The 144,179-nt window shown below is 38.0% G+C and overlaps 3 protein-coding genes and 1 long non-coding RNA gene across 8 annotated transcripts in view; 2 read left to right on the top strand and 2 right to left on the bottom strand.

Moving 5' to 3' along the window:
- The window catches only part of LOC138107261 (uncharacterized), a 5,641-nt gene extending 3,496 nt beyond the window's left edge, over positions 1 to 2,145 (top strand). For all 4 annotated transcript variants that reach the window (XR_011149356.1, XR_011149358.1, XR_011149355.1 and 1 more), the window contains exons 3-4: positions 129 to 350; positions 527 to 2,145. This is a non-coding gene — a long non-coding RNA (uncharacterized lncRNA). The remainder of the gene's footprint in view (positions 1 to 128; positions 351 to 526) is intronic.
- A 25,508-nt stretch (positions 2,146 to 27,653) lies between these two features.
- VTA1 (vesicle trafficking 1) lies at positions 27,654 to 65,694 on the bottom strand. Of its 2 annotated transcripts, none has more exons than XM_069010529.1 (8): positions 65,523 to 65,694; positions 52,500 to 52,594; positions 49,426 to 49,553; positions 48,686 to 48,761; positions 45,204 to 45,315; positions 37,824 to 38,000; positions 35,929 to 36,009; positions 27,654 to 28,799 (listed from the first exon to the last, which is right to left on the bottom strand). In XM_069010529.1, the coding sequence occupies exons 1-8, from the start codon at positions 65,629 to 65,631 to the stop codon at positions 28,654 to 28,656; spliced, it is 924 nt and encodes a 307-aa protein (XP_068866630.1). In that variant the 5' UTR covers positions 65,632 to 65,694; the 3' UTR covers positions 27,654 to 28,653. The 2 variants fall into 2 exon arrangements, with proteins under 2 accessions (XP_068866630.1, XP_068866631.1); XM_069010530.1 differs by having other exon boundaries at positions 37,824 to 37,997.
- Positions 65,695 to 68,637: 2,943 nt separating this feature from the next.
- On the bottom strand, positions 68,638 to 72,198 carry GJE1 (gap junction protein epsilon 1). Its single transcript, XM_069008542.1, has 3 exons — positions 72,101 to 72,198; positions 71,299 to 71,481; positions 68,638 to 70,901 (listed from the first exon to the last, which is right to left on the bottom strand). Exons 1-3 carry the CDS (start codon positions 72,137 to 72,139, stop codon positions 70,506 to 70,508), a joined length of 618 nt encoding a protein of 205 aa, XP_068864643.1. The 5' UTR covers positions 72,140 to 72,198; the 3' UTR covers positions 68,638 to 70,505.
- A 6,449-nt stretch (positions 72,199 to 78,647) lies between these two features.
- NMBR (neuromedin B receptor) lies at positions 78,648 to 96,196 on the top strand. Its single transcript, XM_069008541.1, has 3 exons — positions 78,648 to 79,063; positions 93,037 to 93,385; positions 95,661 to 96,196. Exons 1-3 carry the CDS (start codon positions 78,648 to 78,650, stop codon positions 96,060 to 96,062), a joined length of 1,167 nt encoding a protein of 388 aa, XP_068864642.1. The 3' UTR covers positions 96,063 to 96,196.
- Positions 96,197 to 144,179: the final 47,983 nt, after the last annotated feature.

Genomic DNA, 144,179 nt, shown 5'->3' with positions numbered 1-144,179 from the left:
CTTAAAATAATTTTTGTCTGCCTTCAGCTCCTTTCCCATGTATTGGTTCTCTTTTCTCCCTGGTTGCAGGTGTTGCACACAAGATGAAGAGTCATCTCAAATTCTAAAAATAATTGTGATTCTTGCAGGTGTATGTATAGACTCCTATCAGCAAACAGAGCTGGAACCTTGAGGAGGGTGTGGTGAGAACTGAAAAGTTGTATCACTGAGCTCCACTTGAAACTGGATCACCCACCTCCAGAACCTCCAGTTAAGCCACCGTATTTTACTCCAAGTTGACCTGACACAAATACAACATCCTGCAACTAAAGAAGAAAAAGCTGTGAGGGAAAGCAGCTAATCTGAAACAGGTTATAATTAATTTACTCAAAGGAATATCACTGAGATGAGCCAAAATGAGCTCAGAATCACTAGATTAATGTGTATTTACCCAAACCTGATCTTTTCCGTATGATGATGTAGTAATCCACACCTCTGCAGACCTCCTGGCTATTTCTTCTTTGTGTTTTCTTTTTTCCTTTCACAGGCAGAATATAATTGAAAACAAAGGTAAAAATCAGTGAAAAAAGCCCTGGAAAGCAAAGGCACAACCTCATTATGAGAGTGCTACTGGAACAGGAGTATGTTTTTGTGACTGTGGGGGATGAGAGCTATCAGTGATTCCACAGACCAGCTGCAAAACAGGGAAAGGAAGTCAGCAGTGGAAAAACACTCACCAAAGCTTTATGGACAGCTTTAATTCAGAAGTGTCATAGAAGACCTAGTCCAGCATCTGAACATGTTCAATTAATTGTGAAAACTGAGCTAGATGCATGATTTTGATTTATTTCTTTTGAAACACTGCTGTAAGTGTCATCATGGAAGCAAGACTGCATCTATTTGTACTGCAACGTCAATGTGCAGTCCCCTGAATTTTCCATTTAGTGAGGGGTAATTAAGACTATGTTTGTAGGCCTTGCTTTAAACTTGTCATAGCCCAAGTCACACTTAATTTTCTTTTTTAAATATTTTAAATCCTGTGTAAAATTTTATTCATTTTCTTCAGTAGTATGACATAGTAAAACATCATACAATATAGTCTCAGGAATTGAATTAGTGTAATATTATAGTGTTACTGCTATGGGGCATGTATTGGATGGCTATATCAATACTTTTTTCCTTAATTTAAGAGAGAGTGCATGAGAAAAACAGTTGAGGTTGTGTTTCTTCATGAGGAATAAATAAGTCCTGGAAAATTTTGTGGAGAAGGGGAAAGAAATAAAGAATGTCTACTTCCCTAACTCAAAATTAGGGCTTGACAAGTCATGGGAAAATATGCAAAGAGAAAAAAACATATTTTCCATTTAACCCTGTGTGAAATTTTGGTGTTTTCTTCTTACAGTTATAAAATTTTTTTGAAACCTCTTTCCCCCTTCTTTCTTTTTCCACCCTGCTTCCCCCTACTTCTCCGCCCCTTCTTTCTGCACCTTCCCCCTACAATTAGAGATTCCAAAATAAAGGTTATTCAACTTCACTCTATATTAACTTACTTAAATGAAAAAGTATGACATAGCTTTTAAAGTATCAAAAATCTGTATTCTGCATGTACTTTGAAAAATAGTGAGATTAATATAAATTTGAGGGAAAAAAAACCCTGAAACCAAGAACTCCAAGCTTGTATTACCTAGGTATATTCAGTCATTTCCCTGAATTGTACTGAAACTTTCCAAACATCATAAAAAGAACAAACTGTATTCTAGAACAGTCAGTCAAAGCCTCTATGTGAAAAAACAAAACAAAACAAGACAAAAAAGAAGACAAAACCCCCCCTTACCTCTAATTTTTTCTTGTATTTTAAGTGCTGTTTTTCGTTTTTTTGGGAAATACAGACCAGTCCTACCCTCAGTAGAGGTGTTTCCTGTAGTCTTTCCTAGGACCTGGGGACTGTTTATTTTACTTCCCTAAGCATTAGGGATATATGGCAGTATTAGGGATTATATGGATATACAAAATAATCCTGCCAACTGTACCCCTGACTGCCAGGAAGGGTTTAAGTGCAGCTGGCAGTGTAATCCTCCCCACACCACAACCCTCTCCCCAGGACTGAGGTTTAAAAGGCACGGGACAGCCTTCACCAGTGAAGCAACTGCAGCAAGAGATGGTGGCTTTCCCAGAGCAAATTCCAGCCTGTGGCAAGAAATCACCAATTACTTACTGAAGCAAGGGGCAAGCTTTGCCCACAGGCAGGACACAGGAGGAGAGGACAGATCCCACAGCACAGGAGCTGGGGATGATTCACTGTTCCTGTGGCTTGCTTCGTATTTCAGATGTAAGGTCTGGCTAAACATGAGAGCTGCTATTTCTTACATGCTCTAAATCATACTCTATAGCACTTACTAGGGTTACTGTACTTCTGAGATTAAAAGAAATAAGCAAAACTCTCTTAATAATGTTAAGTACGGATTACTTATATGTGGGATATGCCCAGCCCTTGCCCATACACTCAATCTCTGAAATCTATTACAAGAAACAGTGACAGATAGAAACCACTACAAATAATGTAAATACAGGTACAATTATAAGTATTCAAAATTCACAAAGTTTAAATATGTTTGAACATCATTCCCATTTAACTTTCTTATTTTGCCACTTTAAATTATTTTCACTGGCAGTAGGCAATCATGAGAATGCAGAGGGTTAAAGAACATTCAAAAGAAATGCCTTGTATGAAAATATCTGAACTTAGTTTAATAATCTTTTTTTGATAAGCCACAAAGATTGATTAAAAAACATACAGTAATTCTTTTGAAGTACACCATTTTCATTATGATGTTGAAATGTCTTCCTGCAGCTAACCTTTGTCTAATCTATCCTGAACATACTTATTTATTTTTTCACATTGAAAAGGAAATTTGGGCAGTTGAATGTTAGTGCTGCTTATTAATTTCACAACATTAGTATAGACAGTAATTTATTAAACTAGAGGTATTTGGCAAACCAGTTTGAGTTAATGACTCAGCAGCTCAAATATGTCCCTAAAGCAATGATCTCATATACAGGTTCTTTTATGTCCTAAGTTGTTGGAGTCCAGCTCTCAATGACTTGGTTTTACCATCATCACGTCATAGCTCCAAACATCTGCCTTGGGATCTCTACTTAAAGTCTCAGAGGAGAGGTGAACGGGACTGCAGTAAGAGCCAACCTCTTTCCTATGGGAAGCATATACCTTTCACCTTAGGGACAAAACACATTAGCTCTATGACCTGGGAAAGCACCAGTGTCTGCCCCAAAATCCTTCTATGAAAAGGTCTGCAGCTGGAATCCCTCTTTCAAATAACTGCCTTAGGACTTAGGATTTAAAATACTGTGCTAGAAATACTAATGCATTAGTAGAGTTATTCTGTGTATCATTACATGATGTTACCATAAAAGACTGCATTTAGATATTGAGAGTGGGTATTCCTCTGGGTGCTGTCCTTTCTCTCTTCTTGTGAAACATGCTTCCTTCCTCTCTCCTCTCCGCCCTCACTTCCTCATGCCTTTTTGGAGGGTGAAAAAGGAAATAGCACTATGTCCACAGACCCCACAAGGGCTTCCTAATCATCCTTCTGCCCCTAAGCACACAGCACTCCACCTCCACCTTCTCCTTGCTCAATAATAGGCAACTGGTTCCACCCTGCACTGGAATTTCACACAGCATCTTAGCAATTAAGGCACGTGTAAACAAAGGAGTGCAAACCCCTAACCACCAGTGAGGAAAAAGGGTGAATGTATGAGGTGGCACAAGAAAAACATCTAAGGGTGACTAAGAAGATACAGAACATCTCAGGAATTTCAGAGGGAAGATGCAGGGGAAATGGTAGAAGCACTGAAAATAAACTGGTGGAAGAAGACTGGATGGATGAACCAAATAGGTACAGAAGAAGCACAGGCAGGGCCACATAGTGGGAAAATAAAAAAGTGGAAATACAGCTACAGGGTAAAAAAAGGCAAGGGACAGTGCAGTGAGAAAAGAATGGAAGATGATGGAAGGAGGTGCAGAAGGAAAACAATAAATTAAACTGGAAAACCAGAAAAACGTGAAAAATAATTAATAAGCATTAAGTTTAGTAAAATTATTAGATCAAAATAAAATGGGTGTGAAAAAGATATGCAAAAAACTTGGTCTTGGAGTTCATGCACTGCAAGCAAGTATTTTTGGAAATATTTTAACACTGTAAATGTAAATGCACTTTTCAGACCACTGTTCCTCAGTATCACACACATTATGTGAGAATGTGTGTGTAGAGGTAATGCCCACTATACTAAGTATCATAAGGATTAACAATCTAAATCATTAAAAGCCATGAACTTACAATCATTACATTCTTCCTCCATTTCTCATTCTGTTTTTTTTTTTTTTTTGTGAACTTGAATGCAGACATCCATTAAGCTAATGAGGAAAATGGAGCTGAATTTGCACTAGTCTGCCTGGAATGGCTCCCAACACCACTTGGTTCAATAGCCAGCAAGACCTTAAATGGGACTTTTTGTAGAGTTTCCATGAATAGCCAGCTCAGATTCAGAAAGGTCTGAACACCCCAAATTCATACAAAGTCAGTAAGAGGAGTGTCTATTAAGCTGCTCTCCAAATTTTCTCCCTTTATCTTATATCAGAAGAACTTCCTCTATCATCAAAAACAATCTCCAGACAAAAACTAAGGTTGGGTTTTTTTTCCTGAATTACAATAACTAAATAACGTTTTTTCATTGACATAGACATTTCAAAAGACAAGAAGAATCATTATGATGTCTCCAGTGATGGTTATTGATGACAGTCTCTTGAAGCTGTAACGTTAATTTCTTTACTCTCAGTAAATTAATTTATCTGTTGGGGTTTTTTTTCTGGCAGCTGTTACTACTTAAGCTTCTGAAAGCACAACTGAGCATAATTGTTTCTTTAGATGTCATCATCTTAGCTGTAACACTGGATCTCAGGACAGATTACTGATTTCAACCAGTACTTATATTGCAATCAGCAGTGGAAATAATTTGAAACTGCTCTGCCTGCACAAGCAGAGCAGATTCCCCCTGAGGTTAAGGGAAAGGTTCCCACTGACTTCAACAGGCTTTGGATTAAGCTGTGAATAAGGATCTGTGCAGGGTAAATACTGGTGACAGAATCTGGGGCTTTGCCAGATAAACACAGAAAGAGATGGGGAATTTCAGAATGCTTTGTTCCTGGAAGAGAGGAAACTTTCTATCCTTTGTTTTTTAGCTCTAATTATCCCCCATCCAAAAAAAGGTCAGGAGGAAAGAAACAGGAGAAAAGACTGAATTTTTCTTTTGCTCTCAAATATTCAACAGAATGTGAGTACACTTCTGAGAAACATTTTGTTTTAAACACTCTTTACTAACAGTGACAACAATCAAAATATAAGAAGTTATGATTTGGTCAGTGGTGTTAGAACCCATGGACAATCCTTATCAACAAGGTTTTGGGTTAAATGTCAGAGTGCACACTGGACAATCCCATTCCCCATCAGCATCTATTCTCTACTTGTTTGGAAATGTTCTGACGATTAGTACTGGGACATCCTCTTCGATACAATGTGCAATATTACCCCTCCCTTTTATCCAGCTAGGGAATATTAAGAACCAAGGAATATCCTTTTATTGAATGCTCTTTTTAATGAGATTATAGTGAGACATCCCTCTAAAAGCTGGTTTTGTGTGGGGACACAGAAAGAAATTCCAATTTATGTTGACCAATGTTGCTCTTAATTTTCCATTAGTTTTCATATTTTTAAATACTCTAAGTGTTAATATTTTCTTAATTATACTAAATTTAAAAACTGTTGCAAAGAGGGGGCCAACACCTTGAAAACACTTTATATACTAGACCAGAATTAAACACACTGACTTATTTTCAAAAACATGGAGATATGGCACTTAGGGACATGGTTTAATGATGGGCATGGAAGTGCTGGTTAAACAGCTGGACTTAGAAGTCTTTTCCAAGCAAAAATGATTTTATGATTCTATAGGCTGGATATGTATTGAAATCATCATATGAGGCACTGCAAGCTCTTAAATATTGTATTCTTTAGACCATCAGTGGATTTTTGTCCTCAAGCATTTTCTGTTCAAGTCAATTTGCAGAAAAAAACCCAGCAAGTGTGAGCATTGTATTAAATTTAAATTTATTCTATTAAATGGGACATACCAGTGTTTTTAAGAAATAAAAAATAGATCATTTTTGCCAGAAAACCAGGTTTGAACAAAAACTGGTACAGGGGAGCAAGTTCATACAGACTGTGAATTTTCAGTCCAGAGAAAAGCATTTGTCCTTTTCTGAGCCAGAAAGCACATTCATCTTTCCCAATGTCAGCAAATACGTGCAATTTACACATTACTGTCTAAGCTTCTGAAAAAAAATGTGGCCCTTGAGGCTTTCTTCTTCAGAAAATACAAAGTTAAGCTTCCCACTAACATTTTTTTTTTTGGTGGGAATCACTTAAAAGCAGTTAGGAAGCACAATTTTAAAAAATCCCTTGACTGTGACCCATTCACCACGCCCCAAGCCCAGACTTAGGAGGAAAATAATTTGGTGATACCGTAGGGTTGCCTTATCATGGCATGCCTAAAAAAAGTCTTTACAATTAGATTATTAAAGCATGGGACCAAACTCAGTTCAATTTTAGTTAATACTGCAAAAGTTGTTGCAGGTAAGTTGGATGCAAGTTTTTATATTCTACTTTTGTTAGTAGATGAAATGAGCCTTGATGACACTGTGGGTCCTCTGATTTGGGTTTCTTTTAACATGGAACAGGTTTTTACTTTAAACGCATAGTAGATTTGAATGCCTGAGCTTTTGGGTTTATTTTTCCTTGAGGCAATAGATCCTTGGCAACTCACCAAGCCTTTCCTACTTGCTTTGCATAAGAAACAGCAAGACCGTGTGAGTATTATGTGTGCATGTGTGTGTGTGCATAGGATATATGTGAATATATTTTGGTCACAACACAATTTCTCTGAAGAGGAACTCTTTTGTACTAACTACTCACACATATATATGTCTATGTGTGTATTGAGTAATAACTAATAATAACTAATTAATCCTTTGTCTGCACAGGGACTGAAACTGAGAACTCATAAATGCACACTATAAAAGAAGTGCTGTATTCTGAAAATAATGTGGGAAAACAATAATCTTGCTAATACGTGTGTTGCTCATGTAAAATATTACCTTAATAAAGGAGCTAAGAATCCACTAGTTTCTATATAGATGTAAATATATAGTTTATTATTTTAGCTCTAGCTTATGATAGAATTACTCATTTAAATTACAGATGTAATAAAAACTAGTCTTGCACAGCCCAGTGAGTAAAATCACCAAGACAACAGTTAAGATCTGGAATCCAAGTGAGAGTAACACTGTCTAATCAATACTCTATGTTCCCCTCAGTTAATGCTTTACCTATTTGTCTCTGCTTGTATTTCGAGCTGCCTAAACCATGGCAAATGTAGCCTTTTAATAATTCTTCTCACAGCCATGATGCACTAAAATTTCAAAATTTTCTTCTGTTTGACAGATAAAGGACTTTCTCCCCACGGTGTTGATACCCAACAATGAAAGAAATTGTCTGGAAAAGTTTTGGTACCTACAGTATGGTCTTATCTCCAATCCTCCACAAAACGTCTTCCTCCCGTGATCCTCACTGCACTGTGGAGACCCCAGTCCTGCAGCCTCCTTCACATTCCAATTAACAGCACTCTTCCCTGTGGTGCCTAGGGCAATGCAAGTGGATACCAACCTTAAATCTTCTTTTTTCCCAGTCTGCTTTCCTCCTTTTGGGGCAAATGATTTTCCATATTGTCATTTTTTCAGACCACAGCATCTCTTTTCCTTCAGACACTTTCTGTCCCAACCTGCCTCACTGCATCCTCAGACTCTGCAGGTAGATCTGGTAAATGCGGGAGCCAAGCTGGCACAAGCCAGCTGAAAGAAAGGTAGAATTTAACCAATCTGTGGGCTGTTCTTAGAGAAGGATGTATTAATCTGGCTTATCAAACCCACATTGACAATCCTTCATTCTGGCTCTGAAACCTGTGGGGTAACCTATTTCACACCAATGCAAACTGAGGCTTACTTTAATGAAAAGCCAGTTACACTTATATGTACATACATATAAGCATCTGCACCCAAATTCCTATTATGCAACCGGTAGGATCATGTTTATCGGCCATTTTTCAAAATAATGAGAAGCCTTTTTATCAGGTATGGCACTTTAAATATAAGATGGTGTAATGTGAAGTGAATAATTAAATTCAGTACTAAAGAACTTGATATATAACTCTTGACATACCCTGTTATAAGCTTTAAGATAGGAAAATGCAGTTTCCTGGTGCAAACACTTATTTTAGGCTTAATCTAATCAGAATGATCATAAACCAATGATTCACAAGTTCTGTGTGTACACCCTTACGATGATATTGTTCTTAGTCACGCAGTTTATTGTTTTTAGAGTCACATAGTTCCTTTTACTCCAGGAGAAGCTATTCTAAAGTGGTGGGTAGTCTGTGGCTTGCCAGTATTTCTTCAGAAGGTCCTTTCAGTAGCCAAGGGCAGTTTATGTTGTCTGCACAGAAATAAAGTGACTAGACATCCCTCAAATGGCCACCAAATGACTGAAGGAAAACCTTCTTGTAATGGTTGTCATGACCATTTATAATATTTGTTAGTTTGTCATCCACTTCTACTCTTTCCTTCACAGAATTACCAAAAAAAAAGAATAGACCACAAATTAATTCAATCACAGCAAGCAAAGGATGGAAACAGACCCCACACAATCACTGTATTTCCTTTCTCTCTTAAGAATGATACTGGCATCTAAACAAAGAAAATTTGGGAAGAAGGAATCTGGCTTTCATTTTTGGAAAGTATAACAGTAAGCCAACAATATGTCTATGGAGACAATAACATATCCATCTCTACAATGGCTTTGGCAGTCATCCTTTGGTCTCAATTTCCTATTAAACAGTTTCAAAATTCAAGGTAGAAATTCTCTCTCCACCTTGTTCAATCTCACTTCTCTCCCCTCCTAAATAGCGAATGAAGTCTCAGCCTTCAGGAATACTATTCCCTAAAAGAAGTTATGTGTCGTGGCTGGGCTCTTCTGGGTTCTTTCCCCTCACTGCTCCTAGGAATCAGAATGGTTTTCTGAGCTGTCCTGTCATAATCAAACCCGCTTGTTTTCCCATTAGCACAGCACTAACTCACTCAGATGCCAAGTGGGTTTTCATCCTACCCTTCACAGAATTATATCCACCTTCCTGACTAGAGTCTGCTGCTGCAATCACAGGAGGCAGAGGTTGTAACAGGGCTTAAATCTTCACCTTTACCTCTTTCTGATACTGAATCTCACTTCCTCCTTCAGTTGCAATGGATATCACTTAATCTTTCTTTCTACCAAGTGCCTTTGAAACGTTCATTATAGGTTTTTGACTGCTGTGGCAATCCTGCCACATTTACTGAAAGCTGCGTAGGGCATAGCTGCTGGATTCCATGATGGGATCTCAAGACAGCCCAAACTTTCATGGTGGATCTGGGAGTGACTGTACTGAACATCCCAGTAAGACCTTCTACCCATACTGGCATTCACAAACACCATCTAGAACCTGATGATGCCAAAGTCAGGTCGTTGGACCTTGTGGATAAATTAGAAAAAGAATAAAGCATTTGAAAATTCTTCACCCTTCCTAAGGTTGCTTGCTTTGAGCAATGGTGCAATCTTCAATGTCTTCCTCCAGATTTTCAGGCCTGAGACAGCCTGGACAAGACAAGAAGTTAAGATGCTCCCTTTTCTGCCTTCCAGAAGCAGCCCTCTCAAGAAACCCCATGGCACAAAGCACTCTTGGGAAATCAGAGCATCTTTCTTTTACATATGCATCTGTATGATCCAAAATTCAGATTTTTTATTTTCAAGATCTGAAAAACTTAATGGGACACTGTCTTCACTCTCTGCAGGTGGTAATGGGATGGCATGTAGGGAAAGAAAACAAAGGGATCTTGTAATTGAGAGAACAAAGAACATTTAGTTAGGAAGAAAAGACTATTCATTCGAGGCGGGAGAGATGTAAAGAAGTTTTTAATTATTGGTTAGCAAACATTAATAATTATACTACTGCCTATCCAGGCTCATGCTATTCTAACCCAATGGCGAAAATATTATAAAAGCTATGTACACTTTAAATAAACATCTCTGGTCATACCATGACTGGGGACCATGTTTCTTTCATGTGCCTGCAATGGCAGGCATGTGCATATAATCTTCCACTGTGTGGTTTAATAAATTAGAGCTATCCTTTTTGAATGAAAGTCTGTATTACCCTTCCTTCTAGGCTAAACTATTGGTGTTGTCTTTCTCATGAAATTCATTTTCTTGACTGTTGTTCTAGTCTAGGTGTCTTTCAGGAGAGCTTCTAAAACTTTTGGGCTTCCTTCCAAAGTCTTTCTTATTTTGTCAGATGACAGATTAGCACATGGGAACAGAAAATTTACTTAAGTTTATCCTGTCACTGTAAGAAATTATGTTTCTGTTTTCTCTATTTTGTGCCAAGATTCCGCCTTCTATCTGGATGTATTTGTCAGCAGGACCCAAAGTTTACAACACAACCCTCCCCTTAGTATGAGCTACAGAACGCATCTGAGTATGGTATCGATGAACATTTCTATCATGTCTTTTACCAGCCACGTCAGCAAGAACCCTCCCTCCAACTTTAATTGGAAATAAATTAATGATATAGTGGAGAAATATCTCTGGTTTCCATTATGTGAAGTAGTAGCCCATTAATAGTTAGGTTTCCAGCTGAAGGATGGTGGAAACAACATGCAAACTCTTAGAGACCATGTTTTCCCACTGAGCAGACATGCATCTAATAAAATGTGTGAAACATAGCAAGGATGAGATATGAAGATTTGTCTCTGACCCCTTTTTGAGGGCTATAACCTCGTCACACAAATAGTTTTCTCTGCAATAAATGTAAATACCACTGAAATTGAAAGATACTGTGAGAATATGCCAGAATAAACCTAATTGTTTTTTGACAGATACTTCCAGACTGTTTCCTCTCTGCTGCATTGTATTTCCAGCAGACTTTTCAGAAGTTGAAGTCCCCAACTACCCCTCTGTTCATAAAATAAATAAAAAAATTCTTTGCCAATACGTCACTGTTCAGAATTAAAATTTAAGTTTCTCATTCTCCTCTAAAATGGCCCTATGCGATGGGCCATTTTTTATTTACCGACATTACAGAGCCATGAAAAACAATTTATAAAGTGCATTTCATTACTCAAGCACCAAGCTCTTAAAGGTGACAGTATTTCACTTTGCAATAGATGCTACATCAAATACAACTTTTGCAAGTAAGTAGCTATCATTCTCTGTCCATGTTTGAAGACTTCCTTGACTTTTTTTCTAATTGCTCCAAGTCAATCCTTCAGACATTTGTGCACAAGAGAATTTCAAAGTTGAGGCTTTCCAATCCAAAACACTGTTATACAGAGTTTAGTTGTTTGTGGAGCACATTTTAAGATACTGGAAATTAACAATTAACACATGTAGACATAACTGTGTTTTTTACAGTAGGTGGAAAGGGGCAGTGCTCCTTTCCATTAATTCATCTTGACTCAGTCTGTCCCTCCTTTTGCTGGAACTCTTTTTAATAATTGGAATTTCTGTTGGAAGAGGTTACAGGTGGCTGTAGTGCTTGCCAACTTGCAAGTGATTTGCAATTTTCTCCACTGTTGGGAATGCCTGGTGCAGGCTATTTCATATATGCATATACTGCCTGGCTTCTACTAGAAATATAATTTACAGAGGACAGAGCAATATTTTAATTATGTAACTGATTTCATTGCACTCCACTGGACACATAGGATCCATGTGCATATTCTGGGTTTTATTTAGTTCTTTGCTTTATTGTAAAAGACATTTATTTTGTCTAGATACAACTATCAATCTATACCAGTTCATTAATTTGGCAGTTGCAAATTAAAAATGCTACACAGTATTATTCATTAAGATTTGATAGCAAAAAAAAAAAAAAAAAAAAAGAGGGAAATTAAATATAAAGATAATTCCAGAGGTAAAGAATACTAAAAAAGAAAAAAAGAAAAGAAAAAAAAAAGAGGTTATTACATGTCATCAACTGAGACAACTGGTGAATCATACCATAATCCTCATCTGCTAATGCTGAAATAATGTACATCCATCTGGAGGGAGGGCTCCCTTCAGATGCTAGTGAAAAAGCCTATTGATGCTCCTGAAAGGTAATATATTGATGTGACTGCTTACATACTTTTGCCAAAACCAGAAATCATACAGATCTGACACTAAGGTGTCACTGAAATCTATTACCAAATACTATCTGAACTACCCAAATCAGCTACTGAATTACTGGATTTGACGTAGCAGTTAGTCAATAAAATCCAGAGCCAGGACAACAGATACACTGTTCCTCCCAATATTAAAGTCTCTGAAACTGTATGTAACTTGAGAATACTTGAAAGAGAAGACCCTGCTATTGTCTGTCATTAACAAGGCTATAATTGTTAGAGCCCTCAGCACCAAGATTTAATTAAATGAATACAAACAGGCAGTCCCACAAGAGGAAGAGACTTAAGGAGCAGCATAGAGGCAGTTTTAAGGAAGGACTTATTTTTCTTGCCTAATTTGCTATTTCCAGTTATTGTTTACAAATCTTTCATGTCAGAGCACTGCTGTTAATGAAAGTATTTGTGTTTACTGCTTTTTACAGTTTCCTCGAAAGCTGACATTACTTATCTTCTCTAGAACTAATAACTAAATAATAATAAAGAGATGGCTGCAGTCTAGACAAAGACAGTTTAAACTCAACTTTAGTTCAAACAACAGCAAATAAAGACTAACAGTGTAACTAAGAGAATCAGGCTCCACTGAAAAGTAAAGCATGTCTTTAAACAGCCTAAACAAGTACAGCTGAGAACTGTATCACCTAGCACAAATATGGGCAGATTGATTTGGTTGGTTGGTTTGGTTTGTTGGGGTTTTTATTTTGGTAAAATCTTCTATCTCCCCCATTTCTTCAGGTAACAGTCAAGTTATAATTAAAATCCATCTTTTCTCACTTAAAAAAAAAGAAAATAAAAATCTTTTGGACTAGAATTAATTACGTTCCATGCCTAACAGGTATTCAGGCACCTCTTGCAGACTGGATACAGCTTCAGCAAAGTTTTCAGATTCAAACTTAATTGCTGATGGCACACACATCACCTGGAGCAGAAGATTAGAAATGTACTTTCAGAAATTTCACCTTTTTGGGATAAAGCTAGCTTTGACAGATAAATGTTTCTACCTCTATATAGAGATGCAAGCTAGAAAACAGTGAAGAAAATATAGTGCAGCTTGTCATAGGAATACACTCTGTGAAATTTGCTACATTGGCTAACTTGACTTCAGTGAATCGTGTGGAATTTTGGCTGCATTGTGTTTGAAAATTGTGTTTGCATTTAGCCATAGTGTATCTATATGATAAGGAAATTACATTTATTATAATTACTGGTTTAGCACAAGTTCCACATCAGTATCAAAATACAAAAGCTCATAAATTCTCTTCTTCCTTCAAAACACAGTTATTTTAAAAGAACCTTATCTGAAGTGCAGGAAATTCACAGGAAAATTTTACTTTAAAAGTACCTTAATATAAAAAGAAAACACTTGTTACATTTCTGTTAGAGAGATCTACTAGAGAAGCATAGCTGACACCAAATACTTCTCTACATATGATTTGTTAGAAATGTTTTTGCACACACCCTTTAAAAACAGGAAACATTTGGGCAGCTAAACTGGATTTGGTATGGCTCCAAAGGTGCTTCAGTGCACATTAGTTTCAAAGTTAAACAATTATTGTATAGCAGTAAAAACGCCATTTTGATCTGGGGAAAAAACAGAGAACTAAAGTTTCTTTGCTAGTAGAAAACGCAGACTTAGTGCAATAGAAATACTATTCCTCAAGTAAGCTCTTATCCAGTAAAGGGTATCACCAAAATGCTCAATTTGATGGATAAACAAGTAATTGAGGACAGTGTTACTTCACTGTTCAGAGAAACCTTCTAATTTAATGATTTAAGCATAATCTGACTATTTAAACAGTAACACGCAGATACCAACATTTTGATAAACCCTGGTCCAGAAAGTACCATGAATGACTTGCTGCAACCACTTGCAGTATTGCTGGCAGTGAGGCACCGCAACACAGGCTGCTGTTGCTATGCTAGCACTCCTATATCCCTAGGCCAGGAGGGGTAACCAGCCATGCTGAAACCCAAGCTGCCACAATTTTGTGTTAGAAGTATCAAGGTAACTCAGACCATGATTACTTTTTGCTGCAATAACACCCCTCACTTGAAGCTAAACAGCCTTCAAAAATGCGCCCTTGCTTTGCACATGGAAACAAAGAGCTCTCTTTTGGCTTTATCAGTTGGTCTAAATATTTGGGACTTCAACAGCATGGGGAGTGGGAAAATGATATTTACACTACCCACCTTTAAGCACTTAACGTACTTCCTTCCCCCTCCTTGTCTCCAGTGTCTGCCAGGTTTACATTTGCCGCAGCTATAGCACCTCTGTCTCCTCTGGGAACAGAACACCAGAAATGGCGTATCGCCTCAAGCTTTGTGATAAGTGGCAAGGAAACAGGATGTAAATTCACATGACAAGTACTCAGTTAATAATTTTTCATAAATGATAGTGCTATTATATTTGATACTAAGCAGGGAAAATATGTGTACAAACAAAGCCATTAATCTACCTCAAGTCATCTGAAGAGAAATACCTTAAGGATCAGATTCTCACTTACTTAATTGATTTTTAGTCTCCACATGCTTGTGCAATATCATGGTGTAAGATGACAACATCAACAAAACAACTTGGTGAAACAACTGAAAGGAGATATCAGAGAATACCACTATGCAAAGAATTTATCTACAGAAAGCTATCAGTGCCACCAAAACTATCACTGAGATAAGGAATGTTAATATCAAACCAGGAGGCCACCTTTGGAATGGACAGTGTTTGATTAGTAACTATGAAGACACCCAAGTTTACAAATACATTTCTTTCCCTAAATTCTACACACTTACAACTCCAGTTCCCATAGACCACACATAGCCGAGGCTTCCTCACTTTGTCCTAAGAACTGTAGGGGTACATGGGAGTTGGTCCTCAGAACAACCTGGACAGACAGGTAATTTAAACTGAACTGGGATCTGCCTGATATTCTGCAAAGAGACGTTTTAATACTACATACCAGTGAAATGCAAAGGTTTTGCTTCTCTGGGGCATTTTAGAATGGATTATGATGATTCTAAAGTTTTATTATATACTGCATCATACTGTCATATATGAAATAATTAATTTCAATTAATTTCTTACTACTTTGATGTAAGAAAAGATGGAAATATGAACAATGACAAAAGCGAATCTTTTAATTCTGGATTGGTGAAAACATGCCATAAATTTCATGCAGCCCCATATTGTGTTCCATCAGCAGAATTCACAATATGGCCTTACAATTTTTCCTCTTCTTACACATGTAGTAAGTTTAATAGAGTCTGACCTTATGACATGCCACTAAAGCTGATTCTCCCCAGTGAGAATGGTCATGAAATTCTCTGGTCATGAAAGGGAGAAACTGCAGGACAATTAAAACTCCCACTTATTTGGTTACACTGCCTGTTGTCATTCTCAGATTATGTTTCTGTGTATCTGTGCAGAATTGGTGTGTTAAAAAGATGCAATTTTAATATTGTCATTCTAGAGAGTTAAGGAGGTACCATCTGAAATTCCTTATTTCACTTGGACAATACAATTGTTCTACTACACTCATTTACTCATTTACATACTATTTATTCTTCATTGTGGTAATTACCACCACGTATAGTAGTACAGAGCCTTAATTTGTAACACCTTGTGTCATGTTCAGCCAGGCCTAAAGCACAGATAAAACTCAAAACACCTGCATAGCTGCAGTACAAAATTTGAAGAACAAACAATAATGAAAAGTTGGTTTAGAATTTCAGGAATCACCATATTACTTTAATTCCAGGCATGGATTATTTAGTCTCTAATGCTGTTGCACCAGCTTTATTAACAAATAAGAGAGATTTATAAAGCAACCTTTTACTTGGACACAAATCTCATGCTACGGTTGTTGCTTGAATGGTTAGGGACATGGTTTAGTGATGGACTTGGCAGTGCTGGGTTAATGATTCTATGATCTATGATTCTCTTCCTAGCATTTGGATAACTCAAATGCCATGTGGAACAAGCTGTGTGTCTCCTGTATAGTCCCTTAGAAATGCTGAGTGCTTAGATGTGTTTCTGTAAAGTTTAGAATCCATGACAGGCTATGAAAAGTAGAATTTACCCAGATATCCTGCCCTCAGATTACTGGGAGGGAAAACATTGTTTCCCAGTTTATTTCCCTTCTTCACTACTGACAAAATTTGTGTCAAAATTATTGCATTAGTATACTTCAGGATCAAAGGTCCTGCATTTATATAAAACACATATTGTCATATAAATATTTCTTCATGCTTGGTGATCCCTCTTTTCTGGAGACAAATTAATGTAATCTTTTGTACACCAACGACATATTCCTTTGGGAATACAGTAAAATATACTAGAACTTCACCATTAATAAATTTTATGATTAATAAATTGTACCCGGTGAAGCAAGAAGCACTTGATTGTTGAACCTTTTATGAATTTGGTTCCTCTTAACAGAAACTTTTCTTGAAATTTACCAGTTTCATTAAGCTTGTGCTACAGAAAATAGAAAACATACTTAATAAATGAAAGGTCAGTACTTCAATGAGAATTTACCAGTAAAATAAAATTCAAAGTTTAAATATTATAATATAGATATAATATAGATCATAGAAACATGAGGGGTAGATTTTTTTTCTTTGGTGCTAGTTCCATGCTAGTGATCATTCATAAAGTAATCACATAAAACCATAAAAATACACAGCTCTTCCTTTAGAAGTTCAGATACTGTATGAAGGCAGGAAAGTCAAAGGTTTGTCTGATCTTCTTCTCTGCATGCCTCCTAGTTTTGCCAAGGAAGCAGTACAGAATAACTGTTGACTCCAAATCTGCAAGAGTAGGAAGTCTAATTAGTCTGCAAAGGGATGGCCATTCCTTTGTAGTTTAATTGACACTGGATATACTTCAACACATTTGTATACTCCCATTTTTCAAAAAGGGGGCTTTGTAAAACTCTGGCATGCTTACATCCTGTTTCTTTCGCAATGCATCATACTGTGGCCAGAAGTGCTGCTATTGTATATCCATCAGAGCAACTTCCAAGACTAAATTAATACATGACTAAATCTTGTTTTCAAAATAGCACTCCAGTTTGAAAGAAATTAGTCCAAACTAAAGACAAAAACAAACAAATCAAAAATCCTGAAACAAAAAACAGCACACCTGTTGAATAGATAAATCCTCTACTTAGAAAGCAGGCAGCAGTTACGTAGGGTAATAACAGACAGAGTTATGCACAGCTCAGGGTTGCTGCTTGACACAATGACCTGCTTTCAACTCCCTCCTTGGTTAACGGGGCTTGTAACCTCAGGTTTTGCTAGCCAAGAAGCTTCTAAAAGAAAGTAAAACCCAATCAAAATGGAATCTGCACTGCAAAATACCAGTATGTGCCCCTTCCCCCCTAAATTAGTCTTGGTTCACTGGATTGTCATTTCGGCAAATCTAGTCGAGTGTCACATCCCAAACTGTAATTAGAGAAAATAAACAATGATGTATCCTGTTGAGAAATAATATTCTCAAAATTATAGTAGAAGGAACAACTGAAAAAACAGTATTGGCCAATGTGGAATAAATTCATATACAGCAATGCAATTTTCTCCTTGCAGTTTACGAATTACCTGCTTTGTATAAGATGCTCAAGAAAAATACAGTAAGGAGAAAAAAAAACTAACCTTTGGTTAGTCTGCTGACTTTTAATCACTCCAGCAAGAGCTAGGCTGCTTTGGATAAGAATGCCAATGTGAAACAAAAAGTGAGAAGTTGTGGAAACCTGTATCTGATGGGGAAAAAAAAAAAATTCTGGAGCATGCTAATGTTACAGCACAAGCAGAACACTGCCCTCTCCACAAGTGCCCAAATAGGGGTATGTCAGCCCCTATCAATTACAACTTCCATTACCAAGCAAATCTCAGAAATGGCAAATACAGGTACAGGTGAAAATGTGACAGAGAAAAACCTTAATAATATATACATAGTTCTTTTTATATGGTGTGCTCCACAGATACCAGACCCTGGAATTGTAAAGGAAATGGACAAAATCATGACAATTACTTATGACATTTGGTCATTGTAGACTTTAAACCTGTCTTAAAAGATTTTGGGAGCACAGTTTTGTAGCTAAAATCTTCACAACAAATTAAGACTTGAAACTCTGAACTGATTTTTAAGAGTATGTTTTTGTTTTAATCATCTTTTCTTCCACGTAGCCAATCTGGATGTAAGTTTTCCAGCATCCTCAAATTATTCCCCCCTATCCTTTTCCTCTCGTCTTTTCCATGCTCTGCAATCACATGTCACCAGAGAGTATCTGTCCCTTCTCCATGAACCCACCATTCCTGTAGCAGTTACATGGGTTCAGGAAATCACGCTTGCAGCAATTCATAAACCAGCACACATTTTTATGAGTGTGCTCCATCTCAAGAGAATAAAGCCAGTCATTCACCAGCCAACTCACACAATTGTTACAACACAATGTTAGTAAAAAACCCCTACTGACAAGTCGAAAGTACCTGCCATTCCTGTTGCCACATTGTAGGGGTGGGATTAGGTTGCTTTCGAATTGTTTATGTGACTTGTTCATGATGCATGGCAACCAACACGCTGGCTGCATGCATGGAACAGCAAGTGAAAGCAGTCACAGTAGTAAACAGAACAGAAAGAATAACTTTTATTCCACATAAATACTCATATTGCATAATCTTCTCTGCAGAGAATTCCACACACTTACTGAAAGTCCTGATTTTGTCCCCATGGAAGTGCTAATTTTATCATTTAAGTCAAAGATACCTATAGCTCTAGATTTCTCCTCCCATATGCAGAAAATTTGATATCTAGATGCTAAATTAGATATGATAGAATCAGACATTATTAAGACAGAGACCAATGTTCATACACTGAACTTTATTAGTTTTCTTTTCACGTAGAATTGAATCAAATAATTTTCTTCTCTCCCTGTTTTGATGACACTAATCAAAACTTGTGGTGCGAGGGAAGGGTATCACTGAAGAAATATTTATTTGCATTTAATAGCTGAATGCTTGCAACAAATTCTAGTGTGATCATGAAGAATGCTGGCTTTTTTGTGAATGCCGTAACACAGGTTACGAACCTGCATTTGGTGGCAAGTGTAGCATTTAAAGAAATGCCAGATAGAAATGGATGTGCTGTTTGAATGTTTATGAGGCAAATAAATTTTCATCAACACTTCCTAAATTTTTTACTTTGCCTCTATCTTAAAATACAATTTAAAATACAATAGTACTTAGTTGAGCACATTAACTTAGTAAAAACTGAATAAAAAAGGTCTGTGCAAATCTCTCATTCTGGACAATCAAATGACTCAATTGTGTAATCCACCAAGAAAAATATTTGAAAAATGAGTGAATTGTGTTGGGATAGTTTCCCTTCCCACTCCCTGCCCCTCTTATATTCTACTACTGTGAGACTTCAAATACATAAAATCCCTGTTTCAGTTATATCTTGCCAGAGAGAAATATTAATTACATTAAAAACTCTAATTTCTTTTAAACTCACAAGTATGAAGCACATATTCCCACAGAATAAAACCAGAAGCTTACAAGTATTAAAATAAGCATACATGTCTCCCCAAACACTCACAGCAATAAAGATGCAAACTTCCAACATTTGTTTAATTTTAGAATCTGGGTTAATTTTTCCTTTCTTCTGTCCACTTCTGTGTGGAAATTTTTTTCCGCATCAAGTCGTTTTACTGGGCACTGCCCTGAGCATAGCTGGAAAAAAGGATGACTATGAATAGTCCCCCTAAATTTTCTATCATTTTCTATTTTGCATGTACATTAACTTTGTAATTTAAATTGCATCTTCAGGAATAGTACCTGCTATGGTCATTTTAAAATGACATATGATGAGCCTCTGATTCTGTTAGCAAGTCTAACAAGGGAATGGGAGTCTCATCGGAGGAGTTCTAGCAGCCAAAGAAAAAAATGTTTCATAATTTCAAACATGTCTGAGGTTACCAGGTGTCAAACACTGGGGATAAATGGCATCTAAAATGACATTAGGTCAAAGTCACAAAACACAGAAAATAAACAATTTGAATTGCACTCCACAAAAAAGATCAGATTTAATATTTTTTTAGAGTGGAGAGAGGTCCCCTAGTGACAAAAAATATCAAGTAGCTATCCTTATCAAAATGACCACTTCACTATACAGATGCTAAACATTTCTCACTGCATGATAAATTTTCTTCAGGAATCAAGATGCACACAGAGCAGACATTAATGCACATGCTCTGGTATTCTCCTGGGAAGCCCAAGGAGTCACATGAAAATTGCTCTGTGCCAGAGGAAATTATTTAGCAAGTCTTCAAATGTTACCAAGTGCTTGACAGGCCCTACTATAAACAAAGTCACTCAGTTCAGCAGTAGATATGGTGGCTACTGTGGTCACATGAACAAAACAAGCCTCTTCTGCACTCTTTTGTTCTTTTTGTCAAAGTTCCTAGTTTTCTGAGTATTTTGAACCTAGCCACCCAGTGAGTCCCAGTCAGCAAAATCTTTGTTTTGGAGTGATGATGAAGTAACCTACTGAGATACAAATTGATAAAACATACTATCCTTGCAAAATACTTCTGCCACTTGCTTGCAAAAATCTCGAGAAACTACTTTAAGTCTTAACAGATAGAGTTTAAGAAAAATGGCTGAAAAAAAAGGCAGTATAAAGATTATGAGATTAGAACCTCCACTCTGTAGAACTATCAGCATACCACACCTGGATTCATTAATGCCATTGCCATTGTTCTTGCTGTATTTTACTCAACAGCAAGCAAAGCTTTCTGAACACAGCAAACACTTTCGTACATGAGCACTCTTACTGCCTCAATAAGACCATTCTCATGGATGGCGTTACCCAGGCAAGTTAAGTGTAGGATAAAGGCCAGATGTGTGTGGTTTCTATTCTCAAAAGCTGTTGAGCTGAAGTGCAGCAATTTTGAGTACCTGCATGCCTGTTTTACAAACACAGATTTAGTATTGACACTGAATGAAGTATTTTTCCCAAGACTGTGCTGATACACTTAACTTCAGCACAAAAGAAATATTGCTGTTTTTAACAACACATTTACAGAGATTTCAGTATGGGCTCGTTCCCACAAAGCTGAATTCACACCAAGAGGTACAGACTCTATCTTGAGCAGTGCCATATCTTGACAATATGCTATACATCTCAATCTTTGAAAAGCTTTTCATATTGCAAACTGAAAAGGTGTTTGCATCGAGAAGCATGAAGACTGTGGATAATCTTTCACAGTCACAAGCAAACATACATTAGGTATTGATAATTAAATACAACCTAAAAATATCTCTTCATTCTACCCCACATTCACTATTATTCACAAAAATGCTTACAATGTACTGTAACAACTTTAGGCCTAATAAAGACAAAATTATGCAGAAAACATTTTCCCACTGGAAAGCACTGTAAGACATCAGGTCATCACAATGTCTCAAGTCCTGCAATACCTTTTTTAATAGTAACATTTCCAGGTATTTTGGGAGATGGACCATTAGAGTTGAGCAGAAATCAGAAAAATTTTCCCAAAAGCCCAATGACTTGAAAAATTGAAATTTTAACTCTAGAATCATTTCAGTCTTGCAATCCAATCCACAAATTTATCAAGATGTCTTAAAATAAATGATTCATCATTAATACCTTAATAAAGCCATTCTGTAACTATGGTTAATCTTTTTTCAATAAATAAGATTTTCATCATCTCAGTAGCCTTTCTTTGCATCTCATACTGATAAATAACTTTCATCAACAATGATCAGAATCAAATCCAGTACTGTAAGCGATAGTGTACTTTTTGTACTGATACAATCTCATCCAAAGCATCTTAAATTCACATTATGAACAGTATTGCTTCAACTTCCAGTATTCTAATTTTTAATAAGAAAACACAGTCTTGTTAGAACCCAAGTGAATTACATTGTATTTTGTGTTCTCAGTTTCACTCCATTCTAATGTTTCAGTTAAAATCACAGAATTCCCCCCAGTGCTCTGCAGGTCTTGCAACACTTCCCAGCTTCATCTCATCCACAAGTTACATCTGACTTAGGTGGTGACCTCAACCTAAGTTACTGATACATGAAACAGGATGTGTCCTTAGGCTGATCTCTCTATATTTCCATTCTGAAAATAATTTAGAATTTACTGCAATCTCTTTTTCCACTAACTTTAATATGTTTTTCAATTCTCATGTTAATCTATTTCCATCTAAGTGTTTTTAGAGCCTTATGTCAAGCATTACTTAATTTTAAGTAAATTAAATTAAATTAATTGCATTCATTTCTAAAAACTCAGTGTCCAAAACCCCTTGGGGTGAGGGGAAGAATGAAAGGGCAAGGAGGAAACATACTATATGCTATCATACCCATGTTTGAACTTCCAAGGCTTTTGTTCACAATCTGAAGTAATCTCTTGCTTAGTCTTGTGGTTAAAATAGCAGGCCTAAAGTTGCAGAGGTTTGGGTTTTTTTAATACAATTGCTTCCTTGCATTAAAGGTTCTTATTACTGCATTTATACTTATTTCAGTATTGTAGAATGGAGGTTATTTTGGACCTCTGATAAATTCAACATTTTAAGATTTGCATTAGATGCTACTGTTCTATATAAATTCCTGCCTGTCATTTACAACTACAATGTTTTGATATATCAAATCTTCTAATTTCTGCCCATTTTTCCCTAAATTAGCCTACCAAGTTTTTTTCCATCTCTTCTTGTAGTGGGTTTACCTTGGTGGGACAACAGGTGCCCACCAAGCCACTCTATCACTTCCCTTCCCAGCAGGACAGGGGAGAGAAAACAAGATGAAAAACAAGATGGTAAACTTTGAGATAAGGCAAAACAAACAAACAAACAAAAAAAAAACCTTCTCTGCCTCTCCTAAAAATTCTGTTTATTTTGGGAACTTGTTATAATGATCAGCCCTTCTCCTGTCATTACTTGTCAGAATTACAAAAATCCTGACTATATTAGTAAGTGTTAAATCTAAATAAGCCCATTTTACAGATTGGCTAATTGAGGCAAAGAAAAAGTTTACAATTGCATCAACTGCTTAGCTGGAGGTCTCCAAACTTCTAGAGATTAGTTTGTTGGACTCTGACTTGGAAAATAGCTCTGAGTAATTTCCATATATCCTTTAGATGTTGCAGTCATACTGCTGCCAAGGAGCCTCTGAAGCTCAGAAGGGAAGTACAATCACTACCTCTTTCTTTATAGCACATAGCAGCTAAAACCCAGACCAGATAATCTTCACAAATTACCCAAGAATGCCTAAACATGTGGGCTATCACTCATACTTAGCATTGTATTAAACTACAGCAAGCTTCCCCCAAGCTATGGGAACACCACAGATTGAATACAGACACTGAAAATGGGGAGGCACATCAAAACAGGAAGGAAAGCACAATATCAGCAGATAGCATTTTAAGGCAAATAGATCTCCGTAGTTCTCTGCAGATACCATGTAGTAACTTAAGCAATCTCTCATGTTCTCCAAAAGGGCACATCAAGTCAATTTTAATTACTTAATAAATATGACATATTTAATGAGCATGGATTCATAGGATGGCAGGATCTACTCCTCTCCATTTCCAGAATGCTGTCAAGCTGTATTTTTTTTTGCTTCCCTTTTATGGCTAGACTTAAGATTCTGCTATCATTTTGTCAACTAGGTTAACTTTCTCCTGTGCCGTAACTCACATTTGTTCCAGTCTGCATTAAAAAAAAAAGTATGCTTTTTTCCCTGTCATTCTAGTGCTCCTTTCCACCTCTCCTATCCCCCTATAATCTTCTGCCTTGAGGTCCAGCATTTTTTCTCATCACTTTCAAGGTTCTAAAGAAATCTGACAACTCTTAACCTCATTCCAGTCACTGTCCTGATCCCATTCCATGTAGGATTTTAAGTACTTCTTCTGTTTTCTTCTGCAATCACTTCTCTGCCCCCTCATTCTGTGGAGAATGCAATTTCTTTTTCTCCCTTGGCTTGTCTTCTCTCTTTCAAGTTTGTTTTCAATACTCATTTCTAAGTTTCCTATTCTGAGATCATTTAGGGCATTACAACAGTGTCTATAATCAGACTGTTCCAATACTCTTGTAAGCCAAAGAGAGCTCTGCTGGCAGCACTAATATTCTTTTCTTGCTGAGTATCTAATGGAAATTCATGTTTTCTCCAGTTCTCTCATTACCACAGCTGTGCATTGAAAGGTGATGATGCAGTAAGAAAAAAGTATTGCTCCTTTTCCCAGCAAACTTGGTTAAAATTCCAACGTTTAAGCACTCTGAAGTGATCGTGAAGAGCAGTTGCTGTCAGTATCAGGATGCATTGGTGGTTTAGAAACTTGGCATCAAAGTCTAGGTTTTCCTAGTCCAGATATCCTGGCTCAGGATCTAATTCCATAAACCATACGACAATGGATATTGTAAAAGTATGCAAGAATTACACTTCATAAGCATGGGCAATTTCCAATCTCAATCAAAACATTACTCCAAAGACTTTGCAATAACAGAAACTACATTTGATCTTTTGTAAATTTAACTTCCTCTGAATTTGTGTTCTCATTCTTTTTGTACTGGGCTCCTATTTTACTGTCAACATGAAAAAGAAGAAAACCAAAGATTCATTCATTTGGAATACCACATAATTAAGTGCTAACTTTAGGCCCTAAGCTATTACACTTAAAACCTCACATTAAGTACAAAATTTGTCAGCAGTATCTATGTATCTATATCTGACATCTTCCTAATACCTGTAAACAAGGTAATAATTGTTTTTTTAAAGGCAGTCCTATACCCTTGAATTTATATGCATCATGTTATACATGCACAGATGTGCCTGCACACAAACCACCTCCACCCCCCAATTCTGCTTCAGGCAGGAAGTTTCTCTGTTGTTAGTTTCTCATAGGGCAGTATTATATAGTCTCAAATACTACTGTTACAATCACATTCTGGCATGTGATCATACTTAGGTCTGTGCTTCTGAAACTTCACTTACAAAGGACATCATTAGCAATTCTACCTGAAATTAGTTCAAGAATGTGAGAACACTGCCTCCAGTATTAGTAAATCCAATTAATTTGAAAAAAATCTCCACTGTTTCATAAAGGATGACCTCTTCTGCAACACATTTTTTAAAGACTTCTGCAGGACTCCTGAAGTATAATATGGAACTTTCCCTGGAGAGAGATGAAAATACAAAGAACTGCAAAAACATAAGTGTTTTAAGTAACAAACAATGAACAGATTTACTAAAATTCTAGCTTACATAAGTAGCAAAACTGAACATGGAATACCTGATAAAAATCTGACAGATGCCTCCTTCTCCTTTCTTAAGCAGGACTTAGAAGACTGAGAACTCACAACCCAAAGGAGAATGGCCAAAAAGTACGTAGGTGGCAGTCAGACTGAGAGTTGTTAACTGCAGCATGGAACAAAATCAGCACTCTCCTTTATTTAATACTGCACTTGTTTGTGTGGGGAAGCAGTTGAGAGAAGCTATGTGTTGATACTTTGTCACTCAGAGTGACTGTAAAATGAATCAGTCAACACTTAAAAGCTCACACAATATTTAACAATGGGGCCATAAATTTCAGTGCTTGCCATGAATTCCAATTTGGAATAATTATAGTCTATGTACCTACATTCTCCAGACATTTCAAATATGTACACTTTTTGAACTGTTCTGCAACACTGGTTTTGGGCTATCTGATGTATTTAAAGCTGTCCCAGAGGCTATACTTAATGGAATGGAAATGCTTTGCTATAATTTACTTTAGGCATCAGTTTGGATGATAAATATTCAGTCTGTTACATCAAAAATCAGCAGCTTAAAGATGGGGTTTAAAACATGATTTTATGAGCTGTTAGAAAACTTCTCAATTAAAAAATAAATGATCAGAGCAAAATAATTTTATGCAAAATAGAACTCAATAGGCTATGTCAGGTATTGTGGTCTGAAGGTTGGTATTAGGATATGTTCCATTTTACATGAAATTTTATACAGTAAATCTCCTAAACACTAATTTATTTTCAGAAAGAATGTCCTGCTAGCTTCTCTAAAAAATTCTTAAACTTTTGTATTAGCATTTTCATCTCCATTCTCCTCAGGAACACTTCAGTTTCTTTCTAGGCAGAAGAAGGTTAACAGATGTGTAAATGATCAGTCAAAAACATTGCTTATGACTTTTGAATTACTTATTGCTTTTTTACTGATGATTCCCTGGTTTCCTAGAGGAACCAAGAAGTTCAATATAATCATGGCCAACAGAAAATACTTTATACACTTTAAGAAATACTTAAATTTTCATTTTCAAGCGTAGTTACGTACTTCCACTTCAAATAATTCAATCACAAAAAGCCCCAACAATTTTAAATTAAAAGCCTCAAATCAATACTGCATTCTATCATAGCTTACTTATTTTTGCACGTAATACAAAAGCCCCAAAGTTCTTTTGATTATTTTATAAATAGAAATAGGAAAATTGAATTTCTTCCTACAAGTTCTGGGGACTGAAGCTGGTTTTAGAAAATAGTCTTATGATTCTGAAATGAAAGCAACTTCTGACTATTTTATAGCAATGCTGCATGTATTTTATAGCAATGCTACAGTGTAAACCAACAATTATATATGTAGAATAATTTGCAGTAATTCACTTTGATATTGAAGTGAGAAATCTATCTCGCATGAACCACTGTACAAAATACAGACTTACTGCTCAGGTCTGTACAGCATTACTGTCAAAAAAGTTTCAGATGGTTTTATTCTAAATTTCCCCAAACAACTAAAATCTAACCCAAGTCACTGTCCAGATTAGCATGCTATACCATATCAGAAAGTAACACAAAAAATATCACATTTTATCTATTAAATCTCAATCAACTAAAGTGCTTAAGCATATTTACAAGTTTCATATTACCCATTTCAAATCTGCTGTCAAAGACACTACACTCTTAAAAGGATACAACCATCTAAACTTTAATGCATGCTTATGTTATATTTTCTTTTCCTCATCTTTTTGCTTTGAATGTAAGACTTATTTTAGTCACTCCAAAGCAGCGCAGCTATAAAAAACATGGATTTGATCCAGCAACTTAGAAAGACAAAGAGATCAGATAAAATGTCATTAAAATTATTACATAAATCAGACATGCTTTATGGTGAATCCAATTATTATGTCACGCCAGTTAAAAGACTGCGTATTCTTTCTTCTAAACAGCATGGGGGGATTTTTAACAATCAAGAGCTCTATTATTGCAATAGTAGACCTCATAAAGACTCAAAATTCAGTTTCCAAGATATTTTAATTAAATCCCAAGTCCAAAAAGTCTTCACAACAAAGCAGACAGAAAAAATATTAGTTGGAAATACAAAGCTCTATGACACTAATACCAGAGACAAACCTATAGTGCTTTAATAGCTGAAGAACAAGCTTTTTCCAGCCTCTTAAAAAGATGGAACAGTTTTGACATTAGTCTTCCTGAAAGTTCATGTTATTTAGAATCTCTGCCTCCAATTTCAGGATCCTTGTTGATAAATATTAGTATTTTCTCGTAATTACCCATACATATACAAAATTGTAAGTGTTCACACAGAAGGAGCAAGAACCAATAATCAAGAATACATGTAGTAGTCCATACAGCTGTGGGGGATTAGATTGGAACACCATCAAAACAACTCCCTCTGAAGTATCAAGCGATGTTTTTTCCAGCACATTTTCAAATGAAATAAGAAGATCCTCAAGACTTTCTCAACTTAGACTCATGTCTCAGATAATACAAATACTGAAATAATTTAGGTCTAGAAAGTCCTTCCCAGTGTGGACCTGTCAGCCTTCTCACATGCTCTCATTTCAGGAGGAAAGCACTAATCTTAGTTACCCTTTTAAAGCTATTATACCTATTAAATAATTGTTTGCAATAATAAAACAAGAGTAAGAATTTTAACAGAACATCCTAATTCTCAAGTTTTTTTACAGTCAACATTTTCCAATTCTGATAATCCAAATATTGCAAGATGAATTCTAACTCTTGACTGGTGCTCACAGTACTTTCTTCAATATTTTGCATACAGCAAACCACTGCATTCATGTTTCAAGCTCTGTCTGTAAAATGGAAACAGAGATTCCTACTGCATCATTAATTGCTAATCTGACACTGAAACAGTGGTTTCATTGTCATGAATGATGGGATTGTGAATTTCTGTGTAACTCCATTTCCCTAACAGGTACAGTAATAAACTGTTAGCTCTTTAGGTGAAAGACATGAATCTGTTGGATTAAAGCTTCATTCTCTGCCTGTAATCAGTAACTTGAGGGCCTTCTGTAGATTCTGCACAGCAGTGCTCACATCTTCATACTGCAAAGCACTACCAGCATATTTGCAATATTTTTGAGCTCTGGCAAAGTCCTCTGGAGTCAAGCGGACTTCTCCTGCAAAAATATAAGTATTACAAAGTTACTACAAAGGAAATCTGATTTAAGCTTCCTTTCTTATGACTTTTATGTTTTACTTCTATTTGTGGTAGTATTATGAAAACCAGGCTAATATTTGTGGTAGTATTACAAAGACCAAGATACAGTATTTCTTCTGTTCTGTTCTCTTTTCTTTCCATTCATATAAAGCTTAACTTCTTTGCTATTGAAAAATGTGAGGACCTTTCTAAACACTGCTATTTTTTTGCATGACCCAGTGCCTTTCAAAAGTAAGCCAATACCTTTGAGAAAGATCTGCTCTTCATCTAAGACAGCAAAGTAGAGCTTTTACATGACATTAAGTTAGCTGTAATCATATTACAACCTGCAAGAAACAAGGACAGTGCTTTTTGTGTCCACAGCATAATTACTCTGCTCTCTTCAGGAATAATACATAGTTAGAAACTGTTCCTTCTCAACTGGAATGACTTTTCAGAATGTAGAAACATTTCTCACTGGCATGTTTTCATTTTCATCAACAAATTTTATGTTTCCGTTTTTCCAAATAATTTTTATGTTTCCAATTTATGTCAGATGACTGAAAGATTGATGTCATTAAATATGCCCATTTTTTTAACACTGGAGAACACTTGCAAAAGATATTCCCATAATATAGAATAAACCAACTTTTATTTATTAATCAGAGTATTTTCTTGATGTAAGTTAAAACTTTAGGAACTCTGTAGTGCTCAAACACACACATTCAGTCTTGGAGAAGGCATAGTAGGGACTTATGCCCTAAATGGCAGAAGATTTTATATGTGAATAGTATCGCTGATGTGGGTGCAAAATAAAGCACAGCTGTGTTACTGTACATCCTTCCACCCACAAATTCACTGGGAGTTTTAAGGCTAATCCCATCTCACTCCAATAATCTGTGGACAAATTATAAAATCTTTCCTCAGGTTCTTTTAAAAAGATTTAACTTGTAAATGATAGATTTTTATGGGCACGGATAAATAATTATATAAAACACTAATGATTATGTATATATTTAATAATTTCCCACACAGCATCTTATAAGCATTGAACAGATTTCACAGATTAAGAGAAAATGCATTTTTAAATACAGCATATATTTTACATAAAATTTAGTTAAACAAAGATTAAAGCTCTCTAAGTACATTTTACTTTTAAGCAACTACATTAATATACTTAACACCATATTTTATGGCACAACTGCAGTTAGCTGGATCCTTTCCTTCAAAATAGAACTGTTGTTAGCAATACTGTGAGAATGTTTACTAAAGAATCACAGTTCTTATCAAAAAATGTCTATTATATTTGCTTTTCCTTCCCCTAATCTTATTATTCAAGAACAGCTTTTGAACAAATTAAAAACAAAACAAAACAAAACCAAAACCTGGGAATATTAAAAACTAGACCAGTCTGCTGATTTTCAAAATAACCCTATCCATATAAAAAGCAGAAAGGTAAGCACTCTGAAGATTAATCTTATCAATTTTTTGATAAAATATACTCTAGAACTCTACTTATTTTCCCTTCAACAAATAAATATAACCGTTGAGGGACATATTGGTGGGCTCATTATCATTGCAATGTATATTAACTTAATGCTTACTAAGTGAAGCCACATTAAATTTCTTAAAATACATATACATGTGAGTAAATACATGTGAGGGAGTGCATAAACACAGGCACACATCTCAGTTATTTTGTAACCTAAATAAAGTCACAGACTAAAAGCAGCTGAGGTCAATCTGCGACAACATTACCGAACATCTTTAAGAAATTAAAAAGACCAAGTTCCCCTCAAAGAAAGTAGCTTTATGCTATGATGCCAAAAGAAACTACAAAATCATTCTTTAAAAACTGGCCAAGGAATCAGTCCAGTATTCAACTAATTTACTGGAAGCAAGCCTAAATTCACCCGTCTAATCTTATTTTTACAGTATGAGCTCTATTAATGTTTTGCTGGCATAAAGCCTTATTTATTATGAAATCTACCTCAGATGCTATTATGACATAACTTGAAGGAAAAAAAGTAATAATTTTAAATTTATAAACCAAAGTTTATACAGTTAGAGGGTTGATCTTTTGATGTGCTCAGGAGCCTGAGCCCCTATTGAAGTCAGCACCTCACAATGGAAAAGCAAAATAGAAACAAACCAGCTCTGTGTTCTTAAGTTTTCAAAATAACGTAAAAGTTAACTGTAATGACTGTACTTACATCAAAAGTATAACCACAAAAGTTAGTAACTGACTTCAATTTACATATTCTAAGGGTTAAGCAGTTTTGGAGGGAAGGACCTGAGGGTCCTGGGGAACACTGATTTGCCCATGAGCCAACAATCTCCCCTTGTGGTGAAGAGACAATGGCATCCTGTGCTGCAGTAGGAAGAGCACTGCCAGCAGCTCAACGGAAGTGATCCTGTCCCTTTCAGCCCTAGTGAGGCCATATCTGGAGTGCCGTGTCCAGTTCTGGGCTCCTCAGCAAAAATGAGATGGACTGACATCCTGGAGACAGTCCAGCAAAGGGCCACAAAGATGACTAAGGGAATGAAGCACCTCTCATACAAGAAGTGGCCAAGAAAGCTGGGACTGCTCAGCCTAGAGAAGAGAGGGCTCAGGGGGATCTTATTAATGTATATAAACACCTGAAGGGAGAGTATTTGAAGGACAGAGATGGGTTGTTTTTCAGTGATGTCCAGTGACAAGACCAGAGGCAGAAGCACAGGAGGGTCCTGTCTGAACATCAGGAAACAGTTTTTACTCAGAGGGTGACCAAGCTCTGGGACAGGTTGCCCAGAGAGGTTGTGGTGTCTGTCCATGGAGAGATTCAAAAACTATCTTTTGAATTAGCAGTGACATTTTTTCTCAAACTTCAGTGCAGCAAATTAAACCACCGGGAGAGTGCACAGGCAGGGGGAGACACAAAGGACATGGTCCTGAGTGACTGGTTTTGCATGACCCTTCCTTGAGTAGAGGGGTTGGACCAGACCACCTCCTGAGGTCCCTTCCAGCCTAAAGTATCCAGTGATTTTTGGCTTTAAAAAAGCCCAACAACACTGACATAGGAAAGGTATACTGTATTTATTCTGAAACAAACTGCTTCTGTGTTATTCTGGAATTACTAGGACCGTAGTTATATTACTGAAACATGACAGGAATATAGAATCCAGCATGATTCTTTTAGTTTAAGAGGAACACAAAGTGTAAACAATTTGACTAGAGACGGTGAAATAATTTTGGGGGAAAAAAGCAGTTTCAGAATGAAAGTAATATGCATTTTACATAATATATCTGCTTCTCTCTGGAATCCTTTTCTACCCATCAGATGTTTTTCCTTTTTATGATGCCCAAATATAGGGCAATTGATCTAAGAACATTTCAATCACACAAATTGGTGCATAAAAACAATGATGGCAAAGGTAACAAATGGTTTTTGAAACAAGATACTCTTTTTTCCCATTAAATCACTTCAAATATAATCAAGGATTTCTTTTTAAGATCATGAAAACACATTCAATGTCAAATTATTATTTCTACTTTGTGTGTAGAATATCAAACATTATATTATACATACAACTACAATGGACAAATGCTTTCTTTATACTATGCCACCTGTGGAAGGGACCATATGGCAATGTAAGAAGATCTTATAAAAACCATGTAGCGCAACTATGAATGCCTTTAGTGTTAGCAAAATCCGGGGGTAATAAATTTTTTTAAGAAAACTACACCAGAGAAGTGCACACACACGTACATGAAGTTGCTGTGTAACTCTACATTCTGCTGTCAGACACATTAACCCATGCTTAAATGCAAAAGCTTTGACACTTTCAAAAGTCAACATTAAACTCTGAAACTTGTTCCCATAGGACAGGACAACTATTGAAAAATTCATGCTGACTAAAAATCAAAGAACACTATTCCTTTAACTTAATCTTCCTTTGATAAAATATTTGACTCCTCTCCACCAAAAGTTTTTCTCCCATAACAGTATTAATCAAATGGCTTCTCCCATGTTATGGGAAGCAAAGAAAATATACAATTTATTTTTAAAATACACATTTGATCTTACTACAAGAACGAGTCTTGCACGAATATGTGGAATATCCTGTTTGGCTATGCCTATACTACCACATTCAACACTGCCAAGGAAGGCGTCTCAGCAGTCAAACTTGACAGTCTGCAGTGTCAAACTGCTGGAACAGACTCCAGTATGGTTTTGGCCCATGAAAACTAGCACTTTCCCAAACAATTCCTGGGCACGACTTGTGGTCAGAGCAAGCTACAGACCATTCAATAAGAGCAGTCTTCATGAGCTACCTTGTTTAGGTTTAAAAGTTTAATAGTATGGATGTGAGAGGTTCTGTGCCAGCTATTCTCCATGCCAAATATTTTGCAGGCATGTATAATTTGTTAGTATAGACACAGACATAATTTCTAAATCATGGAAAAAATGTACCTTGCACTGTGCTAGCTCTGCACATCTACTGGATGGAGGGCAACACTGATCCATCCCTCCTTCCTGTCCAAAGGCAACTTCAGTTCCACAGGAATGGTATGTACCTCAATACGAAGCAAGGATCTAGCCCAAATATGTATATTGCAGCTCAGGAACTGGGGAGGGCTTTTGGGTCCCACAGTTTTGTACATCCATTAAGAGATACAGGCATTTCTCAATCAGCGTATTGGTTAGAGAACAAGGCCACTGTTGGCATAGAAAGGACTCCTCAGCAGCATGAGGAGAAGAACACGCAACAAGACAGTGACAAGCAAGGACAAACACTTTCCATTGCTCTCAAGCTTCTTAATTCCACACATGCAAACAAAACTGTCACTGTACCTCTGCTGACACATCCCCTGCGCCCTCTCAGACTCCTGCATAACTGACACTGTCTCCTAAGCTTTCAAACCAAGAACCTACTGTGCGACCTCTATCACCTCTCTGGGTGCACTTTTGCAGCACTCCCTCATAAGAATGTAACACTTTGAGCTGTTACAAGACTCAAACTTGTAGCGACACAACAGATGTGCAGAGGAGGAATGCAGATATGCAAACACTCAGGTTAGATCACGTTAGAGATTCATCATGGTGCTTAGCAAGGGTCTTAATCTCTTAATTACACAATATTACTTACTACACGCTCTCATAAACACGATTCCTTTTTATTTATGTACTTATTAAACCAGGTTATCTCAGGAAGGTGGTAAGAGGGAGCAATGCACTGATACTATTCAGATACTGAATAATGGAATGACTTAAGAAAAAATTAAAGTTTCAATCAAAATTATGAGATTTTTGACAACCAGAAACAAACATTCAAACCAAGAAACAATGATGACTAAAATTTTCAGAGTAGTTACCAAAAAACCTGTTACAATGACTGTCTAGAAGATCATGTTAAACTAGTTAAACATGAAAGCATTGCTTCCAAACACCATAAAATCTGCCTTCCAACTAGCAGTTACTATGGCAAAACTTAAGTAAAGCTTTGAGCCATTTCAGTTAAGGAGCCACTGAAATCCCCACAGCAGTCCCCAAAACTCAAAAACTATCACCAAGTTTAAACGTGTCAGCTACAGGTCTGAGGTGTTGTTTTCAATGAAATGAGTTATTGCCACATGAAACATTATTTCCAGCTCAGTTGGCCCGAGCATGGTGCTAATAATGCCAAGGCTGTGGGTTCCATCCTGCTATGGGCCATTCACATAAGAGTTGGACTCAATCCTTCTGGGTCCCTTCCAGCTCAAGCTATCCTGTGATTCTGTGATTACAATAACATGCCAGAAAAACTACAGCACCTATAGTACCTTTTGCTCTTCAGAAGAATACTACAAGTTAATATGGCTCTATTAATGGCATAATTTGCTATTTTTAAGACATCTTCTATAAAAATGGCTTTCTAATACATTAAAATGGAAACATCCTTAAGCATTCTTATGCCAGCAGACTATAAACAAGTTAAACATTGAATTCCTACTATAGCATTCAATTGAAGCAAAAATGCTTTTTCAGTAAAGCTACTTTAACAGACACGCTTTTCAACAACATAATAAAGTAAATAAATATTTGCAAGTTATAAAATACAAGAACATACCTATCTAAACTTTGTAGTCATAACAGGCAATGTTTCACTGTGGCTAGTACTAGAACTTAGCATAGCAATTATGTATACGATCAGCTTTCCCTGATGAGGATAAACTGTAGGGGAGAATGTGAACAGATTTTGTACCAGGATTTCAAGACCTCCTCCTCACTCAACATCCTTGTTATATTGCCAACAAAAATTGGATTATTAGAAACAGATGTAATTTATGGGGTTTTTAAACACTATTTTCTCTATTCCAAAAAAAAGCTTAGAAAACAGTTAACTCTTTGTCCAAATTAGAATTTAGGATGATGCCAGCTTTATTGTCAGTTACTACTCTTCCACAGGCTGTAGTTTCCCTAAGGTTAGCCCTTATGTGTACATTTCAAAGCACGGAATATACAAACAGACATAAAATACATATGATATAGGTTATCAGTGATTTCAACACCAAAGACAGATGACATCTTAGAAGATAAAAGCCTTGATTAATGGTATATCAAAATAACATCATTAGCAGTACCTTATAAATTGTTTCATTTAACACAGGTACTACTTATAATCAGGAAGCACACACAATTATTCTGCACAAAACCACAACTTGAATGTTTTATGAATTATTTTATAAAGTTAATAAGTAACTTACATGCTGACCCTGTAGAATAAATTTTAAGTAAAGGGAATGTGTATTAATTACAAAAAATGTAATTTAGCAAGGCTATCAGGAATACAGGCTTTGCAAAGTATATCAGAACCTCACCTGAGAAGCAACAATATAAATAATAAAACACCTTACACAATGATAGCTCATTGGTTCAAAGTAGTCAGACAACACTATATTGTAACAGCTTTCAGAAACTATTAAACTCTTAGCAACACAATGCTTAAATGCTGTCCATTCTTTTTAAAATTCTGGAATAGCATTCAGGTAACAATGACAATATTTCTCAAACTTCTTCCTTCAGTGCAGGGGAGACACAGAGGACACAGTACGTCAATGTACAACAATACAAATGCCACAAGCCTACCTGCAGACTGAGCGCTGTAAAGGGAAGGATCAACTAGAGGAATATTCTGAGGAGCAGGCTGAATGGTGTTACTTGTCACTCCTGCAAATCAACGCAAAAAAATGGAATTGGATTATTCTTACTTATTGGCTTTAAAAGTAAGCAAACAAAACAGAACAGGTACACTTACTGATTTTCAAATTTAGCAGCTGAAAGCTTACTAATTCTGAAAATTTCTAACAAATAATTTTAATGCTTTCACTTCAAATATGAATGTTTTACAAAATAAAACAGAAGAACGTAGAGACTGTCATCCATTTTACAGGATTTCACAGAAATTAAATTTCAAGCATTAAAAAATAAGAAAATACTAGTCCAAGGGACAGTGGTTACCCCAGAGTATTGAGGAAAACCTGCTAAAGAAAAGTGTGAGTAAACTTTTATATTTGAAACCTGAATTCTACATTCTAATACCAGAGACAGTCTACACTATTATATTTTTAAAGCCCCATGCCTGTCACCTCACACTTTCAAACTGTCTCCTTTCTAATGCCTTTGAAAAAAATTAGTGAGAATAAAAAAGGGAGCTAAGTTTAAAAGGGAAATAGTGGTGCTAGAAGAAGAAACAGCACTTCATGCTGTGAAGCATTCTTGTATCTGTATTCCCATTTTAGGTACACTCAATTGCTTTGCTCCAAAACTGTATTTTTGCAGTATGTCCAAAACATACCAGATTGGCATAGTTATTTCTACAACATCTGCTGTGTAGGAAGAGGGTATAGTAACTTTTCTAAATTACGTCACTCCATTGAATGACTGGTGGACTTAAAACTATGTAATGCACAGAATTCACGTATTCCAACAAGGCACATACTCTGTAATTTTCAGATCTGGTAAAAAAACCCCCATACTCTCCCTCCCAGACCCAAAAATCCCCTACCTATCTGAAGGATTTCCCTTTGATAAAGCTGAAGAAAAGAGCATCCTGAACTCTTCATAGGGTGAAGCATTTTTAAAATGAGAAAGTAAAATAAAAGGAGGGATTGTGTGACAAAAATCTCGTATGTTCCATAATATAAAAATGTATCTGAACAATAACTGATCATCAGGATTGAAATCAAGAACTTTCAACATTTTACTCTTATTAATCATTAATTAATAATTCTATTCTGTGATTATTATAAAAAGGTCCCCTAAGGTAAAAAGTTGTATTTACCAATCACTTAATACCTCTTTTTTTTTTTTTTTTTTTTTAATACAGCATCTGGGAAGGAACTTGTAATTTTTAAGAACTTGGTTCTGGTCCAAAAATTACACATAATAATAAGAAGGATGTAGGAGCCAGTATGTTTAGCAGTAGGGACAAAATTCCCATTAATAATATTGTCTGAAGTCAATCACACTAAAGCACTTGCATGGGAAAAGGAGCACAAGCCAACCCAAATCAGTACGAATGGTACATCAGGCATGATTGCTATAGAGCTGTAACAACTTCAACACTATGTTGGACAAGCTTCCACATGAAGAACAGCAGCCTATCTGCACAGAGAAAGCTACATATGAAATGAAGTAATACGATTTCATCTATCAAGTGAAAGATTCAAATTGTGTTTTACAGTACAGATGTTGCAATGCAACACCATTTTACTGATTCAAGAGAAGACAAAAAAATTGTCTGCAAGAACCTTCACTTTCTTAGTCCATATGTGTCTTCTGTAAAAGTCCTCCAAAATATGATTTATATATTTAAAAAAAATTTAAAAATATTTCAAATGTCATTTTTACATTTTAGCTTATGAAGATGTTTTTGCCACACAATACTGTGTTATTCTACTCTATATGTGATGGACTAGAATTTGGGGAAGAATTCATCTCCCAGTAAAGGCATGGATTTTTTAGGTGTGATTTGGACATACCTGTGTTATGAGGTACTTCAGCTGGAGTGTTGGCTGGTGCATGGGCACCTGGTGGTATATGTATGCCAGTGTAATTACTAGTTGGTATGTTGTTAGCTTCATATGTAGATGATGATGATGGTTGAGTTGTTCCACCATGGACAGAAGACGACCCTGCTTCTTCCCTTTCAGCATCTGCTAAAATGACAGAAAAAAAGAATTACTGCAACTGTTATGTACAAACACTTGAAAGCTTTGGCTTTCCTTAAAACCTCCTTTCAAATTTTTATTGCTAAAAAATTGCCCCCACACAGTGTGACATAAAACATTGTCCTGGGTTGAGGTGTATTCTATTACCATCCTCATGAGCTGTTGAAATCAGGTGGGGCAGTGTTTCCTTGCCTCCTCCCCCCAGACTATCTTTCTGTTAATGGCCCATCATTGTCCTGCTGCATGACTCAGAGATAACTCCCTCCGGACTATCTTCTGTTAATGAGCCTAATCAACACTTGGCCTCATGACTCATTACCCCATTGTGAGATGCTCCAACCAGAGGGAGGAACCAAGCATCCCATCGTGGATATAACTGGGACTCTGAGCACCAAAGAGATGGGGTGCTCCACTGGATTTCCAGAGGACAGGAGCTACACAGCCACCGCTGGACTTTCTGAGGAAGAGCAGACCCCTTCTACTACAGGATCACCACTTCAGAGGATTGCAGCCACCATTCCACCAGACTGCTACCACTACCCTGCCTAATAGGGACTCAGGTTGTATCTTGACTCTGTCAGTGTTTTCTTTTACTTTCTTTTCCTTTTCTTTAATTTCCATTAAATTGTTATTCTGACTTGGTGCTTCTCACTGGTTTGTTTTCAAACTAGCACAAACATCAACCCAAATCACATAGAGTTAATTTGAAAAGGTAAAAAGCAGCATACCATACAATAAAGATCTAGAAATTCACATAGTTTCAAAGATCTCTTCTGTTCAAATTGAAGAATCATTTCCTTACTGATCTGAATAAGCTGTCTCATTAGAACAATTTGTTATACCTTCATGTACTGCACCCATAGAAGTTGAACAAGTTACTAGAAACAGGCAGTAACTTACACTTTATGAACCAGAATATGGAAAACTGTATTTGCCTTACAAACTCTTCATGAAAGGCTAGACAGTGCCAATTCTTTTACCCCACATCAAATCCTAAATAAATAGTAACCAAGAGGAACTTTGGAAAAGTAATACCAAACAAGAAACTAGCAGCTAAGTCGTAATTGCATCTAGAACAGTTAGAGCACATAATGAGCTATAAGAATAACAAGGTTCAATATATCCCATAGCATGTACAAAGAATATACATATTTTTCAATCTAGTCATGTTCTTAAGGTTCTGGTCTAGTTTATTTAATATTACTTTAAAGGCTAATGATCCAGTTAATTTAGAATATATGGTTGATTCCTGCTCTTTCATTTGAATTCAGTTCAGTTTAAAACAAGTAATTTCCATTTACTGTGTATGCGTTCACCTATATCAATGATGTCAGATGGAACAAGCACAGTTTTGGGAATTGCTTCTTTTAACAGTCAGTGCTTGAGAGGGAACAAAAGAAAAATGGGAGCACAAAACTTGTATGTGTGTAGAGCTAGCAGAAGAGATGTTTTTTTAAGAAATCCACACTGATCTTCAACTACACAAGACTATGTGTTATGCAAACACTTCTACTGCTTAATAATTAAATGGTCTACTATTAAAAATATTACTATTACAAATATCAGAATTGTTTCCCATGTGAGTCCTTCTTCCTCCCAGAAAAACTTTGCATGCTACCTTTATGAAAAATGCCTGAACACCTTGTAATTCACAATATGATTTACTAAAATAAAAGGCTATAAAGCAGAGTAAAATCAAGTATTGTCGTGAGAAAATTTTTAGTGGACTTTAATAAATACACTGCAGTTTTATGGAACAATTTCTGACACATGCAAATGAACACCTGACAGGTTTCTGGAAGACAAAGAATATCTTAAGGTGCCAGATTTTTCTTTTGCTGTATTTTTTGTTAGTAGCTCATACTGCAATATCATGTGGCTAACCTGCACAGAAATAAAATTAAATGTCTGAAAACTGGCAAAAAGGTGAGATTCAAGAGTAAACATTGCTGTCTTTTAAATAATAATGTAATGATAGGAAACCATTGTTTGAATGCTGTATTTTTCACTGGTTTTGGTGTTAACTGAAAAAAAAAAATTAAACAGTTTCAGAAAAAAATTATCAAAACCACAGAGGTTTGCTATACATAAAACGAACAAAATAGTTATGCACAAGACTCATCATGCTGTCTGAAGGTGAGGCTGCTGAATATTACTTGTAACACTGTTACCAATTATTTATAGCTTGGTCAATTTCTAGCCATAAAGTTGAATTTTCCAAGCTGGGTGTCTGCTTGAAGCTAGGATTTTGGGAAAGCTGTTGTAAAAATTACTAAGCCATTTTTGAGAATGAGGCAGTGAGAGAAAACATGCTTCCACTGTGCTTAGTATCTCAGCTATGAGAATTACCTGCAAATTCATGCCCACATTTAACCTGTTAATGCATGTATTCCTTTATTCTTCCCCTTTCAGCTTCCTGTTGCCCTTACCTGGTTCTCAAGGCAATTCTGATTTCCTTCTCTGCACTGACATATCCCATATCTGCAACCCCTTGCCCCATATTTATGTCTCTCTTGCACTGCTCCCATCTTCTCTCCAAGCCATTCCCAGTTTCAGTTTCCAACTTCCGCACTGCATAGTTCGGGGTCTCTACTCACTGCTGTAACAGTGCAATGCTGTGGGCAACGCTGGCCACGGAAGACATGAACTCAAAGGGTTAAAGTCTTGCAGTGTTAAAAACAATCAAAAAAAGCGTTAGAAGTGGTGACCACCTGTAATGACAGTGCTCGAAAGAGGGAAATTCACAGAAGGGCAATCTACTTTTTAATCAGCTATTTGTACAAAAAGATTAAGCTCAACTGTTTGATTTGCTCATTATGCAATCGGCCAATGTTAAAACTGTATTAAACATAAAAGTAGTTTTGTTTAAATTAAGTCTTCTTAGGTCTTTAAAGTGCCCAAATATCATAAAAGCATTGTAATTATTCTTTCTGGAAAGCAAATACTTAAAATACTCTTTATCAAAGACTAAAGTATCAGAAACATTTGAAGATACCCACTTTCAGTATTTGTGGGTAGTTTTTAACAGTAGTGCCAGATATATGTTCACTTTTAGCAGCCTGAAATCCTTTTAAGTCAACAGCGGTTTTAAATTCTGTAATTAGAACATCCATAATATAACTGAAAAAAAAAAATCATTCCCAGGGAATGAATGCTAAAAAATCAGAAAATTATTTTCTCATGCAGCAGTAATAACCTAGAATTCAAAGTTCCCTACGATTTGCTCCGAGATGCTGAAATACTAGGCCGTGGAACAGTGACACAATTGTTTAACATTTCATTTCAGCTCCAGCTGAGTTTCTTGTCTTGGAACCTCATCAGCCTTTGTGTTTGAATCCCAGCATAACAAATCCATGAGCTCTTTAAATTTTCTGCAGAGCTACAGTATACCCAGACCACTTGTTTGTGTTTTTGAAAATTATTTATTTACTGAAGGCAAGGCTTTGTGAAATAATCATCCCAGGCCCATAACCAACCATCCAAAGATACTTATATATAAACAGAGGATTCTCAAGGCTTAATGGCATTCCCTTTTCTAGTGTAAGTAAGCACTAATCATGACAACTACAGCAGATCAGTGCACTAAATATAAAATTAGCAACATTTTTATTTTTAAGGACTCCAGACTCCTCCAGTTCTGTGGACTCCTATTTTTATTGAGTTCAGAGAATTATAATCTATCAATTTATTTTTTTTCTTTTTTTCATTCTGCTGCATTGTTTCTCTTTTGCTTGAGATGTTGCTAAAAGATTCAAAATGTAAGGTTCTATTTGAACACTGCTTTTAAAAAACAAACCAAACAAGTATTTTTTTCCACAACATTGAGAAATGAACTCAAAAACCCATCAGCTTCCCACACTATTCTTTTTACTAGATGGAACTATTAAGGTTTTCTGAATTCTGTAATAGAAATGTAGCCTACATATTATAAATGTAATCACTTTCATTGCAATATAATGTATTTACTGTGGCTATATCATGACCATTTAGGAACTTTTTCATTATTTCCATCTTTTTTCCATCAGTGTAAGATCTTGTTGGATGACCTAGGGCTAATGCTAAGTAACCTTCATGTGTACTCTAGGACTTGTATTCCAACTGCATTGATAAATTAAGCATGTCATTTTAAGGTTTCCATGGTGGCATCCTGACAGAAGCATCCATAAATCCAACAGCAGAACTGCATAAAGCATGCCTATGTTACTGTAAAAACATCTCCAAGAGTCACAGTATGGTTTTCAAGAATCACAAAAAAAATAACACTTCGGAAAAAAATGGTAATTTGTCAAGCTACAGAGACCTAGTTTCACTCTGTTTAAACAGACTTTTTCCACATGCTAGGGGAGGAAGAAAATGAGCAAGCAGAAAGGAATGGGGAAGGTCCAGTCATACATTTAAACAATACTGCTTTTCTTCTTATGATGCACAAAGCAAGAATTGAAACACTTTTTTACTGATTCTTCTCATGAATATTAATTTGCATCAAATTTTTGTCTTGTTCTGTGAAACACTATGGACACCTACACTATGGAGCTAACTGTCAAAAATAAACATCAACACGTATTTTTCATTTCACTTCCCAGAAAATAGGAGTGTGAGAAATAATTTCTCTACATGAAATACAAGTCAACAACAAAACAAACAAACAACATATTGGCAAATTACAGATCTTGCAGGCACTCTATCAAAAAGGATGTTAAAATTCTGATTCCCTCAGCATTTGTATCCCTTTTATGTTGCATGTAGACATAACCTGGTAATGAAAGCAAGAGTCTTCACCAATTCCCATTACCACCTGTAATGAACTGCAAGGAATACCAAGGATTTGAGGAAAGCCTGAATTCTGTTTTCCTTCCTGCAACAGTTTCTTTTGTAGCCTAGAGCAAGTTAGTTACCTCTCCACATTAATAAAATCAAAAAAGAGCCTATTTGTTGCTTTTGAGAAATAACTAGCTTCTACAGGTTGCACATATGGATTTTTAGCAAAAGCTTTGTAATGTTTACTTAGAAATTCTATTTTTGTAGTTGTTTAAAATTCATAATTCACTTCATGTAATCAGGTCAGCTTTACCACACTATGAGCCAGACTACTAAAGAGTACTCATCTAAGGCCGAAAATATTTAACTGAGCTATTCATTACACTCAATGTAACAAGAGATTTTTCTCTCACATGTTGCAGTCTCCATTAAATCATAAACTGGTGTAATTTGACAAAGATGCGGTGATGTTTGCAGTTGGAGTTGCATTCCAAGTATCTCTTGCTACAGCTGCATGGACAATTAAGAAAACTGCCTTGGCAAAGGTTGTATGTTGAAGAAGAAATTAGTTTGCCAATACTTCACTTCAAATACAGCTGTGCATAGACTGAAGCATATTTCAGGGGGTAAGATACCCATTCCAGCGTTGAAGTGTTTAAGTAGGGTGTCTTTAGGTTAGGAAAACATAGTAACAAGAATAAACAAGTAGCTTGGAAATAAAACTATCATACTCGGTATTTGTTCACAAGTATTTGAATTTCTTTATGTTACAGTGTTTCTGGAGTATTAATACATTAACAGTATTTTATCCAGGACACTGCAAATAAATTATATTTGGCACCCAGGCTTTTAGACACTACAAAGATAATAATAAGCTGCAATAGATGTTCAGTACACATTCTCCTTAAAAAAAAAAATATATACTTTTTTTTTAATGCAACACTGTCTAGGACATATAAATTACAATGTGGAGAAGAATCAAAATATGAGGTTGCATGATGAAAAGATTGAGAACCAGAAGAGAAACTAGTTTCCTAATGTTTTGATATGTTTAAAACAAAACTAATGTGTAGAAAATTACAAGCCTACTCGTAACTTACGACAAGCAAATTACAAGTTCAGACTTCAAAATGCACTGAAGACTCAAGTATAGACCCCAAACACAAATGAATGTAAACAAACAAATAATTACTTTTATGTGTATATACATGTATAATTCATATGTGTGTGCATGTATAAATATATTAATTATCTATATTAATACATATGTTCACAAACCTTTATGTAGCCACCTCAATAAGGTGGCTCTACAGGTTAGATACAAGCCACGCTCTACAAGCTAGATTTTTCCCTCTTGCACTGTAGATTTGTTTATTGACCCTTTTTATTTGGAGAAATTTGTATTACTAAATTCAAGCTTAAGAGATAAATTAGCATCAACTTAACTGACAGCCCACAAAGTCTCACATGCCAGCTCAGAAGAAAAATAACAAATTATTTGATGTTCTTAGTTGTTCCATTAAGGTATGTGAAGAATGATACACAGAGGTTGTCATTGTGCAGAATTAGTCTGTTTTAATTTGCATAGTGAAAATATCCATTTCAATGACATCCTATTTCATAAGAGATCAACCTTTAAAATTTGTATACAATCTGCATTGAGGAGAAAAGCAAAGAAACTGGTCACTACCAAAACCAATGAAACTGATCACTATCAAAAGCAAAACAACTTGTTCTGATATACATTCAGTTAGGTTAAGTGGATGTCCTTAGAAATCACCTCCTTAACTGTTAGATAAAGTGGGAACCTCAAGGAATCCTGTACAGGGAGCTCAGGTAGCCAGAAGGAACAACTGAAAACACAAGGAAAAGGAGGATGAGTGAGAAAGAGGCAGAAAATCCAACTCAGTATGTACTGAGTAGGCCATAAACCTGTTTTAAAACCCACATTATTATACAGGGAGAAAGGGGTTGTCGCACAAGCAGATCTTTGCTTTGAAGTTGAAATTCACTTATGATCAGTCCATTTTCAACTCCTACTTAACTTCTGAGACAGGATAAACTGGCAAAAGGATCATAACTTTACAGAACAGATTTAACAGAAGGACTGTGGTTAAAGAAATGCATGGTGCTGGCCCAAAGCTGACAATGACCTCTTAGAGAGTAGCTGTATTGAAAATAATAATCTCCACTACAAAGAAAAAGAAGTTTTATTAAATAAGTCAATCACACAGTAAGGTCCAATAAAAATAACAGCAGGAGAAGCTGAAAAGAAGTAGTAGAAGGCAGCCCATTGTGAATGGATTTAAGGCATCAGAACATCAACTGGGGAAGCTGTGCTTCCTAAGGAGTGCTCCCTGAAGAACTATGCATACCACCACTTCACCTTAGCACAGCCCTCTGCTCTCTTAAAAAGAAAAGGGAAATACGTACCAAAGCTCTCTCCTTCCAGTCCAATGGGGCCAGGTTGAGGAGTTTCTCCATTCTTTAAGCAGTTATGAATGTATGCTGCCTTCCACCTGGCGTACTTCCTGTGCTGGGCATTCTGGGGGAGGGAAAAGGCCAGCCATTTTAACCACTCACTTCTGTGAATTAATGCATTCAAAAGAGAAATATAAGCATATTTTCCATTTTCTCTGCTGTCATTTGACACCCTTTTAAAGATACACAACGTGTAAAATTAATAGGTGAATTTAAAAAAATAATTAAAATAACATCTCTAACAAGATCTCAGCATGAAAGGAAAATGTGGAGATCTTCAATTAGTGCAGGAAATGCCAGGAAAAGGAAATAAATTTTACCAAGACCATCTACTATGAAAGGCATAGCACTGTGTAGTAATTACTAACGTGAAATAATGAAGAAAGCTTCCTATCTCCACAAACTTAAATGATTATTTATTTTAAATACTTGAAACTTAAAATGCTACTGCTGCTGATCAGAAATATGAAATCTTTTCTAATTATATTGTTTTAAAATTGAAAAATATATTTAAAAGCATGAATACAGAAAGGCTGATGTAATTGCAGATTAATGTGATTTGTTTTTCATGTTCTGTGACATTGAGATTTTCCATTTTGTTTTTTAGAATATACTTTACTGTTCCTAGGTACAACTTTTAACATGTCAAAACATGAAATGAAAATTGACCAGTTTATATCTCCTTGGACTGTTACAACAGTATTTGTTTAATCCAGGAAGAGTTCTCAATTGTTGCATGAAATCTTAAACTGATTATGCAAATCAACTACTTTGTCAAAAGTTGTATGGGAAACAACCAGTTCTGACAGTTATGAGGTAATATAAATCAAGGAACAAGGCTGAATATAAACAGATGAGAAATGTGGACGGATGAGCAGAATAATTTGCCCAAATGAACAATGCATGTTATGATAGCATGCTTCACATCAACACCAAAATTTTAAAAATTAAATTTTGAATTAAAAAATTAAAAATTAATTTGGAAATTAAATCCAAAGTTTCTGAGAATTAATGAAGTGAAACTCAATACTGTACTTCATGAAGCCTATTGCACTGTCATCTAGAACAGGGTTGAGAGACAAAATGCAAAGGGTATCTCCAGCAAGCTCCCTTGCTCATATTTAATACATTGTATCACCCAGGATGGTCAGACACCCAAGGAGAAAGATATGGTCTTCATTTTTGAAAATAAGATGTTCTCCAGAAAAAAAGCCTATTCTGATGACAGAATTATTAAAATGCATTCACTCCAGCTCAGAAAGGAAAAGGGCAATTGGAAAACATGGCTTTCTGTTAAACTTTGTTTCAATATCATTTCTGGTCAGCGTTACAGATTAAATTCCTTAATTTTTAACAATCACAGCAGAAGCCACAAAATGCAGAAAACACACATCCAGAGTACGGTACTTTTAGAGAAGATTATTATGCAATATTTAAGAGCCTGTTCATCTCCTCTCTGCTCTAATATGGCGATTATTTACTGATAAAGTGTGAGGACACTGTTGTATCAGGTGTCCATCCCAGGTGCTGGCAACTCAGCATGGCAGGAATGGCGTCTGTCAGGAGAGGCCAGGGCTGCCCCATGCTGGATAAAAACAGCTCCAGTGGATCCACCTCAGGACATAGCTGAGACCCTCCACCATCTGGTGATGCCCCGGGGAGAGCATATTTAAGGATGGGCCAAGCACCCCCAACCCTCACACCCAAGATGCTGGATGGAAAGAGGAGAAGTGAACAAACTGTTTGATGTCTGTCCTGCATCCCAACTGCAAAGCTTATCATTCCAGAACTGAAGTGAAATGCTGTTGGTTTTGGTTTATTTTTAACATCACTGCTGTCCCTTTTAGAAGGCCGACCTATTGAATGAATGCTACTACTGAGGTAAATGAAAAGAACGCTGCTACCGCAGAGCTTCCTACTGAGCTGATCTAAGCTGTGTCTTGTAAAACACATCTTCCAGAAAATCCTTTTGCCTAGCTCTAATATGGAGATATAGAACATCCACTCCTCATCTGTGACACAATCCATTCCTACTACCAAAAATCAATCACTTGCCATTTAAAAACATATATACTAAGCTCAATATCAATTTTCTGATTCTAAGTTTCAAATATCTGCTTTCTATGCCTTCTCCTGTTGATTTAAAAGCCTTTTAATAGTTGATAGTCCATACATATGAAGGCAATTTCAATTATCTATTGAAAAAATAGGCAGGTAGTCTGAATACAGATGTCATACTATATAACCAGGTATTAGGCTGAGTGTATTTCAGGCAAACAAAAACTTCTGCAAAAGTCTAAGACAGTCAAGTCATAGTTGTCCCATCATCCCTTGAGAATGGATAAGGAAACTGTTGAAATGTAATGATGCTATACAGAAGAGCAAATCTTTTCTGTATCTCTTGTATGCTCTCTTTTACCATCTTCAGCAATTAAACACAGTGAGAATTCTGCTTCTTTCCAATTACAAAGCACTTCTGTCCTTTCAGCATCAACAGTAAAAAATGCCAACACACAGTAGAAAACACATCACTGCTAGCATTGTGCACTGACATTTGTAACAATTTCTTCCACCTTCAAAGCAGGATTGCTTCAGGTACTCTGAGGAGTCAATGGATCAGTGCACTGTCCTGTGCACTGGATTCCTACACACTAAGATTAGTTTTTTTTCAGTCCAATTCAATGTGCAAATGTGCATTCACTTTCTGGCTCTAGGAAGTGTTATAACTGGATCCAGTAAAGGATGTCAGGGTGCAGAGCAGTCAGTTTTAAGAGAACACATCAAAAGCAAACTTACTTGTGCCTCTTGATAAGGTGAAAATTTTAGATTGGTATAGTCTCAGACTACAGAAAATGGAAGAATCTTGCAAGAACTCTTCACCAAGCATTTCGCTTGGATAAGACCTATCTTTAGTATCTACACTTACATCCTATAGTACTCAAGAAGTACACCACTATCAAGACCATTCTTTTACCTTCTTTCCAATATTTACAAATAAAAGTAGCCACAACACCTGAGCAAGTATGACTGGATGTTAGGCATACTTATCAGACTGGGGATTTACATACAGGATGTCAAGTCTGTGAATGTCAAGCAGGACGTGGAAAAACGTGAAGATGGGAGAAGTCAGGAACCTTGCATCATTTTTCCCCTATAAGCATTCCCACTTACTCAACACAACGCTATGCGTCCCACAGTAATAATCGAACTTTGAATTTCTAACTGATACTTGTCATGAAACATCTTGTAAGAGATGTCTAGTATTTCACATATGACTTGAAATACTTAGCATGATTCTTTATGGCTTACTAACACGTATTTGGCTACACTATTAGAACCTATGCTCTTTGATATTCACATTCACGGATTATAAAAGCAACGCCAGTGCTTGGAAAAGCAGTCAGATAATACACTCATATATACCTGACACTTACCTCTTCAGAGAGCTCCCCAAATACCGTTAGAACATCTATCAGGAGACTTGCAGTATAAAAGGATTTTATCATGTTTCTGCAAAAAAGAAAACATTTTGCTAAGTTGGTAATGTCAGTCTTTCAGAACCACATTTTAGGAGTTGTCATCTCAGATCATACCGGCTTACTTCAAGCCAAATGTTGCTATTTTTTTCCTTTTAATCTGATGTTACAGAAGCTGTTTCATAACGTTTAAATCTAGCAATATATTGATTGTCTCCTAACTACTGTGCAGAAAATGTTTAGTATCTTTTAGAACTGGTTATGTGTTCTGCACTTAGTTTCTAGTTCAGAATATTCTGTGTAGAACATCCGAAATCCTGTATCAGGTTAGAAAAATACAGGAACATGCTGTAGTAATTGCTGTAAACCAAACTACATAATGGATCATCACAGCTATTTTACTATCACTAATCAACAGAAACTGTAACACACTTGATGTAAATAAAGCACAATATTAGCCTGCGATTTTAGAAGGTTTGCCAGTAGGTGACCAAACCCGTAAGGAATATAAGGGGAAGGATACCAGTTAATGTGTGAAGTTAGAGACCTAAAAGTTGTAACAAATGGAGTTTTCCAGAAGAGAAAACAATGTATTAAAGCCCAATTCTTGTTTCCAGTCAAATTAAAGAGCATTTGGATATTCACATTCCCTGACCAGTATCTTAATTCAGATAAGAAACCCAAAGATTTTCACCTACTTATGAAATTGCCCAGCTCTGTCTTCATTGTCTGCATACAAAAACATTTTCAAGGCATAATTCTCCACATGAGCAGAACCAACAATTTCCTGAGTAATTGCTTCATTATCACCAAATTGCTTTTTCATCTGAAAAATGTTGGAAAAATACATTAATCACTTTATTAGAGCATAGCAATTCTCCAAACACAAAAGAACCTGTGGATTTAAACAAAGTCAAGTACAATTCAAAAAGAAACAACTTATGCTCTGTTTTACAGCTTCCAACATAACAAAGGCTAAAAGCAGCATGTGAAAGAGAAAGCACATTATTTTAAAGAGAGAAATATTACGAATAAGTAGCTCTGAAGCTTCAGTCACAAAATGCTTATAAAAACCACTCCCCTCCCCCCAAAGTTAAAAATAAACACAACTATAATACTGTGAAGGAATAGCAACAGATATTTTTCCCCTTAGTATCTGAAAGACCAGGCATTCTGAAGCCTGTGTCAAGATTCAACACAGTTCAACTGGTAAAGTAATGCATGCTTTACAAAGGTGCTGTAGATCAGAGTGATCATGTATCTTCCCTCTTGTAAGGTTATTTCACTGCAGTCCATTACATGTTTCAAAGTATCTGAGCCCTACCTTGACCGATCTAGTGACCTATGGATTTACTGGAATTTCCAGTGTAAGCAGTGTATTTCAATTCAAAGACCTCTTTTCAAAGATGTTAGAGTACAAGAATCCTCAGGTTTCCTAATAAATATCAGTAAAGCAAACAGCCCTCTAACAGTTACAACAGGTGGATTTACAGCTTCTGAATAGGCTTACTGTTTGCACATAAGGAAATCTCAGGTTATCCTTAGAGAACAAAACCAGGAACACTGCATGATACTAACCTGCAGCCTTTATTTTGCCAAAAGATTTAAAAACAATCTCTGAATGGTAGTTATTTTTCACTGTGCGTGCGAAGAAAATTTAATCATGCAGGCAGCATTTCCATGTTTTTTAGACTGCTGCCAACTTTCTAAGACATAGAACATTACCAGAAAAGTTACTTGATTTCAGTAGTTAAATATAAGTTTTCCAAATAGAATTTTAAATTTAAAGGCTTTCATTTAACTACTCTATGTAGTTTTCAAGAAGTATGTGTTTTACGAAGTGTAATTTTCTTGTAGAAGTACCAAAATTCGTAAGTTCAAATGAAACACTCAAACAATGAAGTTAACTCAGGAAGAAAGCTGTTGGTGTACACACATATTTCCCCAACCTGTGTACCTCACACTCAGAAAATAACCGATTCCTATACTTGAACTGATGTTCAATAATTTCAAACACACGACTAACACTGTTGCATTTCTAAAAGTGTTAAAGCTAACCAAGACGTTTACGTTTGAAATTATTCACAATCTGTGATTCAATACAGCAGTACTGGTGTTTTAAACACTGATACAAAATTTCAACCTAAAAATCAAGGCATTTAGGTTTAATTTTACAAAGAATTGAACCGCACCCCTCTGCGCCCCCTGGTGGTTATGGGCAGACTGGAAACGGCAGCTACTAAATAAGAGCAGGAGCCCAACTTTTCCATAAATCCAAACTTCCTAGCCCCAAAACTGCTCTATTAGACTTGATTAGGAGTGCTCTCTCCGTCCTTCCACCACTCAGATAGAAGAATCTTCAATACTTGTGTGTCAGTTGTCATACAGACAATCTTACCAGTAACCAAAAGGTGAAACTATCGATTTTTGCTGCTTTTTTAGTCTTTTCAATTTTGAAACAGAAAGGGTAACTGAATGCTGCACATTAAGTGCGTCAGTACCACAAGTAATCCAGAAAATTCCAACAATTATTAGGAAATGAAGAGCAAAATCTTACTGAGTTTTAATCTCACCTCTCCTGCCATCTCTCTCCCTTTGAACATAAACCCGACCCATCAATGATGTCAAAATCCAATGAAATAACACACCAAGAAGTCACTGTACACTGAATTTTCCATTGCAAAAAATAAAAGATAAAAAAAGGAAGAAGTAAATGTTACGGAAAAAAAAAGACAAATGGTTCATGTTTCATCTTTTCCTGAAGAATCACAGAATGGTTTGGATTGGAAAGGACCTTAAGGGTCATCCAGTTCCAACTCTCCTGCTGCGGGCAGGGATGCCATTCACCATATGAGGTTGCTCAGGACCTATCCAACTTGGCCTTGAATACTTCCATGGATATGTCATCCATCTTTCAAAACTGAAGGCTGTTGTACTACTTGCACACAAACTCTTGAGGCATTGCTAGATTTTGGATGGAATCACCACTACTGAATAAAAAAAAGAACTGCTGCTTCATTTTTCAACATTACTTTCTGCTTCCAAATGAGCACTTAGAACTTAAAATCAACAAACTTCTTCCCTTGAGAATACTGAAAACTACAGGGGTAGGAACATAAACAGTTCCTGGAACATAAGCTGACCATCTGTACAACAACCTCACCTTTCTTTGTTTAACTCTTGTTTTATTTAAGGTTTTTAACAGTATCAGGTCCATTCAGAAGAGCATGGCATAGACCCTTACCCACACAGATTAGACTGTGCTTACAAAAATTAAAAAAATAAAATCTCCAATACAGGATACAACCAGAAGTATCTCCATCTTTTAATGAATATTTTAAAAAGCTCCCTAGATACAACAGTTTAGGTTAAAGATTTCAAAAGCATCCAAGGACTAGGCTATTAAGCCCTACAGCACTGAAAGTAACTCTTAAGACTTCAAGGAATCAAAGGCAAATCAATTAAAAAAGTCTTCTAGAACACCTGCATTAACTTCATAATGAATTATGATTTGTCATGAGAATATGTACAAATAAAGCATTGTAATTTGTACTGTCTACATGAAATCTTATGGAAAAATTTCACTCATGCGCATGCACATACAGCTTTATCTCCTTCCAATCCTTCTGCAATTTCTTACATACAAGCGAGGTTCATACAGTATGCCTGCATGCAGAATAGCTGCAGAGAAGAGACAGTATTTACAGAAGTTTAAATAAAAATTAAATTAATATCATGATCATTTTTGAGGAAAGCAATAAATTCTACTTACAGCTTCCAGCTGATCCATAAGTTTGGATAAAAATTTACGGCATTCTGGGGTTTTACTATCAATCTTCATCCCTGTTTGCATTGCATACAAACGACCTTGAAATGATACAAAACACACAAAAACCACCAAAAGTCATTATCTAAGGCAAAACCCATAAGCAAACAAAGCAATGCCCCCCAACACACCTGAAAGACAAACTAATGATTTAACCATATACTGACTCCAGTACAAGTGAGCAGTGACAGTGAAATGTAAGGTTTGGCCTTGCAGAGATACTAGGATATATTTTTGGGAGGTTTATGCTTTATTTTTCCCCAATGTCTATTCCCGCTCATTTCAAACTGATGTTTGTATCACTATTATGCAATATTAAGTGCTTTTATAAATTACCACCACCCTCACTTGCAAATCTCTCAAATAGGAACTTCAAACTGATTTGAGAGAGTGCATGGATATAAATGAAATTTCAAGTAGCAGAAGCCAGTTAGCCTTAAAACACTTGAACAAATGGTATTAAGCATCTACTATCTCCATGTACATGCATACCTAGCACCAAAACACTCAAGACACAAACCTGATCTTCAAATCAAACAAAACGGACTTTATCAAACTTTCCCTGCAAGAAGAGTTACCCATTTTTATTAAGATCTTGAAAATGAATTATTAACATCTTCTGATTAAAAGTTATCTTTTTACTATCAAAAATCCATGAGTTTTAGAGTTGCACATGGCAGAACTTAACAGGCTTCATGAAACTGTGGGCAAACCCAAGCAAGTATTATTTACTAGGATTAACATACACTAGAAAAGGGAAAATGGCCAGAAACATTGAGTAATCAAATGCAGATTTCCCACATTTCTCACAAGAAACCCATTCCTCTAACTCCCCCTTCTGACTTTCAAGGGTGTCCTACAAAACACCTTCAAATGCAAAGTTTAAGAGTCAAAAGCTGTAACTCCACCAAATATTATCATGAGGTAGTTATTATGGAATACCCCATGTCCTTCTTCTTGCAGGACACAGAGTTCTGCAAGTAATCCTTACTTGCTTCACAGCTTTAGTATCTCGTTCCTCCCAAGCATCTCTTCATACACTAGAGAGAACCTCTTCCCTTCGAATTACCTCAGTAAACACGAATATAACACAATTGTCATCACATTGCACCTATCCTGATGCTTGCTGCAGAAGAAAACATATGCTCAAAAGCTTGTCTGCCTTTTCCATCTATTAGCAGTTTGTCTAATAAATTAGATATCTTTCTAAAACTTACTTAGATTCTGCTGGTGAGCACCATAATTTAACTAATTTTTTCTGGATTTTTAAAGTAGTATTTCCCATTTCATATACAACTGAATGTTGAAACCAAAGTGTACGTTCCTTATTCAGGACTGCAAAGCTCACTAATTTTTCAATGTTAAAGCCATTGGGTTGCCCAACCATTTAAAGACACTTCCGAAAAACAAAGTACTTCTGCTCTCCAATGCCTCTCTAGTTTTACTATTACAATGTATAAAAGGATCTAGCATCTTCGTATTCAAGTTTTCAGTAAAGATTAACCATGTTAAAGTCCTGAACAAAACTAAAGGAATTAATAGAGACTAAGAACAACTACAACACTTGACCATGACAAATGGAAGAACTGCTATGTAGGTTTCATCAAGTGACAACATTATTATTGAGCTAATTACTGATAGGTACTCTTAAGCCCACCTTATTTATCTTCAGGATGCTGACATGTTAATGTTAAACATTAAAAACACCACATGTAAAGTTGAAATTAGATTTCAAAGAAATTCAAACAGAAAGATACAGAGAATTGCATCTAAGGCACTAAAATTAATATTAAGTCCTCTATCAATTAAAATACCATCATCACATGACAAGGAGCTAATGCGCAATCTTTGATTAAATTGATTTTAAGTACATACTTGATTGTAAGTTCCCCGAACACATTTCATGATACAATTTAACAATATAAAACTTAAGAATTAACACAAGGTTGCTAAACCTATGAGCCATCTAGATCAGTTACCTCTTTTTGATGAATGAAAAGATCAGATATTTTCAGAGGCAAATAAATTCATTTTAGACTGATACGCATTAGGGTGACAAATTCAAAATGTATTTGGTCATTATGGGATACAGATTTACCTTACTTGCTGAAGTATGCATCTTCAGATCTTGTCCATAATTCATTTACATAAAAAGAACTCTGTTTCCATATAAATGGATCTTGCAAATATCTTTAGTCTTTATCAGTTTAAAAATTAAAAGTACTTCTAATTTGTAACTGTTACTCTTGTGTTACCTATATGGGGATTTTTTTACTCTCATTGCAAATATATCCATTTAAGTACTGAATACCAGGTAATTTTTTCTTAACTAATATCTAAAGGGGATTGTTTACAGGACTGTGACATCTGGACGCTTTGTATGAAGCCCTGAAAAGCCAGCCCTTTCCCCTCTTAGGATTTCAGAGGCTGAGAAAGACTTTAGGACTCCTTCAGGCACCCCAATGAACAAATGCAGAACAAGTCCTGAACACACAGAGATTATGTGTCAGGGAACAATAGTTATAGATAAGAAACATGTTTTTCTTGTCCATATATAACTTTACACTGTGGGTGACATCAAGCAATCTTCCATACCAACACCATTTCCTCCTAACCTTCCTTCCTAGGACCAAGGTATCCAAGGTTCTTAGGTTGTTAAAGATCAAAGGACTATTATCCACAGCACAGACTGCCAAGAAGGCATGAAGGTGCTCTAGCAGCAGCAGCTCTAAGATACTAAGAACAGAGACATCCTAGAGACAGACTATTAATGTCACCTGAGATAAGATTAAATGTGTTCCCCCTGGCACAGCAATTACATCTCTGTACCACAAAACTGACCATAGGAGACAGTTACCACATGCAGCCACCAAGTCCCACCCAGTTTGTATCACTGCCTACAGAAATTAAGATTTCCTGAAAGATCTTATTAACTGGCAAAAGGTCAAAGCACACTTTACCCTAACAAGAAAGTCTACTGTGATCTTTAAAAGCTTTTGAAGTCCAGAATTTTTGCATGCTCACTTCTCACGTATTTTTATACGTCTGAAAGAAGGACAAACCTGCCCAGAGATAGGCCCCTGCTGAGGCAGTCACTGAGATAAAGGCAAAAGCTATTCCTTTTTTCTCAAGAGGTGATCAAGAAAGAGCATGATGTCTGTGAAAAAGACTATTGACAGAGCATCACGATATAGTAGCATTCAGTGCCAAAAGGTAGTCTTGGCTCAGATACCATTGATAAAACAATCTGATTGCAATGAAAAATGAGGCAACCCTTAGGTCAGAAAATACAAACCAGACACTACCAGTCAGAATCTCCACAAACATCAGCTTCACTCGATGAACAGAAGATACAGAAGAAAACTCTCCAAAGTTTGAATCTCATCAGTGACACACAGAATGTTACGTATGTTGAGGTACACTTACTGCTTTACTCAGTGCTGCTCTAGTCAAAAGTAGGGCTTTAAGACTGAAAACCTCTATCATTAAACTTACCAAGCAAACAGAAGGTGAAATAGTTGAAAAACTGAAAGAACTAGAGATTTCTAGGGACAAAATAGGAAGAGGAAGAAATAATGTGGTATTTATCTTTAAACAAAATAGGAAAACAAAATTGGAAGAGGAGGAAATAATGCGGTATTTATCTTTATAGACACTACTGAAATAAATATAATAATCTTTTAATGCTTTGAAATTTTGCTTCTGAAATTATCTGTATGAAGAGCAACATGGGAATGAATCTGAAAGCAGTAAGCAATCCTTTGCCTTATTGCTGACAACAAGAAAAAGCGTCTACCAGTTCTACTCTTTCCATTTTTGAGTATTACTATAACATATTCCTAAGGAAAAAATTTTAATTTATTTCCAAATGCAAGTTCTTCCACATCTGTGTCTTCTGTCATCCTCTCTGCTCTAATTTTGAAATGTCCCAAGTATTCTACATGAAGGCTGTCTGTAAGACTGTGTTGGTTTTGATACTACTGCCTTTGCCAATTAAGGGGTTCTCTTGCATGTCTTTCATTTTGTGAGTGCTCAATCACACAGGTATTACTTACTGTAAAGATATATAGTAATAACTGAAAAACATGTCTTCACCCAGTGAAGGAAATCTATAACGTCCTTTTCATGCTTAACTTGCATCAAATGGGCAAACTCACTTCTTTACTAAATTTTCAGCAGCAAGAGCAAAACATACCTCTCCTGTGTTAATATCATCAGTCAAATTTTAAACTGGCATTTAAAAGAACTGTCCTCCATGCTTATGCTGACAGGTAAACTCAGTAGCAAATCTCGTGTAAGCAAGAGGCCAAAAGTTTACCGCCTCCAACATCTCCACTAAGAAAGTCAACAGTGACATCAGTTCAGTTGCCCGATTCCCCTGCATCTAAAAGAAAACAATTATTTACATTATATTATATACAGCTGTTCTGGTTTCTGTAATATTGCAAAAGCATTGGACAGTATTATTACTATGCTTGCTATGTCCCAAAACTTTTGCTTTAATGGAAGTGGTTCCATTTCTAGTAAATGGAAGGTAATCTCCTGAAGGGTATAGACGCCACAAAAGAAATCCTTAGTGTTCTGTATTACATATGCATTGTTTTACCTTGTAGAATACCACACTTGAAAGGCCATTTTACATCAAAATCATTTTGATTTTCTCTTCAGAACTTCTCTGTATACATTGAAAAAAATGTTTAAAGTGCATGTCCCTAATGACCAGCGATACACTGTTAAAACTAAAGAACTTTACTTACAGGAGCCATTTGCTTCGGAACTTCTGATAAAAAAAAAGAAAATCCTCTGTGAACAGCCAAGCTTCTGGAAATGTTGATGTAAAAGAGAACTAAACCCATACATCATAGCTGCAAAAGCTTTCAAGTTTTTAAAGATCAAATGGAGTATATTAAGAATGTAGACAATCTTGGAATTAAACAACCTGTAATTCTTATCACTCTTCACTATTTATGATGAAGATCTGGAATATCTGGAAACAAATAGGTGAATGAAATTATTCCTCCTTTTTTTTTTATGCACTCAGCTTTATAATAGATACAACTATTTTTTGCCCCCCTCTATTCAAGTAGCAAAAAAGACTTTTATGTGGCCAATGAAGTAGTATAGTATGTGCATAAAGTAAAGTACTAAGGAGGTAAAGGAGGCTACATAGAACTAATGTTTAAATATTAAATAACATTATAAGTAGAGCTAAAGTAATTTGTAATTTTGCACACAAAGACACGACTGTTTTGCCAATTATTAATTAAGACAGTTTGCAGACACGACATTTATCTTCAAATTCATAAAGACTTGGCAAGTAATCATTCTCACAAAAATGTTATGCCAAGACAACTACAAAATATACATCTTGATTTGCTGCCCTTAATCTCTGTTCAGTAAATACTAAGTGTGGGTGTGCTGGCTGGAATTATACAGTGAGCTTTACAGAAACTTCTCTCCCTTTATTTATGTCACGTAATACCACATTATTTTTCCTTTGCTAATACACAGCACAATTTCAGAGCAAGTATTTTGTCTTTAGTATGTGCCAGACATTCATTCCTCATACACAGTAAGTCACTCCAGATTTATGTTTGTGTAACAACTGAAACTCCCCTCACTCCCATTTTAAACTAACTTTGTGCCAAGTAAAAAATACTGGAGAACAAAAGTTCCAGCCAGCAAGCATGCACAATAGGTTGATTCTTTATCTTCTAAATTCTGTCCTACTATCCATCTTTCTTTTTCCTGCTCTAACAGGATCAAAAGATTATACTTCTTTTTCCCTGTGTGTATTTAATTCTCTAGCATAGAAAATAAAGTATTAGCAAGTGGAATATTTTTGACATTTGATAGTAACAAAGTGACATAAAATAGTAAAAAACATTGCAATAGATTTTAGCCATATTTTGATTCTGATTAAGGGATGAAAGCTTTTCCAGGCTGTAATTTATTACTCATTCATATTCTACATCTTCCTCTTCCCTTTGTCAAACCACTGACAGAAAAATGTTTGTTAACTGCTTGGTACAGGAAGCCAACAGCTAGAATATAAATGTGGGAAGCAAGGGGACATTAAATTGGATTCTACTCAAATTCAAAACTACTGGAAACATATTTTCGTATAAAAATGAATTATTCTTGCTTTCATGAACATTAATGTGTCATATTTCAATCACGTAATTTCTGCATGCAGATCATAAATACATGATATTTCTACATGGCTAAGTCCAAGCTGTCTGAAATCAATGACTTTAAAAGATAGATTTAACATACTAACAAACAAACTTGGCCTTACACTCTCTCTTCATTACATGATGCTGAAGGAAACTAGCAAAAGTCATTAGGCTGGCAGCATCAACTGAAAGCTTCCAAAGTGTACTCCTGACCTTAATGGCTAACAGCATCCACAGCTGCATCAAGAGAAGTGTCATCAGCAGGTTGAGGCAAGGAGTCTTTCTGTTCTACTTGGCACTAGTGTGCCACACCTGCAGTCCTGGATCCCCAGGATGAGACATGGCAAGGGCCACAAAGCTGATGAAAAGCTAGGAACATCTGTTACACCAGGAGAGGAAGAGAGCTCAGATTGTTTAAGTGTTGAAAAGCAAAGAATCAGAGGGTCTTATCAATGTATGTGGAAGGGGGGCAGTGGGGAGTGAAGACAAAGCCAGACCCTTCTCAGTGGTGTCCAGTGACAGGACAAGAGGCAATAGGCTCAAAATGAAATACAAGAAATCGCATTTAAATGTAACAAAAATCTTCTACTGTCTGGGTAATCACCCACTGGAACAGGTTGCTCCCAGCAGTTGTGGCATCGCCATCCCTGCAGATGTTCAAAAACTGCCTGCCCACAGTCCTGACCAACCTGCCCTAGTGATTATGCTCTGAGCAGGGGATTGCATGAGGAGGTGTACAAAGCCCTCCAACCTCAACAGTTCTGTGATTCTGCAAATCAGAATACTGATGTTGATACATCCCTTCTTCAAAGGCAGCAGCAAACCTTAGGCAGGAAAAGACAGTTGTTAATTCTGCTTCCAGAGGTTCAAGTTCAATAAATATATACCAAAAAAAGGTGAATTATGTGGTGGAAACAAGGCACCTTAGTATATTTACACCACACAAGTGAAATTTATGAGTTTCATACAAATACATGCAACTCAGAAAAGGTTTCGATCTCTGGAGTACACTTGTTCTATTTTATGTTCTCATTCCTATGTCTGTCAGAATAGATTATTTTAAAATATTTCCTATATAATCAAAGCAAGTGCCCAAAATACTACACAAGAGTTAATATCAACTTAATTTTTGCCACCACCCACAGTTTGCTTTGAGGATTGTGGGGTTTATATAATTGTCTTTGTTATTCTTAACACTTTTTAGTTTTTCTGTCTGCACAGACAAAACAATTTTAAGAGCACAGTCTTCCCCAGTGACAAATCTTTGAAATAATCAGAGCGAACAAAGACTGAAAACAGAAAAAAATAGAAAGCAAAGGGAAAAGCATAAATTGAGAAAAAGTTTTAGCTTGTAGCACAAGCAAAACAAGTCTAACAGTACACTATGAAACTGGTATTTACTTAAATATCTGACTACTTTAACTTACCTTGAGTAAAGAAGAGATTATATCTATTCTTCTGTATGCAAGCGCTAATAAAAGCCTTTAAAACATTTGTTGTATTGGTAGCCCACAAAATAGTATTCTGCCACCAGCAATATGAGAATATGGAAAATGTACTTTTACAAATAGACTATATAAAACTAATACAAAAGATGAGTATTTAAACTGGAAAGATCAGGAATTGGATCATACTAGATATGGAATGTTACAAGCACATTCTTTTAAACATTTCAATTCCACGGTGTCCCAGAATAAATGAAGTCATCAAGTATGTGCTGAATCTCTCCAAATACAGCAAATACCAGTTACTTTTAATTTTATTAATAATTCTTAATTACTTGCATCTTCTAAATTAATCATTCAAAATGCATCAAGATACAATAAAAAGTTGAATTATTTAAAAGCTCAATTAAAATATTTGGCCATTACTAGTCCTCTGCTCTAAGGAAGGATCAGTAAAAAACAACAGTATTTGAGTTGTAAAACTGCACAGTAACTATATTTCCCGAATTCTTAGTCAGGCCATGAACTTTACAGTCTATTTTTTCTGTAATAATAATATTAATAATAATAAACTCATGTAATTTCTATGCAAAGAGAAGCTTGTTTAATAGGTGTCTGACTACACTTGAATGTGAAAAGCCAGTCACATTTAACAGAGGGATATTTCTGTTAAAAGCTGAATGACTTTTGGTTCAAGAGGTTGTCAGCTAGTTGTGGAAAAAAAATTGTCTCTTTTGCTTTTCTCTCCTGCTTGATCTCACAAACCCAGAAAGGTTAATACAAGAGCATGATTCTTTGGAAGCATTACTCTGATGCTTTTCCATTTCAAGAATTAAAAATTGAAGATTTTTTCACACCTCTTTCATACAGAACCAATCTACTGATCTTACATGATTGTTTGCTGATGTTTAGTAAACTGTAAAGCAAAAATCACCACACTTCGCTTTTTGAAAGTTACTAGAATCATAATTTTTCACGTTGGATTCATTGGCTATCCAAACACTGTTCACGAAACATCAGTCCTCTTCTGGCAACTCACTGGTATTCTCTCAATACTTTTGAATTAGAACATCAATGTCCAGTAAGTATAGACTACCAATCATCTTTGCAGAGAGATTAGCAATGCTACAGGAAGGCTGAAACAACAGCTATTAATGAAAATCTTGCTTTAAACTCTAAACCTGAAGTTTTTGGAAGATACCTTGCAATTAAAAAAAACCCCCAAACTTATCAGTCAAACTGCCACAGTTTGGATATATGATTTCTTCAGTTATTACAGGCCAGAGATTTTTTTTTATCAGAGCCTGCCTCCTTGTGTCTGCAAAATAACATCTCAAAGTAGTCAAACAGTAAGACTCATGTAAGTTTTTAACATAAAAAGTTATTTTATTGACTACCAATTACTTACTTGACTTCTGCTAGGCAACCAATGTAGCATTCTTTTCTGGTATTCCCTTATACCTGCTGAATAAACTGACCTTTACTGAACCTGAAATACGTACATACTTAATGATTAACAAATAATACAAAAGTGAAAAAAAGTATCATATGGGAAAGAAAGCATTTAAAATAAAGTGGTAGATCACTGCAGTGCTGGACACTTACATTAACCATTAAGTGTTTAATCGCTTTAAAAGAATTATTTTGTGAGATCATATCCTCTTAAAAGCTTTAAAAAAATAAACCTGGTTTCTTTACTTCTCTATGGTCTGTGTTCTGGGTAGAACAAATGTTACAACCATGTTAATTTATGGTACATACTGTCAGGAAAAATATATATATATTTTAATTACTTCAATCAATTATGTCAATAGGGCTAAAAAAGGTAATAGTTTACACACAACATCTAAAGCTACTGATCATATTTTGCTTTGAATCTGATTACCTAAAAAAGAGGTTAAGCATGAAGGTTTTGTAAGGATTACACACGATTACCAGTAATAAACCAGTTTTTTAATTTTTGCAGTGTGGAAGTACCACAACAAAAAGTGTTGTGTTATAGTGTACAAGAACATCAATGTTCAACATTTTATTTCTCACGTGGAAAATTATGTGGCTGTTGAAAAAGACAAATAATCCCTGCTGCAGCTATTTAAACTGTGTAAAACAGATTAATGGTAATTAAGTTACAGTTTCTGTAAATCAACATATGACAGCAATACCAAAAATGCAGGAGTCCTGCCTTTGTCCCAAGCCACTGTGTCTTGTTCCTTGTCTTTGTGGGAACACAGCTGCTTAAGTGAATTCACAGCAGTGAATTGGCCTGGCTGAAAAAATAGCTTATTATTGTTTTTCATCATACAATTAGATCAACATTTGCTTCCAAACCACTCTAGGGTTGGGAATGAGAGACCAGAGAAGGACTACAGCATTTTATTTGGGTGGCACTACTGATTTATGCTAGCTTAATGCTTAAAATGCACACAAGAGAAAAAAAATTAAAATAGTGTATGCAAATAAAACATGTAACTGCCATATAAATTCCCAGCTTTAAGAGTACACCTATATCACCTATGATGAGAGACAAAAAAGTAACAAGAGCAGTAAGTAATTTCTCTGACAATTTTATTGCTAAGCTATAGAAAGCAATTATTTTAGGTTGCAAACACATCTTGTCAGAGTGCACTTACTTCTGATGCTCAAATTAATTTGTGTCACAGCTCTTATTATTAGACATATAGTAGTGGAATTTAACTAAAATTAACATAAAACAAAACCTAGCATACATATGCCCATACTGCAAACTACTGTGCCATGGCAACATTAATAATATTGTGACCAAAGGTTTTTTCCACGTATGAACCACGTATGGCAACATTCCAAAGCTATAAATACATCACTGTTCAGACTGATGGTTACATCCACTAGCTAAGCAATGCTCCCCCTCACAGGGTGCCTGTGAAAGCAGCCTTGTGATGGAACATGCAGCACTGTCCCATCGCATGGCCTTTCACCACAGGGTGCACTCTGCTGTGCCTCACCAGCCTCCCGGTCCCAGGACATGCAGGGTGCCAGGCATGTGCCTGCAGATGAGGCTGGTGGAGAAGCACCAGCACAGGCAACACCACACGACTTAGCAAGCACAGCGCTTTCCTCACTCTGTTCCTTCCAAACAATACATTATATAAAACGTATAGAGCTCCTCTGAAACCCATTTCAAAGGCTCCACAAAGAGATGCTCACTTTTTTCAGTGATGTATCTAATGAGAAACGTTTTCAAAACACTATCTGAAAGGTATCTTGAAAATTTTTTGTGTCCCCAGATCTACACTTCTAAAAATTTATCTTTTTAGTAAAGCTTTTATTATTCACAGCATGCTAGGAATATATACAGTACTTTTTTTTTTTTTTTGATAGCAGCAATATTAATAATTAATACTTTGGGATTCCATGCAATTATTCCAAACCCACAATGTTAAAAATTCATGGCTCATAAACCTTACTTTTGCTTCAAAGCCAGAATTAAATGAAGACAAAAACAACTATGGAACAGGAGTACTGCATTTTCGTCAATCCAGACAAACTCATCCACCACGGGAGGAAGTAAGTGTCATCAGCGGAACACTGGTGAAAACAAATTCTTCTCCTTTGTGTATTTAAAAAAAACAAAGGATCTGAGCAAGACCTAACTTGAAAAAGAGGTGTCAGTGCTTTTTACTTTACGTAATACTGTAATGAAAAAGATATCTCTGGAATACAGTCTCTGCTATACTCAGTAATGAATCAGATGTGTTGAAGTATTCAAATGAAAAAATAAAAAGTTTCAGACTACTTAGGACAGACAAGGCAAGCAACTTTACAGGAAATGGTAATTATCCAACACAGGCTTTTTTTCCCTCTACGCTAAGACTTAAGTTTCAGAATGCAAAAGACAAAGAAAAGTAGAGATCATACACTAAAACATTTCTGGTTTAAAATAGACTTGTACTTTATCACCTACACTAATGCATATCTTTTTCTTGTATAGCCAGACAGGGTATTACATATGACAGAAAAACCCAGAGAAATAAAGAAAAACAAACAAACAAGAAAAAACTCAGTGCAACTTGACCTAGCTGTTGTTTTGTGCCACACACAGTGTCACTCGTCCTGTTTTCCCAGTAAATAAAGAGTGAGTACTACTGAGAACATCCAGTGTTCTAATATGTGGCTACCTCACCTTCCTGGTTGCACTTTTCCGTGTTAGCACACTATTCCTGTGTAACACAGAAAAGGTAAAATTATTCTTCTGTCACTCGGATGACAGCTTTTTCAGAGCTATCTGAAACTGAATGTCAAGATTTCATTCTTCTAAATTAAAATCACCTTACAAAGAAAAACTACCAGCTCTACATTTATTTTTTATTTCATTCTTCTTGAAGACAAGCCAAGTAAACCCCTCAAATGACCTCGCATCTCAATAAAAAAAAACAACACTGTGATGACACACCTTCCTTCCCCCTAAGGGTGGGCTGTCGACAACATAAACATACATTTGGTGATCTGCTAGTCTTAGGCACTTTCCAAGTGTGGCTTAACTGTAACAGGCATTTAAGCTTAACAGCAGGCTTGCATTTCTTAATTAGCTTAGAAGCCGTATCAGCTTGAAAAATGTACATATTAATTTGCAAGATTTACAGTAATGTTTTGCTGTGTTCATTTCGGTGAAAGAAGTAGAAAAAGAGCAACCCACTCACTCCCTTGGATAACCCCGACCCCATGCGAATGGGCGGGGCGGGGCAGGAACGGAACGGAAAGGGGAAAGGAAAGGAGAAAGGGAAGAAAGGGAAAGGAGAAAGGGAAGAAAGGGAAAGGAGAAAGGGAAGAAAAGGAAAGGAGAAAGGGAAGAAAAGGAAAGGAGAAAGGGAAGAAAAGGAAAGGAAAAAGGGAAGAAAAGGGAAGAAAAGGGAAAAAAAGGGAAGAGAAGAACTACTATCAGAACTAAAGATTCTCAAACTCAAAATACTTATTCGGGGTTACACAGGACAGGAGGACAAAAACTCTGAAAAGGTTCTTGAATGTTATTTTTTGCCATGCTTCTTAGGACTATCCCATGAGGGCCACTTTGCCCGGCCGCGCACGCAGCGGGGCTGCCCAATACGCACTACGGCTGCGAAGAGCCTTTAACTCCGCAAGCACAGAGCGCATGAAAGGCGAGCGGGGCTGCAGCGGCAGCCGAGGCACACCGCGACCACCCCGCACCGCCCAGAGGTGGGGCTTCCCCCCGCCCCCGTCTCCGCACGTCCCACGGGCAGCCCGGGCGGGCAGGGGAGGAGCGCTCCGCCCGGTGCAGCGGCTGGCGGCCGCGGGAGGGAGCGGCGGCCGGGCCGGGCCCGGCGGGGCGGCGCTGCGGCCGCCTCCTCACTCACAGTAGTACGCCACCACGGGCTCCCGCTTGTCCAGCTCCTGCGCGGTCCGCAGATGGTGCTGGATGCTCCTGAGCTGCGGCGGCAGCGGGGGCAGCGCCGAGGCCGCCATGGCGCGGGAGGCGGCGGCGCCCGGGTCTCGCTCCCGGGGCTGCCGCGCGCCGCTTCCGCTTCCGGCTCGGGAGCCGTGGGCGGGCGGGCGGCGGGGCGCGGAGAGCGCCCCCTGCTGTCCGGGAGGGGGCGGGCCGGGCCGTCCGTCTGTCCGTCCGTCCGCGTATGCGGAGCTACAGCTTCGAACGCCACCTGCGTGGCCCCTTAGTGCTTGAAACGCGTCCCACAGCAGCCGTGAGGAAGGGCTGGAGACCTCGGGGCGGCCGGGGCTTCTCCCTGGCCCAGCGGTGGAATGGCAGCCTGGCCCCGGCTGCCCAGGGCTGGGCAGTGACACCTTCCCCATCCCTTCTGCCTCCCTTCCTTTGGCCGGTCAGCCCAAAGAGCTGTACAGACCGGGTGGAGGTACACCTGAAACTAAAATCCCTTCTCAGATTGAAACATCTTATCCTTGGGCTGTGCCAAGGCTTACCAGAGGTCCGGGAGGCCCTCGGGGGCTGAACTGCACCACCTTTACATCCTGGCCTCTGCCCTTCATCCCCAAAAACTGTTGTCCACAAAAATCGGATTAGTTACCTGGTATGCCAATAAATACACACTCAAGAGAGACATTGATTATTCAGAGTTGTGCGAGCCTGGGTGTTTGGTGGTATTCCATAAATCAAGCACCCCAACTATCAACAATTTACTGTTAATACATTTAGCAAACAAAGGTTACAGGTTACATAGTCTTTTTATCAATTAGTATTCTGTCTTCTGTTAGTTGATGATTCTCTTGCTTCTTATGCTAATTAGTGACCATGCTTAGTCTTTCTCATTTGAGTCATTTTGTTTCTTGGGTCACTGGTCCATGAGCTGGTGGTCAGGATCTCCCCCTGCCAGAACTACCTCTTACCCAGTCAGAGCTGATTGCAGCACAGTTGCTGAGTTGCCTTATTACTTTCTTCCTGATTTTGTGAGTTCTGCCAAATGGCCCTGTGGCCTGTAAATTCTGCATTCCTTGTGTCAACTATCAGTGGGCGACCTTCTTCCCAAGATTTGTTAGCCTCCCCCTGGGTCTGCGATCAATGAAGAATGTCAAGCTCTAAACCTGGCAAACGACGTAAACCAGGTAAATGAGGCAATTCTTCTACCAATTTGGTTTGTTTTTCTAACACTTGGACATCACTTCGAGCTTGCTTGCTAGCTGCTATCTGTTTTCACGGATTAAATCTCCCTTCTTGTTGATTAGGCTTGAATGTATAGAAAGACTAAACATCAAAAAAAAAAATCCTTTCTTAAGAAAATTTTACATATTTCACATTTTGCAATGCTACCATGGTCTGGCTAATAGGACTGGGCAGCTGTCAGCAAGCCTGTCAGCCCTGGAACGTGCATCTTGTAGGACCACCACCTCCCATATAACTTTTTCTCAGAGGAACCACCAGGGATTTCTGCTTTTGCAGAGAGGGGATAAGAACAGCAAAAGAAATGTGAACTGTTGAAACAAAATAGTTTCAAATGGATCTCACAAGTTATTGCAATATAAATTATTTTAATGTCTATTATCTCATTCCGATGACATTGTTAAAACTATTTAAAAATTTCTTTTAGACAGCCCTTTTGCCAAACCTGTTCTTGATCTCAAAGTGTCTGTTTGCAGGGGAGGAGAATGTCGATGCTCCAGGGCATAAAAAGAGGTGTGTGTTGGATGGAGGCACAGGGTAGGAGAGGTGGCTGCATTGTCTCATTGCTGACATGGGAGAGTGCCAAAAAGGGAACAGAAAGGAAATTATGTCTGAACAGAAGAAAGGAATCCATGAAAGGAACAGAACAAGGAGTGGTTGCAGGACTGGGATGCTGTGGTGCTATACTAGAATCTGAGTGGCCCAGAGCAGCTATACCTTTGATGTAAAGGCAATCATGTCACAATTACAGCTCTTTGTTAAGTGAGAACTAAAATGCTCATGATGTCTGACTAGAGACAAAACTGACTGTAAACACATGAGCTGGGGATTGCTTTGAGTGCTATCTGTGAAAATGAGGTGGCTGGAGTATGGTGGAAAACAACGAAAAAGTCAAAGCACTTACAGTGTGAACCTGATGTAAGCAACAAAAATGCTTCCTCAGTGTTCTGGGAGACAGGACTTCATAGAATTGAATCAAAGAATCCCCAAGTGTATTATATAATTCCTTTCTTAATGGCAACAAGGAAAAAAAGAAGCCTTCATGATCATCTCAAAGACTTGCTAAGCATTTGAGCAAAAATCAGCGCAACACTGAGAAATGCATGAGGGCATATCAATCTCAGAGGGACTAAGGGTGGAAGGAAGCTGATAGAAAACAATGTGAATGAGGATGAAAGTGGTGGGAGTTTGGAAGACTAAGCAAAAGAAAGTTTAGAGACACTTGAGAATACAAAGAGCGCCAGGAAAACAAATGGCAAATATAGGAAATAGGAGTGTTGACAGCCACAGGGAAATGATTTCTTTACATGGATATAATATCTCCATCAACGTGTTCTAGAAACTAATAGCAGAATCAGGCACAGAAAAACATTTACACTAAAAGGCAGTAATGCACTTTTTCTTTAAAATGAAAAACTGAGGAATTTGACAATTTTAATTCCACAGGAAATGCAGAAAAAAAATATTGGTGGTGTATCTCATTTGGAAGAAGGAAAATTTTTAATATGTTCCAGAATTTGACCACAAAAGGAAAGGGCATGGTGGTGGGTAATCCAGCTCCTAAAGCACTCAAGGGATCCTCAGGCAGTCCCACGCCAGTACTTGTTCTTCAAGGGTCCTAATGGTAACAGGGACTTAAGGAAGTCCTGAGGGCTTGGGGGTTTTGGCACTCCTCTGACCCTTCTGAAGTGTTTGGAAATTTACAGAAGAACAGCAAGCAATGACATATTAAGCACCAGGGAGAATACTGACAAGGTTGTGATTAAGTTATTTTATTATTATTATACAAATAACTGATTAAGTGGCATTTGTATACCATTGATAACAACTGTACCTGGCACGTGAAAGTAAATTATTTTTCTTAGTAGTTCTATATGCTGTATTTTTTTATAAATAAAAATATTTTTTTACCTGAGATTACAAGTTTCAGTTTGAAAGAATAATTCCAGATGGATATTGATGTATACAGTGAGAAATTAAACATGTATTAACCAAAGAACATGGCATATTATGCAAACAAGAAGTTAGCACAGTGATTTTTATTCCACTTGCAATGCTTGCAAATATCAAATAATTAATTTAATATTGCATAAATCTGATAGCTTTGACTGGACACTTATTTACGACATGTAACTTATTTCCATGGGGGAAAAATAATATTAATGCTTTAATATCTTGAAATATATCATCTTGTTCTTGATCAGCATATTAAAAAAAAATCACACATCTAGTTTTAGCTCACTTTGTTTTACATGGCCCAGATTCAATCAAATCCAAGACACCTAAAACTTGCAATTCCATTTGTGTAATCAGGATTACTTTTGTGGGTGAGAATTGCAAGGCTATGATAATTGAACTGTGTTTGGGACTTATTAACTAACGCTTGGTGGTAAAACATTAGGTAAGAATTTTTCCAGACTTTTCTAAACATTTCTGAAATGACCCAAATTCTGTTATCAGGATCCCAGCTTTTTATATTTGAAAAAGGAATGGAAAATGGCTGATTGTTATTATTGCTGTGTGTAGATATTTTATACAGGAAACTACCTCCTCCTTTCTTTCTGATTCTGAAATCTTTTTTATTTCCATTGTCTCACTTCAGCACAAGGAAATCACTTCTAAATTTAATACGTTTATTAGTTCTTAAGAAGAAACTGTTGCACACAAAAACATCTGATACCTATATAAACTTTGAGACCTAACCTAACCAAATGCACTTACTGCACAGAATAATTTTAATATGCAGACTTCTTTTTTCATTGTTATTCTAGCAACTTTAGTCACAGCAAGAAGAAGTTAGATGTGACACAAACAGCAGAAAATTCTGTGGGCCCAATTCCACAGTCACACACAAGCAAAACTCACTGAAATCAAGTCATGATTGGGCCTAGGAAAGGCTTTTTTCCGAGATTTTATTTTGACGCTTTTAAGCCACTTAAGCAAAATTGTCAAGAAGCCCTTTTCCTCCTTCAAAATGTGATATATTAAATTGGTAAAAATCTTCTGCGTGGTAAGCCAAAACATAATGAGGGTAAGGCATTGCAGTCAGCCCAAAGAATACCATGCTACTCTTTCACTTTTAGAAGGAGATTCTGAGCCAGCAGGTGACAGTAGCTGAGCCTCTGCAGAGTAAAGCTGGTATCCATGGATATGTTGTCACCACAGCCTAACCAGGAGTCTTTGCCCCTGGGGGCTGAGATGCAGGTTGCACCTCAGTGGCACTGCTTGGGAAGGTGCTCGAATGTTTTCTGGTACCCTGAGAGTATTCACCATTATTGCTCAATTCTCAAGCCATAAGAACATGTAAGAAATTTGCAATCGTTTTTCCTGAAAGGGCAATGACCTTATTAGCTCCGATGGCATGTGTTCAGAAAAGTTGTGAATAGAATTGTGTTTATAAATAACCTTCTCCACACACACAGACACTCCTCTGGAGTCAGAACTATCATATGTGGCAGGTCATGAAAATATATTGCTCTTGGAGATCTCAGTGCCTTTGGCCTTGACATGGAAACAAAGATTATTCTAAAACAGTGTGCAAGTTTTTAGATAAGGAGCTCAGGTCAAATGACTATTCTGCCTCAGTAATAATGTGTGGTTCTCCTCTGCAACACTGCATAGAGGCCAGGAGATGATTTGTGATTTGTGGTTTGAAATCATTGTTACAAGACTGTAGGTGGACAGGGCGGTAAATGAGTACATGTGGTTGACATCACTGAGTTTTTAAGAAACCTAGCCTTCTACATGAGATCTCAAAAATTTCAGCAACACACAAGATCACTGTAATCACAGTAAATGTGTACATTGCAATAAGAAAAATTGTCTTTTCAAAGTGCTCTGGCACCATGCACCGGGTAATGTTAAACTTTTTTTCAAGTGCTGCCACATCACACATGTAGATTGCGTTCACTTTGAAACCAAAGAGCTGAATCTGAAGCCAAAAAGCCACAACTTCAAGAACAATCCTTAAGAAAACAGAGAATATATAAAAACCGGTGTAGGATGACTTTTGGAGAATATCTTCCTGTTTGATGCTCTTACAAGCAGCGTAAAGGTGAAAAAAGGCTCCAGGTACCAGTACAATCACCAGCTGTAATGCCCAGAATACCTAAAATGTAGCAGAAATGTAGCTGTCAGATCATTTACAACTGCATTGGGACAGCTAAAACACACGCATATTTGAACATTTTGCAAGTCCGTTTTAAATATATATCAAATGTATAAGCACTTAGATGACAATAAAAGTAAAAAGCAGTTATGTTTTGACTTGAAAAGTTTAGTTGGTTTCTGAAACATGAGGATTGTTTTGAAGGAAAGGAAGCACAGCTCCATATTTAGTCACTGATAAAGGAAAATATTAAAAGGAAAATATTAATGAAAAATCTAGTTATAATTAGCCTAGTCAGTTAGTACTTATATGGAACAATCACGTTGTAATTTTTTGCAGTTTACTTTCTTAACACTGGATTTTTATAATGAAAAAAATAACAGAAAAAGATAATTACCTGAGGAGTTATCGGTCTGAACTGGTTGTAACAGAAAAGATTAACCTCTCTCTTGTCTGGGTCACAGCTGAAATGCAAGGCCTCATTTCCATAAACAGCAAAGCCCAAAACACCAAGGAAAAACATTCGAATTGAGCCAAAAAAAAGAGTGTGGAATTGACCAATTACCGTTGGCGGCCTGAGCTGCAAATCAGAGGGTTCATTCAACATAAAAAAAATAAAAATGAACAGTGTTATTGTTGGAGGTCTACTGGCTATTTTTCACTATCCAAAGTATTTATTTTATTGTACTTGTTTTAAAAAGAGAGAGTTTGCCTATGCTCTAGAGAGCAGTAGCTCTCTAACAAAATAATGTCTTAGAATACTTTATTGCTCCTACTAACTTTATATAAATGTTAATTTGTCTAGCGCTTGCCAGTTCATTTGTTTCACTGCCTTTATCTGTATTCCGCTGCTGCAGAAGGCGCCAGACGGAGCTGAACGCTTCGACCCAAAGTCTATTCGTTTTGCTGTTGTACTGATTCATTCACATGATGTCAGGTGATGGCAAAGCACGGACCGCCGTGCCACCATCAAACCTAAACATGCTTAGAGCCGTACTTATTCCCGCAAATCAAAGCTTCCCCAAAGGGGCAATTCCAGCCCCACTCCGGCCGCCTGCCCCGCCGTGCTCGCCCGAGAGCGCAGGCGGGCGGCACCGCTGGCCCGTGCGCGGGGCGGGGGCGCGGCGGGGTCCCCGCGCGGTTTGGGGCCGGACCCCCGGCTCCGGTCGGGGCCAGGGGGGAGCGCCCCGCGTACTCACACATCCCTCCGAGAAGGTCCGGATGTAGTTGGGGGACATGGCTGGGGAAGGTGCCCTGTGTGGGCGGCGGCCGGAGCCGGAGCCCGCCCTGGCCCCGGCCCCGGCCCTGGCCCCGGCTCGCTCCGCCCTTTGTCCCCGGGCGGGCCCCTGCGCTCGGGCCGGCAGCGGGCGCAGCAAAAGCGGGGCCGGCGGGCGCCCGGCGATAATCCCCGGGCAGCACCGTCAGCAGCGCCGGCCGCCACCGCCGCCCCGCCGCCGGCTGCGCCCCTGTCCCTGCCCCGCTGCCCCACGCCGGCCTTTCACCGCCAGCCCGGGGTACCCGCTGTACCGAGCATCACCCCCGCCCGGCCCCGGAGCCGCTCCCCGCCCCGGTCTCCATCCCCGTCCCGGTTGAGGCCCCAGCGCAGCGCTCTCGGAGCTGCCGCCGGCGGGAAGATCCGAGACCCGGCTAGCCGGAGAATCTAGATCTTACTAACTTTTTAACCGACTCCACTAAAAGAGGATGCAGCAGGACTTGGAAGCCGTAGATCCACGGTTCTGAATTCAAAGAAACAGAAATTGAATTAATACAAATAATATTAAACACTTCAAAATTGCTACAAATAACTTAATGGCAATAATTGCTATTAATAATTTGCCAGCCTACTCAATATGTGAGGTTGAAGGAGCTCCAGAAGAGCAGTGCATGCGGGTCCATGCATGCGCCAGACACTCCTACTGGTAAATTGCCTCAAGGAGGTACTTCAACTCAGTAGTTTGAACGCAGTGGGAGTTCTATGAGAAGATGGAGAGAGGAAAGATGGAGATGGGAAACCAGTAAAGGGGAAATGCTAATTTGTCATTCACTCACTGGTATGCAGTAGTTAATTTGGCGTGCACAGGAAAGTGAAATCCAGTCACCAAATCCAGAGAGGGGTAGTTACTATTTTGCCTCTAAACTCAAAAGAGAGCCTCCTTTGTAATTGGCTGCAGCATGACTTCAAGCTGATGTATCAAAAAGCATTGTTCCCCCTGTCGTGTGTGCTCATAGGCATGGAAACATAGGCAGAAGAAGGGAAGTGATGGGAATCGGTGTTCATTTTACGTATGGATTTAGCTGTTGTGTCTCTAAAAGGTGCCTCAATGACTGTATTAATGACATGGTTGAAATAACTGTTGTAAGACATCAGAATGCCCTCTGTAAAGGAACCTGCCGTGCATCTACTGAAGTAGCTAAATTAGAAAGAAGGTGAAAAGTGCTCCAATAAGTGCATGTTATTTACTCAGCTCCTAGTTCAGGCAGTTAATGAAATGTCTGTCTCCTGGAGTACTGTAAAAGGTGCTGTATCGGTAGCACTCAGACTGGATTTCCAAACTTTTTATAATGCAGTCTGCTGCTCTCCTGCATAGAGAGAATGCTGAGGTTTGTGTGTGTCAAATGAACTAAAAGCAATAATGTCTCACAGTGGTGTGTGATTTGCAATAAAGTACTGTGGTTCTCAGCATGTGTGACTAACCTTCACCAAAACACAGTGATTGTGGTTACAGTGAATTGTTTTCTGATACATAATACATATGGAGCTTAATTATCATCCAAATGCAATTTTAGTGTTCCCACAATACTATGAAATGACTAAATTAGTTCAGCATGTTTAATATCAGTAATATTTCAATAATTTAATTATTTTAAAATGTGAATTGCCTATTGAAAACCTGCTGTTGAGTGTACTTCAAAAATCGTTGTATTTGTATTTATGAGGATCTCTTTAAATAGAAATGCTTAAAAACACAAAAGATCTTAACAACTCTGAGTTTCGAAATGGAGATGGATCTTTCAATGCTTTTTATTATGCTTGGTATGGTAGTTATTATTTGGACCTCAATTGATGAACATGTACCCATGAAGTTTGTTCAGCATTTGATTCCACTATAGATAGAAACAATATTTCAGAACACATTTTAGGTAAAAATCTGCGCTATACAAATGCTACTTTGTATCTTTTTATTTTTCAGTGAGAATCACATGATTACTTACCTGACTGGATTGTCTAATATAAGACAATCAACAATCAACCTCGGTGACAATATAGAAACTTGAATTTCTGTCCTGTGATAAAAGTGCTAAAAGAAGACTTAGCTGGCAATGCTCTGATTTTGTTCTAGGAACCCATAAGGAACACAGCTGCATTGAAATACAAAAAAAAATTAATTCTGGAGAGGTTGTCAGATAAAGCCAATACAAACCCCATGGGTGTCTGCAGTGAAACCCCACTGAGTGTGATGAATGGGCCCACAATAAAATTGTCACTTTCTTTGAAGTGGTTCCAGTGCCATGTGAGCTCAAGCACAGGAATCCCATTATCTTCTCACTAGGAGGAACTAATAACAATGTTTTTCTTTTGTCATGTGTGTTCAATAATGTGCTTCGTAACACCACATTAGGAGGATAATTTGAGATGGAAGTAGAGTAAGCTGGCATTGTGCAGTCCTTTTGAGTGCAGTCTGCCAAGGGAACTCAAGCCATTCCTTGGGACTTCCTTGACAGAAAATCATTATTTGTTTTGAATCTATAAGAGCAGCTGTCCGTTAGTTGTCTATCATGGACAAATGGGATGGAAGTGGTTGATATCACATTTGTTTCTAAGTGAACATGAAGCCTGGCTTTTGACTTCAGTTTGGCAGCTCAGTGGTGTGCTGTTTAACCTTTTAATGAGTTGAAGTCCTACTGAATAATCAGAGTAAAACAAATGGAATCTAAATGCATGCATAAAGCTGCAGTTGAGCTTAGGGGGATGAGCTGCACGTTTAACATTAAGCACCCAATTCATTGCTTTACTAATGTGGTTAAATGTAATGGCACCTATTATCCTCGTGCCATGAATAAAACAAGCACCATGAAAATGGTACCAAAAAATTGAATTGGTCTCAATAAGATAAAGTTTTGTTTGCCAAAAGAGAGCTTGCATGTCTGAATATTGGAGGAAGCCATTTCTGCCAGTTTTTCAGCTTTGTCTAGTACTGGAAGCACCTCAATTTCCATTTTTGTTTGCAGAGTTCCCTCCATCAAAATAAGAAAGCCTCTATGGAAGTAACAAGAAAGAAAGCATGAGTTACATGAGTTATTGTACTTTTGACTGTCTGGAAGATGCTACTCTTTACTACAATACACGCCACTTATTCCGGCTGTATCTACTGATCTAATGTGTGATATTAAAAAAATTATTGAAGATTTGGTTCCTAATGATCAGTGTTTAAAATCAAGTAGTATTTGTTCCTTGGTTGTTGCCTTGTTTCTTTTTAATATTTGACTGATGATCAGGCCTTCAAACATGATTGCTTCCAGGGCTCCACTTGAACCCAGTTTTCATTTAATGTGCAAGTACACATACATAATTAAAGGCTGCTTACTGCAGATAGTTTCGGTGGCAGATACGCTTGGCTCTTTATGGGACTACACATGTTGTGATGTGCAAATCTGGAATTAGCCCTGGAATTACGAAGTGCTTTGAGCTGCATAAATGTATGAAGAGAGTGTTTTTGCCTGTGAGACCCACTTCTCGGTAGAGGGCGTTTGTGAGATGCCTGGAGTTCCTCATTCCTATGTGAACTGATTCTGAGTCCTTACATTTGGGAATTACTGATGAACTGGATTTGCCTCTCATGTTTCCAGGTTGTTATGGTTTCTGCCGCATGGTGTTGCACTCCCGGATGCACTCCATCTGTGGTGGCTGGTTGTGCCTGTCCAGTTTCTTTCCCACTGGGGAGACTTACCTGTGGGCACTCTCTCCCTCACTGTTGTGCCAAGTACTGTGTCACAGCTGCACAGGGAAATTGTCTCTAGGCTGTAATCTGAAATAACATCTCAAGACATGGGTGGACTCTTGTTTGAAAAGAGAATGATGAACAGTTTGTGTGTGGAGATCTGAATTCTGACTGGTTTGTGTCAGAGTCTGTGGATCTTCCCCACGCACACCTTTTCACCTCTGCAGGAAATTATATTCATACTGTTCAAGTGTATTCCATTGTCTTTACACAGGCATCTCTTGAACAACATTAGAAGCATAATATAACTTTCTGTTTTCCCTGAGCTGGAGATGCTCACTTTCTTCAAAGCTTATTTCCTTGCTGTTCAGAGTTCTGAAAAATATGGACTAGATAAAATCAAATGCTGATAAAAATCAGGAATATAAATTTGCACTGAAAATATTTCTAATTCCTCAGTCTTAGGAATTCATCCTGTTTAACTAAAGGACAGATAAAATTCACTAGGATAGAAGAAATGCTTCTGAAAGGCAGCAGTAGGAGTGGTGGTGGTGTACAACGAAAAGCAAGGGGTCTCACCTCTCTCCATGCAAACTGCAATAAGTTTATACCAATAGAAGTTTTTAAAGTGTTCTTTTGTTGATATTAATGCAAAAACACTCAGCTTCCTCTTGTCCCAAGAAAATCAATATTAAAGACATGTTGAATTTAAACTATTCTCCAAATGGGAATCATATTGTTTGTTCATATATAAACATATTTCCATACAAATTAGCAAAAGGACCATACTTTCAGTATTGAAGTTTAACTCAGTGTTAAAGACCTATACTGGATCCAGCCAGTGGGAACCAAAAAGACTAATTTGGAGTGCTAACAGAAACATGACTTTGACCTCAGAAAATTTCATGTATGCTCAGCAAAGTAAAGGGTCACAGCAATTTAGATTAATGTGTATGCCATCAGTAAGGCTGCCTCAGAGGGAGCATAGTTGAATTTAAAACCGTGTGGAGGAAACTTGATCAGTAACAAGAATCACCTCCAGAGGAGCTCTGTGATGATTATGATGAGCTGCTTAGTGGTAAAGGTGAAGTATTTAGCCTGATCCTTTCTGAGGCCTAGCACTGGTTGGGTTCTAACAAATTATTCAGCATTATATGAATCATTAGTTTACATGACTTGAACACATTTATATATTCAGAGATGTGAGAAGCATCACAATGATCAATTAATAGATATAAAGAGGTGCGATTTTAAGAAAAATTAATTATTTTTTCTTTTATAATCTTAGTAAAAGTTTATTTAAGAAAAAATTGCTGATTTAATTCCTACACTAGACAGCATGCCATGGACAGGCCATGCACACATGACATGTTTTGCTTCTGATATTTCAGTGGTCAGACTCTCCACAGAACTGTTATAAACTCACAGAACTTCAAGAGAACTGGTGTAGTAACATGAACAAGCAAGTTGTCTACAAGCTCATGCATCCTCCCTTTTGAGAAAAGGAAATAAAGGAATCAGTCTGCAAAACATGTTACTGGATAATGCTGTTATTCTTCTGCCTTAACATTTTGTCTTGAAAACTTCAGTCCAGTGGGTCTGCCTGTCTTTCAGCATATTTACATGGCTACCTACATTCACGGCTTCTGCTGGAAACGGAGCTGTTTGGAAAGCCTATACATGTGCAGACACTCGGAAGTAAAAGACATCACTGAAAAGCAAGAAACATTAGGGACAAATGCTAATCTTCAAAGAGGCAAACAACATTCATTCTGCACTGTGCTATACCATTTGCAGAGTAAGTAATGGATAAAACACATCACCTGTCCCCCTTTCCATAGTCGAGACCATTGTGAAATGCAGCTTCACAAATCAAACCTTAAAACTTTAAACACAGCTGATGTCTTTGAGTAGGATCTATGCAGAACCCACAGCTGGATGTCAGCAATAAAATCTCTTCATTCTCAAGCCCCTCGCTCCCCGCCACCCTGCGTTTCAAAGCACTGAGGTTTCACCTGGGTAAGATGCTGAAAGAGGGGTTTCCGGAGGGGATCCCGCGTTCTGTCCGACGTGTGGAACAGCTCTCCGGCTTGCCGGGCAGATCCTGGCGGGGGCTACTTTGCGGTGGGCAGCGACGGGGAGAGAGGCTTCCCTCGCCCCTCCCGCTCCCCGCGTCGTTCACAGCGCGCTCAGGGGCTGGGACCCCGCGGGACGGCGGCGGCTCCGGGATCCGCCTCTCCCTTCACCGCAAGATCCACCTCGGCGGCGCGGGGCTGGGGCGAGGGCACGGGCACTCGCAGGAGGAGGGGCGGAGCGGGGCGGCCCCTCCCGGCACCAGGTATAAGCCGGTGCTGCGGAGAGAGGAGCGGGCTCGCTCTGCGCCTCGCCCTCGTCCCCGCGGCCCGGGCAGCACCGGCGCCGCTGGACAGCGCTGGCGGCTCCGCGGGCGCGGGCGGCCGGACCGCGCCTTCGCCGCAGCGGCGCACCGAGAGCGCTCCCGGGGACGCGGGCAGGTGGCGGCTGTCCCGACGGCGTTCTCTGCCCCCCAGGCTCAGGATCTCCGGCGGACCGGGAGAGTCTTGTCTGAACACCTGAGGGGCAGTGCATGGGAATTCTTCCCTTCCCCGCCACTGCGCCGGCGGACATTCCTCTGCATTTCTTAAGGGAGAAAACTCGGCAGAGAAGGGGAAGAAAGGCAGTAGAGAAGGGAGGAAAGTTGGTTGACTTGCAGAGAGAGAGGTGAAGCTTTCCTGTGGCTCCCACTGCGCTTTGCACTGGAGACCTTCAGTCCACGCGAAGCTGGAGGATGGAGCCAGAGCCCCCTCCCGAGCTCATAGCAGTGCCCCTCGGGGAGAATGGGAGCGTCCACCTGGCGCCCGACACAACCCTGCTGTCCCCGGGGAGAGCCACGGCCATGTTCATCATCCGCTGTGTGATCCCTTCACTTTACCTGATCATCATCACTGTCGGCTTGCTGGGCAACATCACCCTCATGAAGATCTTCATTTCCAACAGTGCCATGAGAAGCGTGCCTAACATCTTCATCTCCAGCCTTGCTGCTGGCGATCTGCTCCTGCTAGTGACCTGTGTGCCTGTGGATGCCTCCCGGTACTTCTCTGAAGAGTGGCTCTTTGGGGAAGTGGGCTGCAAGCTCATCCCTGTCATCCAGCTCACCTCCGTTGGTGTCTCTGTCTTCACCCTCACTGCCCTCAGTGCTGACAGGTAGGAAAGCTGGGCTGCCACTTCAGCTCTCTGCAACTTGGGCTAAGGCCAGCTGGAGCTAAATGAAAGGTAAATCACGCCCCTAGATAGCGTATCCCTGGTTTGCAATTCCCTCGTTCCAGCCTGTGAGGTATCCATGCTTCTTCTCTCACTAACTGATGGCAAGTGGTACAAATTGAAGTTAAAGGGTGTCTGAAAATGGCTGTGCCTGGGCCCCCAGCTTCCAGGGTGTCAGATGCAAGAACTAGGTTTAGTCCTGTCTTCTGCACCTCTGAGATGGTCCTGTATTGAAATCCATATATTGAAAATCTTATACATTAGAGTAAGGTTTTAGATGCCAGATATGACCCTTGCCAAGTCATAGTGTTATGTGAACAGGCAGTGGGTGACTTAAACCAAGTTAGGCACAGATGTATTTTTAATCAGTTTATTTCCTTCTGCTGAGAAAGTGTCTGCATGTGTGTGTGCATATGTGTCTGTGCCTTAATAGAAGAGTAGGTTACCCGAGGTGACTGTCAGAACTAGTTTAGCTTCTGGGAATTCAGAGACACCAAATTGCTCTCTTGTAATTGTCAGTCTTAAACTTTTGTTCAAACTATTCTTATTAGCTTCTGAACTTTTTGAAAAGTTAAAAAAAATACCCCCAAACAAACTAGAAAGTAACACTTTCTTCTCAGTACTTGTCAAATTAGGAAGAAACAAAGAGTTAGATCCCCAGTTTTTCCTCCCAATTACTGTGAATGGGTACCTAAGGAATTTGTAGCAACTGAGTGGCTGTAGGACTATGCTTCAGGCTCTGAAAACCAAAATCTTGCAGTGTAATTGCAAACCTAAATTATATGAAATTATTCTTATTCTTTTATTTAAGCAATTTTTTTTTTTTTTGGCTAGAAATGAAAAGGTTTAATTCCTTTTCCATAGAAAGTCTCCCATTTTCTTTTGTTGAGTTTTGAACTCAGCCACTGCATTATATTGGTGCATGATGTGAAGGGTTGAAATATAGAAATATATCTTCACACTTACAATAATGTTTCTTTAAAACTTTAATCCTTTATTTTCATTACTAGAGGATAACTATTTTTTTAGCTAATTTAGTAAATTGTTTAGTTCCACCTGAGGGTAGTCTTCAGTCACTATTAATTTCAGTTGTGTTTGAATCATGACCTAACATACTTGTCTATAAAGACTTTGTAACTTGTGAAAATGGATTATAGTCTTGAAGAAGAGCTTGCAAAACATACATGAACACCTCTAACTCTCTGATTACCTCAGTTAAATAGTATTTAAAAATCTGTCCTTACAGAGCCAAGGAAACTCTGCAGTTCTCTTTCTGCTCTATTTCCACTCCTTAAAATCTTGTGGTGTCTTATTTGAAAAGGGAAGAACTTAGTGGAGATCATCTCTCTAGAGAAACGTAATGTGAGGGAATGCTTGTGATTTAATGTTTAAGGATTCATCAATTTGCTTTTTATATAGCTTTGGAGCATTCATTGTTTGATTTTTCCAGATAATTTATATCTTTCTTTTTATATCAGTAAGGATTCAAGAATTTATAATGCTGTATTTGTTTACACTTAGTGCATCTAGAATAGCACATACTAGAAAACAGCTACAGTTTGTGTCCTGAGACCTAATAAGCTTATTATAAATACATTCCTCCAGCATTTTGGAGTTCACAGTATATGCCAATGTCAGAAATGGTTATACCAGTAATTTTACAATGTTTCTTTAACCTCTGTGGTTTTATTTTTGGTTACTGAGAACAAAAACTTTTATTTTCCAGTTAGAAGATCAGCCACTGACTTTGGAGACCAGTCTCCTGGGAGAGAGAGAGTGGAGTTTGGGTTTGAGTCAAATCGATGGTCTTTGTATAACACTTGGGTTGAACTAGAGGGGAGGCACTGGTGTGGAGGGGTTTCTGCCATGCTAATCTGTAGCCAGATTCTAATGTGTGTCATAACTAGATCAGTTGTGGGTGGTTATGCTGGCAGATCAGAAGTGGTGGCAGCATCCTCCACCCAAGAGGTCCCGAGGAGGTGAGGCCTGGCTGGGGGCAGTGTTTTCTCCAGATAAGTGAATCTAGCATAGGATGTTAGCAGTTTGTAAGCAGTGATGGCACCAAGAGGGCTCCATTATAATCCAGTGCATGTTTGGTCTGGTACACAATGTCTTCTTAGTGGCCCCTTCTTTCACAGATATTGCTCAAAGTACATTTTAATATAGGATAATTTAAGCCCTTCCTGCTTTTTGCTCCTTCTTACCATGAGGCTGTATAGAAGGCCAGATACTGATTACACTAAAGAACAGATTTAGGAATATTTAGGATTCTTTGCAGCATGCCTGCATGAATTGGGATAAGGGAGGTTGTCTTGGTTTCCACAGTCTAATTAGCACTTATTGTTTATGTGGAAATTCTGCATGACAATTTCCATGTATGTGATACATTTAACAGAAGTAGCTACAGAAGCTACAAACTCTGAATGAGTGTTGCCAACAAACTGAAGCTATAAGGAAGAAAAAGTAGTACTAATTGAATACATTTCATATAGATTTTTTTTGTCACAGATGTCCTTCTCAGCATCAGTAATGCTTTCAGTGTGACAATCACGTGCCTTTTATTTGGAAGCTTCATTTTCTTGTACTGAGATTATTTGAGTTTTAATTTGGTTTTTTTTTTGGTGTGTGTACAAATGTAATATGTAATTTTTAACAATACTTTCCAGACTTCCCTAGAGCAGACTTGCAGATGGAGTTTAGCAGCATATCTGCCTGAGGTTGCTCATCCCCATCACAAGAATAGCAGCTAGTCCTTCACACCCCTGAGCTCCTGGAGGTCTGGCTGCCAGATGTGGGGAGTGGTGCCCTCCTGCAACCCCACACATGTTGGGGCAGGTCAGTGGTGGAGCTGGGAGTGGTGGTAGCAGAGATCATGCAGTGGTAGCCCTGGTGGTGCAGGGTTTTGTGTCAGAGCAGTATGGAGTGTCCCTCTCCTATGGGATGGAGAAGGCAGCACAGGAGCTGTGCTGCTGAGCCAGCTGTCCCTTCTCACTGCCACGCAGGAGATATGTAGGGACAGCAACCCTGCCCCTCATGGCCACTGACTTTTCTCTATTGCGGAGAAACTGGATCACCTCTACAAACCATAATATTTCTCTTGTTTATAAAACCAAGGAAGAAAGAGAAGGTGGATAACAGAAAGAGAAAACTTAATAGAGTGGACAACAAATAAGGAAAAGGAAGAGGGCTGAAAGACAAAAAGGTAAGAAAAAAAAAAAAGAGGGGAACTAAGGAGAGTGTAGGACAGAACACTCCCAGTAGCACTCAGCACACCCCGAAAGTGCCCAGAGCTGGTGGGTGATGGCCAGGGATGCACTTTCTAAATAGGTGGTGGGGCAAGAAATGAAAAATGGGGCCTTGATGAGCTTGTTTCTCCAGGGTCCCTGGACTGCAGTTTTGACCAGGGCTAATGGATGTTGGTGAGAAAGTCTCAGGACTTGGTGTGGTTTTTGACAAGGAGGATAAAAATAAAGAAGTGATAAGTATTGCCAGAAGGAGTGAAGCATGGCACCCATGAAGAAAACGTGTACCAGCATCTCCTCACTGCAAAAAGGGCAGAAGCCAGGGATGAACCTGATTTGAACCATCCAATGAACTTGCTCACTGCTGCATGAAGTGTTTTTCCAGTTTGTGTCCATGGTGGACCATACATTTAGTGCAGAAGGCAAACTGGGCCCATAGGGAAGGTGTGGAAAGGTGCTTCCAGGATGCTTTTCAGAGTTAGAGGTCTGGATGGTATTTTAACCTTGGTGTGGACAGCTTGGGGGCAGTGAATTAAGACTGGGCACTACAATGCACCCCTCTGGCCATTACTGCATTATTGTGTGGTACCCACAAAATGCCAAGACATCTGGAGTGAATAGCCTTTGGAGGAATAAATAGAAGCCCCTTCAGACAGCTTTAGATTTCTCCCACATAGTCTTTCCTTTTCTCTTTAGCTGTCATTTATGCCTCAGTTTTTACGTGATCTGTAAAAATAGGATTAAATTTAATTCTGCTTCTTTTTCTACATTGAATTTTATTTCTAATGAAGGGTTTAAATGTGTTAGCTCTAATACAGTTCTGCTGCACTTTAATGGAGACAGCAAAGCTGTCACTCACACTACTACAATAGGAATAGCATTGTATTTGCTTTCTTCCTAAGTAATGTGACATAAGAACACCTTTGATGGGACAAGTACTTGATTAACAGGTAGCAGTTTGAAAATTTAATTCATATTTAAAGAGCTAACTACAGTGCCTCAGATGCTTAAAATGTATTCTATAGATTTACATTGCTAAACTATTTGATCCTTTTATCTTTTTAAAAATGTTTTTATTTGTTTTAGATTTCGAAGACTGCAATCTGCATTAAAAAAACAAAAAACAACAAACCAAATATGTTTTTTTGCAAGTTTGCACTCTGTACTGACTTCTGATGACATTGGATAACAAAATCTGTTTTGGCTCAGTTTGCTTGTCTATTATCTCTTCCTTTTTTGGGGACTCTGGAAATGTTCTGAAGTGTGAAAAGCTGCCCTATTAACTTCTTTGGGTTTTTCATTAGTAATGTCACCTTAATAAATTTCTTTTTACTTTTCCCAGAATTTATTTATAGTTTCTTCTTTTATTATGGCAGATGCTGATTCAGGCTGAAATACAATGATTGAAATAGTATAAAATCCTCATTCCTTATTAAAAGTAGCGAAGCAGGAAAGTGGATATGATTTCCTTTTGAGCTCTAATAGCTGAAATTCAGGGACTAAGGAGTCCTTATGGGGAAAGTAATATTAAATGACATCTTGAAAATTGTTTTTAACTAACCAAAGAATAAAGAAGAAATAATCACAGGTAAAATGAAAAATTATCTGTATAAGAGGAAAAACTATGCCTTAGCTGTGCATAGTAGATGGGAAAACAAAAATAGATGGACCAAGTAGAACTATGAGATCTGTCAGTAAGTATTTTAGAAACCCTAACTCTTGAGGTCAATGTATTAAATGAATGAATTACTGAAGTACACTAAAATAAATGATGGTCCAGATATTTCTCTCACTGTAGGCTGTAGCAGTATGGTTATAATTATGCAGTAACAGGCAATGCAAAAGAAATTTAAGAGAGGTTTGGCAAGCTTTATCTGTCACATTTTTCAACTTGCCTTTTAGTTCATATGTGCAAACTTGACTCACAAAATAAAACTTGCCAGAACACCTTTGTCAAGTTAAACAATGAAGCCTGTCCTCACCTTAAAATTTCCTAACTAATTTATATCCATTTTATGCAGATAAAAAGAATATGATGTAAAATATTCCAGAAAAAAAAAAAGAGATGGTAGAACCACCCCCTCCCCAACAATGCAGAAAGAATTTTTTGACTGGAGTAGATTAAGGAGTTAATGATTCTAGGGTAATATTTTCCAAGCCAGGCAATTCAAATCAGCTGTTGGAGAAGTTCCTTTTGTGACTGTCATTGCACAGCTGAAAATGATTTCTCAGCAAACAATGTTTTCCTCCTAAGTTAGGCAACTGTTTCTCAAACTTCATACAGACCCATGCATCTGTTAAACTCCTGCCTTTGTGCCTGTCCTGTGTGTCCTCTCCAACCCATACAGAAACAGCTTAGACTGAGGAAGGCAAAGTGAGAAATGGCTGTGGTGTTCATCCCAGTCAGTGATCAATGCAGTGCCCATGTTGTGCTGGCAGCTTTGCTTTAACTAATGCAAATGCCAGTGTCCCATTGCCTTTTGTAGGCTGCAACCTAAACCCAGAGAAACAGCTTCAAAAGCATCCCTCCTGTTTCCTGCTGCTTTGAGCAATTCAGTGAAAGGCAGTTTCTGTGACAGACAAAATAGCTGCTAAATAGCAGATCCAGCCCAATTCTTAACAAACATGTACATCACCGTTCATTTATCTTGTTTGCCCCTAAGCACAACATTGTACACAATTCCCTTATCTACTACACTGCAATGGGTTAATACCAATTGGACTGTTGGAATTCTCAAGTCTGCATTTAGCAGAGCCTCAGAAATGATGTCAAAGATCAGGTATGCTCTACCAGTGCTTTCTCCAGTGAAAAGATTTCCCATAATTAATTTGTTAGAGAAAAAATAATACATCTCTGTATATGTGTGCAGGGTGATGGAACTCTTCAATATCTTCCTGAAAAAGGATAATTTAATTGAATCTTCATTTTAAATTGTTTAATTATAGAAAAACTTGTGTAATTATTGTATGAGTTTTGCTGCGGGGCTATTCATACAGACTATATATTTCTGGTGCTACATTATTTTATGGGTTTTTATATATATTAATGAAACAAGGTATATGCAGTCCCAATCCCTAGGTCTAAACATGTTCCACTAGCAACTTCTAAATCCATGCTGAGATTCAGCCCAATTTGACAGTGTAATTACAAATAGCAGGTAAGTTCTTACAAGTTCATTAAATTTGTGGAAATAAGAGGAAACCTACTTTGGTGTCCATTGAAGAGAAGTGTATTTTGGAATTAAGTTGACACAACTTTTCAGGTATCAGAGAAAATAACTATGAGACAAACAGTCCACATAAGCTTTTCATAATTGCATCTGCTGCATGTAGATTTGTGTACTTCCAGCTTTGTATGAGCATATATCAAAATTACATAGTGGTATGTGTGTACAAACGACAGAGAAATGGGTTATTTTGATATGTTGTCATTACACCTCATAAAGTTTTATTTTTTCTATCTCATGATTATCCCAAATATTGTTTCATTGTTTTCCAACTGCTTTTCACAGTATTTTTTTTAATAGTTTCATGCTTGTGTTTTGGCTCCAGGTTTGATTGCTTGTATATTAAGGATTGCTGTATTAACTTTTCCCTCTATAATGTTTTTATATTTCTTTTTTTACCGTGGTCTGTACCTGTTTATTTTCCATCTACACTGATTTCAGGGCAGACCAAGATCAGAAGTCACAAATAAAATCGAACTGGAAATGCATTTAAAAGTGACAGAGTAGAGCTTCTACATGATAATACTGGAGCAAATAAATGAATTTGCTGATTTTTGAATTTAGAAATTAGATATTTCAATTCTAGATTCTCAAATGGTAAAATCCAGGTCTGTTCTAGATATATTAGTAGAGGTTTGGTTATTTAATTCTTCTTGGCTTGCAAGATTTCTAAAAATCAGCAGACCATGTAATGTTCTCCACAACAGTATGTATCTGCCATGGCCTGGATATAACTGAATTCATCAACAGCAAAAATTTTATAAAGGTAAATTGGCACTAAGCATATTTTACACTTGGGATTTCTTCTTCCAGGCACTTTAGTTTCTGTAACTGATATTTTTATTGACCTTCTGCTCCAGCAGTGATGATTTTATGAGATCCTTTTCATTCAAGTAGGTGTAGATATTTTTGCTGGAAGACATGCAGTAAGCACACAGTAAGTATGCACACAAGCATGCAACTCTGTCTTGTCAGCCTAAGGGTAGGAGTATCAAGGGGATTCGGATCAAGCCCATTTGGAGAAATGGATTTCTCTTTTCTCAGAGTCCTTTGACTCTTCAATATTGAGAATATACACCCTGAAAGAATTAAACAAGGTTAGTTGTGGTTTTATCTTTTTTAAAAAGAGAATAGACAATTTGGGGACAAAGCAAACAGTATGTAAGCTTGTCCAGGCTGCACATTTCAATGCCTAATATCTAGCCTAGGTACTGACTTTCCCCTCATCCTATCCACCCCTCCTGAGCAGAATCCAAACTCCAGAATTCCAAATTAATGTTGGAATGAGATAAATGCTCCAGAAAGGTGATAGAAGCCGAGAGAATACACATGCTAAGCCTCCTTATGCTGCCCTGTGGGAAACAGTATATCCAGTGGTTTGTGTGATGCAGAGGGCTAAGAATATGGTTCTCTCCTCACAGGTGAAATGTAAATTTTGAGCCCCTGTCTAGCAGGCGTGGGCAATGGCTCCCAGACACCCTGGCTGCATGAATGGCTCAATTTTGTTCCTGGAGGAGCATGTGCCAGAGCTGCCTTTGCAGTGGCAGTTTTATGAAGGCTGATGACTTTGGTGTGCCCCAGCCATTATTTAAACATGACTTTGAGATCAGACTCCTCAACTTTGCTGTGTTTAGCTTCAGGATGGTAATGAAGCTTAGGTGCCAACAGAGTAGGTAGAATGTGGGGAGCTCCTGGCATGCACAGCAGAGGAAATACAACAGCTTGCTTATTTTAAAAGTCAAGAACAAATGGGCACAGTGGGTTAGGATGGGACAGCCATTGTGTGAGGCTTCTGGATGATGCTTTCAGGCACCTGAAAGCATGTGTTTTTTTTCTATGCACATACATATGTCTGTGTATATCTATCTATCTATCTATCTATCTATCTATCTATCTATCTATGTATAAACCCATATTCTACTGTATCAGAGCATTGGACTGAGGACTGGCAGTCAGACACTTGTCAAAATGGTTTTGGAGAGGTCCACGATGTGGTTTTGACTTGGGTCAATCAGTATTCTCCTAAACGATTTCTAGGTATGTTTCAGGATTAAACACAAGCCCAGGGGCCATTACCAACAGAAGTGTAAACTGCCTAATTTGTTTGGATGTGGTGGTCTTGTACTAGGATATTAAAGAGATTAATTAAATAGTCATGGATGTCTAGGCAATGCCACCTGGCCTCCAGGCCTAAAAACAGGCTATGGCAATGTTTAGTTTACTCATATAGATGTAGCATCTTTATTAGATATGGTTCCTCATTCCTCTCCTCCCCTCCCCTTCCCTCCATCTCTCCTCCCCTTTCCTCTGTCTTTTCACAGTAGAAACTTAGAGAAACTGCAACTCTAATGAGGACCTATTGGTCTGTCTTAAGATATGTAAAAATATGTTCATCAATGACTTCAAATTATCAAAGTTAAATATAAATTTGCTGGCAATACTGACACATAAGAACTTTTCTGAATAATAGGCAGTGAAACAATTTACTAATATTGCTTTCAGGAGCAGAATTTAACAAATTACTGATGGTGCTTTTAACTAGTGCAGTTATAAATGAATGGCTTTAGAGAAGTAGAACTAAAAATTCAGATTGCAGGCAATGAACTAGCATTGCAAGATTTGCATGAGCTTGTTAAGAAGCATAGTTGGCTAATGTGAGGTGAATAGCAAGAAGCAGAAGTAGAAATAGAAGGAAAAAATGAAAAGGAAAGAGAAAATTTATCCTCTGAACACTGGGTGGACATGACAGGTAATATATTTCATGCAGAAAAAAAACCTCCACCATCCTGGGAAACTTCTGGTTTGATTCTTTTCGGGGTGGAGATATCATCAACAAGCATTGAAGCGTTATTGATAGTTTTTGGCTCAACAGAATGTATTTTTACAGAATGGAAAACTTTTCCCACTTAGGAAAATCTTAAGGTTTTCCCCCTGAGAAACACAGAACACATGTCATTGACATTGATTTTAAGTGTGTTTACACATGGTCTTCTAGTCTGCATTTCAAATACTGTTCATTATATTCACTATCAGACCTCAGAGATGCTTGTTCCTGGGTGAACACAATTCTCTGCTCTCAAGAGATAAGCACAGAATAAAAATATTGCTATTACCTGTAAAAAAAAAAAAAAGAAATTTGCTTTACATTGCAAGGATTTATAAGAATAAAATAGAACAATGTGAATCTCAGTTCATTTGTATGTTGTGAAAGAAGCTCCCACAACAGTGGACCTCAAATGATCCCACACTGTTTTCAGCTAGAAAAATTGCTCTCCTCTTAATGATTCAACTGGAGTTGGGCCAATTGAACTGCCCATAAAAGGAAAAGGGCTTTGGTCCCATCCAAATTTCATTCTACTGTAGTCAAGTGGACAACAACCAACAACTGGACATGATATTAGTATTTTTAAAAAATACTGACCATACAACCATGTTTCCTTTTCAGATTTATTTATAGGCTTTTATGTTAGGATTTTTGTGTTTAAAAGCACCATGCAGGGACACAATTAAAGACTAACATATGAATGGTTTTGATAAATTACTCTAGTTTGCAGGAAATGTAGAACTATGGCATAGCAACATCGCTTTAAATGCTTATTTATAATATGGCAAATAATACCAACCCCTCCAGCTCCACGATTAAAATGAAAATAAAAGCAAAGTAATATGAATCTGCCCTGCCTCAATTGTGTCTCTGCTTGGCTTATGACACTTCATCACTACATGATGTCATATAGGAAACTAGGTGATAAATTAGGGTCCTATTTGTGGTAGGTACTACATAAAAAGCAGCAAGAAGAAAGTCCTTGACCTAAAGGGCTTTTAAGAAAGGACAACAGACCATGCAGAATCCAAAGGGCAAGGAGACATTGAGGCAAATCTAGTTAGAATGGTAGGCTATTTTCCAGTGGCTGCCTAAGTATTGTCTAGTTGTTTTGAGTTTTTCTTTTAAATTTTTTTTAAGATCATCACAACAAAGTGCTCTAGAAAAAAGTAGCAAAGCAATGGAAGGACAGCTGAGGCTTAGTCAAGGAGCAGCTGCTTTTGAAATCAAGTGTGTTGGAAGGGAACTGCATTTTGGATGCAGGAGAGGCAGGAATAGAGCCTTCCATTCTAAATTGAAGCTGAGAAATACCTTTAGAAAGTCTCTGAAAACAAAGGTTAGGAGAGGTAGATAAAATAGAATGGAGTTTAGAAGGTAGCAAAATGTTATAACTCTGGAGGAAGAGGATATTCTTTTCATCAATTTATTTTGGGATTGTGTAGAAGGGAGAAGACTGGTTTAAAATGGAAAAAAAATGCTATACAAAAGAAAATCAGTCTGCAGAATGAGAAGGGGCAAGTTTGTGCTGGTGTCTGTTGGCAGAAACCACAGCTCCAAAGACAGGAAGTGTTTCTTAATCTAATCTCTACCAAACCCCGAGTTTGGGTCCCATTGTCAGCAGTGAAAATGAGAGAGGATATAGGAAGATGGAATTTACAAGAAGGCTTTTAATTAAAACCAAATGCATTTTTGTAATTATTTCCTGAACTTCATGGCAACGTATAATTTGCTCTTCGTCAGTCAAATAAAAAGAAGATGAATTTATTTACTAATTTGACTAATTTGCACCCTTAGTCTAATTTACTGACATGGTTTTTATTGATAGAACATATGGTCTTTGTAATTTGAATGGCTGGTGGTATGTTTTAGCCTTACACTGGTTTTATATAAAGGAAAAAGTTGGGTTTTCTCTTTGGGAACACTTCTCATTGCACTCAGTTTACATTTCATTTTATCTGTAACCTGTTTCTTTTCACTCTATAGCTTTTCAAAGACATAAACAAGATGACAGGCTTTGTAAAGCATTTAGTGCACTTTTCTTCCCGTTGACACTGAGTACTGTGAGGGCTGAGTCCTAGGAAGAAAAGTACCACCTTGTAGTCAGTAAAGTAGCAAGTAGAAAAAAAGAAGGTTGTTTTTTTTTTTTGTGATAAACTCAGCTGTTTTGTGAAAAAGGGCACTCTGCTCCAATGCCTTCCAACTTGGAGTAAGTCGTGGCTCAGGGAAAAGCATACAATTTGCTGAAACAGCAGTATATGCTAAAGTACCAATATATGACACATCTTCTGCTAATGTAAAGACTTCTGAAAAAGTCTTCCATTTAGAGATTACCTAGGCCAATTTGCTGCTAAAACAATTATTTGTGACACGGTCATTTTCTTGGGTCATAGGATACAATAGGGCTGTGGTCAAAATATTTTGAAGCAATGAAATGGAAAAGGAGAGGAAAAAAATCTGTAGTACAAAACACTATTTTTATTCAATGCCCTCCCCCTGCCCCAAAATCCCCGAACCAGCTCTTCCCTAAGAATGCAAACTTTTCAAAAAATGAGCAGATGCAAGGACTTGACGTCACCTCAAGAGTAGACAGTCTGTCTTTATGTAATGAAATAAAGGCAGACAGCAATAGGAAGCAATTATTGAATAATAAGGTCACAGTTTGTGCTGGGGAGTACTCATGCTTTGTGCAGAAGCTTCTGTCCTTCCTATGGCAGTATAAAGGCTTTCTTTACACCTTGGTGTCCAGGGAGCTTCTCACTGTGTGTTAGCAGAAATGGTAAATAAAAATTAACAGACACAGTTTGCTGAGTTTTGTTTTCTACTCCATGATCATGGTGAAAATAGACTAAAAATTCTCTCTGAATTGAGAGAGGATATGAGCATTAATAGCCATTATTTTTAATTATTTAGTGATTAAACAATTTATCACAATCCTGAGAAAGAAGACCCCAAGGCACATTTTGACTCACACATTCTCTGACGGAAAGGTTTCCTTGGGTACCACGACAATGCTCTGCTCCAGACATTTTCATGGCATAGCCAGTTGCAAACATCTGCTTAAGGTGTTGAGGGGCTATAAACTATCTGTCAGGACCTGCAAATTAGCCCTAAGGGATATTTGGGATCACAGCTCCATTTATCAGCATTCCCTTCGGCATCCATGTTATATTTGGGCATAAACTAATCCTTGGCAAGTATTTAGACACATGCTCATACCTGTACATATTTATACATCTGTATGCATGTATATCTATCTACAGGCATGGATATGGAATTTCATCACAAAGTAGAGGCATCTAAGTTACTGTTCTCCTTAACCTAAGCTCATTGTGCAGCTAACAGAGAAAAAAATAAGCACCCTAGAGGGTGATTTAATATACCTAAAATATGAATCACTCTTTGAAAGTACTTCTCCCCTCACTACAAACACCTGAGGAAGAACAAAGTTATGTACCTGGAGTATGACTCTCTCCCAACTCCCCTCTTCCTGGTAAAATTTTCTTTGGATATTAAAGAAGTATGATTTTTTCCATTTCTCAAAACTTCTGCTCTTTCAGAAAAAACCCAGCCATCCCAAATCAAATTGAAAGTAGAAACAAAAAAATTAAAGAAGTTAAAAAAATACCATGAGTTTCCATATTGCCACAGCTTAGACAAAATGAAATGTTTTGTTTAAGGTTTTGTTTTTAATAAAAACATTAAAACATAATATACTTACATTAAAAAATAAATTAAATAAAAAATCTAAGTAGAACTTTAAGGTATCCTTGAAATATTTTTCTCAAATTATATTTGTCCTTACAGCCACGAGCATTTTCTTGTGGAAAGTTTGACTTTGTATCACTTCCTGCAATGATTTTTATTTTTTAATAAAAAGATTCCTGACCAAAGTCTACTTCTATTAATTTATTTTACATTGCTCCAGTGTGATATTTCCATTCTCTGCAATTCTTCCTGTTTCCATTGCAAGGGCTATGAAATGATCATTCCACAAAGTTTTATATGCAATCATACCTTATGAGACAATTTTCCAAAATGCAGTGTGGAGCAGCAGCTTCCAACTATTGATGTGGAAATGTTTACTTTATGTAAGAGTAATACTTCCTGCACAGGCCATTGGGAGTCATTTATGCCTGACTTTATGAAGATGCATACATTCCCCTGAGGGGGCTGGGAGCATCCTAGAGTGGGAAAGTTGTGGTGGCAGAAGGAGAGAGCCCTGGGCTGCAGGAGCCAAGGAACAAAGGAAGGAAACACTAGGTGAGCATGTGCTGGTACAAGAGTCAGGTGGAAATATGGGATGTAGGATGCGCATCTGGAGATTAGCTGGGGGTGTTTGGAGAAGGAAAGGGTAGAGCCATGACTGATTCTTCACTGTCACCACACTGGCACAGAATGGGCCATAGGATACAGCCATAGGTTGTATCCAGGGCTCCTTTTGCCTCCTGTGATGAGTGTTTACAAAAAAAGGTAGAGATTAGATTAAGAATGATTACAAGCCCCTTGACATTTCAAATAAGAAAAAACATGACATTATTTTAATCAAAGATATGAAGTAACCTTGTGCATCACATTTGAATTTGAATACCTTTTAATTTGCATCTGCATTTTGATCAATTTCAGGTACAAAGCAATTGTAAATCCCATGGACATCCAGACTTCCAGTGCAGTGCTATGGACTTGTCTTAAAGCCTCTGCCATCTGGGTAATCTCCATGCTCCTAGCAGTTCCTGAAGCAGTGTTCTCCGAACTGGCTCACATCAATGACACAGATAATGCCACTTTCACAGCATGCATACCATACCCCATGACAGATGACATGCACCCAAAGATCCATTCTGTGCTGCTTTTCCTTGTGTATTTCCTTGTCCCTCTTGTTATTATTAGTATCTACTACTATCATATTGCAAAGAGTTTAATAAAAAGTGCTCACAACATCCCCGGGGAGCACAGTGAGCATTCCAAAAGACAGGTAAGCCATTTGCTTTTTACATCCCAGTAAAAGATTTGTGTGCTTTATACATTTATAAATGAAACTCAAGGAATTATAACATCCAAATTGTTGGATTTTGCAGAGGATTAGTTCAGATTCCACATGAACTAAGCCAAGGATTATCTGAAAATTTTCCTTGTTTTCGGTATTAAGCCCAGTATGTAAATTAATATGAACAAGGAAAATTATAAATTCATTGCCATCAATGCACATTCCTAACAGTAAATGAAATTGGTATATATGTTTGTATGTGCTGTTACTGTAACCATTACTTGTATTCTTACCGAGGAATGATGTTTTTGTAGTTAATGACAGTGGCTTCACCTATTTCTATAGGCAGTCATTTTAGGAAAGAAATCTTACATGAATGTTTAGTGAATTGTCCCTTTTTATTTGTGCTTGGAAATGAGAAAACTAACATAGGCTGGGAAAATTTTACTTAGGGGATCTAAGACTCTTCTCGGATGAAGGAGTGTTGGAAATGTAAACATAGAGCATTCACTAATTCTTTTTTTGACTTTCTCAGATACAATACTGAACTTGCACTTTTCTAATATCCCTTCTGTTATAGATGCTATAAAACTCTTGGTATAGATTCTGTATGCCTTTGAGACAAAGCATTTTAAAATGCTGGACAAAGCCAATCTTCCCCGTAAGGCACAGGAAGCAATAAGATAGCAACATTAGCAGGAGCACAAATATGTACAAACAACAGCTTTTGCAATGAAAGTGCCTCAACTACTTTGCAAAAGCATTAGTATTGATAGAGAAAAATACTTATGCCCATTTAAACAGTTTTGAACAGTTTTCTCTGCCAGTAATTTAGAAAACTACTTTCATACTCACAGAAATCTCCTTAAATGCACATATTCTTTCAGAAAGACTACATTCCTTTATGGTCTTTTCATTTCTACTCTGGTCTGTTTCTTGTCAAAAGTGCATACATATTAGCAGCTCATGTATTATTTTATTGTCCTGTGAAATATAGAGAGCCTTTTGGCTGAACCCTCTAGATGGAAACAGTATTTAATTTATACTACATTTCTGTACTCACATGTATTTTCAAAGTAAGAATATATTTTTTCATTCTACTTAGTTTTTTTCTCTTTGTTAATCTATAAGGCTCAGAAGAACATAAAATTCTGTTGTACTTACATATCTCCCAGCAAGAGGAAATAAATTCAGACTGTTGCTATCAGCTCATGTTTCTTTAGGCCAAGTGTAATATTCACACTATACTTCTGCACCTCTTAGTCTGCTCTTGCAATCTGTCTGAGTGTGAACGCTACCAAATTTGACTGCTAGACTTTTCCCATCTTTTTTGAATTCCCCACTGTTTTTTGTTTAGATAGATCCAAGAAAACCATTTAATTTCACAGATTTCGAAAAACTGTTGGAATAAATTCACTTGATTTTTTTTTTCCCCAGAAAATTGAGCAGAGTAGAAAACTTTCCTTTCTTTGCAAAATTTTCATGCCTAATATACATAATAAATCTTTTAGGAGGAATATGGATAAACTTTCTGCCTCTCTTTGGTGCCTTCTACCTGGCCAGTTTATCTCCCTCTCTCAGTTTGGAACCACTGTGTAGGCTCGTGTCCTGCCATCTTTTAAGTATCTACAATGTAATCTGTTATACCTTAGCACTGCAATTAAGGTACATTTTGTGACGTTATTGCAATTAATGGAACCTTTCACCTTACTCTGGACTTAAGATGCTTCAGACACTGTAATGCAATTTTGGTGGTTTCTCTAGGAGAGAGGTGTAAGCTGAGACCTTTAGTGAAAAAAAAAGGGATATAAGTACCACTGTATAGCTAAGACCCTAGTAGCGTCTATCTCATGATATCTCTAGATTTTGAAGCCAACAGTTTCTAAATAGCTTTCTAACTAAAACCAAAGTTTCGAGCCAAGCACTGAGATCTTGTCAGAAAAGGTCACATTTCATGACATCCTTTGGTGCATGCTTACAGGCTAAAAGCCAGTGTTTCCTTGGGTCATGAATCACTCTTGCTGTGTACTTCAGTAACTGCAAACAGCTAAGATCTTTCACTGAAAGTAAACTGAAAGAGGAAAAGGAAAGTAAAATGAGATAGCAAAAGTAATTCAGGCCCCGAAGGAAGCATTTTTGCTGGCCTTACTTATGATAATTGTTAAAGCTAATATAGAACAAAATGCTACAAGTTTTAATTAAGTCTGTTATGTGGGGTAGTTCTATTCACTGTTGTTCATTTGGGTTCTCTTCATCTTTTTAGATGGAAACTCGGAAGCGTCTGGCAAAAATTGTTTTAGTTTTTGTTGGCTTCTTTGCTATCTGCTGGTTTCCTAACCACGTGCTATACATGTACAGATCTTTTCATTACAATAAGATCGATCCATCGATGGGACATATGGTTGTTACCTTAGTGGCCCGAGTGCTAAGCTTCTGCAACTCTTGTGTCAACCCATTTGCACTGTATTTTCTCAGTGAGAGTTTTAGAAGACATTTCAACAACCAGCTTCACTGCAGGAAGAAAGCTCAGAAAGAGAGATCTGCCAGCTACTTGCGCAACTCTTCTGCCATTCAAATGACTTCCCTGAAAAGCAATACCAGGAACACAGTAACTACCATGACACAACTGAATGGGCACAACTTGAAACAAGAAATGTCATTATGATTTAATGGGTGTGATTTTTGACTGTGAAATAAATCAGAACTTTTCCTTTGCAGCTTGTAACTCACTTCTGGCACTTGTTCTTTGACAGCCCTCAGAAGAGAGGATCTGTTAAATTCTGGCCAATCTGAGGCTACTTCACACCTAGTCAGACTCTTAGATAGAATGAATGGTACGTTTCATTGAGAAAACAAAACTGACATCATATTGTACTTTAAAGGAGATGCTAATATATGTTTAACATAAAGGAAAGCAGTGTATCTGATATAACATTGCTTTAAAAAGTATAGATTTTCTGATCTGAAAATATGTATTTTTAACTGAATATTGATCCAAGCTTGTGTTTTGCTTTAATAGATTTTGCATGATTTTCGCTCTGTCATATGTGCTAGCATTGCTGATTAGGATTGTTAGGCATTTTGGATTCAATTAAACTTTTAATTTTTAATTTATTTTTTCTTTAATCAGCTCATATGTCAGCACAGGTAGTCAAACAGACATGACTGAAGCTTATTGCTGCTACTTATGCAAGGCTGTTCATATAAAAGTTTTGGAGGGGGGTGTCAGAGATGATTCCCCCCTTATACAGTGGCATAGAATCTGACAAATAATCATTCCCAAGCCAGGTGAGAGGTTAGCTTTTGTGTCTGAGCTCCAGAGAGAAGGTGCTCACAGTGTCTCTGTCACTACACTGTATCCTGTACTTCTGCAGTGACTTCTTTAAGGTGAATACTAGAGAGTATACTAGAAATTTAGATTGGATTTCAGAATTAGTTGCTAGTCTTATAATTTCAAAAAGCTGAAGTGCTAATGCAGTGTATCAGTTTGCTGTTCTCTTTGTCCTTAATATACACTTGCTCTTATTTAGTTCTGTTTGTAAGTCTGTGAACCACCTGAAGTACAAAATTTCTTTCTCAATTCCTCTTTCTTCATGACTAGTTATATCTCTACCCCAATTTTTAAAGCAGTGAGAAGTTATATTGATGTAATCTGTAAGTGCTCTAGCTAATTATCTGGAAAAAAAATCCCCAGTTATAACCACTCAACAGGGAAAGTAACAGATTGAAGTTCTGAATGTCAACCAGCATGGTCCCGTTGGTGAAACCTATAGGGGGATGCAATGTACTTACAGTTGTGTGCAGCATTCAACTGAGAAAACTTTTTAAGTTCAGTGTAGACTGGCTCCATATGGCCTACTTTAGTTGGTTGCAGTCGCCCTGTGGCTTCAACGGCTCCTTGGAAGTCTTTATACAAAGGAGCTGATTAACATGAACTTGTAAATCTGTGTGGAATGGTTTAGAAAATTGTCACCCTGTCATAGTTTAGGAATGGCATTCCCCAGTTTAGTGTTATCACTGAAACACTCCATGCACTGCTGTCTCACTCCCCATTCCCTCTCTCCCTCCCCCTGCACTGGGATGGAGAGGAGAAATTGGAGGCACAAAAGGTAAATATCAAAGGTTAAGATGATAATAATTTACTAGAAACAGCAATGAAATAAGCAACAAACAGTAGCAACAACAATATAAATATTAAAATTAGTAACAAGAGGTGAAGGATTCACATGCGAGCGCTCGCCATGGGGAACTTGGCGCTACTTGGGCCGCTCACTTCACCATCCCTCCCCCACCCCCTGCTTTGGCATGAGGTGGCATAGAATAACCTCAGGGTCCCAGCCATGTCCCTCCTGGCTACGGCAGAAATGAACCCTTTTCTGGCTGGAGCCAGGACACATCCGTAACTGCCTAACACTGCTTCATCCTTTTTCTCCATTTGGCTCTTTTTCTTCATCCCTTACTTCTGTGTGAGCCCACATGTTCTTAGAACTCTTTTTTTAATTTTATACCACTCATTCCTCCTGGATGCCAAGAAAAGTTTTGGATTCTGCTCTTCTGATCAGTCTTGAGTCCTTTCCACTCACAAATATTTTACACCTGCAAAGCACTAAAGCTTAAAGTCTTCCTTTGTCAATTCTTGATGTATATCATTGACTGCAATCAAGTTTTCTGTTTATTTCTGCTGAGGTTTTTTTGTTCCCTACTCCTCATTTTGTTTGGCAATCTTTCTACGCTGCATAGCTTTTCACAGAACTTCTAAATCCATTGTGGATTTTATTTCCTAAATGAATTTTTGTGATGTGGGCATTATCAGAAGATACAGGTGCCCTACCGGAAAAAGAATAATCTAATTTGTAGTAGATTTGATGTTTCTGTTTGATTCATGCTCTCCACTCAATGTTTTAAATTGTTGTGTGTGGTATGGACAGCATGAGCCAGCTTTCTGGCAGAATGACAAGCTACAGTCTGTTCCTTTTTGTTGTGAAGAGAAGGTGTTCCAAAGTAGACTATAACTCCTACTTGTCAGGAAATCAGCACAGTTTTGGCTCATTATTTCCCAGACTCAATATTTAAAGTCTGTTTCAAGTAAGTAAACTAAATTGTATATAGCTCCTCTAAAATTCTTGTAGCATGATGTGGGGGAATTATTTAATCTGTGTGGAGCTTTACTAGGCGTGTTGCTAACCCAATATGCACGTTTTGGAAGTCTGTTACTGTGCTTCTGTACACACTGTATATAAGTACAGCTGTATGTATAAAGCTATTTTCAGACAACTCTGCTTGCTAGCAATTAAAATGATTCTAGAATGCATTTTATGAAGTATTTTCTTCTAACAGTAGTTAAAGAAACAAAGGAAATCTGTAAATAAGATCATGTCAGCTTTTAACATACTACATTGAGATCTATGCCAAAACAGTTGTTAAAATGCCATCTGGTTTTTTTTTCTGTTATGAAAATTTTCTTATTTCAGAAACATCAATTCTTTTCTATCTTCCCCTCCTGAGTTTGAGATGGTTTCTTTCAAAAATGTTTTTGCAAAGACTGAGAAAACTACCATCCCTTCTCAGTCTTTGAAAAATGAGAGAATAGAGGTAATTACTGCTTCCTCAGTGTAAGACATTTATTTTTTTATAGACCAGAGCTAGTACAAAATAAGTCTGATAGCGTCTTCTCACTCCACCCTGTCAATACTAGAAACATTACATACACTGCTGAATCCTGAAATGTCAGTATGGTTAAATTCTCAACTGACCTGAGGTATCTCATTTAGCATTACGCTGTGATGTGATAATTATCTTCAACAAAGCCACTTACAATACAGCACAAATCTTTACAACACACCTGCCCCATAGATATTTTTCTTAACTCATTCAAGACAGATTCACAGAAACTATGGTCACAAATTAGCAGGGCTGATTGAGAGGTCTTAAACTAGGCTCAAAGGGGGAAAGGGATAAGACCAGGCTCACTAGAGATCAGCCTAGGGGGTAGCAGGCTTGTGAGGGGACAAAAACCACTAGCCCACCTGAAGTGCATCTACAGCAATGCACACAGTACAGGTAGCAAGGACAAGGAGCTGGAAGCCATTGTACAACAGGAAAGCTATGTATTTGCTATAATGGAAACATGGTGGGATGACTCTCATGACTGGAGCACTGCAATGGATACCTTATAAGCTCTTCTAAAGAGACAGACAAAGCAGGAGAGGTGGTGGGGTGGAACTGCACGTCTGTGGGCATAGATCAGGGGGGAGGTCAGCAGGGTTGACATCATGGTGGTCGCAGTCTGTTATATTCCACCCTACCAGCACGAACAGACAGAGGAGGCATTCTATAAGCAGCTGGCAGAAGTCTCATGGTTGCTGACCCTTGTACTCATGGGTGACTTTAACTTGCCAGATGTCTGCTGGAAATATAACACAGCAAAGAGGAAGCAGGGTAGGAAGTTCCTGGAGTATGTGGAAGACAACTTCCTAACACAGCTGGTAAATGAGCCTGCCAGAGGAGGTGTCCTGCTAGACCTGTTTTTTGTGAACAAAGAAGGACTGGTGGGTGATTTGTTAGTCCATGGTTGTCTTGGGCATAGTGACCAGGAAACATTAGAGTTTCAGTACTGGGTGAAATAAGGAGGGGTACCAGCAGAACTTCCACCTTGGACTTCCAACGAGCAGAACTTTGGCCTGTTTAGGACACTGATTGACAGAGTCCCTTGGCAGTCATTTCTGAAGTGCAAAGGAGTTCAGAAAGGCTGTATGTGCTTTAAAAAGGAATTGTTAAATATTCAGGAGCATGCTGCCCCCAACTGTAGAAAGAAAGACAAGTCATCAGGGAAAAATACCAGCCTGATTAAACAGAGAATTTAGGCTAGAATTTAGAGAAAAATAGAGACTCTATCATCTCTGGAAGAGGGGCCAGGTAACTTGTGAGGACTATAAAGATATTGCAAGGTTATGTAGGGAGAAGATTAGAAGAGCCAAACTAGAATTTGCATGTTTTTGTATGAGATTGAAAGTCTGGAGTTATACCCAGAACTAAGGGTATATGCTCTCAAGACAGTTCAATATAATCAATATGATCCCACTGTGAGTAATGATCATGTTCATGACCACCTGAGGAACTTGAATGTAAGTCAGTGGGACCTGATGAGATGCATCCCAGAGTCCTGAGGGAATTGACTGATGTAGTTACCAAGTCACTTTCCATGATGCTTGAAAAGTCATGGCAGTTAGGTGAAGTCCCAGGTGTAAAAGGGAAAAAAAAGCCTGTGACAAAGATGGAGAGAGACTATTTACAAGATCATATAGCAATAGGACAAGGGAGAATGGCTTCAAACTGAAAGAAAGTGGGAAGGCACCAGAAAAGATTTACCAGAGAGGTTGTGGATGCCTCATCCTTGTGAGTGTTCAAAACCAGGTTGGATGGAGCTCTGAGAAACCTGGTTTAGTGAAAGGTGTCCCTGTCCACGGCAGAGTGATTGGAAACAGATGATTTTTAAGGTCCCTTCCATGATTCTATGATAAATGGTTGCTGTAGAAGCCTGGTTCAGCTGTGGATCAGAGCACTGACAAAGAAGAAAAGACTGAAATCAGTGGTGTGTCTTTCTTAATGTTTGAGTGAGACATATCATTACTTCTAGGACCACAAACTCTTCCAATCCCCTAGCACTTCTCTGCATTGCACAGGGAAGGAGATAAACATTGTAAGGGTCACTGTAAATCCAGTATTTACTTATTTTGGAGATCTTTGCTTTGCCACTTACAAAATGACCTTTTACTATGGTTTTCTTGAATACTCTGTGTGTTGTTTACAGAGAAGAGCAGTTTTGTGGGTTTAGCCTTTATTGGAACAAAGTGTCTGCATCACCCTGACAGCTTGTATCACAAGAAGTCAGGCTGCATGTTCCAGCATACTGACCAGTACCTAACAACAGGCTCAAGAACGCATTTCAATTAAACATCAAAGCTTCAAATCAGCTTATACCTGGACAGGATTTAGCAGCGGCTGACCAGAAATTCAGCTAATAAAGATGTATTTCTGAATAATATTATTAAAACCCGAGCAGATGCAAATTCCCAGTTTGACTCTTTTGCCCAGAAGTGCAATAGAGAACAGAGACTACGTGCAGAGAGGAGGAAATGGTCCTTTTACACAGTACGTATGGGAGGATCGGTGTGCTGATGATCACACCCTGTGAGACTCACAAATGGGCAAGCACATGCTAGGAATTTAACCAACTTCAGAACTGCTCTTCAAAGACGTAACATGTTTTATAATGACAGTATCAGCCTGAATTGGACTAAAAAAAAGGAGCCCATTGTTAAGGAGTTTTCAGTAGTTTTCAACAGTGTGTAATCAAGCACTGAATTGGAGATGTTGAGATGCTGGAACAAGGTCCAGCGAAGGGCAATGGAGCTGGTGAAAGGTCTGGAGCACAAGTCTTATGAGAAGTGGCTGAGGGAGCTGGGATTGTTTAGCCTGGAGAAAAGGAGGCTCGGGGGGACCTTATCACTCTCCAGAGGTATCTGAAAGGGGGTTGTAGCCAGGTGGGTGTTGGTCTCTTCTCCCTGGTAACAAGTGACAGGATGAGAAGAAATGGCCTCAAGTTGTGCCAAGGAGGGTTTACATTGGTTATTAGGAAAAAAATCACAGAAGGGGTTGTAAAGCATTGAAGGAGACTTCCAAAGGAACGGGTGGAGTCACCATACCTGGAAGTGTTCAGAAAACGTAGCTATGGCACTTGAGGACATGGTTTAGTGGTGAACATGGTGGTGCTGCTGGGTTGATGGTTGGACTTGATGATCTTAGAGGTCTTTTCCAACCTTAACAATTCTATGGTTGTATGAATGCTGCAGATCAAGTATTGTTTACATGGTGGGTTGTAGAGTCTTTCCTTCTCCTTAGGAACACTCATCAGCTGTCTGTGGCAGTGCTTGGATTGTAGATGCAAGTGTGATCTGAGAAGTTACATGTGATGCACGGTATCAGCATTCAGAGACGTTGAGCTGCCAAAATGCACAGCTGTTGGCAACTCCCTTGACACGTCAGATCTGCAATCAGATGTGTATCTGGAGAAAAAAGATACAATAAATATGTTTTTAGGCCTCTTGTAGGTAAGAGAATGAGAGGAAGTCAGAGGAACTCACCATTATGAAAAAGAAAGGAAAGTTTTTTTAGCTCAAAACACAACATTTAGTACTTGTTACCCTACTGCCATTTAGGTAACCTGCCAAATCTTGTCATCATGTTGTGGATCATCCAGAAGATTGCTCTTAGAATATAGGTTATTATCCTCCAGAAAGAATTTTGAAAACACAAAATGATTTTTGGAGAAAATAACTTGAGCTTAGCAAACTAACCTAAGTCCACATCAAATTACCTTGTAGGAAACACTAATCAGGTAGGTAATTAATTAATTAATTAAGTAACATTTCCTGTTAAACATTAAAAAATAAGCAATTGCAGCATTTTTTGACTTGAAATTTGACCAAGAATTATTAGAGCATGAGTCAAAAAGGGCCATTTGTTCAGGCCTCTGTTTCTTTACTGTTTTTGACCCTTCTGATCCTCCCTTTTCTTGTACCTTACATTGTGCCTTATGTAGAGAGAGCATGAAGATGCTTTCTGCTCTAAGTTCTGGTCATGTAATTAATTTTTTGTACAAAGGAATTAATGTGATACTGGTGTTTCTGAAAGATTTTCTTACTTTCCTCTTTATCTTTCCAACAGAAACTCAAGGCCCTGAAATATAACATGAATTCATGCATGTTTATTCTTGGCAGCATAAAGCCATAGTTAATATATAGTAAAATAGACATCCTTATCTGATTTTATTTAAATTTTTTTCTCAAATACCTGCAAAGCAGCCATGCAGTTCTAATCCATATTAATAGGAAATGCATATAAATATAGAGAAAACAATAAGGCAGTTCTTCAAAGTGTTTGTGGATTATAAATCAGACCATATGGGACTGAGTATCCATTGCACTACCTCAGCAGTTACCTCAATTTCAGTATAATTGGGTTCTAATTAAATTTTACTTTTGGTGAAAGGCTGCTAAAAATTAAATCTTAAGAGCTTTATTTTTCAAGCTGAGAACATGCTGGCAAGTGTTCATTGTAATAAGCCTGTTAAAAATCCATTTATTCATCTGATTTTGCTTCTATAATTCCCCCAGAAGCAGAAAACCAACAGAGAACAACTGAAAACCAAACTCAAGTGTCCTGTGAAATGGTTTCCACTAGGATTGTCTTTAAAATGGAAATTCTTCCCAAGAAAAGAAATTATACAAAAAATCAACAATTTTTCTTGAAAATGTCACATTTTATGTGAAATTATAAACCTTTTAAGAAAAATTACAGTACTTCTTGAATCCAAGCAAAAAAGCAGAGAAAAAATCAGAGTTTTTGCCTAATGCCAGAGATTTTCTGGTTTTGAGGAGAACATTTCCATTTAGCTCAGTCGGTCAGAGCATGGTGTTAATAATGTGATGGTTGGGGGTTTGATCCCCTTATGGGCTATTCACTTAAGAGCTGGACTTACAATCTTTGAGAACCCCTTCCAACTCAGACTATTCTGTGATTCTGTGAGCCCAAAGTGCCCAGTTCAAACTCTCCGGCATAAATCATAAATCAAGGGAACTGTTTGACTGTCTCCATGCAGAAGTGATATGTGTAAAAGGTCAATTTTTAAAGGATCTGTCATGTACGCTGAAAATTTTTACTAGAGAATTGCCTTTATATTTAGCAACATTATGTATGGCTTTTATTTAATGTGAAAGATATTGATATGAACAAGCACAACACAGTAATTTGACTGAAAGGCAGAAAGCAAAAGTGCTTATTCCATCAGTCTGTCAGATGAAAATAAAGACTGTTTCTTTCTGACACAGTCTAATGTCAGACACCGAATGAGTGAAGCCATGGCACATCAGAACACTTCAGCATTTTCCCAGAGCTTGCACAATGGCAGAACCAGGACAAAGTTTTAATGCAAAAACATTTTCTCTTCTTACTGAAGCAAGAACATACACAGCAGGTATAGTCCTTGGGTACACCCTTCAGACATGTCAGATAGATTGAAACTTTCCTTTCTTGTCGCTGTCTTTCATGTAATCCTGTTGGATCAATGTCTGCATGCAGTACACATAAAGAATAAGAGAAAATGTCAAGTTTGTGACTGCTGTGTTCTCTTGTGTTTTCTAAAATGTGGCAAATGATGTGTGACAAGGGAGAAGAAAATACTGTGGAGGGTGTAATCAATGGGAGAATACTCATTTTGCAATGCATCTATTTCGCACCTTTTCGCTAAGTGACAAATAGGTTTGAAAAGACACAAAATTGCCACAAGCCATAAACACCTAGCAGAGATCCAGAATAAATCACTTACCTGATACTGCTGAGTAGACATTCCCATAGGATGGCTGTGGGCTTCTGTACCCTTCAGTGTGTGTTGCCTTATGGCATTGGTCAGAAGTGGGGATGACTAACAGCACAGGACTCACCAGGAAAATGCACTTGACAAAACCCCACAAAACCAGATCGCTATCAGTCTTTTGATAAATCAATTAAGATATTAAATATTAATTATATTAATTTAATGTAACGAAGTTAACATCAAAATTAAGTGTGTGCTTCATCTGGCTGTAGTTATTCATCCAAATGTAGTCTAGACATTTCTTCCAGAATTGGTGTTCATTTTATTTGCAACCTACTCCACCTAGCATAGATGTGTAATTCACCTTCTGTATATGTCTATGCCCTCATCCAGAGTTATGCACAGCCTGAATCCCTGGATATTTATACAGTTCTGCAATTAAAAGAAAGGTGTTTTATGGGCAATCATAAATGAACCCACTTTGTTTTCTGTACACAGTCCTTTCTCCCCATAATCATCAGAACTGTTGCAGAAAAGAAGGTGAAAAATTCTTCTTGCTTTTGAAGACTCATTAACAGAAGAACCCCATAATTTGCAAATAATGGTGTTCTGCCAGGACAGAAAGGCATAACCTCTGTAAGACCTGTGCTGAAAGCAGAAGTGGTTGAGTATCTCAGGGAATACTGTACCACTACCATAGTGCATGCTTCACTGATAACTCAAAAAAAAAGCTCCCTTCATTGTCTGGAAAAGTTTGATCAGTCAGTCTTGCAGACTTTCCTGTGCAATTCAATAGCTGCTCAGCATGCCCAACAAGTTGGGCACTACACATGCTCTTATGAGGGTGCTACAATGGCATGCTCACCCAGAAGGAGGAATTCCTCTGTCATGGGATGAGGAAATAATGAAAGAAGACAATAGGAAGGTACCAGAGAAGAAGCCCCTAAGATTCCCCAAAATAGGAGACATTACTCTGAAAACCTGCCTTGGTTTCATCCTAGACTTAACAGTACAGGAGGAAGTATACTTCAGGGACTTCATTGCATTTTCTTAGGTATGGGGAGCTAGAAATGTGATGCTATATATGCAGATTTTCCCCATAGGGGAGTCCTTTCTATAGGAAATGCATGGGTAAAGCATGACATGAACAAACAGGAAGAATCTAGCAATACATCCCTCATCAGGGATTTTGGACAGAGATGGAGCTTCTTTTGCTTCCTTTCAGCATACATTTCTAATTGTGTATTGCAATGTAATGCACACACATGGACTTTCTGATCGTTCACACCATGAGAAACATCTGGACAATTTCATATGCTACAGTTTGTGCTGTAGCAGTTAAGAAAACTATTTTTCTCTTCCTATTTAAATTGAGTTTTTCAACTCCACAAAAGAAAAAAAAACAAAACCCCAAAGCTAGAAATTAATCTTTTATATAGTAATATCATGATAGAAAAGCCTTAAAAGAAAAAGGGAGGAATATGATATTCTCAGTCTGTTTTTACACCCCCAGGCTACAGCGATAAATAAGACTTGGCTTTTCCTCTCCTTCCCCATTCCTGTGGCAGTTAGTGTTGCTCTTTCTGGAAAAACTCCATGGTGCAAATAACAGGACAATCCCACTTTCACCATGGTGAGAGTTGAAGACAGAACATTAACTTGAAAATTTAATGGTCCTCATAAGATTATAATTTTATGGATGGGGAAAGAAGGCATCTGAGACCAGCTTTTAAGTCTTAAGAGGTAATATATGAGACTTCACAGGAAATGCAGAACTAACTTTACCTACAAGTTGTTTATGGTGTTTAGGAAGGAAAATTCCTGAAGCCATCTGCAGACTACTGTCTGTGATGTGCTGGAGGATGTAGCAAGTTACAGAGTTTTGTGCTGATATGAAGCTGGGATATAGGTAGGACATTCACTCAGACCTGAAAGTTGGAAAATATCTAAAAATACAAGATATTCTTACTGCACTGGTATGCCTTCCAGGAAGAAAGAATACAATAATGTTAAGGCTAGTCTCTAAAATTTACCATACAGAAGGAGTAAAAAGGAAACTTCTCTTTTTAGTGATTATTTTAAAAAAGAATGGTAGGTCTTTGTGGTAGGACCCTTACTGTGATCTGGATGAGCACTTTATCAGAAGTATGACAGAGAGAGAGAGAAGTAGCTGAGAAGGTAGGCAAAAGGACCTTAAAACACTATTATTTACTTTTAAAAGTAAATCCCAGCATCCTGTATTGACCGAAGAGGTCCTATATTTGTTTTAAAAGCCTTACTGAAATAGGACACTGTTACTTTCCTGACAGCAGATAAAGGAAATTTTAACGGCAGATCATGTCTGGAAAAATTCTTAAACTATTGCAGAAAGCAAAAGCTATCTCAATACCTTTCTTCCAGTTTTTACATTTAAAAACTGCCTCATACTGAGGCCCCAAGGAAGACTGAGAAGCAGCAGGCTCCTGGTACATGAATGTTCCTTTTGCGTTGACTGAGCCAGCCCGACCTTGCTTCAAAAAAACAGCCTTGGGAGAATTGACAACCACAGTATGTGTCCCATAGTGGACACCAGCTGAGCAGTCTGACATGAGGACAGCTTGTACTCAGGGCTCTCAGGCATGCAAGATATGAAGACAGCAATGTGCTGGTGCTCTAGTCCCTCCTGGGGCTGTGGGGTTAGGCTGAGTAGACCTTACATTCCCTAAAACATCATCTATAGCTTGTCTTATGCACAGATTGGAAACTGCTGATGGATAAACTACACCTCCCTCAAAATCCTTTATACATACACCTGACAGTCACAGGCTCTCTCTGGGTACCATTCAGGAGAACAGAACTGTGGCTATGACAAGAATCCGAACACTCCCTTAACACACACACACACGCACACACAAGTGCTGGAAAGAATTAATGCTAAGTGGATTGCCCTGGTGAAAATGATGATCAGCAGTAAATTTAATCAGAATTGTTGATTTAAAATATTTATGTGTTGGCTCTGAGTGCTTGTATGGCTTCACCCTACGAGTCACACATCCAGTCCTGGGTAGTTTTAGGTGTGTTATAGTGCAGATCACTGCTGACATGTTCCACTAGTCCAGTGTGACAAACATGGAGACGATAATTACATAGAATTGTAGAATGGGTTGGAAGGAACCTTAAAGAGCATCTACTTCCAGCCATGGGCAGAGAACCTCTCACTAGACCAGATTGCTCAAAACCCTGTCCAACCTGGTCTTGAACATCTCCAGGTAAGGGGAAGTACACAACCTCTCTGAGCAACCTGTTCCAGTGCCTCACCACTCTCACAGGAAAGAATTTCTCCCTAATACACAATCTAAATTCACCCTCCTTCAGTTTAAGGCTATTCCCCCCTTGTCCTGTCACTACATGCCCTTGTGAAAAGTCCCTCTACAGCTCTCTTGTAGGACCCCTTCAAGTACTGGAAAACTGCTACAAGGCTTCTCCAGAGTCTTATGTTCTCCAGATTGAATAACTCCAACTCTCTCAATCTTTCTTTTTAGGAGAGGTTCTCCAGCCTTCTGGTCAACTTTGTGGCTCTCCTCTGGACTCAGTACGGGAGGTTTACATTTGTCTTAAGTTGGGCCTCCAGAGCTGGACACAGTACTCCTGGTGGTAACCCACAAGAGCAGAGGAGAGGGCAGAATCCCCTCCCTCAACCTGCTGACCATGCTGCTTTTGATGAGCCCAGGATCTGGGTGACTTTCTGGGCTGCAAGTGCACACTGCCAGCTCATATCCAGTATCTTGTCCACCAGCACCCCCAAGTACTCCTCAGCAGGGCTGATCTCAATCAGTTCATCCCCAAATCTGTACTGATACCAGGGGTTGCCATGACCCAGATGCAGGTCCTTGCCCTTGTTTAACTTCATGAGGTTTGCACAAGTCCACCTCACAAGCCTCTCAAGGTCCTTCTGGATTGCATCCTTTCCCTCCAGCCTGTCTACTACATCATGTAGCTTGGTGTTGCCAAACTTGCTAAGGGTGCACTCAATCCCACTGCCCATGTTGCTTACAAAGAGGTTAAACAGAGCTGGAACAGTGCAGTCTTTTCCCGGGCATGATGTATTTAAGATGTGTCATCCATTTTATTTCCTTTTCTTTCACCGGCTTATCTACTTGTCCTGTAAATATGTGTACATTACCTTTGAAGGTTCCTACTCTTTCTTGGTGTTTTAAGCCTTAGCAGAATTAAACCAATGCTAATAAAAATAATGTCATGTTACCTATTTCTAAGCCTGAGTGTAATGCTAGACAAATATTTTCATTACGCCCTACTTAAAATATCTCCTACATAACTCTTATTCATAAATGCTGATGAATAAATTGGTTACTTTTTGTGTACTCTATGACTCTCAGTGATTTGCCATTCAGGAAATAACACTGTGAGGTTTGACAGCCTGAATTTTACCTGTCTGATGGTTTATTTCTATAAGAACATTTTATAAACTTAGACTTACTGTCACCAGTACTGAGCCGACAAGTAGATGTATCATTAAACCATATAAACTTTAGTTTATGAAATATTTTCCTTTTTTCCCCCCTTTCTTGGTAGGATGAATGAAATCTTACTTAGAACAAAAAAATGTTATGAACTATGCCTCAACTTTCACTTGAAAAGAGTCTTTGATAAACTGACAAAAAGCATGTTGCTTGATTTCTCATTCCCTATCTATAAAAGTATTTTATTCAGCTGTTAAAAAGGGAAAGAGTAATATGCAGAAAGGTGGTTATTACATAAAAAAGAAGGGGGAAAATCAGAAGCCTAGTCCCTAGTTTGCATTATTAGCCTTAGTCCTTTCCCTAAGTACAAAATTCATTACCTAGAACATATAACAAATATTTTTTCCCAGGTGGACCTGATATTTCCAAAACTGTCAGCAGTTTCCTTGTTCCCAGACTTCAAGCTCATTCAGCTGTTGGCATATCTGTAATGACTGTCAAGAAGAGGGTTGATTACTGTGGTACCTTTTCCAATTAAGGCTTTTTTTCCAAGAGTGTGAATTTCACATTTTGGTAGCAGTCCATGAAGGATTAAACTTTTTGTTGACACATCTGAATGGGATTTGAAGTTACTTAATCCCCTAGAAACTGGCCTCTCAAACTTTTTGCCAGTTCAAAGAATAGTATTTCATAATGAACCTCAAACCTCATTTTTTTCAGACATTTTTAATGTAGTACTTTTAAGCAGAGTTGTCACTTTTTACTAGTTTTTTGGCAGATATTCTGCCTCTGCAGAAAATATAATCTATTTTGATGCAGGATTTCCAAAGTATTCATGTACTCAGAACTGACCCAAAAGGTGTCCAAATATATGTTTCTCTCAAGTAATTAATCCTCTAGCTGTTTGCTTAAAGTTAACTCTTTTTTTATGCTGATGGTTTTTCATCAATATTAGCAATGAGAAGATTTTTCTTGGGAGAAAGAAATGAATTGTCAGCCCTGCAGAAAGAGTAATATTCTCTGTTGGGCAAAGGGATATTCTTTTGGTGTGTCAACAGCAATGTGATGGACCATAAGTACATGGGGTTTAGTGCATTACTCATGACTGAAGTGACTACAACTGTCTAAGATACACACAAGAAAATGGTCATCTTTGAGAGGAAGGATTCCCTGAATGCCCTATTTGGAATTTTAAAAATCAGGAAAGCATCACAATGGGCACTAATGTGGTAGAGTAGACAAGGAGGTGAAACCTATTCAGTGAGCTTCAACACCTAAATGTTTTTCAGTAGTGTACTCTTCCAACCTACCACATTCTCTGGGGATTCACAATGAGTTTAAGTCTGATAATTCTCCAATTAGATTTCTGATTAACATGCATATGATATGCTCCCATTTTACCTTCCACCCTTTGGTTTAGCTTTTATAAAGCATTTGTTCCTCTAAACATGTCAGGGAAGGCAACAATCCTAGCAGAATGTGGACCATGAGCGGTTTCCACACAGTGTACTGAGTGGTAGATCCTAAATCTGAAGCAAGAGGTACCCACTGAAAAAATACAGCAATCTGCTTGTGATCATCTTGAGTAAATGACAAAAGCAAATGGAAGGGGAAGGAGGGAAGTGATTAATTTGCTTGCCAGCATTAGCTAGAATGAAGTAGGTGTTAAAAGATAGACCAGCTGTGAAGAAGAGGGAGATGCCAAGAGGCTGTCATAAAGTCATGAGGATGCGAGAGGACACACAGGAAAGGCTGGGATGGGTAGATGAAACCAACCAGTGACTTGGGATTGGTTAGCCTGAAAATATGGAACAGGCAGCAGTGACTTTGCAGGCAGGGAGCTGGGTTAGGAGAAGCTGATTCTACCTGGTGAGCGTGTGTCTAGGCTGCTGTCACATATGCCTTTTGGCCATGCAGAAGCTCTCATAGCTTCAAGGAAGACAGCTGCACAAAGAGGTAATGACTCCGTGATAAAACCCTGCAGCACCTGTGGGACTTCTGGCAGCTGCCCTGTCAGCTTGATTTGTTTTCAATTTACTGTATATTGTTTTCTGTGAAAAAGATGTAGCTGGGGGGCAAGGAGGGAGGTTGCTTATTTCTAGGTGATGCTGCCTGACACACGCAGCACTCTTTGGAGTCTTCATCTCCTGGAAGCAACTGGGAAGGGGGGAAACCTGCAGATCGTGCACAAATCACCCGAAACCTTAATTTTCTAAAAGCGATTAAATATGTTGATTCTAGCAGGGGGTAGTGGATACTGTCATCTCTCAGTACATGGTCAATGAAAACCAGTCAGCCCAAATCCTCCAGGAACCATGCTCCAGGGAACATCCAGGTATTTCCTGCAGCAGCTTCCATGACATAGGCAGAGAAGTACTCCCAAGACTACCTTTTGAAGAGGCAGGCTCAAACAATGAATTGGACAGAAGCCTTGTGTGCCTTTGCTGAAAGCTCCAGATGCTAATTCGTTGGCAGCTGCTCACTATCACTGCAAGTTTTTTTATTATTTGCAGAACACACTGGTTGTCTTTCTACATCTGTCTGCCAAAAAACCACCTGCCAGACAATTAGTTAATTGCTATCCAATAATCTTTGGACAGTGTGTTGCAGGGTCTCTTACATTTTAGCTCATTTTTTTGAGGCAGTAGAAATTAAGAGAAAGCTGCTTCAAATGAAAAACTAGTTTAGAGCTGCTCTAGGCTGCACTAGACTGCCAGTTGCAGTGCAGGAAGGGATCTGGCACAGAAGAGCAGTGTACTTGTGTCCTACCAGGTCTTATCTGGTACAGCCTTCATGCTGACCCAGATCAGTGCCCAGCAGCAGGAAGCCATACATGATACTTTATAACTTCTAGATGTCCTTTCCTGAATAAACATTATTTTTGTGTGGAAGAGGAAAAAATTGTGCTAAATATAAGTGTCAGGAAAATATAATTATTAAAAAAATAGCATATACTAACATCAACACAGCAACAGTTGTTTCCTGTTGCTTCAGCTAAGAGTATGATAAAGTTAGAATTACTTTTATGGCTCAGCAAAATTCAGTGGAGTAATTAAATAACAGTTTGTACAAATGATGATATAAACACTGTGATAAATAATTTTTCTAGCTACCAAGTTTCTAAGTGCGTATAGAAGGCTCTTTTCTCTGTATCCACTGTGTTGAAATCATTGATTCCACAGCAGGGGGTGCCATCTGTGACCATGACAACCTCATAAAAATAAGACATGGATACAAAATGATCTAACAAGTTGCATTAATTGTCAATGCATTGATGCTGATAACTCAGAACTTCATTTTTCAATTTTGAAATATTAACACTTCAGTCAAATGTTTAAATGAAAAACAGAATCATGGTATCAATAGAATCAATCTGAAGAGAGGTAGCTGCTTAACAGAACTCAGGCCACTTATCCAGAGGTGTGTTAATGATTTTGCAAGGAGAACTTTCTGCCTTCATGGGAGATGGAATTCATCTTTTAATAACAGAAATATACATTTTCTCGCTCTATTTCACTCTAGATATTTTATTGATTTATTTTCCACGGTGGACACTCAGTTGTGCCCCAAGACAAAACCTTCGGTTGTTAATCATGGCCACTGAATTGCATGGAATAGCAGAGACACAACTAGTTTTTTTCAGCAGTTCTTACCAGGATACCAGCTCAGGGTATGTGCTTGGTTTCCTACCATTCTTTACCCCAGTCTGCTAACTCATATGAGAGCTACAAGAATGCTCTTCCATCACTGGGATTAGTTGCTCTACTTCAGCTGCCACACCATGGAAATGCCTTTTTCAAGGACCAAGGAATTGGAAACTGAAACAAGAGAGTTTCAGCATTCTTTTCTCACTGAATTGTTTGCATCATAGTGAAAGGAAAATAAAATTAGTTTTAAAAATCTGTTTTATCTAGTCATCATACTTGTATAATTTTACAGAAATTCAGGCACAAGGTTAAATCACAAGAAAGAATGACTTGCTTAAACACATTTAATAAGCTTTGTAAGCTTTCAAAATTTTTATACTGTTAACATGTGACCTCATAACAGCTCTGGGGGAATTTTGGAAAAGTTAAAAGAAAAGCAAAAAGAAAGAGAATTGAGGTCAGCTATTTGTTCAGGTCACCAGCACACAAAATAGAAATCACAGCCCTAATGTAGGCATCTTGTGAAGGTATATTCTTTAATGCAACATATGGCTAAACAAAAAAAAGGGGGCTTGATCCCATCTGTCTCACCCATCCTTATTGCTCTTTGTATTCCCTTCTAGTGTCACAACTTCATTTTAAAGCAACCTATTTCCAAATATTTTATGTTTTCCAGGGAATTTGTTCTTCATTTTGTTGTTTTGTATGGTGTATCAACCAGTTGATAATATTTATCATCTACTAATACAAAACCATATTCTAATCTATTGTTGTGTAACACAATTCCTTGACATCTTCAACACACTTATTTTTTCCTCTATAGTAACATACATTCTTAACTTAAATCTTTACGGTTCTTCTTTTAAATCATCATTTTACTTAATTAAATGTTATTAGTGCTAGAATTCTGCACTAACATTTCTTAAAACTTTGGTCTTGCAAGTTAACAAAAAAATGAAAAATATAGTTTGCAAGGACTATATTGAAAAGACCTATATACTTATGTATATAAATAGTTAGTATGATGTCTATAGAATACATCTATAAAAAACAAAAACAAAACAGTCCCTGTTTGAGTGATGACTTAACTGGTGGTATAAGCACAACTTCTTTCACTAATTTCAGTTTTGCAGGTGAAATTTTTCACAGCTCAACAGAGTAACCATTGGGAGTGGTAGACTCATTTCTTTAGGTGAGCTCTGTAATTGGGAATGCTAGGTGAAAATAAAAATCAGAATTATTTTTGACATATTTTAATTATGGCACAGGGTTCGAAGACTGCTACAGGCAATGGTGTGAAGGGTGTATTCTATGAGGTAAATTTAATAACACTGTCACAACTGGCTTCAGAATTCCGCAATAATTATGATAACTGGGATAAAATAAACAAAGTGACAAAGACCACATGTACCTGATCATGTTTCAGCAGTGCAATATCTATGTACAGTGGGATATGGCTAACAGTGGCCCCAGCCATTGCTATGGCAAGTGATGTTCCCCCAATGGCTAAGCTGCCACACAGCACTGATTCAAGAGGTTCTGCCACTGGGATGGGTTTCTCTTCTACTGACACCTTCTTTCCTACATGACAGATAGTAGTAGCTAAATATTTTCTTGGTTCTAAACATATGCTTGTGTATCACAGTTATGTGAGTAAATACAATATTGTCATTTCAGTGTGTACTCAATTTATTAAAAAATAATAGTTTAGTTTTCAAAAACTTAATTTTGTCAACTGTTTTATATGGAATGACCCCACAAGTAAGTTGAGTATCTGTCCTCACTCTGGTTTCAAATGCATTTCAAATCTGTTTCTTTTGGAGATCTTTTAGCCACTGAAATATGTATTTTTATTTATCTGTGTTTGAATCCAATAACACTATAACATTTTTCAGGTTCCTTTCAAAAGCATGTTTTCAGTCTTCTTTATTATGCTCCTTAAATGCTCAACTTTTGCATAAACAACTTGGAACATTATAGTATAGCCTGATTTGGCATACATATATTTAATTTTTTCTAGTAATGACTGTGAAAAAAAATTAGGCCTATTTCTGTTCAAATTTCCAAAGAGAAAACAGGTTTTTTAAATATTACACATCCATAGTCTTATTACATTTTCATAGGAATTTATTTCCCTTCCAGGTACAGTTTGATTCAAAATGCTTAAACACAAGCAGTTCCAACTATCACATTTACTGCCCACAGAGCTTACATGAACACTTACAGGGAACACCTACTGAAGCTGCAATAAGTGGTCTGATTCCCAAGAATCATTGTATTGGGGACTGTTTCATACTGGCTCCAAACAGGCAGGCACTGAGTCCAACAATAATATTACAGTCAATGTCACAATTAATGAAAACAAGTAATATATGTATCAGCAGAAGCTTGACAAAGAGTATAATATACACCATGATGATATCTGGATGGACCTGCCAACATCAAAAATTACATTTCAAGTCAAAGGTGAATTTATTGTATACACATCCAGCATTATGAATTGGAAGGTTTTACTGACAGTATAGGATAGATGCAACTAAACTGATAAATAATAATTTGCCAAAATTTTCTGCCCTTCCAATAAATGATAACAACCCTTTTTTGTCTGAGTTTAATGAATAGATGGAGATAACATATGGTGCTCTTCTCCTTTGGGTTGGTTTTTTTTGGCCATGTATTCTTACCTTGTTTTTCTACTCTTTTACCAGGCCCACCCGGCTCCTCTTGAGGGCATTCAATGGAGAGCCAACTAAATGAGAATGGAGAATCAACTAAAAGCACTCAGTTTAGCCCATCACTGCCAGCTGACCTCTATTGAAGAGCGCTACTCTTCTCCAGAGGCTGCCAGCTGTCCCTTTGGTCAGGGAAATGGCTTCCCAAAGGTGACTAGGCTCTCCAGGGCATATCATATGCCCCACATTGGTGCGCCATTTGTTGTAACCGCTGGATTCTGCCTAGCAGGCTGCTGCTGCCTGAGAGCTCAGTGAGGGTTTCCTAGGGCTGTGCAATTAATCGCATCCTGGAGTCCGTTTCGGACAGCCCTGTGATCTGGCTCCGGCAGCCAGCAGCGTTACAATGCAGTGGATGGCAAAGAATGCAGAGAAGGGTCTCTCATGAGGGTTTGAGATGGCTTTAATCACATCTTGTCCCCGCAATGTTCACAGGTGGAGAGACAGCGTGCTCTGAGTGCAGGATGGTTTTGTCAGGGGCCCAAGGGCAGTCCCTGGGCGGGGTTGGGGTACAGGAGCAAATAGGGAGAAACCGAGGCAGTGGCCAGGGCTAGGGACAGAACAGGGGGAACATCACAGAATCAGGGGGTTCACAGGCTACCACAGTACTTGTTCATTTCACCTTGGGGTGAAAAAGCTCTGGGTCCTCCTCCGTGTCGGACTTGGAGTGCTCAAGCTCCCCAGCCAGTGTGCCCTCCTCGCTTTCTTCCTGTGCCAGGAATGAATCCCTTTCTGGCTTCTCCTGCTGCTTACTGAGGGCCTGTGCTTCCAGTGAGCTTGGTGAGGGGCTGGGGGGCAGCAAGGGCTTTGCAGGTTAGAGATCTGGCTCTCTTCCCTTTCTGCTTCTTCTAGTTGTGCATGCTCTGGTCCATGTCCCTCTATTTCTCTGGCTACTGGACAAATGCCTGGATCTCCAGCAGAGCCTTGCTCACGTCAATGTTCCAAGCTAAGTCCAGCAGAGTCTGGCTGCAGCCTGGGGGGCTGTATTGGGCAGGGACTTGGATCTCTGTCCCTGCTGATGGCACCTCCTCACTGATAGCAGGAGAATCTGGTGCCTTTTCCACCTCAGGAGCCACATGCTTGGAGGGCTTCTCCTCCTCAGCAGCTCTAGCCAGCTTGGCCTCCATGGGACTTGACGGGGCAGGAGAGGCGCTGGGCAGCTCACGGGCTGCCTCTCCTGCCACATCGGTACCCACTGCTGCTGCGAGAGCCAGGCTCCTCCTGGGCACAAGTGTGGGCATCCCTGATGTTCTCTGGGTGAAAAGCTTTGTCCCAGATCTTGTAACTGATGCCTGCTCCCTGTTGGGAGCTCCCCTGGCTGCTCACACTTTCTTCCCTCTGGGACAGCTTTTGGTCACTCATGTCTTTTTCCCATTGGGGTGGCTCTTGGACATTGTATCCTTTTCTCTGGGATAGCTCCTTGTGGCTGTTGTTTCCCACTTGGGACAACTCTTGCTCTCTCTTGTCTTCTTCCCATTGGTACATGTGCTGATGGCCTCGCACATCTTCCAAAGGAGACAGTTTCTGGTATCCCTTCCCCTCCCACCAGGACAGCTGCTGGCCTGTCATGTCTCCTTCCCACTGGGACAACTCTTGGAATCTATCCTCATTTTCGTCCCATTGGTACAGCTCCTGGACTGTCACACTTTCTTCCCAGTGGTACAGCTCTTGCTGTGTGCCACCTCCCCACTGGACTCTCACACCTACCTCCCACTGGTGCAATTCCTGATGTCTTGTGGCTCCTCATGGGGAAACTTCCTGGACTTCTTGCCTTTGGTAAAACTCTTGGACTGTCACTTCTTCCCACAGGCATTCTCTTGGCTGCTGACATCTACCCATTGGGAAAAGTCTTGATCCATTCTTCGTCCATGGTGACAAAGGCCTCCTCCCCCTCAGTCTCTGATGGTGGCAGAACTCAGCTGCTGCCTGCCCCCACCCACCGCCCGCTGAGTGCCTGGTCTTCCAGCCAGCTGGGACAAGGGGCTGGGTGGCTGGGAGTTGGGTTTGCCTTGTCCTCCTCCATCTCTGACATTGTCTAGGGCAGAGGGGTCCTGGGAGCTGCTTCCTGCTGAGAGAGCCACTCTCCTAAGGCTGGGCAGTGCAGGGCTCTGTGCCCTTTATATACCCCCTGGCAGGGCAGGGCTCTGCCATGTCACTGGGGCCTCTGGGCAACACAATGTCCCGCATCACTGAGGGCTGTCACACAACATGTCTGTATCACAAAGAGCCACACCTGGCACCCCTTCCACAGCTGATCCCACTGGAAGTAGCATGGAACAGCCCCCAGATTTGTGGGCTTCTAGCCCCTTGTTATGATCTGGTTATTACAATTATCAGAAATGCCTCTGCCTGAATTAGGGTGCAGACGAGGCGAGAGAAAGAGAGAGAGAGAGAGAGAGAGACAGAGAGAGAGAGACAGAGAGAGAGACAGAGAGAGAGAAAGACAGACAGAAAGACAGACAGAAAGACAGACAGAAAGACAGACAGAAAGAAATAGAAAGGAGTTGGGGGAAGAGAAAGTGAGTGACAGAAACAGATTAAGTAGAAAACCTCACCACTACATGTGTCCCAACGGTGTCTCATTGACGGTCTTAATCAGGTCTTCTTGGTGGTGTTAGAATTCTTACTCAACTTTTTATTCTTATTAGTTTTCTTATTCTTATTTCTAATATTTACTTCTACTATACCTTGTTCTACATAATTTTATTCTCATTCTTATTCTGATTTTTTCTTATTGTTCTTATTCCTTTTCTTATTCCTATTCCTTTTTAAAAATAATTCTTTTATTCTTCTTCAATTAATGCCCCACCTCTCTCCCAACCACACACACACTTTCTTGCATGAATAGTTCACTTGTTTTCTCTAAAGGTGGATGGGGAGTTAGAGACTGTTTTTTGAAGGGAACTAGACATGTTCAAAGCAGAAGCAAGGTCTTAAACAATCAGACACAAACTTTCCTTTTGGGAAGTGTGTTGGTGAGTGAACAAACAGCTAAATGCAGTCTTACCTGTAACGTGCCTAAGGGGACATCTGAAAGGGAAAGCATACATAACCCACACAGGAGCACAGAAATACAAAATCACATGTTTATCTGATTGTTCTAAGTGTATTCATTTTGTTCTTGTTCTTTTGTGTTACATCCAAGCACTTTCTGTGCTATTCTTTTCTCCTGAACCTGCAGCTCCTTAGAATCTGATTTCATGTTCTTGTATTAATTGTGCAGATAGCCAGCACCACATTTGTAGAAGGGGCCATAAAGTTTAAATTTTTATATTCTTAAGAAATCTCCTATGAAGACTTTTCCAAGGCTTAAATAGTACTCTGCATCTCTTGGGGTGAAAAAACAGATGTAGCAGAGAAACCTGAAATAACATTAATTGAGGAGGACTTTAAAAGCCCGCTCAGTTTTTAAAGTCAGTTCTCTATAACAGAAAATTTAAGCACTGATATTTTGTCCCTAATAAAGAGATGCAAATTCTATCTTGAAATAAATGGATAATTCCAGTCATTGTGACTCCATAATCTGCCTTGCCAATGAATACCATTGGACCTGATGTTTGATACATTGGCATTATTGAGCTTTCCTTCTGCTATTTAAACTTGTGCTGGATTACACTTAATTACATTAATCAGTGTGGTTCTATTATTATCATCTCCCTTAATGACAAAATCTTGATTTACCTACTTGAATAATTGCTGGATCTGATCAGGCACCTGACAGCTTTTGAAGAAGAATGACCTTTAACACGAAGCTAAAGAGGATGTTTGCTCTTATTTATGCTTGAGTGAAGTTTAGCTCATGAACATGTGCTGTCAGATTTCTTTCTGAGAAGAGAATCTGTGTTAGGCAAAAACACTCCAGCAATGTTTTCTGATACTGTAGGGCTTGCAGGTGTTATGAGTCTAAGTCTAGCATTGGAAAATGTTTCCAATACCACACCTGGCTGTTTTAGTCATCAGCTTTTCTCATTTTGAGCTGAAGATGTCACCATCTTCTGACGGCTAGACCTGCAATATTAAGCAGCTTCAAGATACCAGACAGATACTACAAAGAATAATTTAAAACATTTTAAATATTATGGAATGTAATATTAAATCTCAAATTATGTTTGGATTTTGTTCATTTCTCCCTGCTGTTAAAAGGTATCACTTATTAATACAGCCTTTCCTTTTGCAGAGATCCTTGAAGCATGCTGTATACTTTCCTCGGCATGATGGCCTGTAAGAAATAAGTTTTCTCTGCCCCTCTGACAAAAAATTGCAACTCCACATGCTAGTGTTATCACCGGTTAACAGCATCAAGAGTACTACCACTTTACCTTGTGAATACCCAGTTCTTGCTTCAGTAGCCCCAGGGCAGGAAGGACGAGAGAAAAGGAGTGGCATGAGCGTGAGCTCCTGTCACTCCAAAATCTATGTTTCATTAAGGCAAGGAATTTAAACTCTTCCTTTCTGCTTTGAAAGGCATTTAATTTGCCCTAAGTTACAGTAGCAACAGCACTCCAATATGTGTGCCTATATGAGCAGAAAACCCAGAGTGTCCTGCGGGCTCCAGTTACAGATTGTCAGCTGTTTGCCTGCTAAGAAAAGGAGCAAGTCATATATCCTCAAGACATATAGATGCTTTTGCATACTCACATGGATCCTGGCAGTGAGCCTGTACTAGTTTGAAAACAAACCAGTGGGAGACACCAAGCCAGAATAACAATTTAATAGGGAAATAAAAAGAGGAAAAAAAAAAAACCTAAAGGCAGATAACACTGGGTTAAATTGATAGAGTCAGGATACAACCTGAGTCCCTGTTAGTCAGGGTGGTGGTAGCAGTCCAATAGAATGGTGGCTGCAGTCCTCCTGAAGTGGTGATCCTGTAGAAAAAAGGGTCTGCTCTTCCTCAGCAGGTCCAGTAGTGGCTGTGTAGCTCCTGTCCTCAGAAATCCAGTGGAAAGGGTGTCCCTGGTGTTCAGAATCTCAGATTATATCCAGGATGGAATGCTTGGTTCCTCCCTCTGGGTGGAGCATCTCACAATGGAGTAATGAGTCATGAGGCCAAGTGTTGATTAGGCTCATTAACAGAAGATAGTCCGGAGGGAGTTATCTCTGAGTCATGCAGCAGGACAATGATGGGCCATTAACAGCAAGATAGTCTGGGGGGAGGAGGCAAGGAAAACACTGCCCCACCTGATTTCAACAGCTCATGGGGATGGTAATAGAATACACTGCAACCCAGGACAAGCCTCCTTTAGACTTCTGGGGTGCAGCCTTTTTATTCTAGACTGATACAGTAACAAAATCATACCCCTGCATTTTCAATAACTTGGCAAACCATCACACAGTTTTGCAGTTAAAGGATTTTTTTTTCTATAAATTCAGTCAGTTCAGGAGATGTAAATATTTTGTGAGTTTTATTCCCTAATCCATGATTTAAGCACTTTAGTTAGATTATATCAGTGTTAACAGTAAAGCAAAATATTGGCTTACAAAATTTATATAGAAGCAATAGCCTATTTCTATTTTTTGTTCAAAATTTTGGGGTTAAAACCTAAAATATGAGAAGGTTTTCTTTGATGTATAACTGACCTTTTTCTAGTAGAGTGTTACAAAAATAAAAGGCATTTCAATTTTTCTTTACGTCCTTGCACCTATTCCAATACCATAGTTCTTTCCTTCCTGTCTCTATCTGTAAAGAGGAAAAAAAAAAAAAGAAAACAAAGTCTGAGGTGTCCTTTTTATTGCATTATAACATATTAAGTACAGTGTCCTGTGTTTTGTTTGATTCCTCTTGTTTTATCTTGATGAAATAATCTTTGTTACATTTCCACACAGCATTTTGGTGAAAAATAGTATTAGTTTTAAGAGTAAACACATCTATTTTTTGTTATTGTCACCTCATATAAAGCCTAATTCTCTGCAATTTTAAGACAATGTTCTCAGCAAGAGACTGAAATATCACAAAGAATTATCTCCTGGTAAGAAGAAGCAAAAGACATATTTCCCTCAGCAAAATGCAAATTCATTTCACAGGGTTTTGATCAGCACAGCAAAGGGAACCATAGCAACATAAGCAAGCTTATACATTCAAAAGCTGTTGTTGACTGATACAACTGAGACAAAAATTAAAGCGCAAAATCAATAGTGTTCAAAGTTTGCAAGCAAAGATGTGATCATCATTCAAATTTTTCATTTGGATTCAGAGCTCATGGAAAATCAGGTATAAAGGTCACAGATAAGTAAATGTGAAACCTTTGGGTTGCATTTCCACTGATATAACAAATTTTACTAAATGGAAGGGTGCCTTGTGATATGCAAGTCTTTGTGCAGTGTCTAGGTTGTTTGGTGGTAACTTTCCCAGTTCCTGGAGGTTCAATGAATTTGAAAGATAATCCACTGTGCTGGCTGCTATTGCATATATTACACTGATTAACAATCCTGATCTTTTTCTGTAGATAGCCTATCATGACACCAGCATCAAATGCTGTTTTACTTCTCCTGCAGACTGGACATTATTTTGCTTGGAGAGTCACAGCCTACTTGGGAATAATAACAGAAAAATTCAGACTGGATTCAATCCATAAAAGAGAAGACTATTAATGGCAGCCACTGTGGCTTCCTGTGTGGGAAAAGAACAACAGATAAAAAAACCCTACAAGCTAAAAAATGACCCCAGAGTATATCTTGTTTACAATATATAAGATGAATTTGAATTGGCATAATGACTTTGGCTGGTAAAGGCTCTGTAAAACACAAAGCCTTTGAGTAAGCAGTTTGATTTGTACTCTATGACCTTCCGATTGAAATCTGGCATTTATGCACAAGATAATTAGATGAGAGCTGACCTGAAGCTCTCAAACCTTGTCATTAATAAGAAATAACAGGTGAATGGAGTACCTAGTGCGGGAATTTCCATTGAAGACTTTCTAGGAGTGGTTTTCAGTGCAGCATGACTCAATATACTCATCAGTAACCAAGAACTAGGTTTAAAAAAAGTAATAGCAATGTACATGTTAGACTAAGAGTCTAGTGTTATCCTTATTTATAGAGGGAGGGAATTAGCAAAAACATGGATTAACCTCTGTAAATGGCTTTTTTTTTTCCTGTGGAAGGAACACACTGAATCCCATGGCTATCCATATTTTTAGAAGAATTGCGAAACATTGCACATAGGGAGGGTCTAAGACTAGAAGTAATGAATGGTCTGTAAAACATGGCTTTCTTCCAAATAATCGAAGGGTTCACTTTTCTTTTGTATATTTTAGGGAAGTATGAGAGGTAATATGATTCAGTTGTAAAAGTATCTTCAGGAAGAGAAAATGGTATGTATTTTAGGATATTTCCAGCTTGCTAAAAACATAATAAAATGTAATAAAAGTAAATGTTCTGGACTTAAAGCTGAATAATTTAGATGAGAAAATTAAGTACATTTTTACAAAAGCCATAATTACTCTGTTATCCAAACCACCAAGATAAGCAGTAAATATTAACAAGAAAAACATTATTATTATCACATTCTTGAGATCTTCAAATGAAGTTTGAATTACTTCTGGAATATATGTTGGCTGCATTCAAATTACTGAGGTTAATATGAAAATAACTGAGAGAAATTCAAGATATACTAAAAGCCAAAGAAAGGGCTAGTTCTTCCTAGCTTCAGGTTTTTCATCAGTATTTCCAAATCTACCTTTTTAAGCCAGTGTACTGTGTATTCAGTAGCAATACATGGAAAAGACCTAAGGGATGTGTGTGTGTAAATTTGTAGCGGCAAAAAGGGGAAATAGGTTTCTATACATCTCCTGCAAGACTTTTCTCTCTCCTTTCCTCTTTCCTCTCTTTCTGCAAAAACTCTCATGGTCATTTCCTATCAGTCAGTTTACACTGAGAAGGATTTATCTTAGAAGGATAAGAATGCTTGATGGAGTTAATACTTAGGAAAATGGTTTTATGTCTGAATTGGCAATAGCGCTTGCCAGTTCAACTGATCAATTCATAAAGCTTACTGAAGGAGATGGGGCAAGGCTGCTTCCATATACAAATATGTATGTAAATATCCTCCAGTTATATAATCAGGAGAGTGGTAATATATCCCACTGTTCCTAATTTCTGCTCCAAAATGCAAAACCTGAGCAAATGGACAGTCAGAGCAGCACTGTAGTTGACATCAGGACTTTGCTTATAGCACTGGAATTGTGAGTGTGGCTTTCTAAATGAAATATTTGCAATGCAGAGTTACCCTTTATTACCTCATGCCTTTAAATCAGCCTTGGGAAGTATTTTAAATATTTTTTTTTTTTTAAAGCACAATTGCAGCATTCTAAGGTTCTGATTTTCAAAAAAACAGCCTAGAATTAGAAAACTGTCCTAGTCAAGCAAATACTTCTTCATGCAGAAGGTTACCTAATTTCTGAGTTATTGAAGGCTTTCTACAAAGAGAAGGGCACACATTTCACAATGGGCAAATCTGAGCAGACTGGGAGAAGCCAGGGATACCTGGAACATTTGTGTGGTTGTGGTGAAACCTCCTGATCAATTTGATATCTTCAGAAGCAGCAGATACCATGGATTATTAATGCTCCATATGCCTGAAAGCATGCTTGTGGTACAAATGGAGACCAAGGCAGGGAGTCCCTAATTTATCATTGGACACAACCTCACACGGTGCAGCAGCAGTGCCTGGCAGGTGTGGGAGGTCACATCCACAGCAGGAGGTGCTGTCTCAAGGCAGGACATGTTAGTTCAGGGGCAGTCTTGGGTGCACTCAGTTTCCAGGGTGTCAGCCTTGATGGGTTGAGTAATGGTAGCAATAGTCTGAGGAGTCTGTTGGCATGAAACTTGTCTGGGAAACATTACCTCAGTAGGGAACTACATTAAAGCATTAACTTCAGCAATGTACCACTTGCAATCTTGATAATTTTGCTGAAATTTCCCTCCTAAATGCCTGTGCATGTAAAATGGATTGTTTATGATGCAGCGTTTACATGAGAATGCCCTGTTATCGCATGCTGTGTCATGTATATGTTTTCTTTCTAGATCAGTACCAACATACTTTTTTTCAAGCTAATTTTCCTTGCTCACCTTATTTTTCTTCCCTGTTTACCCATAACAGAGCTATTTCCAAGCTGTTTGAAGTCAGCAGAAACACTACGACAGACTTCAAAGGAACCTGAATGTGCTTTCAAGAATAGATCAGAACGTGCCTCCTGTCCTGAAGGATCAATTAACTCAGGGAATGTGAAGTACAAGCAGAGACAGCACCAGGCTCTGTCATTTCCCACAGAAAATAATTCTACTGAGCAGAGAAGATCATTTGTGCAGATTACCTGTCATGTTTGGGGAGGTGTGTTTAGGGTGGTGTTGAGAAGTCTAAGGAGACAAACCATTTTAATTTGCAACCAGTGACGAGTTTATAGAATTAAAAAGTTTGCTGGAGAAAATAGCTATACATCTTGTTTCTAACACATCTTTCCACTGAAAATGTATCCTGAGTTAAATCTGATTTTGTCTGATTTCAGTGTATCTGCTAATTAATGTTTCTATTCCAGAGTCCCATGCTTCCCCCCACAGAGCGTGATTGATTTTAAAGCAGATATATTGTGTTTCTCTTTACACTAACCCACTTCATAAGCCATCTTAAACAGCACAAATTTTTTACTAAGCTGAGGTTCTAACTGCCTCATCTGGAATGGCAGGAATTATTGCCAAAACAGGTTTATTTTTTTTTTTTTAATTACTGTGTCAAGAATTATGGCCACTTCTATCCATGTGCTTTATGATTTTCTAGTGTATCCAGATATATAAGCTGTTTCTTTTCTTGTGCAAGGGAAAATGCTCTATCAGTCTGCTTTGCAAAACACATCTAGATTAATCCTCCCTGCCAGGCTAAAATTCATGAACTTAGACTTTGGTTGATTGTCAACAAAATCAACTAAATGTATCTGCAGTTTTCTGTGCTTATTGTTCTATCAATTATAACTGATATAATTGGCTTTGTAATTTTTGCATTGCAACTGGCTTATCACTTGCCATTTGTCCCATCTTATGCTATAGAATACGTTTGGGGCTTAGATTTACAAATGGTTTATAAAGCAAGATCCCATTAAATCTGTGTGCATACTGGTTTCTACTTTCATTCTTATCATGCCTCCATTTCATGATAAACAAGCACAGACACTGAGCAGGGAATGACTTTCCAATTACAGACACTTGAAGATAAATAAAACCTTTTTTTTATTCACATAGGAGAAAATTCCCTCTTTCAAGCATGAATAGGAACTTATACTGAAAGGATAACTTAGGCAAACTTAGTGATTATTCAAGTTGTGAACAGAATTATGATCTAAATTGTACATACAGAAGCCCAACAATTTACTTGAGCAATTAGCCTGAGGCTAATGTGCTTCCTTGACTGGTGATGTGACTCCGTGAGCTCTGCATTTTAAATAATATTATCTATATAATTAATATAGATTGAGGAGATGTTCAGAGTTATAATGAATATGGTAACTCTTCAGCTAAACAGATAATTATATCAGCAGGAAAGAATTAGCCAAATTGTGTTGGGTTTTGGCAGACACTAACATTGGATAGCTATATTTGGTTTCATTTGTCCCCAGTTCATACAGGCAATCCAGTCTCCAGAGACAAACAGATGTACATGGTTCACTCTATCACCTGGTTCACTATATTCTCGTCTGTGGTGTTCTTCTTATGGCAACAAGCTGCTGCTGGTAGAAATTCAGCACAGAGACTCATGAGCAAAGCATATAAGCATTTATCTGAACACACAGCAAAGATTTGGAATATTGAAATATTTTTAAAAGTTCCTTCACCCCCATCCCCTTTATTTTGTGTGTGTTTTAATAAATCAAAGCTCTCTGAAGCCAAAGCATTAAGGTTCAGAGGAAAGTTGTTATTTTGAATGCAGCTACTAGAGTTTTGGACTCTTGGAAGCAGTTAAAATTACTCTAAGTGTTCTTAATTTAGAAACATTTTTATGCCAATAACCTGCCTGCTGTCTCTTACTTTGGTCTTGGCTGTTTAAATTTCACTGCACACTGGTTTAGTACTTGCTTATGTGCCAAGTTACTATTTACTAGTGATAATGTTAATAAAAATTACCTAAAACTAGGCCAAAAATATTCCTCATCTGGCAAACATACATGTCATTCATAACATACATGTTATGAAACTATAAAGGTTTTCCCAACATTATGAAATCCCCAGAAATAGGGATTTTTTACAGAGGCAAGTCTTTCTGAAGAAGAGTCTTTGATCAAAGTTTCAAAGATACTCAAATCAAAGGAAAGGTCAAGATTTCAAATGTCATAAATGCAGAACATGTATAGGTATATATGTATATGAGTGTGTCTCTCTCCAAATAGCAGATTATAGTATATAATTTCTTTTTGATATGTTATATATCAAGCAATATAATCAAATTATATGCATATGTGTGTATAGATGCATGTTTTATGTTTTATGTGTATTCTTTAGGTATAAAATATAATATACATATATAAATACATGGATATAACCATATACAATACTATGAACAAAGCATGAGGCACTGAATATTTTTATGCTGTCCTGTTTGTTGAGAGCTTTCTTCTTGATTCTGTCATTTTCTGACTTTACTGAGCATCACCTAAGAAGATGCTGTTTCTACAAAACTTATAAAATCTCTTATATTCTCACAGTCACTACATTAACTCTTCAAATTCTATCAAAAAATGTATTTATTGAGGGGTGTAAATATAGGCTTGGGAAAAAAAATTGTGTCCATTTTACCTAAGTCTTCTCCTGTTTCTACTTTCACACCTTATTTGGTAAATTAAAGGACAACTTTCATGGCACTAATTTTTTTGTAAGCACTTCCCTGTAAGCCCTAATGATGACTAACATCTTTCCTCGAGTTGTGAAATAAAAGTGTCTTACAAGCTCCTCACTCCAGAGAACTGGATTTTTTGATGGATTCATAGCACTCATTTCAGGAGTGCCTAATCAAAAAGTATAGAGACAGTATGACAAAGTATAAACAAAATTAATATAACTTCGTACTTGATGTGTGCAAAGAGTCATTCACCCTTGGCAACTGTAATAACAATTCTATAATATAGACCTTAATCATGGGCCCCTCTTATGGCATCCTCTGTTTTTATCAGGTTTCCATCAGAGTGGTGTATATTCGCTTTTTGTAGGCAAAACAATGTGAACTCTAATTTTTCTTGAAGAGTTTTCATCTTACTAAAATTATTCAAAAAACCCCAGAGTTTTTATTTTTTTCATACTCAAGGAATATTAGGCAGAAATATAATTCAGAACAATAAATACATTCTATTAAACTTTTTTCACAATTAAAATGAAGTTATAAAACTCTTCCGTATTTATCACAGAATCATAGAGGAAATGACTCATTAAGCTTGGAAAAGACTTCCAAGATCACTGTGTCCAGCCTTTGAACAAACACCACCATGCCAACTGAAACACAGCACTAAGTTCCATGTCTAGATGTTTCTTGAACAGTTCTAGGCATGGTGACTCCACATCCTTCCTGGGCAGCTTGTTCCAATTCTTAACCACGCTTTCAGTGATAAAATCCTTCATGATGCCCAACCTAAACCTCCCCTGGTGCAGCTGGAGGCTATGTCCTCTTGTTCTATCACTGGTTCCCTGGGAGAAGAGCCTGGCCCTCACCTGGCTACAGCCTCCTTTCAGGCAGTTGTAGAGGGTGATAAGGTCTCTCCTGGGCCTTCTTTTCTCCAGGCTAAACAATCCCAGCTCCCTCAGCCGCTTCTCATGGGACTGACTCTCCAGACCCTTCACCAGCTCTGTTGTCCTTCTCTGGACTTGCTCCAGCACTTCAGTGTCTTTCTTTTAGTGAGGGACCCAGAACTGGACACATGAGTCTAATTGTGGCCTTACCGGTGCTGAGTATAGGCGAAAAATCCCTGCCTTGGCCCTGCTGGCTACAGTGGTTTTGTTACAGGTCAGGATGCCATTGTCTTTCTTGGCCACCTGGGCACACACTGGATCATGTTTAGCTGCTGACCAGCACCCTCAGGTCCTTTTCCACCAGGCAGCTTTTCTGCCACTCTGCCTCAAGTGCTGCATGGAGTTGTTGTGACGCAAGGCCAGTCACCAACACTCTATGTTGTTGAATCTCATACAATTGGCTTTGGCGTACTGATCCAGCCTGTCCAGATCCCTCTGCAGAGCCTTCCTGCTCTCCAGCAGATCACCAGTCCTGCCCAGCTTGGTGTCACCTGCATTACTGCTGTAATGTCTTAAACTGTGACATCCATGAAAACTTTCTACTGATTTTAATGACCTTTGAATCAACCCCCCAGTGTTTTACTTGCTGTAAATTTTGATTGTTTTACACTGTTTCAGAGCATTTTCAGCAAACAAAAACACACACCCAATCATACAGGAGAATCCCAGTAAATTCTCCAATAGGAGATGAAAATTATATGTAGTCTACCAGTTTAACTACTCCATGACTCATGGAATGACATGCATGGTGAGTTTATAAAATTAAGCTTGTAACAAAGAGGCCAAATAGGAGGTTTAACAAGTAAGACAAATAATTGTATTCCCTGCATATTGTTGTGTTTGTGCAAAGTATTTGTGTCATCTTTCCATTACATAATTAAGCTAAACAGAATTGCTACCTTAATGAACCCCAAAAGTGTCTCATTGACTTCCAATGGTTTCTACCAGTAATGTTGTCCAAAGACCCTCAGAACTGAATGTTAGATAAATAATGCAGAAATCTAGAAATTTTTTTGCAGCTGCATCAGTAAAAACCTTTAGTGGCTAAAATATTCTTCAGGCTTGAACTCCTTGTCTTTATGAAGTAAACTCAGACAGCTGCTGGGACTGACTTGTGGCTAAAAATCTCGCTAAAAATTCACTAAATTCTTTGGGACACCTCATTTGGTACTATTATCAACTTCTTTTAGTATTACATTTTGTAAAGAATAAAGGACTCCTGACGGGATGAGTTGAGGGCCAACATATGCTTTGAAGATTAGAGCTCAGTGTAAATACAGTGTAATCAGTATAAGGGATAGATTATATCCCTTACAATCTTAAGCAAATAGAAAATTGTCTATATATTATTTATTTCTGTTGTTTTTATTCCTTTTAAACAGAAATTATTTTCAATTTGTTTTAAGAATTAAAATCTACAGTAGACCAAAGTTCAACATTATATAAGTCTATGATTTTTAATTAAGTAGGAAAATTTCAGTGCCTCCTCTCATTTTCTCACATGTGCATTGCAATCACATCACATCCTTCCCTCATTTTCATGTAAAAATAGCAGGGAAAATGAAGCTAAAGAAACTCATCATGTCTTGCTTGTCAAGCATGACTAGTAGGAGGCTCTACAGGCTATACAAATTATCTGCCATTTTCCTCTGGCCAGGAAATTAATTTGCAACTGTTTCTAAAACTTTTAGTGATCATCAAAATAAGTTAACATTCAGAAGTACTGAAGTACAACAACACAGGAAAAGTAACCCTACACTTCTTATCATCTTCTGCACTAGTTATAGTTTTATCTCTGATACAGTCCTAGCTGGAAGGAAAAATACAGATTTTAGCTGATTCTGACTGAGTGCTTAGTTCTTGAATAACAAGCTTGAAGCTACTTTTGCCAGTTTTCCAGTGGTGCAACAGAATTAAAATCTGAAGCCTGAACAAATTGTCTGCCTTGAGTCTCTGTCTCGCTGACCTCAGTCTTTGTCCATTAGCCTGTGCCAGCCATTTACTGTGACCCTAAAACCAAATGCATATATGTAAGACAAATGTTTTTCGTGAGGTCTGCAGTGTATGCTTGGAGATCCCTTTGGGCATCATGACAGCCACTGGTATCAGACTCATTAGCCTGTGCTTGGCTCGGCTGTTCCCAAAGCTGGGAATTTGTACTGCTTGGCAACCATTAGACATCAAAACCACACTGCTGTTTGTGTGACTTTGCCCAGGAGTGGGAGCTGTTCTGGAGTTGCTCACAAACTGCAGGAGATTCAAGGGCCACAGATCAGTTGTCTTATACCACATCACTTGGTGTCCCTAAATAGTATCTGCATCTGCTTTTCTTGGTGACTGTCAATGGGAAAGGGGAGTTTTTAATTCCAAACCCTCACTTGATGCAAATCAGTATCACCCATGTGAGCAGAGTGACAGCACTGTATGTTGGCCCATGCTGTGTTTTGCTCCTTGAAGTGTATTTTCCTCTCCATTAAGTTTTAGGGACTCTCACAGGCCAAAAGTATTACCTTACATTATCAAAAGCATGTTTTATTCATGTGTTAATAATGTCCTAGATAATTTAATATAATGTATCCTTAACTTGCTATTTAATGCAAATAACACAACTACCATAAAGAAGCACACATAATTTTATGCAAAGAGCTTCCTAGCTGTCTATTCCTAGTATCCACATGAAAAACAGTTACTCTGATATATCTACTGAGCTAAATATTTTTATACATTTCAGACTTACTTGATGGTATAAAAAGACCCCCAAGAAAATATATTAGCTAAATACAGCCCAATCACAAAGCTTTTTCTTGAAAAGGTTTCTTTCAGAACATAGAGAGAATCTGGGCTGTTTAGCATTTCAAGAAGAAAGAATGTTCACTAGAAACTTTTTTCTCCCTTTGTTATTTTCATTCGTAAGCCGATTTTTTATCTTGAAAACATTGTTCTGGTTGTACAGGAAATTATTAATTTCCTCTGTCTGTTTCCATTTTTCATATGCTTGCTCTGTGATTTTCAGGCTCTGTTGCTTCCTTTTAGTTGCTCTACCATTTGCAGGGGAGAGGGGGAAAAATGCTGCTTCATTTTTATTTTATGCTTCTCTTCCATTTTTCCTACCCTGTTAGATTTGTGCAACTCCTCTCTTACCTTTTTCATGCTATTTTCTTTCAGAATTCCATTGATATGAATTTTAAGAGTATTTTAAATATTTATTTCTTAAAACAGATTTATTACATTTTTATGATTTCACAGTGAAGAAACAGATTTAAGCAATAGCATCTGATCATCAAATATATTTTCTAATGAAAGGATTAGACTGAGGGCAACATCCTCTGGGGAAAGCTGTAACATTGACTCACGCTTGCATCTTACTACCAATACTATTGCAAAAGAAAGGGAAAAGGGGAGATAATTTAATATATTTCCACTTACATGTTCCCAGTTTCTGCTATAGAGATGCCAAGGAGCTGATTTTCAGAAAAGTGATGGGAATGGGAGATAAATTTAGTCAGGAATCCTAAACGAAGTGGACCAATGTGCAGAGCACTGGGTGACACTGAGCAGACATGGAAAGGTCTTTTACCAGGGTTCTGTTTGGATTTTAAATGACTACACATGGGAAAATGTGTCAAGCCATCAAGGATGAGGTCAGAGTATCTGTTTTCAGTTCAATTATGTCAACAGCCTTTGATAATGTTGACAATTCTATGTGACTCTGAGTAGTTTGCATATTGCTCTATATTGCAGTTAGGTGAATTACAACTCTTTATTTACCACAAAACCTTTTCAAGAAGCAGAAAGAAATTACCTTTCACTTTGTATCTGTTAGCAGAGAAAAAATAATGAGTACACATGGGAAGTTTTGCTTTGCTAAGCATTGTAAGGCAGAAGGCATATTAGGGATATGGCCTCAAAGAAGCCATCCATGAAAGTTCCATATCCCAAGGAAATTAAGAATCTCTTTCAGAGGAATTCAATACGACAAGTAAATATAGACAATTAAGTGTGCTGACACTGACTTCATATGGAAGAGTAAAGAGAATAAATAAGTAACATTTTCAAAAGTTACACTCTAAAACGGGAGGAAACCCCTTCTGAATCTGTTCCAACTCCACTTTCAAAGTTCAGAAATCACAAAAGAAGTGCAATTTCTGTAAATTTTCTAATGCCATTGAGTGATATTTCCCTCTCAGGCATGGGGAATGTCAAAGGTCTTGCTATTAATTTGCGTATATGAAGGTCACTCCTCTCAAAGAGGTTTATACTCCTTGGTCACATCTTTCTGAACATTTCCCCCCTGGTCCTCCAAGGCCTCAGCCAGCCTACTATATATTGAAAGAAGTTCCAGTACTGAGATTTTTTCTTATCATGCCTGGAATCTCTGGCCAATGAAATTTATATTCACCAAAGGCATAATAAAATGTAGTGGGAATTATGAAAATTTGGTAGATACAGGAAACAGTCAGAAATGTATCAAACTCTCATAAGATAGCACAGAGGATCCAAGCTAGCCAAAATGTGGTCCTTCAGAAAAAGCAGGTATTTTAGTTCACTTAATGCCTCCCATGAAAAATTTCTTAGCTTGTGTGTGTATTTTTTTTTAATATTTCTACTGCTTTACCACCCTCCTTCTTTTTTTTTTTTTTCTAATGAACCTGAATGTCTGCATGCTACAGATCTGCCCTTTTCTTGCTGCAGCACATAGTGTTCTGTTATGGTGATATACAAGTATTCTTATCTGTAGTGATATCAGCTTATCTTGTAAAGGTGTAAGTTCATGTTCAAGGCTGCTTTGTAATAAAAGGTGGTTTAAATTATTGTCGTTACCCAGCTGCGTCTCTTTCCTTTGAAACAGTCATTGGGAAAAAAATCTCTGAGCTTGGGCAGAAGTGTGATGGCAAGGTGAAAAAGAAAGAAAGAAACAAACCCAACACCTGGAAAGTTTCAGTTTACAACTAATTAAATAAACGACTTTAATGCTCAATCTTAAGAAGGACAGAGCTATTTCTGAATACTCTGCTTACTGAATTTACTGGAGCCAGTAGAAAGCAGTGCTACTCCACATCAAAGTCACACTCAATGCAGCACTTTGCCACAAAGCTGTCAGAACTCCAATAGATGGAAATACTGAGTCATCTTGGTATTTCCTAACACATTTCTAGAGCTGTAACGTCATCAGGTCGGTCAAACCTATGGGTATGATTGCCCCTTGTCAGTTCTTGTCACACTTGTGCCCACATGGTGCCAGAGAACAGTGACTATTAGGAGCAAGATACTTCCATCTTCTTTACCAAGGATGACATTTGCTTATCGTGTCCTGTATATATGGAGCTGGAAGATGCAGTAACACTACAGATGTCCCTGTCTTCTCATCAAAATGCATCTTCTGTTGTAAAACTTGTATAAATGTTTGACTACTAGGAACAGTCAAGATTTGTAATATGTGTAAGCAGTCATTAAGCACACTATGTTTTTTAAATCCATTTGTAATTCACACATTTATCTTGGCTTCTTTGTAATTGCTATGAAATGGAGTTTCAGATTATTATTTACCTGCTGTGTTACAATTAGTATGTTCCTAATAGCTTCAAAATGGGAAACTAAAGCTGAACATCTGAGTCTAATTAACAGTTCATGTCACATTTTACAGGAATAGATACTTGTTGCTTTTGGCAGAGTTAAGAGCCAATAAAATTACATTCATAATGGTTATATTAGGGTGCCAAACTTTAAAGTGTAATTAGTAAAAAATGAGTATAATTTGACTTCAGGAGAGACTGCTATCTGAGGAAGAGGGGAGTATTACATTATGTTTAGGAGACTAATAGAAAGGACAGAAAATAGAATTGTATTGTTCACAGTGCAAATTCAAACCCAGAAGAAGCTGGATTCATTTTTTTCAGCATTATAATGTATAAAGTTCACACAAGAGGTATATTAAGGGAATATTAAAAGTCTGTTGGATTTCTGCAGCAATAATCCCTCTTATCACTTGAATAGGGAATCATGGTATAGATGTCTCCTGCACAGAGTAGCTTGAGAATAGCAAGTGGTATCCAGTTAACATTGTCAGGAAGGCATGAAAATCCTGATTTTTACTTCTCTCAGCATTTCCTTGAAGGATTAATCTGATGGCACCACTGAAGATCCTCTGAATTCTGTCTGGGAATTGTCAGCCTTGTTTTAATTAAATAGGAACCTTGGAAGAGCATTAGTCTTGAAATTTATTACAAAGAGTGAATTCTTCATTGCTTTTTAGAAATAGGTGCTCTTGTCCCTGGCAGAAATACTTCCTTCCTGTCCTTCCTCCGGTAAAAGGCCTGTGGTTCCTCACATAAATCTGCCTGATTTTGATGCTGGTATTAACCTTCAGTCTTGCTCTTTATGTTCTTCCTCTTGTATGCATTTTTCAAAATGTTTTCTTTTATTTCCTACTTGCCATATGATATCCTTGAATACTGGTCTCTGCTTCACTGACTTTTTCTTTTTTTTTTTTTTTGAGAGGACTGTGCAGAGCAGGGGGCTAACTAGTATTTTCTTTTTTACCTTACTATCACTTCTTTTCCCCTAATGTTCTTACAATAAATGTTTCCTATTTAATTAGATACTGGCTAACTATTCTCAGAGATTTAGGTGAGATTCAGTGATATGCTCGTGTTACTTAACAGTGAAAGTGCTAAAGAATGATCAGATGGTTGAAGTACCATATGAAGGAGATTCTGGTCTTTATAACCGAAGTGTGTTCACAGTAGGAACTACCCTGGGGAGTTGGACACTGTATGACTTCTGGAACAACAGATTTTTAGAGCTGACATGATTACAGGGGAGTTCTATTATGGAAAGAGGTTGGGAACTTACATTGATACCTGAGAAGAGGACAGTCAGTTATACAAGAAATTTAAATGTATGAAAGAGTAACAAACAGCAGGAAAACAAACCAGAAAAAGTGCAAATCTTCATGAGAAAATAGAAAACTACACAGAGGTATTGACAAGACTTTTTCCATGGGGATTGTAAAAGGGATAATGATCAATAAAATACAGCTGCAATGCTTCTAAAGTTATTTTACAAAACAAGACACTAAATTCGAGTTTTCCAAAACAATGCTGCAAATATGGTTACTGGATATAGCGAGACTTGCAAACCCCACCAATCTTCATGTCACTGAAGACAAGAGATTTGTGTGTATTAGTCAATGAGTTTACATTGTAAAACACCAGCAGGTGTTTAGTTTCCAAAGAAGGACACCTTCATTTTGAATAGAGAGGGAAAATCTTCAAATATTTTAAGATGGAACTCAGGATTATTGCCATAGCTGCTTTCAGGAACTATCTGGGACTTGTTCTATGTTTCCCACAAATGTGCAACAAATCCACAGTCATTAAAGCTAGCATTTGGAAACCCACCAGATTTTTCAATTGTGTGCCCAGGAAAGTCCAAGTTTATCACTTAGCACATACTTCATCTTGGTCTCAAGTCTAGACTCTCCAGTCATTCACACATTAACACATATGACTCGCAAAAACTTCAGTAGAGATTTTTTCTGGCTGGGCTTGCCACAGAACAGCTATTTGGCACTTGCCTCCTCATGAGCACAGTGTTATCATTTTAATCCTGACCTACAGACAGGTCATCAGCATGAAACCCAGGACACTTGAAGAAGGAGATCTTGACCTGACAGCTCTAGACAGACTCATTCCCTCTAGAGTTTTTCTGACCTTCAGCTGCTGTTCCAGATTCTCTGTCTCCACCACATACACTTTGCCCCTCTGTTCACTCTATCTATCCTTACACTTTTGCAGCTTTGGCAAATCCATAAACCCACATGGCTAATCTCTGATATACCATGCAGACTTACTGCAGGGATCTGCCCATTTATCTTCCTTATTATCTTACGGAGCACTAACTTCTTCATCTCCTGAATGAAAAGGACAGTTCTGATGTGTTGTGTTGCATCTCTAGTCCTCATAGATCCAGCTGATTCTTGGATTTCACTCATTAGCAGCTTTCATCATAGTACTATTTGTAGAAGCTTACTTTCTCCTGCTTTTTCTCCAACAGGCCAACACTAGCTGATTTCTACAAAAAACCAAACCAAACAAATCCTGAAAACAGTTTCAACATTCATTGTTACTTAATGTGTAAGCTTACTTAGATTGGCAAAATGGATTAAAAGAGCGCATTTTGGTTCAAATAGCTCCTAGAGAACAGCGGAGCTATTCCAAGCCTCTTGGCTTTCCTGCTACATGTGGCACTCCTGCCTGACAGCTTCCACTAACTTGTTTTTAATTGTCCCACAACTGTTATTACAAAGTGTGAAGAATTTCTTCTTCTGGGTTACACTTGCACAATTTTTAGCAGAATTTCTTTGTCAAAAAATAGAGATTTAACATCTGTGGCATTTATCCTCCACCAAAACAACCATGGAAACGTTTTGTGAAACGATTGTTAACTGTTAACATCAACCAAAGGTCAGTTGTTTGGACAGATCTGTTTTGGTACTGGCCATGAAATACACAGAGGCAATGGAGAAAATGCAGTGCCTTGTGGTTCAGTTATAAATGGCCCAGAGTTGGGATTTTGGTCCAGTTGTTGCAGAGGTGTACCAAGTAGCTGACCACTGGAGGGCTGCACCACCAACCATCTCCAAATGGAGAGCCACACTGAGACTGCAGAGACTGTACTCTCTCTCCCTGCAGAGATTCCAACTGGCACGGTCAGCTGGCTGCTGCAGACCTCTATGGGTGAAAGAAAGGCAGCTTTGTAACTCTGTCAGAGAAGAGTCAGGGGTAGAGCCAGAGCATCCCAGCTCTGTGCCAAGGTGTGGCAGATTTTTTATCACACCTCTCCAGAGTTAAAGGCTCACTTGCACTGTGGGAGAGAAGTAGATGCATTCTATTTTTATGAAACAACAAAAAGGCCTCTATTTTCCCCCAATGTATTTTATCATTATATTACCAAATCTCCCCTCTAAGTTCTTTCCCTGGGGGACCGTTGTCAGCTCCAGAGGCCTTTTATGGCATATGTTTTGCCTGCTATTCAGACATAAGAATATGCTGTTTACTCCTTCTCACCCTTTAGGATTTGAAAGCAGCTGAGGCAGCACTCCAAAACTCATTCTTTGCCTTTCAGTATACAGAATAAATTATCACTCTTTTTCCACAATGGAATGCACTGAGGATTCATTATCTTTTAAAAGAGGGCTGCTTATGCTGGCAGATCTGTTTGTATCCTGTCACTTTTCTAGAGAAAGTATTATTTTCCCAATAATCTTTCAAAAGTTCTTTGGCAATTCAGTATGCCTGAGTTAGTTCCATAATTTGCAACATTATGTATTGTGTCTTTGCAGGTATAAATGCCTTTTAAAAAAATTGGTCCTAGTACAATAAGCAGCAGACCTGTGAACTTTACTAAGATCCACCTTACGTTTATGGCTGTAAGATGCTTCCATTTTAAATGGAAGTAAGATGGAAATTTTACTTCCATTAAAAGTAAATGCAAGATTTATTTATTTCCATTAATAGTAAGTTTGAGTAGTAAGATATTTCTGCTTGGTCTGGCCTTGCTTCTGTAAAGAACCCAAATTTTATGTTGTTGTTTCTAATTCTGAGTGGCAATAATGCCTGTAGTACAGGACCCTCTTCTAACTGAGTGAATACAATTTTCAGAATTACTATTGTGGATGGCAAAGATCATACCAAACATATTTTCTTCTGTCATAGTTCCTTTCCATATTTTATAATGCTAAAAAAGCTTTTACTGAATCCAAACTTTTTACATTTTACAGTGAGCCAAGAATCCCAAGGAAAAAAATGAAGTGAGAAGATGTAATTGAAAACTGTACCCTAATACACACAAGGAAAAAATTAAAATTTTGTAGATAATTTTGAAGTTTTATAAGACATGGTTAGGTAAGATTAAATTTCTGTGCTAATTCTAGCAAAAGTTAATTTGAAAACTTTCCTTGGAATGTGACTTTAGAGAGAAGTTGTCCAACAGCACTAGAAATCCATCCATCCAGTCTCTCCATACATATGATTACATTATTTGGATCCATGTAACTGTTTAAGAATGACAGCTCTTGATTCTGGTTTCCCTGCTGAGACTAACTTCAGTTTTAAATGGCTGTATACCTCCTGCCCCTCTCTTGCTTCCTGTACAATTTACTTTTAGGACAGAAGTACATGGTGCATTCTTAGGTCATAAAGCAGTTCCACAGCTCATGTTGGAGCAAGAAATGAGATGTGGAATGCACAGGGCTGCACAGACTAGCTCAGGTTTCTGGAAAAGCAAAAAGGTCTTTCTGCAAGAGAGAACAGTAATTATGAACATGGCTGTGGCTTGAAATGCATTGTGGTGAAGATATACTTCTATCATCTCAGGAGATAAATTTGCCCCTCATCTTGTGTAGCATGGAACAGCACTGTGCCAATTTACATGGTTCAGGCTACAGGCTGTGTACTTGCAGGTTCATAATCACAGTAAAACAGGCACTGCACAAATATATTTATACTGCATTCAGACCATGGATAGTTTAGGTGTTACTGAAGTGGATATCTGCACCAGCATCCCCATTTACCGGGTGTATGAAAAGTCAAACCTGTTGTATATGTCTGTGTGATTCCAAGTAGAGCCAATTTTTTTGTTGTTTTTCTTCATCATTTGTTTAAATCTCGGAAAGAATCACACCATAATAATCCATGAGAATTACTAACCTCCTTAATTTTTATTTTGATTGTCTTCCATAAAATGGACTTGTCTAGTTTTTTGGCAGATAGAATGATTTCATTGCACATGAGTCATCACAATTACACAAACTTTCTCTAATATTTTAATTAACACAGATACAATTGCTGATAGTATTATTTTCGTTTTATTACAAGTAAGGCTCAGGATTTCCAGAATGACCCAGATAATTTAACGAAATAGCTAACTTTTGTAGTTTTAGATTTATTGGATTTTTCTGCAGCTAGCTAGCTCAGTTGATTTTAAATAGATTTTAAGCAAATTTTACATTCATATAACAATTTACTTCAAAAAAGAACTGCAAATAAATACATGGTCCAGGATCTCATTCCCAACAGATTTTCTATTTGGCCAATATTAAGAAGTTCCACTTCTGTTTAACAGTTGTTAACTGCCTCAGACAAGTCTCTCCCTGGGAATATACTGAGGATACAATCCTTGGCCCTGGTACAGAAAGCAACATCTGCTTAGGTTTTGACTAACACAAAGACAGCCAGGATTTTTGATGGCAAGGAGGAGGCTTTGGAACTTTAAAAGGTACAGTAAGGCAAACCTCACAGCAATTTTCCACATTAGTTTTCACTTCTCTGATCTTCACAGGTATATACACACATCTATCTAAACCATGGGCAGAAAATGGAAGGTGATATTTCATTGCAGTAAGTCAGTATTTGAAGTCTTTGCAGATTGCAATGGTTGCATAAAATACTGCTCCAATAAACCTAGGACATTATGACATGACATTATAAAAAATCTGCCACTAGACATTGGTGAGGACACCATTAGCTTTCAGAACATTCTGTGTACATTTATTCTAAAAGTCCTTATTTTTGTTCTTGAGTAACAACATTGCTGATGAATTAATAGCTAAATAATTAACGAGATATTATGAACCCAAAATTGCTTTTGTTCTTGTTTTATATCAATTCAACTTTAAAAATCCTTTGTTTCAAAAAGTAATGATAACATTATATTTCATATGGAAATTCATGAAGAGGATACAAACATTGTCCAGGTTTCCATAATGTCTCTATTACATCAGAATGCCAAAATGTGAATTCAGCTGTAAAATCAGTTTCCTGACATGGGTTAGCTAGTACTGTAAATCTGTCTATCTTTGCTAATTTAAAATATAATTCAGTGAAAATATTTCAATAACAAAAAGAAAAAAAATTAAAACCACACTGAAAAAAAATCTATTCTACTTTCATAAAAGAATCAGACAATTTTGAAGTGGTTCATATATATATATATAGGAAGAGCAAGAAGCTTTGAGGTAAAACGCACTCAAGTATATCATTTTACTAAAGAGGATTTGTATGATGAAAAGAAAGGCTAAATAAATATCCTTTGCTATTTGAGCTGGTTAATAAAATTTTAAAAGGCCAATTTGTGTGATACTAACTTTTTGTCCTCTGAATGTCTGAAAAGCCCTCTCTATTTCCATATTTTCTATTTCACATTTCCCCCTTCACCTTGGTTCACAAGACAGGCAAGAAACATAAATATAAATAAAGATACCTGACAGGTTAAACTGTGCCCTTTGGAATATGCATAAAATACTACAGCTGGATTTCTCTGCTGTATTTTATAGTATAGCCATTTAATGACAGTTTTTCAGCGAGGTTCACAAAATTCCAGCAGAAACACACAATCCGCACATGTAGTATTACAAAATGTGCACACTGAAATATTAATACTGCATAGTAAATTGCCAGGATTATTGAAGCTGTTACTACTCTACTGCTCAATGCAGAGATGCAGAGACCCCCAGACACCAGCTTCACTACCGTATCAAACCCAAAATTCTAAGTTCAGCCACAGTGCAGAGCTAAAATACGTGAACTCCTCCTCTTCAGCACTGGAAGTTTTTAAGGCATGGTGCAAGATCAACGCAGATTTATGGTTTCCTAGATTCACGCCTGTGTGTCTGTGTCTTCTGTGCTCCTCTCCTAATTGCACTGGGTTGGTTGTGTCATGTCAGCACGCTTGCAGCATGGATGACACTTCTGTCATCCATGTGGGTGATTCACAGCTGATATAACCACGCCGAAATCACAGAATCATAGAATGTCCTGAGCTGGAAGGGACTCCCAAGGATCACTGAAGTCCAACCCCTGGCCCCGCACAGGGCAGCCCTGAGAATTACCCAAGAAACACCACGTACCTGAGAGCATTGTTCAATTGCTTCTTCAGCTCCATCAGGCTTGCTGCTGTGACCACTTCCCTGGGGACCTTGTTCCAGTGGCAAACCACCTTCTGGATGAACAACCTTTTCCTAATTACTAGCCTAAACCTCCCCTGACACAGCTTCATTCCGTTCCCTTGGGTCCTGTCACTGTCACCAGAGAGATCAGTACCTGCCCCTCCGAGGAAGATATTTTAAGATGGAAATTATCTCATCTGGGAACCTTTAGAAAAGATAAGATAAGATAAGATAAGATAAGATAAGATAAGATAAGATAAGATAAGATAAACACCATATTTTTGTTGCTAGCTGAAAGACTCGAAAGGCTATTTGCTGTTTGCAGATCTTTTGATGACCATGAGAAATTGTTCTGCTTGCACCTATGTGCAAGAAGGCAAGAAATCTATTTAAGGTGAAAAAATTGATGCTGCAGGGTGATGGGAAAATTTAGTGTGTGAGTGGCTTCTTGCACCTTCTTCACCCTCTGGCTTTAGAAGGAAGCAGCTCAACATCATGACCTGCTTGCACGTTTTTGAGGGGGAGGTCTCCCAGACCTACAAGGAGCATACAGAATGAACAGTGGCAGGATAACATGTACTATTAAACCCACTAGAACAGATTAAAATGAACTAGTCCTGGAGCTTATAACCATGGGTTGCTAGTAGAATAATGGTCAGGCTAAAGAATTCAACTGATAAGAAAAGGAGAAATGCATGTGAAGGTTTTATCAAGTGTTCACTGACATTTAACACAGAGTAACAAATGTGGATACAAAAATGCTGTTAGCAAGAAATTTTCCTGCTTCTTTCTAAGCCCCTGAGAGACTTTTCTCACAGAAGAGGTAGCGGAGTTCTATAAACTATGAACACCTGCGACCTTGCAAAGCCTTGTTTATGGTATAGTAGGAAAATATTTTGACAATGGATGTTTTAGGATTTTAGCCAATCACCCCCAAGGGGTGGCTGATTCTTTGACCAATTAGACTATGAAGAAAAAGTCTATAAAAGAGTTTGTAAAATAATTAAATAAATCAATCTCTCTGCACAATTCCTACCTGCTGGATCTCCTCTCCTCCCTGCGGCTGCGTGACACAGTAATAAACAAAAGATTACGAGATTGTCCTGGGAAAGACAAATGTTTCAGTGTAGGTGTTTTCAAGGACCAGTTCTTGTTTTAATAGAAAATGAAATGGATTAGTTGATGGAGGCTTCAGCATTAGACCAGGTATTAAAACCTAAGCTAAACTAAATCAAATGCTATTGAAGGGAAGGCTTCACTGTATGCCATGTGTATTGGACAGAAACAAAGATGAGATCTACCACAAAAAGAGGGTAAAATGTCACACTGAAAGGCAAAAAAACCCCAAAACAATGTTGTGCAGAATGACCTTAATTAAAATCTTAAGATACTCATAATTTGTTGCAGAAGGTACAACTGAACTGCTGCTTTTTGAATGAGACTGACTCATTCAAAGTTACCCTCATGATGAGTGCACCCAACTTTATTTACCTTAAGGGACAGGCATACTTATCTAAATATAAAAAGAGTCAGAAGCAGCAGTATAACCCTTGGTAATTGATTTTCATGGTTTAATCACTGTCACAGAAAACTATGCCTAATCTTTTAGTTTGAATTATTTATCTTCAGTTATTGATTTTATTGTGCTTTTCTTCACAAGATTAAAGAGCTATTTGATGCCTGGTAGTTTCTACCTGTAAAGAAACATAAACTTTGTAAATAGATCATTTCATCATCCTTTTAAATTTTAAAGATGTAAGTACTTTTTCCAATCCTTCATTTTTTTTTTATTCTGTTCTCAGGATTGTCTTGTTTCTACTACACTTCTAAACTTATGAAAACTAGAAGTAGATTTATTACTCTACTGTCATTTTATTACAGTTCGGATTTTGCAGAAGTCGTGCTACATTCTAACAGTGTGCCGCTTTTTAGCACACAGAATATTGTTATTTCCATAGATCTATTACTTTGCATTTGCTATACTGAAACATTGTGCTTAAGCAAGTTTTCTTTGACAAACAATTCAGAGAAGTGTCTCTGATTAGTCTCTCCTTATCAGTATTTAGCACTTTGTCAGCTCTGCGTCATCTGCAAATAATGGATTGCTTTTATGTGCTTCTCATCACTGAGGTACTGAGAGCTTTCAGTCTATTCTAGTACTGTAAATGCTAGAAATACTTCTGTTTTATGATGATTCCCCCTTGAGAATAGCATTTGGTTATCACTGCTTGTATATACTTGTAGCAGGTTGGGTTTGTGACCGGGCGGAAACACCAATTTAGTGTAGTGGTTCGGTCTAAAATACTCATTACTCTTTATCTTCTGTGAGATAAGAATTAGGAGAAATGCAAAGCAGGCACCAAATTTGAAAAAATATAAAGGAGTTTATTAACAGACCTAAAAGAAGGGGAAAAAAATATTATACCACCTTCAGAACTCTCCTCCTCCCCCCACCTTCCTCCCTTCTCCCACTGACAATGTAAAAAGACAACTCTTAAGATGTTCAGTCTGTTTACTACTTCCATAATAACCTTGTTCAGTCCATTTAGAAAGAGAAGTCTCTTCTTGCTCGTGCTATGAAAACAGTATCGCAACGAGACAGCCACCCACTTCCAAATATTGTTCAGTCCATTTAGGAAGAGGAGTCTCTCTGCTCGCATGTGAGTCCCTTCCCCCGACTTGCAGCTTTTCCCACAACTGCTTTCGAGGGTTCACTCTTGAAGTTTTTTGGGGTAGAATTTTAAGGTTGAGCCATTCAGAAACAAAGAAACAGAGGCCCTTATCCTTCCCTGGGAGCAAAGGGTCTTCCTCATCTTCATCGTTAGGACTATCTCTGGGAGCATCTCTAGGAATTGAGGTTTTTC

The sequence above is a fragment of the Aphelocoma coerulescens genome, chromosome 3, assembly GCF_041296385.1.
Source record: "Aphelocoma coerulescens isolate FSJ_1873_10779 chromosome 3, UR_Acoe_1.0, whole genome shotgun sequence".
NCBI lineage: Eukaryota > Metazoa > Chordata > Aves > Passeriformes > Corvidae > Aphelocoma > Aphelocoma coerulescens.
The sequence above is the reverse complement of the archived record's forward strand: the minus strand, read 5'-3'. Positions and strand labels throughout refer to the sequence as shown.

Bases quoted from the DNA above. Each gene is read 5' to 3' on its own strand.
- VTA1 (XM_069010529.1), bottom strand. From the start codon at position 65,631: ATGGCGGCCTCGGCGCTGCCCCCGCTGCCGCCGCAGCTCAGGAGCATC. The intron at 38,001-45,203 runs GTACGTATTTCC...CTGTCATTTTAG, and splicing joins ACTGGAAGGAGAGAGCTTTG to CAGATGCTGAAAGGGAAGAA. The intron at 36,010-37,823 runs GTATGTCCAAAT...GTTGATTTGCAG, and splicing joins TGAAGTACCTCATAACACAG to GAGTGACAAGTAACACCATT.
- GJE1 (XM_069008542.1), bottom strand. From the start codon at position 72,139: ATGTCCCCCAACTACATCCGGACCTTCTCGGAGGGATGT. The intron at 71,482-72,100 runs GTGAGTACGCGG...TCTGATTTGCAG, and splicing joins GGACCTTCTCGGAGGGATGT to CTCAGGCCGCCAACGGTAAT. The intron at 70,902-71,298 runs GTAATTATCTTT...GCTACATTTTAG, and splicing joins TCAGACCGATAACTCCTCAG to GTATTCTGGGCATTACAGCT.
- NMBR (XM_069008541.1), top strand. From the start codon at position 78,648: ATGGAGCCAGAGCCCCCTCCCGAGCTCATAGCAGTGCCCCTCGGGGAG. The intron at 79,064-93,036 runs GTAGGAAAGCTG...GATCAATTTCAG, and splicing joins ACTGCCCTCAGTGCTGACAG to GTACAAAGCAATTGTAAATC. The intron at 93,386-95,660 runs GTAAGCCATTTG...TCATCTTTTTAG, and splicing joins GTGAGCATTCCAAAAGACAG to ATGGAAACTCGGAAGCGTCT.